Source organism: Danio aesculapii, chromosome 15, assembly GCF_903798145.1.
Source record: "Danio aesculapii chromosome 15, fDanAes4.1, whole genome shotgun sequence".
NCBI classification, from domain to species: Eukaryota; Metazoa; Chordata; class Actinopteri; order Cypriniformes; family Danionidae; genus Danio; species Danio aesculapii.
The window spans coordinates 32,572,858-32,694,514 of NC_079449.1; the positions used below are offsets into that span (position 1 = coordinate 32,572,858).

At 34.7% G+C, this 121,657-nt stretch overlaps 1 protein-coding gene across 2 annotated transcripts; it reads right to left on the reverse strand.

Moving 5' to 3' along the window:
• Window positions 1–16,675: 16,675 nt before the first annotated feature.
• Window positions 16,676–118,162, reverse strand: traf4a (tnf receptor-associated factor 4a). 2 transcript variants are annotated; one of them, XM_056473577.1, is made up of 8 exons: window positions 117,727–118,162; window positions 41,292–41,343; window positions 33,793–33,897; window positions 32,173–32,334; window positions 25,215–25,376; window positions 21,916–22,071; window positions 19,802–20,181; window positions 16,676–18,347 (listed from the first exon to the last, which is right to left on the reverse strand). In XM_056473577.1, exons 1-8 carry the CDS (start codon window positions 117,867–117,869, stop codon window positions 18,095–18,097), a joined length of 1,413 nt encoding a protein of 470 aa, XP_056329552.1. In that variant the 5' UTR covers window positions 117,870–118,162; the 3' UTR covers window positions 16,676–18,094. The 2 variants fall into 2 exon arrangements, with proteins under 2 accessions (XP_056329552.1, XP_056329553.1); XM_056473578.1 differs by lacking the exons at window positions 25,215–25,376; window positions 32,173–32,334; window positions 33,793–33,897; window positions 41,292–41,343 and adding exons at window positions 48,357–48,518; window positions 55,293–55,454; window positions 56,908–57,012; window positions 64,064–64,115.
• Window positions 118,163–121,657: the final 3,495 nt, after the last annotated feature.

Sequence of the window (121,657 nt, forward strand, 5' to 3'; positions counted from 1 at the left end):
TTGTTCACTTCGTCAGGGTTTGTACGTCAAATGTGTCGCGAATAACAGATGCAAATCTATGCATACTGGCTTTGATCTTGAAAAGTGCTGGTTGTTTTCAATATAGAAAGAAAAAAAAAGAGTTGATTCGAGTATTTAAAGAGGAAAACTGTTCATTCTCAGAGAACTGATGATATTCCAGCAGGCACACAGCATCATAAGATGTTAATATTAGGTTAGATTTAGGTGGTGAAGTCAGGTGACCAAATTCAATGCCTAGTCAGCGTCAAAGGGCAACATTATTTTGACATTCAATAACAACATCAAATGACATTGATAATTGGTTGATTTTAGATTTAGGTCAAGCCAACATCTTAAACCAACGTCATATTCACATCAAATACTGACATTTATTCCTCAGACTTTGAATTACCATTGTGCTATATGAAATGTGCTATATACAGTAAATAAACTTGCCTTGCCTAAATTTTGCTGTAAAATTAAATGACAAGAGCCTTTGGATTTAAACAAAGGAATATAAAACTAAACTTAGTTGTAAAAATGAAACTACCAGTCACTTTAAATTTAAACTAAAAATAGTTTAGTTAGTGCACAATAACTTTTTTCATGCATCAGAGATACTTTTATCCAAAGTAACTTGCATTGCACTCAGGGTATGTGTGTTTCAGTTCTTGTTTTCAATGAAAATCAAACCCATGATCTTCGACGTTACTGCTTTGACCTACAGAAAGCCATAAAAAGAATCGTTATATGCCAAAATTCACAATATAGCCAACATGAAGTAAATCCTGCAAACTTTTCTCCTGAAGATGATACAATAAAACATTGAACTCTTAATGTCTACACAACAAATGAACAATGACAACGATGAATGAATAAATCAAAATGGCAACTCATACAGCATCATTTTGTAAACCTGAAAAGTGTGCTGGGTCTCACAAAGCCTTTTGAAACCGTTTCGGATATGAAATAGTTTAATTTGAAAGCTCTTTAAGGCCATTTTGGACAACATTTGGTTTAAAATATGCCAACTTCACTTTTTACTTGATCTAACTGAGTATTTTTTATTTTAGGAAACCTTTACTTCATTAAATAAAAAATAAAAAAAGCTAAATATTGTACTTTTTAACTTAATTTTGTGTTTATTTATTTTTGCTATACATCAACATGACTTCATGATATACATTTATTATATTTTATTTGTTGTTTGTTATTAGTTTGTTATCACACAATTGTTTGCACAGTTGAAATTGCATTAAGTACATTGAAAATGATGTACATTTGTGCTCTGACAAAAAAAAAAAACTTAACCATTGAAACGGATCATTTAATACTGCTACTGGAATAATATTTTATGATGGTATCTGTAATTTCACTCAAGTAATTCATTCATTCATTTAAGTTTAAGGTAATGCTGAATAAAACGTAACAGCTTGACACCAAAAGACACTGGGGGTTGAGTTGTTCTGTTTTGACGCTGTTGTTTTTTTTGCTCACATGCATCAGATCATATTTATATGTGAAATAATGGAAGATCTTACATGCCTGATAAATACTGGCACTTCTGGTGAAAGAGAAAATTTAAAAAATGGAGCGATGAGAGAACGAAATGGAGAAACGGGAATAAAAAAGAGCTCTTGACCCCCTGCTTCTGTCACACGTCAGGACGCCAACTTTGATTTGAACATCCTTTGAACTTCTATTTCAAAGCGCTTTAGCATCTAAAGACTAACCCAGAGCCTTTCCATTTGGAGGCAGATGAAACTCAAATCATATGCTTCATTTACATATGACACAGTCTATCCAATGAAAACATGTGTTTTCTGAGATGAATGGAGCACCTTACACTGGACGTCATTCTGTCAGGTCAACCTCCCGTGAACCACCCAGAACACCCTGCAGTGCAGTTGCTTAGTAACCCCTTAGCAACTGCAGAGCAATATGCAAGAATAAACTGCAACAGTAGTACGTTTACATGGACACCAAAAATCCAATTTAATACGATTAAGACAATACTCTGAGAGTCCTCTATGTAAACAGCTTTTGTTGATCTTAATCCGACTAAAGTCATAATCAAACTAAACAGGATTAAGACATGTGGAGTGTTCCCATTTTAGTCGCATTATTGAAGTGCAGTACAGACATGTAAACACCTTAATAAGTGAAGTTTATTTATAAACAAATTTCGAGAGGATCACGTGCTTATGATTGTTCCCAGCTGTTCCAGCATTAGCTTATGACTAATTATCCTATCAGACGATTCTTAACTCACTGTAAATAGTTTTCTTATCTCAATGTCTTCATCTCAAAGAAATCTATTACCGTCATGTAGCTTGTTGTTTTGCGACAGGATAGTCCATACACACACGACTGTTTGACACTATTCTCTGCACCTACTGAGTCAGTAAAGGACCACAGATGCACACATCAAAGAATGCGGAAGTTTTTTCCACATTTGGCGTACGGTATCAAATTCTATTAAAACAACACTCTTCCAGCTGTCCTTACTTCATACTCACTTCCAATACCTCCATTTGTCATGATGAGGCATGAATGAAATGTTCCTGAATGAAAGTGAAAGTGTCGAACTGCAGTTAAAGTTGCAAACTTCAAAATGAAACACCCGAAATTACATGAACATTAATCCATCTATGTGCTATATCATGTAAAATGGGATCATGAGAGAAACATTCAGATTAAGACAAATAATTAGATTACTGATGTCCATGTAAACATAGTCAATGTCCACCACATACTGTATAACATCCTGGCAGCCATGCAGAGCAAACATCATTGCAAAAAGCAAAAATGAAGTTGCATCTGTTGCTCTTCCTGTGATTGCAGTGAAGGGGGAAAGCCTGTAATTTGTCCTTCTGATAAGGAGCAAAACATATTGGTTCAACCATAAATATTCTGAAACAAAAAGCAAAACTAGTTTCTTCACCAGTAGCCAATGAGGATTAACCGACTGAAAATATGCGCAAATATTTGCAAAAAGGTAGCTACACATTAAATGAGCTATTAGATATGCCCGTGACATTTACATGCATGCACACATTCTCTTTCGCACACACACAATCCTTCTCTCTCTCTCCACCTGCCAGTTACTGCTAATTCAAAATTCATAATTCATAAGTCTAAGAGTAACAGTGTAAAGCTCAATCCTCAGGCAAGCTTGCTCCTGTTGGTGTCCTCAATCTGGCAACTTTCGTTTGTTTTGACTCATTGTTGAAGTTGCCAGGTAAAAAAACCCTAAAAAAAATTCATGATTCATAAGTCCTAATTAAAGAAAATGTGGTCAAATATTGCACTGCAGAGAGCAAAACTAATTTTAACTTCTCTTTAACTTCGCAAATGACCAAGAAGTAAGCAGGATAATCAATGGCTTGTTGCGAGTTGAGCACAAACTCAGACATGAGTTGACGAGATTGAGAATGCACATTTGTGGCTGTTGTTGGTGTTGATTGTCCAAGATCCGGCAACTACTATAATTTACAATAATGCAAGGACACTTCAGAGAGAAGAAAAACTCTCCATATAAGTGTTGTTCCAGTCCGAAGTGCTCAAAACTGGCCGTTTCGAATGGCTTTTTGTAATGAAGGATTTTGAAAAATACAACCGATGGACATTTCAGGTCACGATCCTTTGAGCAGTAAAGTTGTTCGGTATTACACACTGCACTCAATTTGGTTTTCAATGCACTCCGAAGAGATAAGGGCATAGTGATGAGCCCAGTGTCAGATAATTGAACTTGCGTCTGAGTGAACGATAAATCATCAAGCTAATTTTTCCTTTTGGATGAACTATCCCTTTAAAGTCCCGTGAAGTACTATGAAATGTGCACTTTGTTATTTGAAATTTGATGTAATCTCAACTGAATCAAAAACAGCCAATAATGTTTTGTGTTTATCATAAATCTGCAAGTGAGAGTGATTGAGATTAAGCAAATCAAATGAAATGCAAATGAACAGCATCTTAAAGGGGGCCTGGACATATCAGATACTAGAGAGCATTTGATTGGCCAGAAGGTTTGAAGAGAAACTGAAGTATGAGGCGATGTCAACAAAAAAAGATGATTCATTTCGGTGGAAGCTTTGGATGTTTATACCTCCTTCGAGTGAATTTTGGTTTTTAGACCACACTACCGATATTCTTAAGAGTAACATACTAATACATCTAAAAAATTTATTTTAGTTTCACAGGGCTCCTAAGTAAACAGACATCTCATCTTATCTGTGGGATTCATTCAAAGCAACACACATCGTTCAATGACATTTAGCAATGGAGTTTGCCGAGGGCCCCACCAGTGCTAGAAAAACGTAAACAAAGTTCAGTCCTTGAATCTGAGAGAGTGGCTCTACTGTTGTCTCATTTCATCAACCGAGAGCATTTTATCTGTGGCTCTGCGGCGCACGTGACTTTTCCAGTCCAAATGGGAACATGTATGAGCTAATGTGTAATTAGACGTTACTGTTTTGACTGAGCTCTGCCCTCGAGGAGCTGCTGTTTGAACTGCCTCTGCCAGGAAAACTTACAGGCCATCAGTACGACTGTGGGTTTGTGCAGTTTACTCTTTAAATAACTCTGCCTTCAGCCCGGCGCTGGAAAAATGACACGGCTGGGGAAACACACTCAAAGAAACTCTTTCAGTTAGCAAAATGTCATGAAATAGTATTTTATGAAATCATATTTACCTAAGTTTGCACAGCATCCACATTTTCAGTTGGTCTTTGTGCTTTATATCCACTTTTTTTTTTTTTTTTTGAAGAGTTACAGTGTAAAGCTCGATCCTCAGGCAAGCTTGCTCCTGTTGGTGTCCTCAATCTGGCAACTTTCGTTTGTTTTGACTCGTTGAAGTTGCTAGGTAAAAAAAAACCCTCTCCAATATTTTGAATTTGAACTGCAATATCTAGTTCAGCCACTAGGTGTGCAATATTCCATACTGCACCCTCAATTTAGCTGACACTTTTATCCAAAGTGACTTCAAATCAAGCACTTCAAATCACCATACAATAGTTACTTACACAAATGTTTAAGACATACCCTATTATGTTGACTTCACAGTCAGTTATGCTGTGATTTACATAATTTCAATACACTCCCTGACAAAAGTCTTGTCATCGGTCCCAGTTGTAAGAGCAACAAATGATAACTTGACCTCTAGTTGATCATTTGGAAAAGTGTCAGAAGGTCAATTTTTCGCATGAATCTTCTGTCGAACTGCATCCCAATCATCACAAGTACTGAAGAAGACCTATTGGAACCTGCATGGACCCAAGATTCTCACAGATATCAGTCAAGTTTGGTGAAGGAAAAAATCATGGTTTGGGGTTGCAATCAGTATGGGGGCGTACGAGAGATCTGCAGAGTGGATGACAAAATCAACAGCCTGAGGTATCAAGACATTTGTGCTCTACCTTATATTATTCTCTAAATATTAATTAATATTATAAAAATAAAAAACGTAAATCCAAAAAGAGTATTTTTGGTCTTGCTTTATATGATAAAACATTTAAAAAGCATATTAAAATGACTGTATTCTTGTGATGAATAATGCAATTTATATACAGAAATGTATTTAAAATACATACTAATAAGAACTGCATACATAATGAGAAAAATTTGTTTATAATGTATAATGTTTTATAAAGACTAAATAAAGGCTTCATTATTTGATCAAAAATACAATAAATATTGTTACATATTATTTCAATTTAAAAGCAACTATTTTCAATATAACACACAGTCACTGGCCACTTTATTAGGTACACCTTACTAGTACCAGGTTTGACCCACTTTTGCCTTCAGAGCTGCATTAATCCTTCATGGCATAGATTCAACAAGGTACTGGAAATATTCCTCAGATATTTTGCTCCAAATTGACATGATAGCATCACACAAATGCAGTAGATTTGTCGCTGCACATCCATAATACAAATCTTCTGTTCCACCACATCCCAAAAGTGCTCTATTGGATTGAGATCTGGTGACTGTGGAGGCCATTTGAGTACAGTGAACTCATTGTCATGTTCAAGAAACCAGTCTGAGATGATTCACGCTTTATGACACAGAGTGTTATCCTGCTGGAAGTAGCCATCAGTAGATGAGTACACTGTGTCATAAAGGGATGGACATGGTCAGCAACAATAATCAGGTAGGCTGTGGCGTTAACACGATGCACAATTGGTACTAATGGGCCCAAAATGTGCCAAGAAAATATCCCCCACACCATTACACCACCACCACCAGCCTGAACCTTTAAGACAAGGCAGGATGGATCCATGCTTTCATGTTGTTGATGCCAAATTCTGACCCCACCATCCGATGTCGCAGCAGAAATTGAGACTCATCAGACCAGGCAATGTTTTTCCAATCTTTCATTGTCCAATTTTGGTGAGCCTGTGTAAATTGTAACCTCAGTTTCCTGTTCTTAGCTGACAGGAGCGGCACCCGGTGTGGTCTTCTGCTGCTGTAGCCCATCCGCCTCAAGGTTGGACGTGTTGTGCATTCAGAGATGCTCTTCTGCATACCTCGGTTGTAACAAGTGGTTATTTGAGTTACTGTTGCCTTTTTATCAGCTCAAACCAGTCTGGCCATTCTTCTCTGACCTCTGGCATCAACAAAGCATTTGCACCCACGGACTGCCGCTCACTGGAAATTTTTTTTTTGGACAATTCTCTGAAAACCCTAGAGAAAATTGTGCCTAAATATACCAGTAGATCAGCAGTTTCAGAAATACTCAGATTAGCCCATCTGGCACCAACAACCATGCCAGTATTTTAAAATGCAATATATTACTATTAGTGTTACGGTACATGAACACATCTTTTAGAAATCATTTAAATTTTTAGTAATATTATTATTTTAAAATACAGTATTTGGAATTTTTCATCAATAAAATCTATCCTTTCTTATTAAAAGTTAAAATTACAAATAATAAAGGTTTGACTCAGCACATATTTTTGAACAGTATAGTAAACATACATGTTCAGTATGTTCAACTCGTAGGTCTCACAAAGTTTAAAGTGCCGTTTCAGAGCTGTCCTGCTTTACCAAGAAATTGAACATCTTTTTTTCTCTGAGGGATTTTAGAGAAGCCTTTATATGCCTTCTTTTCTCCAAAAAGTCCCATAAGCTCATACCGAGTCCAGAGAAAACCTCTGGCAGGAGATCAAAGTTGAGCACGTGTCTGTTTGACTTCCTCTCTTCATCTCTGGAGGAGATCGGCACATGCAGAGTAATGAGACACAGCCTGCTTTCACTCATTGCCGTAAAACAAAGCAATAAAAAAGTGCAGACTTGGCGTTCCTCGTGAAGGAATGAAATAAAAGTGGCGATATTGAGAGACATTTCAGCCAAGCTGTAGCTGTAAAGACCTATAAAAGGGTCATGACATTTATTTATTATTTTTTTAATATGTGTCTTGAGATTCACTTAAAATGTTAATAAAGCTTTATTTACACAAAAATATAGAAAAAGTGAAATGGTCAGAATAGATTTTAAGGGGCAGAGCCTTTAAAGCCTATCAGTAAATTGTAAATGTTATGGTGGGCCTACTGTAAGTCACTGCAAAGAAAACTGCATAAATTCCCCCTCCCTATTGCTGTTGTATTATAATGTTTCCACAACATTATCCACATAAAGCCATAATTCAAAGACAATGCTTTATGAAATCAATAACTTGCTGAAAAACAAACCAAAGAAAACTCGATTTACTGTACAAAAGAAGTTGTTTTTAGCAAACATGCAAATATCCGCACAAGTTGACTGAGTTAAGACAAAATAAATAAACACCCCCAAAACAAGCCAATCTTTTTTGTTTTTTATGGACTTAGAGCCAAGGTAGCCAAGGCACACACAGATAGTCAAACATGCGATCAGTTTGACTATATGTATGTGTGCATTGGCTACCTTGTCTATGGCCTAACACTAATATTTTGGTATGTGTGCCTGGCAGTGCTTAATCAGATATTCGTGCTCACACATACACACATGACAGCAGTCACCACATGTAAGTTAAAGCAAAAGTCACGCTTAACTATTGGCCCTCAACAATATTTTCAGCCAGTTGGCTTTCTTATGTTTACAATCACTCTGATTGATTGGTGATTGTTTTGCATGCAGTGAGCAGTGAATATAAATAATAGTACAGTGGCCAACCTAAATAATATATGTATTTTCAAAATGGCAAAGAGGCAATTAAGTATATTTTCATTTTTTAAAACCAAAATCTGATAATGAGCCTGATCAAAAGAGATCTCGAGAAGATGAAACTATGCGAATAGATCAGGATAGCAAGAGACAGAAGCAAATTGATCTCAAGAAACATGACAGAAGATGTAACTGTGGGCTCATTTGATAATTTTCTTTTTCACATAATAGTGAGGTGAACTGAATAGTGATTGTTCATACGATTTATGTTTGAAGCAACATGTTTTTATTACCCATGACTGACCTATAGCGTTATATAGCACAAAATAATTAAAGACCATTCAGAAATGTAACACTCTTTTTTTAAATGCGTTATCACAATTTAATGACATCATGTTGCGGGAAAACTGAAATTGTGTGGTGGACGTCGGTCATCAATTTACTGTATAAAAGAAGTTTAAGCAAACATGCATATATCTTCACAAGTTGACGATCAATACAAAACAAACACCCCCAAACAAGCAGATCTATCACAAAGACAGATTTTTTTGTGGACTATGAGCCAAGGTAGCCAAGGCACACATAGATAGTCAAACATGCAATCAGTTTGACTATGTATGTGTGCCTTTCCTACCTTGCTGATGGCCTAAGACTAATATTTTGGTATGTGTGCCTGGGCTACCTTGCGAAATAAGAACTAGTGTGCTATGAACACTAATGTGCTATGATCTCCAAAGCGGACAAATCTGAAAACCTAATTTTCACATTTCAGTGAGGACTGTGAAAATGGAGGCTTTGGAAAACTATGCGTTTTTGTCACGTGATAAATTCAGTTAATATTATATGAGACAGCGCTTGCATTCAGTGTAGGCAAACGTGTCCACAACTAAGCAACTGAATAATGATAATCTAGAGATGGGGTCTATGCAATACCCCTTGTGACATCACATGACAATTTGGCAAATGAGTAACATAAGCTCATTTTGAAAACGTAGCCCTATATACGTTTCTGGAGGTTGCGAAATATGTAGCCAGAGCTGCGTTTGGCTGCATTTCATCTTTAAAACAAACAATACAGGGCGGTATGACGCTGTTCCTTTTCTCGCTTATCAGCTGACCGCTTACCTCCGTAAGGTTGGCTTTTCCGCTGTTACCAATTTGTCTTGCCATGTACGTTGGCCGACTTAAGACGCAGAGCAGAGTTGACCGTGACAACGGGGTTCGAGTCCGGTGAAGAAAGGTTAATGAAAGCAGGTAAGAAATATCTGCACGAGTTGACTGAGTCAAGACAAAAGAAATAAACACCCCCAAACAAGCAGTTCTATCACAAAGACAGGTTTTTTTTTTTTTTTGTGGACTATGAGCCAAGGTAGGCAAGGCACACATAGATAGTCAAACATGCGATCAGTTTGACTATGTATGTGTGCCGTGGCTACCTTGCCTATGGCTTCACACTAAAATTATGGGATGTGTGCCTGGGCTACCTTGCTAATTGGCTTGATACTAGTGTGCTATGATTTCCAAAGTGTATAAATCTGAAAACCTAGCTTTCACGTTGCAGTGAGGACTGTGAAAATGGAGGCTTTCGAAAACAATGATGCAGTTTTGTCATGTGATAAATTCAGCTAAAATGATATGAGACAATGCTTGCATTCAGTGTAGGCAAAAGTGTCCACAACTATGAATAATGATGATCTGGAGATGGGGTCTATGCAATACCCCTAGTGACATCACATGACAATTTGGCAAATGAGCAGCATAGGCTCATTCTGAAAACATACCCCTATATACATTTTTGGAGATCTTGAATTATGTGGCCAGAGCTATATGACTGCATTTCATCTTTAAAATGAACACTATGGGTTGGTATGACGCTGTTCTTTTTCTTGCTTACTAGCAGAATGCTAACCTCTGTATAAACGGCTTTTCCGCTTTTACCAGTTTGTCTGGTATCCCAACATGTAAGGGTCAATCTGTGCTTTTTAAAACACTATAGGTTGGGTTTAGGGAAGGGGGAGGGCGGGTCAGTCGATTGGTCAGTGAGTCAGTCAGTTGACAGCGGCCTCTGGTGGATTTATGTGAGAACAGCAGGTGCGAATGGCACTCGCGAGAGAAATCTGAGATCTAAAAAAACGTACACAGCGGCCTCTGGTGGATTCGCGAAAACAAAAACGACAAAAAAACGTAGGACCTGGGACGTATCTTGCTCTCTCCAGAAATGTGTGTAGTGATCCGTAATCAGAGTGAGTTTGGGTCAAATTTTGAAGAAAAAATTCTTTGTTTATAACAGGACATTTTAAGCATTGAAACTTGCAGGGTGTTATAATGGAACAAAGAGCTCTTATATGCCAGATTTGATTTCACATGTCATCATGACCCCTTTTAAAGTTTTCCACCCCTTTTCACCAGTGCATTTCCGTAACCTGTCCAGCTCTTTTTGTGTTCATTGCATTCATTTTTAAAAATCATTTCAAACATATTGCACACCAAAAGAGCGGCTGATGCAATCCATTTGTGCTGCGTGAAACTGTATTTTTCCACAATAGAATTCTCCATTTTATTACTTTTCCAGACTCCGCTCTCTCATATTCCCAGAGATTTTTCACCAAGCGTGGGAACTCTGGATGTACATCATTTCATTTTATCTTACACCACGGACACTGCTGAGCGTTTCTCAGGGAGTTATTTGAGACTGAATCGGAGGATGTGCTGTTCTTAAGTGTGGTTGCTTTCTTCAACAAAGGCTTTGTGGAGCTGGTCTGGTGGGCGGCTCCCGCGGGACGCCTAAATATTTGAGACTTTGGGCCATTGCAAACTTTGAGAGCGCAAACAGAAGCTCGTGTTAGAGAAACTGCAACTGGTGTCAGGAAATAACATCAAGAAGCCAAATTAACAGCAGAGACTTTTTACACAAGGGCAATGTTTATGATTCGCTTATTAGTTACCTCTGTTGTATTTTCTGTCAAATAGATTTTAATAAAAAAAAAATACTTGAAAACTTGATTCCTGGAGGGTCGCAGCTCTGCACAGTTTTGCTCCAACCCTAATCAGACACAGCTGATCAAACTAACCAAGTTGTTCAAGACTCCTATGGACTATTAAGCAGGTGTGAGTTGGAGGTGGTTGAAGCTAAACTATGGAGAACTCCAATCCTCCAGGAATTGAGTTTGGGACCACTGACTTAAATCAATCAGAATACCAACGTTATTACAAACTTCATGCCTTTTGGACAATTTTGTTTTGAAAAAATCCTTGTGGCTATTACTGGAATCAGCATACATTTTAAAATGTCAATTTAAATGTAAATACTTGACTCTCATGTACTTTAATAAGTCAGATTTACACTAAGTACAATTTACTTTTACACAAAATTGACAATTTGAGAATGTAAAACATGAGATTTATGCAGCTTGAGGCGAAGATGCCACCCAAAATGAACAAAAATGCACAAATGAAAAGTAATAAGGCAAACAAATGCCCCTGCTCAGAGAAACTGAACAACTGTGATTGAAGCAAATTGTGAAAATGAATGAAAATGTCAATTTGCAGCATTACATTTACATCGGTGCATGAAGCTTAAAATCCAGCATCGTTTTGTGCACAGAGATTCACATTAAATATGTAAGAGCACAAAATTCAGCCGGAGGGTGAGCACACAATCACAGGGTTTCTGCAGGTTCTGCAGTTTTAAGACCATTATGAAGGAAATTTTAGACCATGGCTGCACAAGAAATCATTAATTATTTCTGTTTTATTTGTTACCTGAGTAAGAACAATCTTTTATTTTGAAAAATGACCGCATTCTCTCAGTTACATCTCGGTCACTTGAGCGCCCAAATTTAATCCACTAGCAGCAAAATGAGTAAGAAACAGATGTCTTTACGAAAGTTTTTTTGCGAAAGGGAAAAGACCAAGTGAAGGACCCACAAACTGCCAAAGAATGGATCCGCAACCCATTTGTCAACAAATCAGGTGAATCCAGCATGTCTGTCAAGAAGATCAACTGTTGGAGATCACAAGGGGGTTCGCAAATGTTACTGTAAGGAAAATAATTACACTATTATGGTAAATAGAGTTAAAAATGACCTTTTTAAATAACATTTTTAAGTTTTATTGAGATTTAAATTTACATTTACATTTAGTCATTTAGCAGATGCTTTTATCCAAAGCGACTTACAAATGAGGACAAGGAAGCAATTTACACAACTATAAGAGCAGCAGTGAACAAGAGCTATAGACAAGTTTCAGGTGTGTAAAGTCTAAGAAGCAAAGCATTAATTATTATTTTTTTTTTGAGAGAGAGAGAGTACAGTTAGTGGTATAGCCAGAGAGGCAGTTACAGATTAGGAAGGAAAGTGGAGACTAAATAGTTGAGTTTTTAGTCGTTTCTTGAAGACAGCAAGTGACTCTGCTGTTCTGATGTAGTTAGGGAGTTCATTCCACCAACTGGGCAGATTGAATGCTGGAGATGGATTGTTGGTGGTTGTAAGGGTGTTGGCCAGATTGGGTAGCAATACATAAACAAAGGAAAATAAAGACCTATATATATATATATATATATATATATATATATATATATATATATATATATATATATATAATGTTTTTATAATATATTTTATTTATTATATGATGATTATTATATATATTATTTATTATATAGATTATATATTTTAATTTATTTTTATACAAAAGCTTTTCTGCAATAACTAAATTGGAATTTTATAACAAAATCCTGATAAAAAAGTGAATAATACAAAATTAATAAGATTCTTTAATGTAAACACACTAAAACTTTGATTGTGCAGCTACATTACAAATTTAAAACAAATTCCAAATCAAAAATGAACAATACAAATTAAAGAAGCTCTTTAATACAAACAAACTACAACTGTGCTGGGATTTTACATTTTTTAAAAGAAATATCAGAATATTTATGTTTTCAATATTTATTTGAGATCTTTGCACATTTACAATGTCCCCTGCTGATGAAAAAAGTCTTTCACTGTGGACTGAGATGGCTGGTGTGGAGAGGAAAGCCTTTCCTAAACCAGAGAGCAGTGTGTACAGAGGTAGTCAATATGCCCTCTGCTCCACGGGATTGGCCACTGGCATAAAATACTGATTATAATATATGATGTAATAAGCAAATTATTAAAAGATGAATAAACTGCATTTAAAAAGAGAGGATAATAACGGAACAATCTAATATCTGGTTCTGAAACAGCACAACTTTGTCTTTAAGTTTGAAAAACATCTTCACACTTTCGCTATAAAACAGATTCACCGTGTGATCTCCGTAACGTTAGCACTCGTCGGAGGAGCAAGCGGAGCTGCCAATCCTTTGGTCAGCGTGGTTTGGCCTATTAATGGCTTTTTGCGTATAGACGTATCTGTGACAGTAGTTTTTCCACTGTGCTACATCATATTCGTTGTTCTTTTAGTGTAAGTAAACATCTTTTTGCAGCATTTGCACACAGTTTGTGGATGTTTGGCGCACCTCACCGCTGGTATTTTTGTCTGCTGCTTCACCGCTTGCTCGCCGCTGATCAGTGTTGCCAACTATTTCCAATGAAACGACGCTAAACTCTGCCCGTATCTGTATTGCTAGATTACGTCATATGTCAGTTTGCATATTACTGACGTCCAGTGCTTAATTCGTAAATTGCGAGGTTCCAGAACAGATCGGGGAAGCGGATCCGGCATGTTACTAGAAGAGGGAGAGATTTCACGGAAGAAAATGAAGAGCGCAGGCATAAAGGGGGGATTGGTGTCGCGGACGGAATTGAAGAGCTGGTGGGGGTGGTTTGTCTTGTCAAAGAGCGGGGTGATAGGGCTAGGGGGTGGCGGGCAGTGGTGGGATCAGTAAAATTAGGTGCGGCATCAGATTCCAGAGGTGCTGGATCCGGATCCGGCTTGTTCCGGCACAAATTAAGCTCTGATTGAATTGAATTGAATTGAATTTTATTTGACAGATTTTAGACAAGCTGTACAAGTATCCCATACATTTTGAAATAAAAACTGTCGAGGATAAAAACACAATAAAGCCCTGGGCTTGTTTCCATTGTGGTCCTCGCTGTTAAATAAAACAAAGTATGGCTCCAAAATATGCATAAAACAGACAGTACCTCATACATTTTAAAACGGGAACAAAATAATTCACAAATACATTCCTTCATTCATGAATTTTTCTTTTTGGCTTAGTCCCTCTATCAATCAGGGATCGCCACAGCGGAACGCACCATCAACCTATCCAACATACGTCCCACGCAGCAAGTGGCCTTCCAGCTACAACCCTATACACAATCCGGTAACATATAAAATAAAAACATCCTCGTCCACCATGCAAACTAATTATCCTCATCAAACAACCATCTTTTGATTACTTTTTTGAACCTCCTTAAATCTTTTATTTCCTTGATGGATTTTGGTAATTTGTTCCACATGATTGCACTTGTGTATAAAAACATATTTTTCCCCACTAGACTTCTAAATTTAAATAAACAAATATTAAAATCCCAACTCCTAGTACTATATGAATGCTGTTGCCTCACCATTTGAAAATAGTTCACCAAATAACTAGGAACCACATTATTAAACATTTTACATACCATTCCCAGTTTTAAAAAACATACTCTCTTACTAACAGTTAACATGCCTAATTTTTTAAAAGACTCTTTGTGCAAATGTGCTCTAGGATGAATTTTTAAAATTATTCGTACTAATTTATTTTGTGCCTTTTGCAATTTTTCCTTCATAATCTGTGAGCAGCTACTATACCAAAAAAAGGTAGCATAATCAAAATGGGGTTGAATTAAAGCTCCTGACATCAATTTTAAAGAATGAACATCCAACAGATCAGCTTGCCTTGCTAAAAACTTAATTTTTCCACATATCTTCGTAAAAACCTTTCTTGCCATAGCATCACCTGATAATTTATTATCTATTAAACATCCCAAATAATTTACAAAATTTTTCGACTCTATTTTCAATTCATTAATCCTAACTACAAAACTATCATCTTTCTTTAATTTCACTTTTGAAGCAAATAAAATAGCTTCTGTCTTACCTATGACATCACACATCCAACCATTTCTGTCTGTTTAACAGCCTATGGTAAATAAAGGGGTATTTATATTTGCTCTACACTTTATATATGCAAGTCAATTTAACTACATTTATTGCTGTTTGAATACAGTACATCAGTATAGATGTGTAGAGAGTTTGCAGTAATCTCTCAGACGTAATAAACTCTGACAAGTTCCGAAACTGTCACTAAAATATCTGTGATTGTGAATAACAACAGAATAAATGGTCAAATTAACTTGTTAAAACAAAGGAGAAGCAGATCGGTTTGACTGTACAAGGGAAATGCCTCACACTTGCGGTGCTAAACCATTTGCCAGGTGGGCAAGACTGGTGTACAAGGACTGGGCCACCTGTGATGCCTCATTCAGACTAGCAGCGCTCTGCGTGGCGACTTGCTTCAATCGCAGGGGTGTACAGGTATATACAGCACCAATACAACCGGTCTCTGAGAGAGGATCACGTGAGCTCTACTGATGTTCCTATTGGCTGTTGCTTAAGAAAGTCGCTCTTCATTTGCATAAAGTTGAAGGATTTTCAACTTTGTTGCATCACATTGACATGCCCACTTGGTCGCCAATGGTCACTGTCGCTCGTGTAGATGGAGGTTGCCGGAAGTCGCTCACTCCCTGTTGAAATGAACGATCGCTTGTCACTTTGCCCCTGCAAGCCGCTTGTAGTGTAAATGAGGCTTGAGTGCTCTGAGGCAGGGGAGTGGCTGACAGCATCAGCCGCAGTTTGCTGAGAATAGTAAGAACGCTACTGTACAGATATATGAGAGTCTATACAAAATCTCTAGTAACAACAACAAAAAAAAAATTGTCGCTAGTCGCACTTTTGAAAATTTGTCGCTAAGGGGGAACTGAAATGTCACTAAACATAGTGACAAAATCATTAAGTTGGCAACACTGCCGCTGATGTGCAGGTAAAGCAAGTTTGTGCCTATAAACAGCGCCCCCTCTGTTCAAAACATGGATCGCGATTCATTTAACATTTGTTCCGGTTTAAATCGTCACGTTTGAATTGATTTTCAACCGTCTAAAGCTGTGGTCACACCAGAGATTGAGGTTGCAAAATTCTGTAGTTTGGCATTGCAAAAAGGGGCGGGATTAAACAAGAGGATTAGACATTAAAAGAAGCAAGCGATTGGTCCATATTTTGCATTTCTGTCCAGAGAGGTCATGTTCTGATCCACGATTTGTCTCACACAGTCAAGTGATGCGATTTCGCAGGTCAGAGTTCACCGAGCTTAAACTTAACAACACAGTGAACTGCGAAACTTGGGGAGACAAGTCTATGGGGAGAAAAGTGCAGTGTGACCGCAGCTTTGCAGTGAATCGTTACATCCCCAGTAGACTCCCAAATAGATTGTTTAACTCCATTTTGTCCCTGTTTTCCAGCAAAATGTTAGCAACGACACACCAGATCAGAGCCCAACTTGTAGACATTGTTTTATTTCAAGTGATATTTGACAAGCAATCATCAAATCAACATATAAAAAACATCTGCACCATTTTCCTGTCAAGCTCACGTCATGGCGCCTTAAAATAAATACATCTCAAGAGGAAATAATACAGACATAATATGCATAAATCCAAACCAGACGAAAAAAAATTATAATAAATGACCGAGCAAATGCCACAGAAGGTGAAAATGTAAAAAGGGTCCAACGAACAGCCCCCGAAACTCATCGCCAAAAAAGTGTTGTAGAAAACATCCGAAGTACTTTGTAAAATACAGAATTTTAGCAAAAAAGGTCTCTTTTTTTCTTTTGTTTTTCTTCCACGGTTTTCTCAAAATCGTTGCAAAATATTAGCTGGTATCGTAGCGGGATTAAATGCGAAGAAGAATGTGCTTTTTGCATTTTTTTTTCGTTATTAGTATTCACATATAATATATAATAATAATAAGGATCAACAAAAAGTCCTCCACTGGTCTGTATGGAGCAATGGCAGCCATATTGCACAAGGCTCATCTTCCTCAGGCACATGGAAGAACTCTCCACTTGCTCACATGCTGCTTTACCAGGCACGGGTAAACCAAACTACCAGCGCCGCTCATTTCTCCGTTCATCATCCGCCACAGCAAGACAAAGAACCGAGCATGTCGAGTCCAGAGTTCACATTCGAAATCCTCCTCGCTTTATGACACAATGCTGCTCACATTTATATTTTTCACATATCAAAAACATTTGGTTCCTTTCGCTCATCCGGCCGTCAAGCCCTCACACGCTGGTTAAGAATACAGGATACAGTACAAAACAACAGAACGGGTCCATGAATGAATCTCCACCCTCGAACTGAATGTAAACAATCTCTCGCAATGGCTTTCGATCCGAATCCGACTGCATGAGTTTGATTTCCATCATACGATAACGATTAAAAAAAAAGCTGGAAAGAAATGCCATGCTCGGAATCATCTCAAACGTCGACTAGTGTTGAAAAAGAAACGCAAGTACTACAATGCACCGTTGAGTCGAACGAGTTAAGCTACATTTAGTTCACAGCCGTTGTTAGTTTCCTTAAACTAGTTGAATCTACGTTCGGTTGAGAGTTCACAGCCGTTTTCCAACGGTGTAGAAAGAGGGTTAGTGTACGTCTTGTCAATCTCTAAAGGTTACGAATAGCCTTTCACAGTCCAGAAATAACAGTTGAGTTAAAACAAATGTTCTAGGCACTACTGAATGTCCAAAGGCGTTGCTGTAGACTGAGGAAGAATAGTGTTAGAAAGCAAATCCAAGAGATGACCTTGCGAAACACTTCCATATTTTGGTACGGCTCCTCAAATCTGGCCGATTCACCAAACAGATGAGCTCTGTGAGGGGATAAAACAAAACGTCGACACAAACGTTCACCCCTCAGGCCATGATTTTTTGCGGGATCTCTATGGAAGCTTTGAGGAAGATGGAGTTGTCGCGGATGTAGTTCCTCTTCTTGATCTCTTCGTGCGAGATGAATTTGGGGTAGCCGAAGCCCAGCGTGCTCTCGTCCAGCGAGTTGCGGCTGCTGCAGGGCTTTTGGAAGTTCTTCCAGTTGGGGTCTGGGTTGAAGGTCTCGGTGATGTGCTGGGGTTTGGATAGTGACGGGTCGCTCTGGTCCAGGATGGAGAAGGTCACCTTGGAGGACATAAAGATAGATAAACAAACAAATAAATAAATACTCATTATTTTGAATATGCTAAATAATAGATGTTGTTGTTGTTTATAACAACTGTGTGATTTTGTAAACAAACTGTCATTTAAAGGTTCAAGATACTCTGGAGTACTTTTTTAAAAAATTCAGCAGATTTATGTATGTTGAGCATCAATTAAGACAAAGTTAGCACCGGTCAGCTTTAATTTTGGAGAAAACTGGATCATTTTGAGCTTTTGTCAGCTAATTTCATCTTCCGGGTTTAAAATAATTATTGGGGCGTGGTCAAAATCGGTGACGTAGCGCACATCTGCTAGTGGAGTGATGACGCGTCGCTTTCTCATTATTATTCATACAGTAGCTGAGTTTTCTTATACAATGAGAAGACCCTGCTTCTTAATTATTCATGAGAGCACGTGCTTTCTGAAGGCAAGGCAGACCCGCCAAGCCGGGAGACCCAATGACTGGGTGAGATCGCGTCTGCGCATGGCACTCAGTATTTAGCTGTTCATTAAGGAACATATGTGTTTGTTTACATGATTCACAGGGTTTGTGGCATATTTTTCCATGTGATTCTGTCAGGGCCGATACAGCAAAGCTGTTGGTTTGCAGCAAGCGTTTTTGTCGGGAGAGCTCTACGAGAATTGTTGAATGGTGGACTTTGTCTTTTATCAGTTAAGTTCCTTACCATTCAGACACATCGCCTATCCGTGCTGCTGTGTTCGCTTATTTTTTAAATTCTCCGGATTATCGGCAGGGCTAATGGTTGAAATAGACAGGGAAAGAGACCTGCTGCACTGCTCTCCAGTGTGTCTGCATTTAGACCCGGGGATTCAGAAGGAGAGAAGTCCTCCTCATTTATTGTGTTTAATAAATTATCTTTATGATGATATAACAAATTGTGATTATGTGTATGTGAAATTATGTATAACATATTCATTTTAATTTGTAAACTTTAAAATCATGCGTCTCCTCATGGTTTGTGTCTTATTTTGTGAGCCAACCTAAAACAGTTGTTCGCTCTCCTCTTTTTCCCCTGCTCTGTCGGCCACGGCCACGGCCACTCCTCTCTCTGCTCGCAGAACTCCATGCCCATTTCGGAGCAGTTTTTGAAAAAACTCTGAGGTAGACTTGAATTGAAAATAGTTTAAATACTGAGAATTTCCATGCGCATGTGTTGTCAAACTGATGAAGATGTTTTCTCAGTTGGTAAATGTTTTTCTGTTTTCAAGTGTTTTCTTAACTTGCAGCATTTGAGCTCTCTCAGCCACTGTAGCCCCATATGTAACTGTCTTACATTGATGCTGTTAATTCTGAGGTAGAATTATTGGAATTTACGCAACAACTGCATGATGTAAATAGCCTGCAAAATTGACATCACAGCCCTAGTTCAGTTGGTGCTATCTTTGTTAGACATAGTTTAGATCAAGAAGGTCACCTTGTATGAGAAGGGCCACTCGAGCAGGTTGTCATATTCTCCAGGCAGCACACGGATATAAATGGACAGATGCGAGCCCTCACCGCTGCCGTTGCCATTCAGGAAAGCAGAAACCTGGAGCTTATACCCGTAGCGGTGCGTGTAGAAAGGTGGACTGAAGAACTCGTGGTTGTTGCGCAGTTTGGCCTCCTGCAGTTTGCGCGAGTAGTCGGTCAGTTTCCAGATGAGGACACCGTCGTGACTGACCGAAAGCTCCTCCATTTCGCGTCTGAGCTCCAAGATCTCCTGCCGCTGGCGTCCCACGAGACTGCACATCATGGTCAGGTGGGATTTGGTGCTTTCTTCCAGGTGCCGACCAATCGCCATCTTTGGGCACTGAAAAACCAAGAACAGATTTGAATAAGGATAATGTAAATGTGAGTTTTGGTTTTGACTCTTGGTTGATTCTATCAGAATCATCATTGTAGAATCAATGTTTTACTGACAACAGTCTACTCTACACTACCTGACAAAAGTCTTGTCGCCTATTCAAGTTTTAGAAAAAACAAATAATAACTTGACTTCTACATAGTTGATCATTTGGTATCAGAAGTGGCTTATATGAAAGTCAAAAGCCTCTAGATAATGCTTATTTTACCAAAATAATATATTATCAAGCTTTGATCTTTTATTATTTATTTAAGACAGTAAGGTCTGACTTTGCTTAGACAAAAGTCTTGTCACTTAACAGGAATAATGTACGGTATAGAATATAAAGTCTGTTGGTGCAGTGGAAAAAGAATTAATATTGTGAATGACTCCCATGAGCTTGGAGGACTGCATCCATACATCTCTGCAATGACTCAAATAACTTCTTAATAAAGTCATCTGAAATGACAAAGAAAGTGTTCTTGCAGGACTCCCAGAGTTCATCAAGATTCTTTGAATTCATCCTCAATGCCTCCGTCTTCATCTTAACCCAGACATGCTCAATAATGTTCATGTCTGGTGACTGGGATGGCCAATCCTGGAGCGCCTTGACCTTCTTTGTTTTCAGGAACTTTGATGTGATTCTGCTGAAGAATTTTCCCTCTCCTGTGGTTTGTGATGTAATGGGCAGCACAAATGTCATGATACCTCAGGCTGTTGATGTTGCCATCCACTATGCAGATCTCTCGCACGCCCCCAAACTGAATGTAACCCCAAATCATGATTTTTCCTTCACCAAACTTGACTGATTTCTGTGAGAATCTTGGCTCCATGAGGGTTCCAACAGGTCTTCTGCAGTATTTGTGATTATTGGGATGCAGTTCAACAGGTGATTCATCGGAAAAATCGATCTTCTGCTTCACTTTTCCAAATGATCAACTAGAGGTCGAGTAATTATCTGATGCTCTTACAACTGGGATTGACAACAAGACTTTTGTCAGGTAGTGTGTATCCAATTGTAAATAGCAACAATTAAATAGTCCTTTTAAACTGAACATGGTTTTTTAAAGTATCAATAAATAACTACTTGATGATTCATTTGTAAAATGCAACATTTAAAAAAAATGTAAAAACAAAACTAATGATCTATTCTAATGAATTAAATATATAATTTGTTGTCGCAGACGAAAGTGAAGATGGTTGGGGAGTCGCAGAAGAAAGTGAAAGTGAACAGCGGACAGGGCAGGAGGGCAGTTGAGGAGGGGGATCGATAAAATGAGGTGCCGGATCAGATTTTAGAGGTGCCTTATCCATGTTCCGGCACAAATTAAGCTCTGGTTACGTATTTTTTAAATATTAAAAAAAGAATACTTAATATACTTATTACAGTTTGAGAGAATTTCTATACTACAGCATAACAGGAATATACGACAAATAAATAAAACAAATTATTAATTTAAAAAGCAATTTATTAAGTATTTAACTGTTACTCTAATATTTAATGTACTAATTCATACTGCATTTAATCAATTAAATGTCTGTGTTTACTCGAAAAGTACTTTAATTCAATTCCTTTACATTTAATTAAAATTTCGACAAACTAATAATTTTATTTTTAACCACCAGGTTTCCACAACTAGCTTCAAAGTTGTTGTTTTTTCTGATCCAGTCACAATTCGTGTAAATGTGTTCAGCACTCACTCTGTGTTTGCAGCCGGCCTCTTTGAATGGGCAGAGGACCAGCGCACTGCCGCAGCTCTCCTTCACGTGGTTGGCCAGGTCCTCGCGGGCGATGTTCGGGGTGCCACACTGATTGGGGCACTGCACTGGAAAGCGAGGGCAGTGATACTGGTGGTTCTGCGGAGAGCAAAGGCAACAGTCGGCATTAGCACTGACGTTAATCTGGAGGTTGTGCTGTGATTTCTTCAGCAATGACAGCTTGAGCACTGAGGCGTGAGCTCGAATATATGCACGCATTCATGAAAATCATCATGAGATCATCTCAAACACCAGATCTGACAAAGTTGGGACGTTTTATAAAATGTTTTTTTTTAATAAGTAATACTTTAGTTTAAATACCAATTCTCATTATTAGCTAATGGCTTATTACCAGTCTATTATTAAGATATTGGCTGTTTATTAATACATATAAAGCACATGGTCTGCATGATTTTACTGTACAGGTACATCTCTAATCCTAAATAATAGCTAAACCCAACTACTACCTTAATAGCTATTAATAAGCAGTAAATTGGGAGTTTATCGAGGTAAAAGTCAGAGATAATGGTTTATTAGTAGCAAGAATTGTTCCGTAAAATTAAGTGTAAACTAATTTTTATAATATTTTCTCATCTGCTTTAGAATTGAAGTTGTTTGTGGTTATTTGGTGTCTTACGCCATTTTATACAACAAATATTTTGGCTGTATGTGTACATGATAACTTTTTCAAAACAATCTTTCACCATTTTTGGGCAAAAATGGCCAAAAATGCTGTATTACGCATACCAGGCCAAAATTTCTGGTCGGTTGCTTGGCGCTTTTGACTATATAATTGTTTGTGTCTAAATGTGTGTAAGATACTGTATGTCTTCACTTTGGTTGTATTGTAAAGTAAAATCCACTCTTTGCTGATGAAACATTAGCAAACACGAGCAAAAACAACACAACCACATATTCCACCATTGTTGGTTATGTTTGTTTGTGCCTGCCTTTATCATACACTCCACTAAACACATATTATTCATGTGCATGATGTCATCGTTTTCAAAGACTTTCATTTTGGGTGGTTACGTGACCACAATGTGAAGACGATGTGTCTTTTTTCAAAAACGGTCACTTTGAAATGAGTTTTCAAACATATGCATTATCAGTCCCAAAAAATAACAGGTAAAACGTTAGCTGTTTTTGCTGAAAATGTCATATAAATGGCCAAGAGTGTCTGCACTCATGTTCCTGCGCCTCAGCTGATACAGCGTGACACTAGAAAGGCTGAAGTCACAGGTTCAGATGCCAGGAAACACGCACTGACAGATGCTCAGCATTTGTATTGAGGAGTAGGCCAAATATTAGTCATAAAGTAGGAAATGGCGCACCAAATACATGTGAAATATGAATCCTCCTCTGTGTGAGAAAATGAGAACAACTTTTCTTTTGGTTTGGAAATCTACAAGTGCTTACAGAAGCTGTATTCTAAGATATCATGCGCTCTTAGCATGAAGGATGTTCCAAAATGTAGGTGACTTAATTAGGTCACACTTTATTTTGATGGTCCGTTTGTTGAATTTAAGTTACATTGCATCTACATCTCAGCTAATTCTCTACCTAACCTCTCTAAAACCCTAACTGTTAGGTTGGAGTTAGGGTTAGTGTAAGTTGACATGTACTTGCAAAGTTTTTATAGTCAGTTAAATGTCAGTATCAACAGTTATTAAGCAGACAGTCTACTAATACTCAAATGGACCATCAAAATAAAGTGTATGTTACCCTTAATTATCCCACCTGCCTATATTAGACCAAATGACATTACGTTAAGTGACATCCAAGAGAGAGGACAAGGTTTGAAAAATGTAGATTCTAAAGCTGTTCAGCAACAAAAAGTATCTTTAAATCTGGTCCTCCAACTGATTTCACAACTTAAAATGGCAATTTTGGTAATTTAGTCTTATTTTGCACTGGAAATTTTGTTAATAGCCAAAAACACATTAAATGGGTCAAAATAATAGATAATTTTATATCAAAAGTCTTAGAATATTACATAAATATCATATTTTATGAAGATATTCTGTCAATTTCCTGGCAAAAGAATCTGTTTACACCAAAAAGCAGTGTATTTTCACAATGGCTAGAATGTCTGTAGTCATATCTGCCTTGCAAGCAGTTCCATGATGCAGAAACAGACAGCAAACATTAAAAAAATCCAAATAAAATCCAAAAAAAAGGGTCTTTAATCATCAACTGTAACAATTTAGTGCCATTTCAAAGCCTACCCACAAAATGAATACAAAATATATATAAAACTGTATATAATAAATATAAAAAATATATAAATATAAAAATATTAGAAATCTTCATTGCTAAGCTCTTCATTTATGTAACTTTAAAGGTGATTTTCCCAGTATTTTAATTTTAAAGTTCTCGATTAAACATTGTCCTGTCCTAACAAACAAAACATCAATGGAAAGTGTTTTTTTTTTAAATATTATTCAGCTTTAAGGTGATATATACATCTTAATTTCCAATAATGTACACTTTTGACATTTTCACCTTTATTCATTAATTCTTTGATTACAGTTACCTAATAAATATTACTTTCGAAATTGCCAAACGGTTAACATACTTCAATCAGTTTAATCCATGTTTAAAATGCAGATAAATATAGCATTAAATAAACTGATAAATCATTGCAACATACTTGTGTGTAATCAATTGCACAGCCTGTGTATCTGTGTTCATACAGTAGCTGGCTTTCAGCATTCTGTTAGCTTAGCGACATGCTAACATTCAAATCCATTCAAAATCAACAACAAATTGCAAAAAATGAGTCACAACACACCACCCGTTGGATCTAATTCACAGAACTGGTCCCATCTGAATCCTCATGACAGATGTATGAAGACAGCGCACCATGTTTTGGAAAACGGCTAGCATGTCTATTAGCCAGGCAGCTGAATCTCCCAGTGTTTCCAGCATGTATACCTCTATGTGTGAACGCAGGTGTTATGAAAAAAAGCGAGGCCAGCCCAAGCTGTGGTTGGCACCAAACCCACAATCAAGTTTGAAAGCCAGCGTTTATGTAGTCAGAGGCTCATTGCCATCCGCCCTGCGCAGCCTCAAAACCCCTTTTAATTCGAAACTGAGCGGCTACTGTTCCCTCAGCACCCGACAGGAATAAAAGTCAACAAGCAAACACTATTAGCGTTCGGTTTTGTGTGGTACTGATGCCAGGCCACAGCTGAGGAGTGTAGAATGAGGTACAGTGGTTTGCTTGACTTGTCACTCACCTGGATTGTGTCGTACACAAACTCTTTGCCGCAGTATTTGCAGGGCTGTGTGCGTTTGGGACACTCCGTCATGGTGTGTTGGGACAGGAGTCTACGCATCATTCTTGCGCCACACTTGTTTTCGCAGTAAACACTCTCCTGCGGACAGATGCCCTGGTGGTTCTGAGGGATAGAAAAGAGATGGTGATGTCAGAGGAGTCAAGTCAAGTCACAATATTCTCAATAGAGCTTTATACAATGGAAACTGTATTAAAAAACTGCTTTACACAGAAAGAAGTTGAAAAGTTGACAATCATGTTTAACAATCAATTTATTAGGTGATATAATAATCTGATATATAGCAATATATGTTCATATATAAATTCATGTTTGGATTTTCAGCCAGATCACATGAGGAAACATAACTATTTTATTTATTTATTCATATTGTATTGTCAGAAAAGTGGCTAACCTAATCTGCTTTGGGGGATGAGCAAATTGTACTAAAATGTACAAATGAGTTTGTACAAATTAATACAAATTAGCCACTAAGTTATGAATTACTGTGGGAGTAAGTTGAGATTTCACATATGCAGTATAATATATACATCGAGGAAAATAAGTATTTAGCACGTCACCACTGTTCTCAGAAAACATATTTCTAAAGGTGCCGTTGACATGAAATTTTCACTGGTTGTTGTTAGCAACTCAAGAAATTCATATATGCAAAGAAAACAAATGTGAATAGTTTACAAATTAAGCTAAGAGTAATTAAGTGAAATGACACAGGGAAAAATTATTGAACACATGAAGAAATGGAGGTGTAGAAAGGCAGTAAAAGCCCAGACAGCAGCTGAAATCTCTCAGTAGTTCTTCAGCAAAACTCTGCCCTTCGTCATTGTAAACTAATATTAGCTGCTTCAGTCCAACATCTACAATAAAAGCACGATGAAGATGAAACCAGGGTGGACATTTCAGCAAGACAATTATCCAAAACACAGCCAAGGAAACTCTCAAATGCTTTCAGAGAAAGAAAATCAAGCTGTAGAATGGCCCAGCCAATCACCTGAATTGAATCCAATAGAGAATACAAAATAAAGATCAGATTTGATAGACGAGACCCACAGAACCATAACGATTTTATGCTCTGTTGAAACTCACACCTGAGTAATTCATGTGACTTCATTTGCCATATGAGAGGCGTCTTTAAGCTGCCATTACCAAAAAAGCCTTTTATCTAAAGTTTTAAATACATTTCAGTAGTTCAGTACTTTCTTCTTGTGTCATTTCAGTTATTACACAACTCAATTTCCAGATTTTTTGGGTTGTTTTATCTTTATGTTTGTATTGTTTGAGTTTTTACCAAAATCTGGTTCAATTCCATGCCAACAGCTCCTTTAGAAAAATTATTCCCAGGAAAAACCTTGTGTGTTCAATTCTTATTTTCCCAACTCTATGTGAAACATATATTTCAAAATGTTGCAAAAATGTCCTTTTACATTTATTTTTTCAACCATTGGGATTGCAAATATGTTCAAATATATGTTCAAATATGTTAGATATCATTTTATACATATGTTCATATATGACACACATCAAATTTCCAAATGAGCATTCAGTTTTTCAGAAGTGTCAGTGTTGTTTTTATGCAGGGTAATAAGATATATCAGAGTGGAATACAAATTATTAGATATTAATACAATAAACATTAATCATTTAACTGTGTTTTTACTCCAGTTCACCAAAATATAAACAAACTAATAGTTTTTATAATGCTTCCTTAGTTGTTTGATTACATTAGGAAATTACAGACGTTTAGTATTACAAGTTTTTTATGTTATTTTGAAATATGCAAATATGTATTTCTAGCACGAAACCCTGATTCACTGTATGAATTTACAAATCTGTGCTTCTTTGTTTGATATATTAGAATCAGGGGTTTTGAATCAGGCATATTATGCAATATCTTTCTGTAAATACCTTCAAAACAGATAAAATAGAAAAGATATAGAATAAAAAACATGAAGTCTGGTAGAAGTGGAGATTTATAAAAAAAAAGCTTTTATAAACATGTATTAAAACTAAAATGTACAGACACCAATTGATAAAGTCATGCATTGCTTTCTATGATTTGGACTTTATGGACAGCCAAAATCTCCAAATTGATAGGTGCTAGAACAGCAAAGAGTCTGGTCACACTTTACAGTTGTCGCTATTATTAAATCATTAACTATGACTTTTGCCTCTATAATCTTCAAATTTGTTGCTTATTAATTGTTATTAAGGAGGTAGTTAGGTTTATGCATTAGGGTTGGGCATGTAAAATAAAATCATACAGAACGTGTTTTATAAGTACAAATAAACAGCCAATATCTTAATAATAGACAGGTAACAAGCTACTAGTTAATCAGAAGAATTGGTACCTGGTAAAGTCATAACAAGGAAAAGTCCTTTACCAAGGAATTGGTAAAGTCATACCAAAAAGCCACACCAAGATTTTTTAAAGAGCTGAAATACAGGACAAAACATGTTTTTTTCCATAATCAGTCAGGACACCAAAAATAAAACTGAAAAACAAGATATCTGGTCACCCAAGACTTTTTGTAACTACTGTAACTCCAACTCACATTGACTAGAATCTGTTAACACAGTCAAGCAGTGTACTCTCGCCATGACTAGAATGTCTGTGCAGTCACATCAAGCAGTTCCATGACGCAGAAACAGACAGCAAACATCAAAAAATCCAAATAAAATCACAAACTGTAACAATTTAGCACAATTTCAAAGCCTACCCACAAAACACAAAAGAAAGATGCCTATAAAATGCTTAAAAGGCTATTTTGTATATTGTGAGGTTGGTGTCGCGTGTATAAAAATAGGAGTGGCACTATATTAGCGAACGACCACAGTTCTTGTGCTACTATGAGTTCAAGCTGCTAGTTTGCCAATTACAAATTCTTAGACTTCACACATTGCAGAATTACACCACAGTGAGAAGCACACAAGCCTTTTTCTTCATGTTGCAGTGCTCAACACAGAGCAAATACTGACTGGTACACATAAAAGAGCTAATATGATAATGAATTAAAGATAAAGTACAGAAAAGTAAAGAAAACACAAAGAAAAAGTAATATTTTTTCTGTTAACTAGGAAGAATATAATCTCTGTAGCCATTGATGGTGATTCTGTGTTTTGTTGTTCATGATAATCTTCACAAATACAACCGATTTGAAGCCTAAAAATGACTGCTCCATGATAAACTTGACTACAGCATCACCACCATTAAGTTTTACTATTTCAAAATCTCTAAATTGGAAATATTGAATAGCATGGACTCAATCACATGAGAACGTGTGGTGCTGCATATTGAGGCTGAGAAAAGATCATAATGCTGCAGACAAAGGCAATTAGTAAATGGCTTTTTTGGCTTTTGGCCAATAGAGAAAACTAGTCTAAATTATGAACTGAAAAAAGGCTATGCTGCTTTCAAAATCAAGTCAGCCGTTCTCTCACTTCAACTTTCACACAGGACACAGAAAGCACTGTGCTATAGAAGCCATTCATTTAAATGACTTGTGACAAAGACAAGGAAGGTTTGTTGCAAAACAGAAAGAGCAGCGGATCGTATCGTTGACTAGCTTGCACACATGCTGTAGTCAAAGTTTAAGAGAGCTCAATAGTCCACTCAGTGAAGCATGTAGTTAGGGCTGGGCTATTAATCGAAAAGTAATCGAAATCAACATTCAGAACTTATAATCTATCAAAATTTTCCAGGATCATTTTTTCAACTACTTTCCGTGTCACGTGACCCCCACTCTGTTAAAGGCTGTGGTTGATTTTTTCTTTCTACTGTGGCCACTTTGCAGCCACATCTGATCTTTGGTCAAGTATGATGATGGACTCATTCTTGAGCCTTACTTTGCACTACATTGACAACGATTGCAAGCTGCACCAGAGATGCCTTTAGATGGAATATAAAACTTGTCAGTGAACTATGAGGGCAAAAAAATGTATAAATAAAATAATTGTTCATTAATCATAATCGAGTTAAAGTGTTCAACTAATCGAGATTTTGATTTAACGCCAAATCGCGAGCCCTATGTACTGCACATGCTAACAAGAAAAGCAAAGTCCGCTCAAATAATGCACCGACATGAGGATATTTCTTTGTAGTACAAAGCTTATTATTAAGAGACCGCAACTGGACCCCAGCAACTTAGCTAATTATAGGCCTATTTCAAACCTTCCATTTATGTCTAAAATACTAGAAAAAGTTGTTTCTGCTCAATTATACTCATTTCTGCAGACGAACAATGTTTTTGAAGTGTTTCAGTCAGGTTTTAGGGCTCATCACAGCACAGGAACCGCATTAGTGAAAATAACCAATGATCTACACTTAGCTGCTGACCAAGGGTGCATCTCGCTATTAGTTTTACTCGATCTTAGTGCAGAATTCGACACCATTGACCACAGTACCCTCATAAATCGCTTAAAGTCTACAGGTGTCCAGGGACAGGCTCTACAATGGTTTAAGTCATACTTAACTGACCAATACCAGTTTGTGAATAATAATGGACAGCCTTCACAAGTCAGCCCAGTAAAGTATGGGGTGCCTCAAGGATCAGTTTTAGGCCCTTTGCTGTTTACAATACACATGCTACCCCTGGGAGACATTATTAGAAGACATGGGATCAGCTTTCACTGCTATGCAGATGATACTCAAGTATATATTTCAACTAAACCTGATGAGATGTCTGAACTATCTAAGCTAACGGAGTGTATTAAAGATGTTAAAGACTGGATGACCAACAAATTTCTTCTCTTAAACTCAGACAAAACAGAATTATTACTTGTTGGGCCTAATTCCTGTACACAGCAGATCTCACAACCTGACCTACAATTAGAGGGATACAAAGTTAGCGTTAGCTCTACTATAAAAGATCTGGGTGTCATTTTGGACAGCAATTTAACTTTTGAAAATCATATCTCCCACGTCACAAAAACTGCTTTCTTTCATCTAAGAAATATCACTAAGTTACGAAGTATGCTATCCATCCCAGATGCAGAAAAGCTAGTCCATGCTCTTATGACTTCTAGGCTGGACTACTGTAATGCACTGTTTGCTGGCTGCCCAGCATCCTCTATTAACAAACTTCAATTAGTACAAAATGCAGCTGCCAGAGTTCTTACCAGGTCTAGAAAATATGATCATATCACCCCAATTTTATCCTCCTTACACTGGCTGCCTGTTGAGTTCCGTATTGATTATAAAATGTTGCTTCTTACCTATAAAGCTTTAAATAATCTAGCTCCTGTTTATCTAACCAACCTTCTGTCTCGCTACAATCCAACCCGCTCTTTAAGATCTCAAAACTAAGGGCTTCTGATAGTACCTAGAATAGCTAAGTCGAGTAAAGGAGGTAGAGCCTTCTTATTTATGGCTCCTAAACTCTGGAATAGCCTTCTTGATAACGTCCGAGGCTCAGGCACACTCTCCCAATTCAAAACTAGATTAAAGACCTATCTTTTTAGTAAAGCATACACTCAGTGCATCACTTAGCAGGTTTCCACACAGGTTTCTGTATCTTGTTTATATTCACTATGAACAGCAGCTACGCTAATTATTCTCTATTTCCACTTGGGGATACTCTCTCTGAGGCCCTCAGACTATGCAGAGTCACTGATTCGATCCAAGACCAACGACGAGATGATCCCAAGGTTTCTATATCCTGGACCAGGCCGTAGCAGCTACTGTGGTGGTCATGGAGGAGTGGAAAACATGAGATTGATTCCTGTGATGCTCAAGGGACAGACAAGTCTTCACCGAGGCCAGCTTCCAGCCTCCGCCGCTGAGACTGCAGCTCAGCACAAGACGTTTGGACAGCGGAGAAATTAAAATGGTCGTACCCAATTGAGTCTGGTTTCTCTCAAGGTTTTTTTTCTTCACTTCGCCAATTAGTGAAGTTTTTTTCCCTCTCCGCTGTCGCCACTGGCTTGCATGGTTTGGAATCGGTAGAGCTCCGCAGCGTTGGATTTGCTCTTCAGTGTTTGGACTCTCAGTAGTGATTATTAAACCACACTGAACTGAGCTAAACTGAACTGAACTTAAACACTACAAACTGAACTACACTGTTCCAATTTACTTTGAGCTTTTATGTGAAGCTGCTTTGACACAATCTACACTGTCAAAGCGCTATACAAATAAAGGTGAATTGAACTGAATACACGTGTAACTGCTGCTTGCAATAGCACTACTGTGTCGTCAGGTAAACGCTGGTAAAAAAAGACACCTCTCTCGAATGTGTTTTTTATTGGCTTGTGTTTTTTTAAATCTGTGTGACTTAAGTTACTGAGTTAAATTTAAAAATTCTTACAAAATAACTTAAGATTTCTTTACTTTGCAATAAATCATTATTTGAGTTATTATTGAGGTTCTATTAACTATAGCACACTATACGCCTGTGGCTTCTCCCACGCTGGAAGGGGATTGTCTGTTGATATAATTATAGCTAGCGTCACGTCATTCATAAGGATGGGTGTTGGTACTTGCGTGCTTAGAAATCATAGCAGGGATTGAACTTGAAGGGATAGTTCACCAAAAAATGAAAGTGGTTCTAAACTTTGATGAATTTATTTCTTCTATTGAACAGAAAACAAGATATTCTGAAAAATGTTGGAAACAAAGCAGCCACTGATCCTCATAGTAGGAACAAAAAATACTATGGAAGTTACTGGCAGTTTTTTCCAGCATTCCTCAGAATATCTTCCTTTGCGTTCAACCAAAAGAAACTCAAACAGTAATAAATAATTACTACAAAGTGGTTTCGGGTGGATTGGCCAAGTGCATACAGGTTTTTTGGTTAAGGCATCAGCCCAAAATTTTAATTTCAGTGCATCCCTAGAGCTCTAGAAACTATAAAAAAGTTCCTCTAGTCCAAAAACCCCTAATTCTATAGCACTCTATTACTATGGTATTCACCTCATAGGCCTCTCCTGTGAACTCGCTCCCGCAGAACTCGCACTTGACCTTGCGTTTGGGACAGTCGTGCTGCAGGTGTTCGGGCAAGTCTCTGCGCGTCAGCTTGACGGAGCAGCGGTTTGGGCAGGGGATCACATTGAATGCGCAGGTCGAGAAGTGGCTCTAGGGGTGGGAAAAAAAACATAGCACATTCAAACAAATCACCTCGACACAAAAATATTCTAGCAGTAGCTACATTAGAAGACCAAAGTATGTATTGATGATTTTAAATGTTTAAGATATACACTACCTGACAAAAGTCTTGTCACCTATCCAAGTTTTAGGAACAACAAATAATAACTTGACTTCTAGTTGATCATTTGGCATCAAAAGTTGCTTATATGAAAGACAAAGCCCTCTAGATTATGCTTATTTTACCTAAATAAAATATGATCATGCCTTGATTTCTAATTGTTTAATTAAGACAGTAAGGTCTGACTTTGCTTAGACAAAAGTCTTGTCACGTAACAGAAATAATGTACAGTATAGAATATAAAGTCATGGTGCAGTGCATAAGAATTTATATTGTGTATGACTCCCATGAGCTTGGAGGACAGCATCCATACATCTCTGCAATGACTCAAATAACTTATTAATAAAGTCATCTGGAATGGCAAAGAAAGATTCATGCAGGACTCCCAGAGTTCATCAACATTCTTTGGATTCATCTTAAATGCCTTCTCCATCTTACCTCAGACATGCTCAATAATGTTTACCTCTGGCGACTGGGCTGGCCAATCTTGGAGCATCCTTGACCTTCTTTGCTTTCAGGAACTTTGATGTGGAGGCTGAAGTTTGAGAAGGAGCACTATCCTGCTGAAGAATCTGCTGTTCCCTGCGGTTTGTAATGTAATGGGCAGCCCAAATGTCTTGCTACCTCAGGCTGTTGATGTTGCCATCCACTCTGCAGATGTGTCGCACAGCTCTACACTGAATGCAACCCCAAACCATGATTTTTCCTTCACCAAACTTGACTGATTTCTGTGAGAATCTTGGCTCCATTCGGGTTCCAGTTGGTCTGCAGTATTTGTGATAATTGACATGCAGTTCAACAGATGATTCACTGGAAAAATCGACCTTCTGCTTCACTTTTCCAAATGATCAACTAGAAGTTAAGTTATTATTTGTTGCTCTTACAAGTGGGATTGACGACAAGACTTGACAGGTAGTGTATGAAAAAAAATCTCTCACAATAAGAATTACTTCCACGACAATAATGATTATAAAACTGGAACTGGTATAGTTCAGAGTTGTACAAAGCAACAAAGAAATGTCTGTGCAGTGACTATATGTACTACAGTGCAGTACATTATTACTGACATATTTTTACTCCAAAATAATGTTACAGATAGCAGTAAAAGCATATGTGGCGTTTATTTGTAACTAGCTTCCTCTGTAAATGGAATAGCTATGACATCATGTTCATTGAAATCATTAACGCAATAAATACCAGAAAATAATGTGATATTGTTTTACGCCCATATCACCCATCCCTAGCCAACACAACCCTCGAAAAGCAAACATCAAAAAAAAACACCCAAGCCAAGCATATGTGGCCTCAGAGATGAAAAGCATGATTACCTGTAGCTGTTTCATCTGACCGGTCCAGCGGCAGCCCTCTTCACTGTGAATACAGCGGATGGGCAGCGCCAGTATCTGCTGCTCCAGCTCAGGGTCAGGATAGATCTATAACACAGCGTTACACCAAGGACACATTAATCAGAGCTGTCTCCTCTCTTAAAACACACTCATGGATTAGGCACTCAAGGACAGGACAGAGGTCTGGGTTTAAACGTTCACTTATTAACTATGGCACACTATACGCCTGTGGCTTCTCCCACGCTGGAAGGGGATTGTCTGTTGATATAATTATAGCTAGCGTCACGCCATTCATAAAGATGGGTGTTAGTACTTGAGTGCTTAGAAATTACAGCAGGGATTGATCTTAAAGGGATAGTTGACCAAAAAATGAAGTGGTTCTAAATGTTAATGAATTGATATCTTATAACACTAAAGATAGATTAGTGTAGAAGATATTCTGAAGAATGTTGGGGGGAAAAGCAGCCACTGATCTTATTAGTTGGAACTAAAAAAATACTGTGGAAGTCACTGGCAGTTTTTCCAGCATTCTTCAGAATATCTTATTTTGTGTTCAACTGAAACACAAGGGTTAAGAACAAGGCTTTTTGGTGATGGCAGCTTAAAGACGCCTCACATATGGAGAATGAAGTCGCATGAATTGCTCAGGAGTGATTGACTTTAACCAAGGGTAAAAATCTTGACGTTTCTGTAGGTCTCGTCTATCAAATCTGATCTTTATTTTGTATTCTCTATTGGATTCAAGTCAGGTGATTGGCTGGGCCAATCTACAGCTTGAATTTCTTTCTCTGAAAGCATAGTTTCAGTTAAAAACACAGGTTAAAAACATGTTGAGGAGGTGTAAATGATGGGGATTTAGTTTTTCCATTATTGGCTGAACTATTCCTTTAAAACACAATTATTGTGTAACATGGACGTTTCAGCGAGACAATGATCCAAAACACAGCCAAAGAAACTCTCAAATGGTTTCAAAGGAAGAAAATGGTAGCTGTAGAATGGCCCAGTCAATCACCTGACTTAATCATGTTACACAATAATTGTGTTTTAAAGGAATAGTTCAGCCAATAATGGAAAAACTAAATCCCCATCATTTACACCTCCTCAACTTGTTCTTAATCTGTGTTTTTAACTGGAACTATGCTTTCAGAGAAAGAAATTCAAGCTGTAGAATGGCCCAGCCAATCACCTGACTTGAATCCAATAGAGAATACAAAATAAAGATCAGATTTGATAGACAAGACCCACAGAAACGTCAAGATTTTTACAATCTGTTGAAGTCTGAAAAAAAAAAATTCCACCTGAGCAGTTAATGGGACTTCATTCTCCATATGAGAGGCGTCTCATATGGTATTAAATACATTTCAGTAGTTCAGTACTTTATCATTGTGTCATTTTATTGTTATTACACAGAACTCATTTTTCAGATTTTGTTTTGTTTTATTTTTATGTTTGTATTGTTCGGGTTTTTTTTACCAACATCTGGCTCAATTCCATGTCAACAGCTCCTTTAGAAATAATATTCCCAGGAAAAAAACATGACATGTTCAATACTTATTTCCCCCACCGCATACAAAATGCTTACTCATGTAAATGGACCAAAGACATAATATATAATAGCAATTTTTGCATTAAATCTGTTAAATATTGTGTCTTATTAAATAGCAATGATGCAACACTGTGAAACTGAATTTAGAGAGATGAGCAAAAGAATAATGCTTTGTCAAAAACACAGATACATTATGTAAGCTGCATGACCTCAGCTGGTGTTCTGTAAAACGAGTGCGTACACGTGCATATGTGTGTTACATCTAGCGGCTACTGCATCTTCCCTTCATCCATAAAGTCGATGAAGGATGAGCAGTTCCCCATCCAATCAGCCCAAATCCCCAGCCTGTGGGATTTACATACACACACAGATCTGCCGGAATATGACTGAGCACATCAGACCCTGCAGACGTGGATGTTCGCTATCCATGTCACCCAGTATAGAGCCACATACACACAAACACATACTTATTTTCATTGACAGATTTTTTGTGAAGGTCAATGGGTACAGTTTCCAACATTTTTCTTTCGAGTTTAATAGAAGAGATAAACAGATTTGATTTGTTAGTTATAATATGTTAGTCTTAAGGTTCTTTAAAAAGTGTGCTCTAAAGCAGTGACAAAATTCACATTTAGATATAAGTATTCAAAACGTTTCTCACTTTCCTGCTATAAGAGTCAAGACCTCACAATGCACTTCAGCTTTTCTTCAGATCTTCTGACCAATCAGATGTTCTTTGGTGTTTAAATTGTTCCACCTACAAGCTAAAGCTTATAATCAGTCACTTAAGATGCCATACTGCCATAGACATGATGATTTGTAAATGTAAAAAGTAATATAAATAACTACATCATGAGTAGATGGATAGTTTGTAGTTGGCATCTCTACTTTACAGATTGATCAAAAAGTTTCACACATCACAATCTCACAGCAAATCGTAACTTTTTGTTTTAGTGGCTAATTCATATGAATTCGTATGATCTTATTCGTACAATTTGGGATTATATTCTCATCCCCCTATGATTGTTGGGTTTAGGGGGAGGGTTAAGTGCAACATCTCCTTTATAAAATCATGCATTTTCGTACGAATTCATATGAATTAGCCACTAAACTTACAAAACGTGAAATAGTTACGTTTCCTCATGAGATCAGGCTGGTTTCACAGGTTGCAGATCAGTGTCTGTGCTCTTATTGGCTGTTGCTGCTCATTTAGATAAGTTTGCTATGTTTCGTTTTGCTGCCATTAATCCTCAGCCCCTTTCATGCAAAAGTGGGTGAATTACCAATAAACTGTCAGAGGTTTCTGATGTCCATCACTGAAAATTTCCTTTAAATACTGTAGTTTAGCTTCAAAATGGTAATTAATTGATAAATTTTTTCCCCGTTAACATCTATTATATTTCATGTGCTTAAAATGATTTAAGTTTTAATGTAGTTTTACTTAACTATAAGAAATCTACATGAAAGTACCCGAATACAAATAAAATACTGTGTAATAACAAAAAAAACATGATATTTCGATTGTATTGCTTAAATGTAATTTGGAACTTATATGTGGACTCCAGGATTTTATGAGCTCAGGCTGCAACCCAGTACTGGGAAACACCTATACACTCTCACATTCACACACACACTCAAACACTACGGCCAATTTAGTTGATTCAATTCACCTATAGCACATGTCTTTGGACTGTGGGGGAAACTGGAGCACACAGAGGAAACCCACGCCAACACAGGGAGAACATGCAAACTCAACACAGAAATGCCAACTGGCCCAGCCGGGACTCAAACCAGTGACATTCTTGCTGTGAGGCGACGGTGCTAACCACTGAGCCACCGTGTCACCCCAATGTAGTTATTAAACTATTTTAATAAGAAAAAAATAAGCACAATGTGCACAAAACAAACATATATTTTTTGAGCAGTTTCATTGAGTTACTTTTATAGTACAAAAGAAAACCATAAGTAATGGGTAAATTAACAAGTAAATAAATAAAATGTAACAGTTATAATAATGCGGCTGTTCACTATATAACTTTGTGAGAGTAGGAGGATGGAATGGGATGAGAAATGTAAGGTGAACCCAGCCTCAAACAGGCAGAGACAGGCAGTGATCTGCGGCCCTGCGGGGGTGATGGGTAATCTGTGGGCGACTCGCAGGTCTTTAAAAATGACTGCCTGTGCAATAATTGTGTGTGTGTGTGTGTGTGTGTTCAGGATCGTGAGCATCAGACGTAGTAGAGTAAAGTAGAGTAGAGTTTTCCCCCCTGACTTCATGCAAATCACAGTTTCAGTGGATTAGTGCACTAAAGCTCTTTCCAACACAGAACAGGTTTAAGTTGGTGCATGTGCCTTCTCGAAGCGTGTCAAACACACTGCAGCAGAGCATGACTCAGATATTACAACGGTTTGCTTACAAATATGGTAAAAGGTCTGAAATTTGCACACTTTCGACAAAATAAAAAGTCGGTTTTATTGAAAGATCCCTTTGAAATGCGCAGCTTTGTTCAATGTGTGATGTCATTTCAACTGAATACAGGGCATGATATTTCAAGTAGCTCCACCCTCTTTTTGAAAATAGCCAATGGCGTTTTGTTTATGTTACAGCTCTGCCAGTCAGAGTGGTGGAGCTAATGCGCATCTGTTACTCATGACAGCAGTCTACAACAGCCTGTCTGCTACTTCTCTGCTTTAAATGACAGCATTCATGGTTATTTTTGAAGATCTGCTACATTTTGTGATCTGTGCTGAATCTCTGAACCCAGGGCTTCTGCAGGTTTCACCAAGCTAAGTTTAAGACATTTTTAAGCCCATTATGAATGAAATTTTAGACTCATATAGGGCTAAACGCTAAGGAGTTTTTCTAATGGCCCAGATGGAAAATAATTTTATTTGCCCCATCAAAAAATGATTATAATTTAATACATTTAATAATACAATAATAATAAAAAAATAAATTAGCTGTAACCCAGTACTGGGAAAGTTCTTAACATTTTACTTACATTATTTTACATTAAAAATGTCAGAGTAATGGTAACGTTTTGAATGTGTAATTTTCATCAATTTAGACCATTTTCATCACATTCAAAAGGCTTTAATAAAATTCATTTGATTGAATACTGGTAAAATTCAAATGCAGTTTCTGAAATATTGATACGTGTTTTTAAGATTCTGGGACGCTTTTGAAACTTGCCAGTGTAAACACGAGTGTGAAAAAACGTGCGAACCGAACCGTGCCATGCCATGCAGTGGAAAAACATCTTAAGTGACTGATTATCAGCTTCAGCTTGTAGGTGGAACAATTTAAACACTAAAGAGCTCTTAATTGAAGTGCATGGTGAGGTCTTGACTCTAATAGCAGGAAAGAGAAACGTTTTGAATGCTTATATTTTCTAAATGTGAATCTTGTCACTGCTTCAAAACACACTTTTTAAAAGAACCTTAAGACAAACATATTGTAACTAACAAATCAAATCTGTTTATCTCTTCTTTTAAACTCGAAAGAAAAATGTTGGAAACTACCAATGGACATTACAGTGTAGGTTAAAAAAAAATGGATGCCAATGGCTTTTTTGGTTTTCAACATTCTTCAAAATATTTTTTTTGCTTTTTTGTGTTTAACTAGAAGAAAGAAAGAAAGAAAGAAAGAAAGAAAGAAAGAAAGAAAGAAAGAAAGAAAGAAAGAAAGAAAGAAAGAAAGAAAGAAAGAAAGAAAATAAACAGGTTTGGAAAAAGTTAGAGGGAGAGCAAATGATGGCAGGTTTGTAATTTGTGTTGGAATCAATGTCCTTCAAACCAGTTTTTTAGATTATTACAAATAATTTGGGATGCATTATCATCACGATTATATAATACGATATAAGTTCTCATCCTACGAGTTACTAATCAGAGCGGGTTTAAAATGACTTGTTAAACTCAAGGTACAGTATATATAGTCCTCATCTGCGAAGCGCTCAGAGGTTTCGTAATCTCAGTCCTCTAGGGCACACATGAGAAAAATGACTCTTTAATGAACGCCGACACTTGTGGCATTTTTCCCAGCTCAACCTGATTAAGTTAGCTAAAGAGCAAAATGAAAAATTAACCAACACTTTATTAAAGATTTGGTGAAATTCCTTCTTTAATGTGGTCGGGTGCAGATTAGACAAGCCGGAGGGTATAACCGCCCAAATCATATATAGCATAGGTAATACTTACAGTGTGGACCACTTTATTAATAATTAATACCTTCATGAAGAGATGAATCACTTTGAAACACCCTTAATTAACTAAACACAGCTTAGCCATATCTCACATCACTAATTCTCAACCAAATCTAGGTAATGTTGTACAATTTTATTATTTTATATTATATTAGTATTACTAGTTATAGTATTTTACTAATTATTATAAAAATTTAAATAAATAAAAATCACAAGTAAAATAAAAGTTTATATTTACAAATATAAATTTATATTACATTTGTGCGTAATCTGTATATTTATGTCTATATAAACAGATGCTTGATTATATTGTGTAAATATTTCTATATATTTATATATATAAATATATTATATATTTAAATATATATGCAAGTATGTGTATTTACATTATATGTGTATGTATTTAAATATACAAGTATATGTATTTACATTATATGTGTATGTATTAAATATACAAGTATATGTATTTACATTATATGTGTATGTATTTAAATTTATGAAAGTATTTGTATTTACATTATATGTGTATGTATTAAATATACATGTAAGTATATGTAATTACATTATATGTGTATCTATTAAAATATATATGCAAATATGTGTATTTACATTATATGTGTATGTATTTAAATATACATGTAAGTATATGTAATTACATTATATGTGTATCTATTAAATATATATGCAAATATGTGTATTTACATTATATGTGTATGTATTTAAATATATATGTAAGTATATGTATTTACATTATGTGTATGTATTTAAATATATATGTAAGTATATGTATTTACATTATATGTGTATGTATTTAAATATATATGCAAGTATATGTATTTACATTTTATGTTTATATATTTAAATATATATGTAAGTATTTGTACTTACATATGTATTTAAATATATATGCAAGTATATGTATTTATATTTTATGTTTATATATTTAAATATATATGTAAGTATTTGTACTTACATATGTATTTAAATATATATGCAAGTATATGTATTTACATTATATGTGTATGTATTTAAATATATATGTAAGTATATGTATTTACATTATATGTGTATGTATTTAAATATATGTAAGTATATGTATTTACAGTATATGTGTATGTATTTAAATATATATGCAAGTATATGTATTTACATTATATGTGTATGTATTTAAATATATGTAAGTATTTGTACTTACATTATAAGTATGTATTTAAATATATACACATGCAAGAATAGGTATTTATTTTATATGTTTATATATTACATACACACACACACTATATGCAGTCTATATATATATCACTGAAAAACAAACAACAAACAAACAAAAACAAACAAACAAACAAACAAAGTAAATAAAGGATAAATAAATATATTTTTTAACAGGTGTGATCCGCGGTGCAGAAAGGCCACACAGCAATAAAACAGCATAAAACCTATTCTGATCTAATCCCGGTGTCATATCTATTCATTTCCCCATGCCTAGTGAAATGTGTGGCCTGTGGTAGTTCATTAGTGTGATTATTCCTGTGTTTTGAGATGCGTGGACGAGGACTCAATGCCTCTGGCTCTTCACTGACTCACAGCACACTCCGGCAGAGCCACTCGAGGAAAGCGAAGCTCCGAATAAAAGCACAGAACGAGGGCTCTTAGACTCCACTGGAAGTCAATCACTGTGGGAGAGATTGAACAGTAATCTGTCCTACAACAGAGATTACAGCTGAGTGAATTACCTTGGCGTAATCCAGTGGGAGCTGGTCCTCCGGGCACTTGAAGACCCCTTCACTGTCAACAAAAAGAGGAAACATACAATATTATTACAAAAAACCATCTCAGACCAATCATTCATTCATTAATCTGAAATTAAAGGGATGGCTCACCCAAAAAAATTTATTTACTCAGCATTTAATCATACTTGAGTGGTTATAAGGCTTTCCAGAATCCAAATTATTTATTTTGTGTGTTGAACACAAAAGAAGATATTTTGAAAAATTTCTAAATAGGGTATATGCCGAGCTAGTGTGTTTCCCATACTGATAAACTTCCGGTGACCTGTTATTGTGAGTTTTTTTCATTTTATACGATTCCTTTTACAGCATCGATGTTGTAATGTAAATCAAATACAATCAGTTAAACAGACTTTGGCTTCATTTAGTTGCTCAAGCGTAAACGAGACAAAAAGCAGTTTACTTGCACGTGCCCGTCAGAATCGCCAGGCTAGCGCAGAAGCTCCATTGAATATACTGGAGTAAAATAAATGCTCATATTATAAAGACATGGCAGGGGGAAATGTTATTTAATGCAGTGCTTCTTGTACAATCTGAGACCCTCTTTATATCAGATATCACTCAGCCAGTGGAGATCGCTGATTTTTAAAGAAAACAAACCTTAAACGTGCCGATTTTGCATTGGCATACAATTCACATTTCACAAATAGAATTTTTACTCTGAAAGTCAATGGTTACAGGTTTACAACATTCTTCAAAATATCAACCTCAGTCCTGACCAAAACTACTAAATTGTTTAGAAAATTACAGGATTTTAACTCTTTAATTGCCAAGTTCACAAATGATGTCACTGATTTGGTGAAAAACACACACAAAATGACGTATTTTCAATATAAATCTAATTGTGGACTATTTTTTATCACAGTCTACATTTATCTGATGCATTTTACAGCAGTTTAACTTATTTGATTGTTTTCATCCCTAACAGAGTGTATATATTGTTGAGTAAAAAAAAAAAACGCAAAGCATTTTCTCAAAATATGAGTCAAAATAAGTTGTCACCAAAAAATCATTCTGCTAGCTGACACACAGAAAAGGCTTTGTCCAACTTAAGACACAAACCCATCCCTGAGTGGATGAAAACATCCCCAACAGTACACAAGGGTTAGGTAGATGTAACAAAAACACATTATATTCACATTTCTAGCACAGACTTTAGGACTACCTTTTTGTAAATGGCTAACATTGAATATGCAAACTGAAACACTAAGCACATACGGCACTCCTGCCTTAGCAAGTACTTCCAAACATAAACTCTCTGCCCTTTATTCAGGATGAAGGTTAATTACGTAGCCTTTTAGTGACCCGCTTACAACATTGCCGAAAGGAGCTGAGCAAAAGATACAGTGAGGGGACGTGAAGAAGCACAAGAAGACATGAGATTTAACCCGGCTGTGAGGCGACCAGCTGAGAGGGCCGTCGTGCCTCATTAGCGAGGCCCCTCTGGCGGAGCGGGACGTCCAGAACAAGTGTCACCATGAAATATTCACTGGATAAATAATGGAAGTGAGTGCAGATAGTGCTGATGGGTGGTGTGTATGTGTGTGGTCCTACTGTACAGCACTGTTATTTACATAAAAATACAGCCAAAAAGACCATCTGTGGAAGCGTCCCGAGAGATGTGTTAATACTGCCTGTTACTGCCTACAGACGCCATTAAACTGTACTGATGAACATGATACTACAGTGTGGGCTGTACACATACTGTAAAGATGATTATTTAAGGTTTAAAAGAAATATTTTTGGAGTGTTTACTAGAAAATGTGATTAATGCATTACATTTTTTACTTGCCATTTTTTTGTAAATGTTGTGTGATTTTATACTGTCATGTTTTTTTACAATTTATTAAAACTATATATATTTAATGATTTTTACAAATATTTTATTCATAGTTTTAATTTGAGTTTAATAATTCAATTTGAGTTGAATTAATAATTTTTTATAAATTTTTAAGTATATTTAAATATTTGGTAAAAGAGCTGAAAATAATACAAAGTGATCATAACTCTTTATCTTCTTTAAGAATATATATATATATATATATATCTATTATATATATATAATATCTTCAAATCTTCCAAAAAAAAAAAAAAACAGAAAGCTGTCAAGTAAAAACAAAACAAAAAGAAACGAAATGAAATGAAACAGAACAAAACAATGTAAAAAAATCAATAAAAATAAAATGAAACAGAACAAAACAAAACCATTTAAAACAAAACAAAACAATTTAAAACACAACAAAACAATATAAAATAAAATGAAACGGAACAAAACAAAACAAAAAACAAAACAATATAAAATAAAACTAAATAAATTAAACAGAACATATATTATATATATATATATATATATATATATATATATATATATATATATATATATATATTATATATATATATATATATATATGACATAAAATAATCTGAAATGAACCAAAACTAAACAATTTAAAACAAAACAATATGAAAAACTGAAATGAAACAAAACAATTTAAAACAAAACAATTTAAACAAAACAAAACAAAACAAAAAAATTAAAACAAAACAATTTAAAACAAAACAATTTAAAACAAAACAAAACAAAACAAAACAAAACAATTTAAAACAAAACAAAACAATTAAAACAAAACAATTTAAAACAAAACAAAACAAAAATTTTAAAACAAAACAATTTAAAACAAAACAAAACAATTTAAAACAAAACAAACAAAACAATTTAAAACAAAACAATTTAAAACAAAACAAAACAATTTAAAACAAAACAAAACAAAACAATTAAAACAAAACAAAACAATTTAAAACAAAACAATTTAAAACAAAACAAAACAAAAAAATTTAAACAAAAAATTTAAAACAAAACAAAAATTTAAAACAAAACAAAACAATTTAAAAACAAAAAAAAAATTTAAAACAAACAAAACATTTAAAACAAAACAACAATTTAAAACAAAAACAAAACAATTTAAAACAAAACAAAAAATTTAAAACAAACAAAACAATTTAAAACAAAACAAAAAATTAAAAACAAAACAAAACAAAACAATTTAAACAAAACACTTTAAAACAAAACAAACAATTTAAAACAAAACAAAACAAAAATTTAAACAAAACAATTTAAAACAAAACAATTAAAACAAAACAATTTAAAACAAAACAAAACAAAATTTTAAAACAAACAATTTAAAACAAAACAAAACAAAACTATTTAAAACAAAACAAAACAAAACTATTTAAACAAAACAATTTAAAACAACAAAACAATTTAAAACAAAACAAAAAAAACAAAACAATTTAAAACAAAACAAAACAATTTAAAACAAAAACAATTTTAAACAAAACAAAACAAAAAAATTTAAAACAAAAAATTTAAAACAAAACAAAAAATTTAAAACAAACAAAACAATTTAAAACAAAACAAAAAATTTAAAACAAACAAAACAATTTAAAACAAACCAAAAAATTTAAAACAAAACAAAACAATTTAAAACAAAACAAAAAATTTTAAACAAAACAAACAATTTAAAACAAAACAAAAAATTTAAAACAAAACAAAACAAAACAATTTAAAACTAAACAATTTAAAACAAAACAAAACAATTTAAAACAAAACAAAACAAAAAAATTTAAACAAAACAATTTAAAACAAAACAATTAAAACAAACAATTTAAAACAAAACAAAACAAAAATTTTAAAACAAAACAATTAAAACAAAACAAAACAAAACAATTTAAAACAAAACAAAACAAAACTATTTAAAACAAAACAATTTAAAACAAAACAAAACAATTTAAAAAAAAACAAAAACAAAACAATTTAAAACAAAACAAAACAATTTAAAAAAACAAAACAAAACAATTTAAAACAAAACAAAACAAAACAATTTAAAACAAACAATTTTAAACAAAACAAAACAAAAAAATTTAAAACAAAAAATTTAAAACAAAACAAAAAATATAAAACAAAACAAAAAATTTAAAACAAAACAAAACAATTTAAAACAAAACAAAAAATTTAAAACAAAACAAAACAATTTAAAACAAAACAAAAAATTTAAAACAAAACAAAACAATTTAAAACAAAACAAAAAATTTAAAACAAACAAAACAAAACAATTTAAAACAAAACAATTTAAAACAAAACAAACAATTTAAAACAAAACAAAACAACAACACAAAACAACACAACACAACCCCAAAAAACAAGACAACACAAAACACAAAACACAAAACACACAAGACACACAAACAAACAAGACGGAGTTTATCGAGGTAAAAGTCAGAGATAATGGTTTATTAGTAGCAAGAATTGTTCCGTAAAATTAAGTGTAAACTAATTTTTATAATATTTTCTCATCTGCTTTAGAATCGAGGTTGTTTGTGGTTATTTGGTGTCTTACGCCATTTTATACAACAAATATTTTGGCTGTATGTTTACATGATAACTTTTTCTAAACAATCTTTCGCCATTTTTGGGCAAAAAAGGCCAAAAATGCTGTATTACGCATACCAGGCCAAAATTTCTGGTCGGTTGCTTGGCGCTTTTGACTATATAATTGTTTGTGTCTAAATGTGTGTAAGATACTGTATGTCTTCACTTTGGTTGTATTGTAAAGTAAAATCCACTCTTTGCTGATGAAACATTAGCAAACACGAGCAAAAACAACACAACCACATATTCCACCATTGTTGGTTATGTTTGTTTGTGCCTGCCTTTATCATACACTCCACTAAACACATATTATTCATGTGCATGATGTCATCGTTTTCAAAGACTTTCATTTTGGGTGGTTACGTGACCACAATGTGAAGACGATGTGTCTTTTTTCAAAAATGGTCACTTTGAAATGAGTTTTCAAACATATGCATTATCAGTCCCAAAAAATAACAGGTAAAACTTACAAAACGTTAGCTGTTTTTGCTGAAAATGTCATATAAATGGCCAAGAGTGTCTGCACTCATGTTCCTGCGCCTCAGCTGATACAGCGTGACACTAGAAAGGCTGAAGTCACAGGTTCAGATGCCAGGAAACACGCACTGACAGATGCTCAGCATTTGTATTGAGGAGTAGGCCAAATATTAGTCATAAAGTAGGAAATGGCGCACCAAATACATGTGAAATATGAATCCTACTCTGTGTGAGAAAATGAGAACAACTTTTCTTTTGGTTTGGAAATCTACAAGTGCTTACAGAAGCTGTATTCTAAGATATCATGCGCTCTTAGCATGAAGGATGTTCCAAAATGTAGGTGACTTAATTAGGTCACACTTTATTTTGATGGTCCGTTTGTTGGATTTAAGTTACATTGCATCTACATGTCAACTAATTCTCTACCTAACCTCTCGAAAACCCTAAGTGTTAGGTTGGAGTTAGGGTTAGTGTAAGTTGACATGTACGTGCAAAGTTTTTATAGTCAGTTAAATGTCAGTATCAACAGTTATTAAGCAGACAGTCTACTAATACTCAAATGGACCATCAAAATAAAGTGTTAATGTTAAAGTCTTAATTATCCCACCTGCCTATATTAGACCAAATGACATTACGTTAAGTGACATCCAAGAGAGAGGACAAGGTTTGAAAAATGTAGATTCTAAAGCTGTTCAGCAACAAAAAGTATCTTTAAATCTGGTCCTCCAACTGATTTCACAACTTAAAATGGCAATTTTGGTAATTTAGTCTTATTTTGCACTGGAAATTTTGTTAATAGCCAAAAACACATTAAATGGGTCAAAATATAGATATTTTATATCAAAAGTCTTAGAATATTACATAAATATCATATTTTATGAAATATTCTGTTAATTTCCTGGCAAAAGAATCTGTTAACACCAAAAAGCAGTGTATTTTCACAATGGCTAGAATGTCTGTAGTCATATCTGCCTTGCAAGCAGTTCCATGATGCAGAAACAGACAGCAAACATTAAAAAAATCCAAATAAAATCCAAAAAAAAGGGTCTTTAATCATCAACTGTAACAATTTAGTGCCATTTCAAAGCCTACCCACAAAATGAATACAAAATATAAATAAAACTGTATATAATAAATATAAAAAATATATAAATATAAAAATATTAGAAATCTTCATTGCTAAGCTCTTCATTTATGTAACTTTAAAGGTGATTTTCCCAGCATTTTAATTTTAAAGTTCTCGATTAAACATTGTCCTGTCCTAACAAACAAAACATCAATGGAAAGTGTTTTTTTTTTTTTATATTATTCAGCTTTAAGGTGATATATACATCTTAATTTCCAAAAATGTACACTTTTGACATTTTACCTTTATTCATTAATTCTTTGATTACAGTTACCTAATAAATATTACTTTCGAAATTGCCAAACGGTTAACATACTTCAATCAGTTTAATCCATGTTTTAAAATGCAGATAAATATAGCATTAAATAAACTGATAAATCATTGCAACATACTTGTGTGTAATCAAATGCACAGCCTGTGTATCTGTGTTCATACAGTAGCTGGCTTTCAGCATTCTGTTAGCTTAGCGACATGCTAACATTCAATCCATTCAAAATCAACAACAAACTACAAAAAATGAGTCACAACACACCACCCGTGGATCTAATTCACAGAACTGGTCCCATCTGAATCCCTATGACAGATGTATGAAGACAGCGCACCATGTTTTGGAAAACGGCTAGCATGTCTATTAGCCAGGCAGCTGAATCTCCCAGTGTTTCCAGCATGTATACCTCTATGTGTGAATGCAGGTGTTATGAAAAGAAGCGAGGCCAGCCCAAGCTGTGGTTGGCACCAAACCCACAATCAAGTTTGAAAGCCAGCGTTTATGTAGTCAGAGGCTCATTGCCATCCGCCCTGCGCAGCCTCAAAACCCCTTTTAATTCGAAACTGAGCGGCTACTGTTCCCTCAGCACCCGACAGGAATAAAAGTCAACAAGCAAACACTATTAGCGTCCGGTTTTGTGTGGTACTAATGCCAGGCCACAGCTGAGGAGTGTAGAAATGAGGTACAGTGGTTTGCTTGATTGTCACTCACCTGGATTGTGTCGTACACAAACTCTTTGCCGCAGTATTTGCAGGGCTGTGTGCGTTTGGGACACTCCGTCATGGTGTGTTGGGACAGGAGTCTCCGCATCATTCTTGCGCCACACTTGTTTTCGCAGTAAACACTCTCCTGCGGACAGATGCCCTGGTGGTTCTGAGGGATAGAAAAGAGATGGAGATGTCAGAGAGTCAGTCAAGTCACAATATTCTCAATAGAGCTTTATACAATGCAAACTGTATTAAAAAACTGCTTTACACAGAAAAGTTGAAAAGTTGACAATCATGTTTAACAATCAGTTTATTAGGTGATATAATAATGTGATATATAGCAATATATGTTCATATATAAATTCATGTTTGGATTTTCAGCCAGATCACATGAGGAAACATAACTATTTTATTTATTTATTCATATTGTATTGTCAGAAAAGTGGCTAACCTAATCTGCTTTGGGGGATGAGTAAATTGTACTAAAATGTACAAATGAGTTTGTACAAATTAATACAAATTAGCCACTAAGTTATGAATTACTGTGGGAGTAAGTTGAGATTTCACATATACAGTATAATATATACATCGAGGAAAATAAGTATTTAGCACGTCACCACTGTTCTCAGAAAACATATTTCTAAAGGTGCCGTTGACATGAAATTTTCACTGGTTGTTGTTAGCAACTCAAGAAATTCATATATGCAAAGAAAACAAATGTGAATAGTTTACAAATTAAGCTAAGAGTAATTAAGTGAAATGACACAGGGAAAAAGTATTGAACACATGAAGGTGGTGTAGAAAGGCAGTGAAAGCCCAGACAGCAGCTGAAATATCTCAGTAGTTCTTCAGCAACCCTCTGCCCTTCGTCATTGTAAATTAACATTAGCTGGTTCAGTCCAACATCTACATTATCAAAGCACGATGAAGATGAAACCAGGGTGGACATTTCAGCAAGACAATTATCCAAACACAGCCAAGGAAACTCTCAAATGCTTTCAGAGAAAGAAAATCAAGCTGTAGAATGGCCCAGCCAATCACCTGACTTGAATCCAATAGAGAATACAAAATAAAGATCAGATTTTATAGACGAGACTCACAGAACCATAACGATTTTATGCTCTGTTGAAACTCACACCTGAGTAATTCATGTGACTTCATTTGCCATATGAGAGGCGTCTTTAAGCTGCCATTACCAAAAAAGCCTTTTATCTAAAGTTTTAAATACATTTCAGTAGTTCAGTACTTTCTTCTCGTGTCATTTCAGTTATTACACAACTCAATTTCCAGATTTTTTGGGTTGTTTTATCTTTATGTTTGTATTGTTTGAGTTTTTACCAAAATCTGGTTCAATTCCATGCCAACAGCTCCTTTAGAAAAATTATTCCCAGGAAAAACCTTGTGTGTTCAATTCTTATTTTCCCAACTCTATGTGAAACATATATTTCAAAATGTTGCAAAAATGTCCTTTTACATTTATTTTTTCAACCATTGGGATTACAAATATGTACATATATGTTCAAATATGTTAGATATAATTTTATACATATGTTCATATATGACACACATCAATTTCCAAATGAGCATTCAGTTTTTCAGAGTGTCAGTGTTGTTTTTATGCAGGGTAATAAGATATATCAGAGTGGAATACAAATTATTAGATATTAATACAATAAACATTAATCATTTAACTGTGTTTTTACTCCAGTTCACCAAAATATAAACAAACTAATAGTTTTTATAATGCTTCCTTAGTTGTTTGATTACATTAGGAAATTACAGACGTTTAGTATTACAAGTTTTTTATGTTATTTTGAAATATGCAAATATGTATTTCTAGCACGAAACCCTGATTCACTGTATGAATTTACAAATCTGTGCTTCTTTGTTTGATATATTAGAATCAGGGGTTTTGAATCAGGCATATTATGCAATATCTTTCTGTAAATACCTTCAAAACAGATAAAATAGAAAATATAGAATAAAAAACATGAAGTCTGGTAGAAGTGGAGATTTATAAAAAAAAAAGCTTTTATAAACATGTATTAAAACTAAAATGTACAGACACCAATTGATAAAGTCATGCATTGCTTTCTATGATTTGGACTTTATGGACAGCCAAAATCTCCAAATTGATAGGTGCTAGAACAGCAAAGAGTCTGGTCACACTTTACAGTTGTCGCTATTATTAAATCATTAACTATGACTTTTGCCTCTATAATCTTCAAATTTGTTGCTTATTAATTGTTATTAAGGAGGTAGTTAGGTTTATGCATTAGGGTTGGGCATGTAAAATAAAATCATACAGAACGTGTTTTATAAGTACAAATAAACAGCCAATATCTTAATAATAGACAGGTAACAAGCTACTAGTTAATCAGAAGAATTGGTACCTGGTAAAGTCATAACAAGGAAAAGTCCTTTACCAAGGAATTGGTAAAGTCATACCAAAAAGCCACACCAAGATTTTTTAAAGAGCTGAAATACAGGACAAAACATGTTTTTTTCCATAATCAGTCAGGACACCAAAAATAAAACTGAAAAACAAGATATCTGGTCACCCAAGACTTTTTGTAACTACTGTAACTCCAACTCACATTGACTAGAATCTGTTAACACAGTCAAGCAGTGTACTCTCGCCATGACTAGAATGTCTGTGCAGTCACATCAAGCAGTTCCATGACGCAGAAACAGACAGCAAACATCAAAAAATCCAAATAAAATCACAAACTGTAACAATTTAGCACAATTTCAAAGCCTACCCACAAAACACAAAAGAAAGATGCCTATAAAATGCTTAAAAGGCTATTTTGTATATTGTGAGGTTGGTGTCGCGTGTATAAAAATAGGAGTGGCACTATATTAGCGAACGACCACAGTTCTTGTGCTACTATGAGTTCAAGCTGCTAGTTTGCCAATTACAAATTCTTAGACTTCACACATTGCAGAATTACACCACAGTGAGAAGCACACAAGCCTTTTTCTTCATGTTGCAGTGCTCAACACAGAGCAAATACTGACTGGTACACATAAAAGAGCTAATATGATAATGAATTAAAGATAAAGTACAGAAAAGTAAAGAAAACACAAAGAAAAAGTAATATTTTTTCTGTTAACTAGGAAGAATATAATCTCTGTAGCCATTGATGGTGATTCTGTGTTTTGTTGTTCATGATAATCTTCACAAATACAACCGATTTGAAGCCTAAAAATGACTGCTCCATGATAAACTTGACTACAGCATCACCACCATTAAGTTTTACTATTTCAAAATCTCTAAATTGGAAATATTGAATAGCATGGACTCAATCACATGAGAACGTGTGGTGCTACATATTGAGGCTGAGAAAAGATCATAATGCTGCAGACAAAGGCAATTAGTAAATGGCTTTTTTGGCTTTTGGCCAATAGAGAAAACTAGTCTAAATTATGAACTGAAAAAAGGCTATGCTGCTTTCAAAATCAAGTCAGCCGTTCTCTCACTTCAACTTTCACACAGGACACAGAAAGCACTGTGCTATAGAAGCCATTCATTTAAATGACTTGTGACAAAGACAAGGAAGGTTTGTTGCAAAACAGAAAGAGCAGCGGATCGTATCGTTGACTAGCTTGCACACATGCTGTAGTCAAAGTTTAAGAGAGCTCAATAGTCCACTCAGTGAAGCATGTAGTTAGGGCTGGGCTATTAATCGAAAAGTAATCGAAATCAACATTCAGAACTTATAATCTATCAAATTTTCCAGGATCATTTTTTCAACTACTTTCCGTGTCACGTGACCCCCACTCTGTTAAAGGCTGTGGTTGATTTTTTCTTTCTACTGTGGCCACTTTGCAGCCACATCTGATCTTTGGTCAAGTATGATGATGGACTCATTCTTGAGCCTTACTTTGCACTACATTGACAACGATTGCAAGCTGCACCAGAGATGCCTTTAGATGGAATATAAAACTTGTCAGTGAACTATGAGGGCAAAAAAAGTATAAATAAAATAATTGTTCATTAATCATAATCGAGTTAAAGTGTTCAACTAATCGAGATTTTGATTTAACGCCAAATCGCGAGCCCTATGTACTGCACATGCTAACAAGAAAAGCAAAGTCCGCTCAAATAATGCACCGACATGAGGATATTTCTTTGTAGTACAAAGCTTATTATTAAGAGACCGCAACTGGACCCCAGCAACTTAGCTAATTATAGGCCTATTTCAAACCTTCCATTTATGTCTAAAATACTAGAAAAAGTTGTTTCTGCTCAATTATACTCATTTCTGCAGACGAACAATGTTTTTGAAGTGTTTCAGTCAGGTTTTAGGGCTCATCACAGCACAGGAACCGCATTAGTGAAAATAACCAATGATCTACACTTAGCTGCTGACCAAGGGTGCATCTCGCTATTAGTTTTACTCGATCTTAGTGCAGAATTCGACACCATTGACCACAGTACCCTCATAAATCGCTTAAAGTCTACAGGTGTCCAGGGACAGGCTCTACAATGGTTTAAGTCATACTTAACTGACCAATACCAGTTTGTGAATAATAATGGACAGCCTTCACAAGTCAGCCCAGTAAAGTATGGGGTGCCTCAAGGATCAGTTTTAGGCCCTTTGCTGTTTACAATACACATGCTACCCCTGGAAGACATTATTAGAAGACATGGGATCAGCTTTCACTGCTATGCAGATGATACTCAAGTATATATTTCAACTAAACCTGATGAGATGTCTGAACTATCTAAGCTAACGGAGTGTATTAAAGATGTTAAAGACTGGATGACCAACAAATTTCTTCTCTTAAACTCAGACAAAACAGAATTATTACTTGTTGGGCCTAATTCCTGTACACAGCAGATCTCACAACCTGACCTACAATTAGAGGGATACAAAGTTAGCGTTAGCTCTACTATAAAAGATCTGGGTGTCATTTTGGACAGCAATTTAACTTTTGAAAATCATATCTCCCACGTCACAAAAACTGCTTTCTTTCATCTAAGAAATATCACTAAGTTACGAAGTATGCTATCCATCCCAGATGCAGAAAAGCTAGTCCATGCTCTTATGACTTCTAGGCTGGACTACTGTAATGCACTGTTTGCTGGCTGCCCAGCATCCTCTATTAACAACTTCAATTAGTACAAAATGCAGCTGCCAGAGTTCTTACCAGGTCTAGAAAATATGATCATATCACCCCAATTTTATCCTCCTTACACTGGCTGCCTGTTGAGTTCCGTATTGATTATAAAATGTTGCTTCTTACCTATAAAGCTTTAAATAATCTAGCTCCTGTTTATCTAACCAACCTTCTGTCTCGCTACAATCCAACCCGCTCTTTAAGATCTCAAAACTAAGGCTTCTGATAGTACCTAGAATAGCTAAGTCGAGTAAAGGAGGTAGAGCCTTCTTATTTATGGCTCCTAAACTCTGGAATAGCCTTCTTGATAACGTCCGAGGCTCAGGCACACTCTCCCAATTCAAAACTAGATTAAAGACCTATCTTTTTAGTAAAGCATACACTCAGTGCATCACTTAGCAGGTTTCCACACAGGTTTCTGTATCTTGTTTATATTCACTATGAACAGCAGCTACGCTAATTATTCTCTATTTCCACTTGGGGATACTCTCTCTGAGGCCCTCAGACTATGCAGAGTCACTGATTCGATCCAAGACCAACGACGAGATGATCCCAAGGTTTCTATATCCTGGACCAGGCCGTAGCAGCTACTGTGGTGGTCATGGAGGAGTGGAAAACAGAGATTGATTCCTGTGATGCTCAAGGGACAGACAAGTCTTCACCGAGGCCAGCTTCCAGCCTCCGCCGCTGAGACTGCAGCTCAGCACAAGACGTTTGGACAGCGGAGAAATTAAAATGGTCGTACCCAATTGAGTCTGGTTTCTCTCAAGGTTTTTTTTCTTCACTTCGCCAATTAGTGAAGTTTTTTTCCCTCTCCGCTGTCGCCACTGGCTTGCATGGTTTGGAATCGGTAGAGCTCCGCAGCGTTGGATTTGCTCTTCAGTGTTTGGACTCTCAGTAGTGATTATTAAACCACACTGAACTGAGCTAAACTGAACTGAACTTAAACACTACAAACTGAACTACACTGTTCCAATTTACTTTGAGCTTTTATGTGAAGCTGCTTTGACACAATCTACACTGTCAAAGCGCTATACAAATAAAGGTGAATTGAACTGAATACACGTGTAACTGCTGCTTGCAATAGCACTACTGTGTCGTCAGGTAAACGCTGGTAAAAAAACACCTCTCTCGAATGTGTTTTTTATTGGCTTGTGTTTTTTTAAATCTGTGTGACTTAAGTTACTGAGTTAAATTTAAAAATTCTTACAAAATAACTTAAGATTTCTTTACTTTGCAATAAATCATTATTTGAGTTATTATTGAGGTTCTATTAACTATAGCACACTATACGCCTGTGGCTTCTCCACGCTGGAAGGGGATTGTCTGTTGATATAATTATAGCTAGCGTCACGTCATTCATAAGGATGGGTGTTGGTACTTGCGTGCTTAGAAATCATAGCAGGGATTGAACTTGAAGGGATAGTTCACCAAAAAATGAAAGTGGTTCTAAACTTTGATGAATTTATTTCTTCTATTGAACAGAAAACAAGATATTCTGAAAAATGTTGGAAACAAAGCAGCCACTGATCCTCATAGTAGGAACAAAAAATACTATGGAAGTTACTGGCAGTTTTTTCCAGCATTCCTCAGAATATCTTCCTTTGCGTTCAACCAAAAGAAACTCAAACAGTAATAAATAATTACTACAAAGTGGTTTCGGGTGGATTGGCCAAGTGCATACAGGTTTTTTGGTTAAGGCATCAGCCCAAAATTTTAATTTCAGTGCATCCCTAGAGCTCTAGAAACTATAAAAAGTTCCTCTAGTCCAAAAACCCCTAATTCTATAGCACTCTATTACTATGGTATTCACCTCATAGGCCTCTCCTGTGAACTCGCTCCCGCAGAACTCGCACTTGACCTTGCGTTTGGGACAGTCGTGCTGCAGGTGTTCGGGCAAGTCTCTGCGCGTCAGCTTGACGGAGCAGCGGTTTGGGCAGGGGATCACATTGAATGCGCAGGTCGAGAAGTGGCTCTAGGGGTGGGAAAAAAACATAGCACATTCAAACAAATCACCTCGACACAAAATATTCTAGCAGTAGCTACATTAGAAGACCAAAGTATGTATTGATGATTTTAAATGTTTAAGATATACACTACCTGACAAAAGTCTTGTCACCTATCCAAGTTTTAGGAACAACAAATAATAACTTGACTTCTAGTTGATCATTTGGCATCAAAAGTTGCTTATATGAAAGACAAAGCCCTCTAGATTATGCTTATTTTACCTAAATAAAATATGATCATGCCTTGATTTCTAATTGTTTAATTAAGACAGTAAGGTCTGACTTTGCTTAGACAAAAGTCTTGTCACGTAACAGAAATAATGTACAGTATAGAATATAAAGTCATGGTGCAGTGCATAAGAATTTATATTGTGTATGACTCCCATGAGCTTGGAGGACAGCATCCATACATCTCTGCAATGACTCAAATAACTTATTAATAAAGTCATCTGGAATGGCAAAGAAAGATTCATGCAGGACTCCCGAGTTCATCAACATTCTTTGGATTCATCTTAATGCCTTCTCCATCTTACCTCAGACATGCTCAATAATGTTTACCTCTGGCGACTGGGCTGGCCAATCTTGGAGCATCCTTGACCTTCTTTGCTTTCAGGAACTTTGATGTGGAGGCTGAAGTTTGAGAAGGAGCACTATCCTGCTGAAGAATCTGCTGTTCCCTGCGGTTTGTAATGTAATGGGCAGCCCAAATGTCTTGCTACCTCAGGCTGTTGATGTTGCCATCCACTCTGCAGATGTGTCGCACAGCTCTACACTGAATGCAACCCCAAACCATGATTTTTCCTTCACCAAACTTGACTGATTTCTGTGAGAATCTTGGCTCCATTCGGGTTCCAGTTGGTCTGCAGTATTTGTGATAATTGACATGCAGTTCAACAGATGATTCACTGGAAAAATCGACCTTCTGCTTCACTTTTCCAAATGATCAACTAGAAGTTAAGTTATATTTGTTGCTCTTACAAGTGGGATTGACGACAAGACTTGACAGGTAGTGTATGAAAAAAAATCTCTCACAATAAGAATTACTTCCACGACAATAATGATTATAAAACTGGAACTGGTATAGTTCAGAGTTGTACAAAGCAACAAAGAAATGTCTGTGCAGTGACTATATGTACTACAGTGCAGTACATTATTACTGACATATTTTTACTCCAAAATAATGTTACAGATAGCAGTAAAAGCATATGTGGCGTTTATTTGTAACTAGCTTCCTCTGTAAATGGAATAGCTATGACATCATGTTCATTGAAATCATTAACGCAATAAATACCAGAAAATAATGTGATATTGTTTTACGCCCATATCACCCATCCCTAGCCAACACAACCCTCGAAAAGCAAACATCAAAAAAAAACACCCAAGCCAAGCATATGTGGCCTCAGAGATGAAAAGCATGATTACCTGTAGCTGTTTCATCTGACCGGTCCAGCGGCAGCCCTCTTCACTGTGAATACAGCGGATGGGCAGCGCCAGTATCTGCTGCTCCAGCTCAGGGTCAGGATAGATCTATAACACAGCGTTACACCAAGGACACATTAATCAGAGCTGTCTCCTCTCTTAAAACACTCATGGATTAGGCACTCAAGGACAGGACAGAGGTCTGGGTTTAAACGTTCACTTATTAACTATGGCACACTATACGCCTGTGGCTTCTCCCACGCTGGAAGGGGATTGTCTGTTGATATAATTATAGCTAGCGTCACGCCATTCATAAAGATGGGTGTTAGTACTTGAGTGCTTAGAAATTACAGCAGGGATTGATCTTAAAGGGATAGTTGACCAAAAAATGAAGTGGTTCTAAATGTTAATGAATTGATATCTTATAACACTAAAGATAGATTAGTGTAGAAGATATTCTGAAGAATGTTGGGGGGAAAAGCAGCCACTGATCTTATTAGTTGGAACTAAAAAAATACTGTGGAAGTCACTGGCAGTTTTTCCAGCATTCTTCAGAATATCTTATTTTGTGTTCAACTGAAACACAAGGGTTAAGAACAAGGCTTTTTGGTGATGGCAGCTTAAAGACGCCTCACATATGGAGAATGAAGTCGCATGAATTGCTCAGGAGTGATTGACTTTAACCAAGGGTAAAAATCTTGACGTTTCTGTAGGTCTCGTCTATCAAATCTGATCTTTATTTTGTATTCTCTATTGGATTCAAGTCAGGTGATTGGCTGGGCCAATCTACAGCTTGAATTTCTTTCTCTGAAAGCATAGTTTCAGTTAAAAACACAGGTTAAAAACATGTTGAGGAGGTGTAAATGATGGGGATTTAGTTTTTCCATTATTGGCTGAACTATTCCTTTAAAACACAATTATTGTGTAACATGGACGTTTCAGCGAGACAATGATCCAAAACCAGCCAAAGAAACTCTCAAATGGTTTCAAAGGAAGAAAATGGTAGCTGTAGAATGGCCCAGTCAATCACCTGACTTTATCATGTTACACAATAATTGTGTTTTAAAGGAATAGTTCAGCCAATAATGGAAAAACTAAATCCCCATCATTTACACCTCCTCAACTTGTTCTTAATCTGTGTTTTTAACTGGAACTATGCTTTCAGAGAAAGAAATTCAAGCTGTAGAATGGCCCAGCCAATCACCTGACTTGAATCCAATAGAGAATACAAAATAAAGATCAGATTTGATAGACAAGACCCACAGAAACGTCAAGATTTTTACAATCTGTTGAAGTCTGAAAAAAAAAATTCCACCTGAGCAGTTAATGGGACTTCATTCTCCATATGAGAGGCGTCTCATATGGTATTAAATACATTTCAGTAGTTCAGTACTTTATCATTGTGTCATTTTATTGTTTATTACACAGAACTCATTTTTCAGATTTTGTTTTGTTTTATTTTTATGTTTGTATTGTTCGGGTTTTTTTTACCAACATCTGGCTCAATTCCATGTCAACAGCTCCTTTAGAAATAATATTCCCAGGAAAAAAATGACATGTTCAATACTTATTTCCCCCACCGCATACAAAATGCTTACTCATGTAAATGGACCAAAGACATAATATATAGCAATTTTTGCATTAAATCTGTTAAATATTGTGTCTTATTAAATAGCAATGATGCAACACTGTGAAACTGAATTTAGAGAGATGAGCAAAAGAATAATGCTTTGTCAAAAACACAGATACATTATGTAAGCTGCATGACCTCAGCTGGTGTTCTGTAAAACGAGTGCGTACACGTGCATATGTGTGTACATCTAGCGGCTACTGCATCTTCCCTTCATCCATAAAGTCGATGAAGGATGAGCAGTTCCCCATCCAATCAGCCCAAATCCCCAGCCTGTGGGATTTACATACACACACAGATCTGCCGGAATATGACTGAGCACATCAGACCCTGCAGACGTGGATGTTCGCTATCCATGTCACCCAGTATAGAGCCACATACACACAAACACATACTTATTTTCATTGACAGATTTTTGTGAAGGTCAATGGGTACAGTTTCCAACATTTTTCTTTCGAGTTTAATAGAAGAGATAAACAGATTTGATTTGTTAGTTATAATATGTTAGTCTTAAGGTTCTTTAAAAAGTGTGCTCTAAAGCAGTGACAAAATTCACATTTAGATATAAGTATTCAAAACGTTTCACTTTCCTGCTATAAAGTCAAGACCTCACAATGCACTTCAGCTTTTCTTCAGATCTTCTGACCAATCAGATGTTCTTTGGTGTTTAAATTGTTCCACCTACAAGCTAAAGCTTATAATCAGTCACTTAAGATGCCATACTGCCATAGACATGATGATTTGTAAATGTAAAAAGTAATATAAATAACTACATCATGAGTAGATGGATAGTTTGTAGTTGGCATCTCTACTTTACAGATTGATCAAAAAGTTTCACACATCACAATCTCACAGCAAATCGTAACTTTTTGTTTTAGTGGCTAATTCATATGAATTCGTATGATCTTATTCGTACAATTTGGGATTATATTCTCATCCCCCTATGATTGTTGGGTTTAGGGGGAGGGTTAAGTGCAACATCTCCTTTATAAAATCATGCATTTTCGTACGAATTCATATGAATTAGCCACTAAACTTACAAAACGTGAAATAGTTACGTTTCCTCATGAGATCAGGCTGGTTTCACAGGTTGCAGATCAGTGTCTGTGCTCTTATTGGCTGTTGCTGCTCATTTAGATAAGTTTGCTATGTTTCGTTTTGCTGCCATTAATCCTCAGCCCCTTTCATGCAAAAGTGGGTGAATTACCAATAAACTGTCAGAGGTTTCTGATGTCCATCACTGAAAATTTCCTTTAAATACTGTAGTTTAGCTTCAAAATGGTAATTAATTGATAAATTTTTTCCCCGTTAACATCTATTATATTTCATGTGCTTAAAATGATTTAAGTTTTAATGTAGTTTTACTTAACTATAAGAAATCTACATGAAAGTACCCGAATACAAATAAATACTGTGTAATAACAAAAAACATGATATTTCGATTGTATTGCTTAAATGTAATTTGGAACTTATATGTGGACTCCAGGATTTTATGAGCTCAGGCTGCAACCCAGTACTGGGAAACACCTATACACTCTCACATTCACACACACACTCAAACACTACGGCCAATTTAGTTGATTCAATTCACCTATAGCACATGTCTTTGGACTGTGGGGGAAACTGGAGCACACAGAGGAAACCCACGCCAACACAGGGAGAACATGCAAACTCAACACAGAAATGCCAACTGGCCCAGCCGGGACTCAAACCAGTGACATTCTTGCTGTGAGGCGACGGTGCTAACCACTGAGCCACCGTGTCACCCCAATGTAGTTATTAAACTATTTTAATAAGAAAAAAATAAGCACAATGTGCACAAAACAAACATATATTTTTTGAGCAGTTTCATTGAGTTACTTTTATAGTACAAAAGAAAACCATAAGTAATGGGTAAATTAACAAGTAAATAAATAAAATGTAACAGTTATAATAATGCGGCTGTTCACTATATAACTTTGTGAGAGTAGGAGGATGGAATGGGATGAGAAATGTAAGGTGAACCCAGCCTCAAACAGGCAGAGACAGGCAGTGATCTGCGGCCCTGCGGGGGTGATGGGTAATCTGTGGGCGACTCGCAGGTCTTTAAAATGACTGCCTGTGCAATAATTGTGTGTGTTGTGTGTGTGTTCAGGATCGTGAGCATCAGACGTAGTAGAGTAAAGTAGAGTAGAGTTTTCCCCCCTGACTTCATGCAAATCACAGTTTCAGTGGATTAGTGCACTAAAGCTCTTTCCAACACAGAACAGGTTTAAGTTGGTGCATGTGCCTTCCTGAAGCGTGTCAACACACTGCAGCAGAGCATGACTCACATATTACCACGGTTTGCTTACAAATAGGTAAAAGGTCTGAAATTTGCACACTTTCGACAAAATAAAAAGTCGGTTTCATTTAAAGATCCCTTTGAAATGTGCAGCTTTGTTCAATGTGTGATGTCATTTCAACTGAATACAGGGCATGATGTTTCAAGTAGCTCCGCCCTCTTTTTGAAAATAGCCAATGGCGTTTTGTTTATGTTACAGCTCTGCCAGTCAGAGTGGTGGAGCTAATGCGCATCTGTTACTCATGACAGCAGTGTACAACAGCCTGTCTGCTGCTTCTCTGCTTTAAATGACAGCATTCATGGTTATTTTTGAAGATCTGCTACATTTTGTGATCTGTGCTGAATCTCTGAACCCAGGGCTTCTGCAGGTTTCACCAAGCTGACATTAAGACATTTTTAAGCCCATTATGAATGGAATTTTAGACTCATATAGGGCTAAACGCTAAGGAGTTTTTCTAATGGCCCAGATGGAAAATAATTTTATTTGCCCCATCAAAAAATGATTATAATTTAATACATTTAATAATACAATAATAAAAAAATAAATTAGCTGTAACCCAGTACTGGGAAAGTTCTTAACATTTTACTTACATTATTTTACATTAAAATGTCAGAGTAATGATAACGTTTTGAATGTGTAATTTTCATCAATTTAGACCATTTTCATCACATTCAAAAGGCTTTAATAAAATTCATTTGATTGAATACTGGTAAAATTCAAATGCAGTTTCTGAAATATTGATACGTGTTTTTAAGATTCTGGGACGCTTTTGAAACTTGCCAGTGTAAACACGAGTGTGAAAAAACGTGCGAACCGAACCGTGCCATGCCATGCAGTGGAAAAACATCTTAAGTGACTGATTATCAGCTTCAGCTTGTAGGTGGAACAATTTAAACTAAAGAGCTCTTAATCGAAGTGCATGGTGAGGTCTTGACTCTAATAGCAGGAAAGAGAAACGTTTTGAATGCTTATATTTTCTAAATGTGAATCTTGTCACTGCTTCAAACACACTTTTTAAAAGAACCTTAAGACAAACATATGTAACTAACAAATCAAATCTGTTTATCTCTTCTTTTAAACTCGAAAGAAAAATGTTGGAAACTACCAATGGACATTACAGTGTAGGTTAAAAAAAATGGATGCCAATGGCTTTTTTGGTTTTCAACATTCTTCAAAATGTTTTGTTTTGCTTTTTTTGTGTTTAACTAGAAGAAAGAAAGAAAAGAAAGAAAGAAAGAAAGAAAGAAAGAAAGAAAGAAAGAAAGAAAGAAAGAAAGAAAGAAAGAAAGAAAGAAAGAAAATAAACAGGTTTGGAAAAAGTTAGAGGGAGAGCAAATGATGGCAGGTTTGTAATTTGTGTTGGAATCAATGTCCTTTAAAACTGTTTTTCAGATTATTAACAAATAATTTGGGATACATTTATCATCACGATTATATAATACGATATAAGTTCTCATCCTACGAGTTACTAATCAGAGCGGGTTTAAAATGACTTGTTAAACTCAAGGTACAGTATATATAGTCTTCATCTGCGAAGCGCTCAGAGGTTTCGTAATCTCAGTCTCTAGGGCACACATGAGAAAAATGACTCTTTAATGAACGCCGACACTTGTGGCATTTTTCCCAGCTCAACCTGATTAATTAGCTAAAGAGCAAAATGAAAAATTAACCAACACTTTAATTAAACATTTGGTGAAATTCCTTCTTTAATGTGGTCGGGTGCAGATTAGACAAGCCGGAGGGTATAACCGCCCAAATCATATATAGCATAGGTAATACTTACAATGTGGACCACTGTATTAATAATTAATACCTTCATGAAGAGATGAATCACTTTGAAACACCCTTTAATTAACTAAACACAGCTTAGCCATATCTAACATCACAAATTCTCAACCAAATATAGGTAATGTTGTACAATTTTATTATTTTATATTATATTAGTATTACTAGTTATAGTATTTTACTAATTATTAAAAAAATTAAAATAAATAAATAAAAATCACAATTAAAATAAAAGTTTATATTTACAAATATAAATTTATATTACATTTGTGCGTAATCTGTATATTTATGTCTATATAAACAGATGCTTGATTATATTGTGTAAATATTTCTATATATTTATAGATATAAATATATTATATATTTAAATATATATGCAAGTATGTGTATTTACATTATATGTGTATGTATTTAAATATACATGTAAGTATATGTATTTACATTATATGTGTATGTATTTAAATATATATGCAAATATGTGTATTTACATTATATGTGTATGTATTTAAATATATATGAAAGTATTTGTATTTACATTATATGTGTATGTATTTAAATATACATGTAAGTATATGTAATTACATTATATGTGTATCTATTAAAATATATATGCAAATATGTGTATTTCCATTATATGTGTATGTATTTAAATATATATGTAAGTATATGTATTTACATTATATTTGTTTAAATATATATGCAAGTATGTGTATTTACATTATATGTGTTTAAATATATATGTAAGTATATGTATTTACATTATATGTGTATGTATTTAAATATATGCAAGTATATGTATTTACATTATATGTGTATGTATTTAAATATATATGCAAGTATATGTATTTATATTTTATGTTTATATATTTAAATATATATGTAAGTATTTGTACTTACATTATAAGTATGTATTTAAATATATACACATGCAAGAATAGGTATTTATTTTATATGTTTATATATTTACATACACACACACACACACACTATATGCAGTCTATATATATCACTGAAAAACAAACAAACAAACAAACAAAGTAAATAAAGGATAAATAAATAATATTTTTTAACAGGTGTGATCAGCGGTGCAGAAAGGCCACACAGCAATAAAACAGCATAAAACCTATTCTGATCTAATCCCAGTGTCATCTCTATTCATTTCCCCATGCCCAGTGAAATGTGTGGCCTGTGGTAGTTCATTAGTGTGATTATTCCTGTGTTTTGAGAAGCGTGGACGAGGACTCAATGCCTCTGGCTCTTCACTGACTCACAGCACACTCCGGCAGAGCCACTCGAGGAAAGCGAAGCTCCGAATAAAAGCACAGAACGAGGCCTTTGAGACTCCACTGAAAGTCAATCACTGTGGGAGAGATTGAACAGTAATCTGTCCTACAACAGAGATTACAGCTGAGTGAATTACCTTGGCGTAATCCAGTGGGAGCTGGTCCTCCGGGCACTTGAAGACCCCCTCACTGTCAACACAAAAGAGGAAACATACAATATCATTACAAAAAAACAATCTCGGACCAATCATTCATTTATTAATGTGAAATTAAAGAGATGGCTCACCCCAAAAAAATGTATTTACTCAGCATTTAATCATACTTGAGTGGTTATTAGGCTTTCCAGAATCCAAATCATTTGTTTGTGTTTCACGAGTTCACACTTGCAATAGTTTCAGAATAAAGCGTATTTGGCATGCTGTCCGGGGAGAGGGCTCTGAGCTCGGGGAAGACACCCAAACTCGAGTTATTCCTCTTATCAGGAAACAGAGAGGAATAGGGATTCGAGCGAAGTATCTAGCCCGGCCCCAGAACGCTCCCCCCGGGATTGTAATGCTTAAGAGGTGAGGTGACGGGGTGGTGGAGGGATGCTAAAGTCGTAAGATGCTGCAGGTAAGACAGCTTTGGTATATATAGGGGTTTGGTCAAGAACTGATTGGATAATAGAATAATTGTCAATGACGTATTTGATACAGAAACATTTGCGCATGCTCCTCCCGAAATTTGTTTATAAAACATCACGTGTTGAACACAAAAGAAGATATTTTGAAGAATTTCTAAATAGGGTATAAGCCGAGCTAGTGTGTTTCCCATACTGATAAACTTCCGGTGACCTGTTACTGTGAGTTTTTTTCATTTTATACAATTCCTTTTACAGCATCGATGTTGTAATGTAATTCTAATACAATCAGTTAAACAGACTTTGGGATTCATTTAGTTGCTCAAGCGTAAAACGAGACAAAAAGCAGTTTACTTGCACGCGCCCGTCAGAATCGCCAGGCTAGCGCAGAAGCTCCATTGAATATACTGGAGTAAAATAAATGCTCATATTATAAAGACATGGCGGGGGGAAATGTTATTTAATGCAGTGCTTCTTGTACAATCTGAGACCCACTTTATATCGGATATCACTCAGCCAGTGGAGATCGATGATTTTTAAAGAAAACAGACCTTAAACGCGCTGATTTTGCATTGGCATACAATTCACCGGAAACGATTAACCCAGGTTACTGGCAAATTAAAAGTCCCATTAGCATGCTTCAGCATTGGTGTCCACTTACTTTAATAGAATTTTTACTCTGAAAGTCAATGGTTACAGATTTACAACATTCTTCAAAATGTCAACCTCAGTCCTGACCAAAACTACTAAATTGTTTAGAAAATTACAGGATTTTAACTCTTTAATTGCCAAGTTCACAAATGATGTCACTGATTTGGTGAAAAACACACACAAAATGACGTATTTTCAATATAAATCTAATTGTGGACTATTTTTTTTTCACAGTCTACATTGCTTTCATCCCTAACAGAGTGTATATATTGTTGAGTTAAAAAAAAAATTCAAAGCATTTTCTCAAAATATGAGTCAAAATAAGTTGTCACCAAAAAATCATTCTGCTAGCTGACACACAGAAAAGGCTTTGTCCAACTTAAGACACAAACCCATCCCTGAGTGGATGAAAACATCCCCAACAGTACACAAGGGTTAGGTAGATGTAACAAAAACACATTATATTCACATTTCTAGCACAAACTTTAGGACTACCTTTTTGTAAATGGCTAACATTGAATATGCAAACCGAAACACTAAGCACATACGGCACTCCTGCCTTAGCAAGTACTTCCAAACATAAACTCTCTGCCCTTTATTCAGGATGAAGGTTAATTACGTAGCCTTTTAGTGACCCGCTTACAACATTGCCGAAAGGAGCTGAGCAAAAGATACAGTGAGGGGACGTGAAGAAGCACAAGAAGACATGAGATTTAACCCGGCTGTGAGGCGACCAGCTGAGAGGGCCATCGTGCCTCATTAGCGAGGCCCCTCTGGCGGAGCGGGACGTCCAGAACAAGGATGTCACCATGAAATATTCACTGGATAAATAATGGAAGTGAGTGCAGATAGTGCTGATGGGTGGTGTGTATGTGTGTGTGTCCTACTGTACAGCACTGTTATTTACATGAAAATACAGCCAAAAAGACCATCTGTGGAAGCGTCCCGAGAGATGTGTTAATACTGCCTGTTACTGCCTACAGACGCCATTAAACTGTACTGATGAACATGATACTACAGTGTGGGCTGTACACATACTGTAAAGATGATTATTTAAGGTTTAAAAGAAATCATTTTTTGGAGTGTTTACTAGAAAATGTGATTAATGCATTACATTTTTTACTTGCCATTTTTTTGTAAATGTTGTGTGATTTTATACTGTTATGTTTTTTTTACAACTTATTTAAAAGTATATATATTTAATGATTTTTACAAATACAGTATTTTATTCATAGTTTTAATTTGAGTTTAATAATTCAATTTGAGTTGAATTAATTATTTTTTAAGTATTTTTAAGTATATTTAAATATTTGGTAAAAGAGCTGAAAATAATACAAAGTGATCATAACTCTTTACTTGAATGAAACCATAGGATTCATACGGATTATCTTCTTTTTTTTATATATATAATCTTCAAATCTTAAAAAAAAACAGAAAGCTGTCAAGTAAAAACAAAACAAAAAGAAACGAAATGAAATGAAACAGAACAAAACAATGTAAAAAAATCAATAAAAATAAAATGAAACAGAACAAACAAAACCATTTAAAACAAAACAAAACAATTTAAAACACAACAAAACAATATAAAATAAAATGAAACGGAACAAAACAAAACAAAAAACAAAACAATATAAAATAAAACTAAATAAAATGAAACAGAAAAAAAAAAAAAAAATATATATATATATATATATATATATATAATATATATATATATATATTATATATATATATATAATATATATATATATATATGTATATATATATATATATATATATATATATATATAATGACATAAAATATCTGAAATGAACCAAAACTAAACAATTTAAAACTAAAACAATATTGTGAAAACAAATGACAATTGAAAACAAAACAATTTAAACACCAAACAATTTAAACAAAAAACAAAAAAACAATTAAACAAAACAATTAAAACAAAACAATTTAAAACAAAACATTTAAAACAAAACAATTTAAACAAAACAATTTAAACACAAACAAAACAAAACAATTTAAAACAAAACAATTTAAAACAAAACAAAACAATTTAAAACAAAACAATTTAAAACAAAACAATTTAAAACAAAACAAAACAATTTAAAACAAAACAATTTAAAACAAAACAAAACAAAAAAATTTAAAACAAAAAATTTAAAACAAAAAAAAAATTTAAAACCAAACAAAACAATTTAAAACAAAACAAAAATTTAAAACAAAACAAAAAATTTAAAAAACAAAACAAAAAATTTAAAACAAAACAAAACAATATAAAACAAAACAAAAAATTTAAACAAACAAAACAATTTAAAACAAAACAAAAAATTTAAAACAAAACAAAACAAAACAATTTAAAACAAAACAATTTAAAACAAAACAAAACAATTTAAAAAACAAAACAAACAAAAAATTTAAACAAAACAATTTAAAACAAAACAATTAAAACAAAACAATTTAAAAACAAAACAAAACAAAATTTTAAAACAAAACAATTTAAAACAAAACAAAACAAAACAATTTAAAACAAAACAAAACAAAACTATTTAAAACAAAACAATTTAAAACAAAACAAAACAATTTAAAACAAAACAAAACAAAACAAAACAATTTAAAACAAAACAAAACAATTTAAAACAAAACAATTTTAAACAAAACAAAACAAAAAAATTTAAAACAAAAAATTTAAAACAAAACAAAACAATTTAAAACAAAACAACAATTTAAAACAAAACAAAAAATTTAAAACAAACAAAACAATTTAAAACAAAACAAAAAATTTAAAACAAAACAAAACAATTTAAAACAAACAAAAAATTTTAAACAAAACAAAACAATTTAAAACAAAACAAAAAATTTAAAACAAAACAAAACAAAACAATTTAAAACAAAACAATTTAAAACAAAACAAAACAATTTAAAACAAAACAAAACAAAAAAAATTAAAACAAAACAATTTAAAACAAAACAATTAAAACAAACAATTTAAAACAAAAACCAAACAATTTAAAACAAAACAATTAAAACAAAACAAAACAATTTAAAACAAAACAAAACAATTTAAAACAAAACAAAACAAAAAATTTAAAACAAAACAAAACAAAACAATTTAAAACAAAACAATTTAAAACAAAACAAAACAATTTAAAACAAAACAAAACAATTTAAAACAAAACAAAACAATTTAAAACAAAACAAAACAAGACAACACAAAACAACACAACACAACCCAACAAAAAACAAGACAACACAAAACACAAAACAAGACAAGACAACACAAGACAACACAAAACAAGACAAGACAAGACAAGACAAGACAAGACAAGACAAGACAAAACAAAACAAAAAACAAAACAAAACAGGATGCTACCCTTTGTATGTTTTTCCAGTGAGTGCAGTTTATTAAGGGGCATGTTTTATTTTCAGATTTCACTTTAGTTATTCAGAGGTGGGAAGGTATTAGTTAGTGTGTGTTCAATTTGTTATTTTCTTTGATTTTGCACCGCTTGATTTCCTTCCCTCTATCAGGTTTGTTCCAATAGATTTGTTTGCTTATTTTGTATTCATTGTACACATTTGTAAATATAGTTTGGGTGATTAAATATATATATTTTTTCCTTTATCTTTATTGTATATAAAGCGAACCACTTTTTGCAACGTCCATTGTCCGTGTAGACACCGAGCCACACAGGGCATAACAACAATAACAGTATTTACAGTTTTGGTGAGCACTGCTTTTTAAAAATACCATTTATTCGCAGGGATTATTGAAACTGTAAAACAAGATCATCATTGTTATCTATAGAATGGGACGCTGAGCATCACAAGACCTTCTGATGGCCAAACAAGTTAATAATAAATCCATCCCTGACATATAAGACAAATAAGGCCACAGTATGTCCGTTGATGGATCTCTAATGTAAAGAGAAACTAGCATCACATGACGTGAACTGTCCTGGGCAGACTGATGGCCAGATGGAAAGAGCTTGAGGCCTGAGGCGACGGCAGCCACATCCATTAAGGTCAGTGTGTCAGCAAGGCCACAATTAAAACATCAGGCTTCAACACAAAAAGTCAATCAATGAGTCACCAGAGGCCCGCCGACTAACGCAATGCATGCTGGACTACATTACAACACCATCAATGTACTTCCACCGGGACACTTGGGCTTTTCAGATGCACTGATTTACAACTCAGTCCCGCCCACTGATGAACAAACACCAGACTGAAAATATGCTGGACACTTTGATTTCTTAGCATGTAAATAAAGGGCTCGGGGTCAGAATACCAGCTGAGCGTCTCATTTTTTTATGAACTCATTTGTTTTGAGTTCAGTAGCTGGGGTTCCATCCTAACTATGAATGATATGGATTTAAAACAACACACTGAAAAAAAGATTTGTGGGATTTACTACTTTTTTTAAGGTAACTGGTTGCAAACAATTTATATGGGCTGAATTTAACTAATTAATTTTTAGTAATGTTCAATTTTGTTTGTTTGTTTGTTTAAATTCAGCCTAAATAAATTATTTGCAACTACTTACCTTAAAAACATTTAGTAAATCCAATAAATATTTTTTCCCCATGTATAAATAAAACAATATTTAAAATGAGCAAAATGTATACTCTTGACTTTACATTCAGGCTGATCACAATATTTTCTGGTATTTATATAGATAACGATATTAGTGATGATATTTTACACACTGTAAAAATGATTTGTTGTATTTACTTTAAAAAGTGAGTAAAGTAATCCCTTAAAATGATCAGTAAACAATTAACGTGCATAATTATGAAAATTAAGTTACTTTAGTTACAATGCGGTTACTTGCTTTTTAAGTAAAGTCAACTTGTTGACTTTAAAGCATCTTTTTTATTGTGTAAAAAAAAATTAAGTGAATATACAAACTGTACAAAAATAAAGTCCTGTATGTTTAGACGGTTTCTTATAAACAAAAAAAAAGTTTTGAGCACACATAGAGAACTTGAATAACAATAAAATTGATTTTTAGCCCAATGCTAAAGCAAAATATCTTCTGCGTCCGAAAACACATACTTCCATACTATGTAAAAAAAAAAACTGTATGTGAGTCAAGTAATATGTCTCAATTCATAGTATTCAAAACAGTAGGCGTGAATTACCCGGATGACCTACTACTTCTAAATAAACACTTTACTATCCCATAATGCCACTGACACATTTGTCTTATGCCCAAACTGATGCAGGTAGGTCATGTGACAATAACAACATAGCATATATAGTACCTCCAAATACAATTACAACTCACATTCATACTATATAGATGTACTTTCATAACGGTCGTGAAGTAAATTCAAATGTAGTATATCTACACGAGAGGTATTTATTTCGGACAATCAATAAATCATTCATTCAATCAATCATTCAATCAACCAATCAATCAACCAATCAATCAACCAACCAATCAATCAACCAACCAATCAATCAATCAATCAATCAATCAATCAATCAATCAATCAATCAATCAATCAAATCAATCCATTTATCCATTCATCCATCTATCTATTGCACTATACGAACTGAAAAAAAGCACTTCCACATTGTTTAAAATATCAGGCATTCGTAATCCTAGAGCGAAGTGAATATTTTCAAAATATGCAAAAAAATAAAAGTGAATTAGATGTGTTTTCATCCCACTGTTCAAATTGCTGATGTTGTTATGCTGTTATGATGTTGTTATTCTAGCAGCAGTAAATAAAACAAGGTAAGAATAATTAAGACAGAACTACAATTAGTAGCTGGGTATAATGTTTGTAACCATAATTTATTCTGCAAATGCATTTCCATCTACAGCAGAATCATTAACCTAATGCAAGTGTAGATTGTGTGTGTGTGTGTATGTGTGTGAATTAAGGGATTGTTTTTTTTTTTCATTTGTTTCTGATGCAGTACTTCAAAAAAAACAAAAAACAGCATGATTGAAGCATGGCTGTTGTTATGTTTCAGCAGTGTACTAGAATTAGCGTAAGAAGGACAACATCAGCAAATGCATTTCATCTGTGCTGGAGCGGGAATGAAGGAAACACTTGATAACTCTTGATGTTTAGCCTCTTCTCTGTGCGTCGAGAGGAAAGCTCTTTTATGGGTTTCTCTGAACTTCTCAAGAGAGTTGCTCTGACGTTCGCTCTAACATGGCAATTCTGCTTTCATTTAGTCATCCTAATATAGCTCTAATATAAAACTAATTCACCAAGACATATTCAAACTTGCCACATCAAGACACAAAAACTATCATTAAAGAAACTTTATTAAATAAAACAATGACAAACAACACTGAAAAAAATAATTATTCAAACTACTTATTTAAAATAAGCTGAAATAACTCAATTCTTGAGGACAACTTAATTGTTTGTTCAATTGATTTAATCAATCCACTTAAATTTGTCAAAACCAATTAACCTAACTTAAATGATTTGTGTTGGAACAACATGAATGAATTGTGTGGAACCCTGCATTTATTGCAGTGAAGTTTGAGGCTTAATTTATGCCAATCAAAGCAAATATGTTCATGTGAGATACTAAATATGTTTCAAATAATTATTTTATGTAATACAAACAAACAAACAAACAAACAAACAAACAAATGAACTATTTAACTAATTAAGTAATTAACTAAAAAAATAACTAACTAACTAAAGGCCAGCTCACACTGTGCGATTTTTTTAATTTATTTTTTTGTAACTGTACGAACATGGCTCTCATGTCACACTGTAAGATCTCAGCTGTCATAAAGTTGGACTGAACGACAATGAAGACGCGCCAAACACGAAAGAAAACGCCTCTGGAGTTTGACGTCTTCTACCCGTGACACTTTCACTATCCCATGTTCTGAAATGATTCCTCACAGCAAACGTAAACAATCTGTAGCGGCAACTTTGCACACAGCGTGTCTCAACAATAAAACCAGAAAGAAAAAAACATTTCTCCGCGGTCATTTGAATTGTCACATGGATTGCGTCATCAAATTCAGAGCTCCTATTGGTTCTTGGATTGACGCTCATCGCAGCTGTTGTCACACTGCAGGAAAGTGTCTGAAATCTTCTCACATTGCCAGAACTTTACCAGAGGAAAAATCTGATTTGTCTCCGATGACAAAATCGTGGCTGAAATCTCACAGTGTGAGCAGGGCTTAACAGACTAACTTCCCAAAGTGGGGGTCGGGCCCCCCCTAGGGGTCGTGAGATAATGAAAGAGGGGGGGGGGGGGTTACTTGGTGATTTCTAAAAATCTAATTAATTTTATTAAACCATTAGAATTACCATATTTTATCTATAACCTACCAAAGATAAAAATAGTAGATTAGTGTTAATATATACTAGATAGCAGCTTATAGTTACTAGTTATATTGGATTGCGACCCCTGGGGTGATTATATTATATTAAAGACACAGCAATAGCCTCAGATGCAGCAGATTCATTTCATGGCACCAACTTACTGTAAACATTTACAACAATCAAATACATAAAAATTAAACGAAGAATATACTTGGGCCTATTGGTGTGTGTGCGCCATTGCATGCAAGGTTTCTGTATTAATAACTACCTCAGAAGATATTGTGGGTCGAGAGTCACTAGCACTGTTATTTTGGGGATTGCGGGCTGAAAAGTTTGGAAACCCCTGAACTAACTAACTAACTAACTAACTAACTAACTAACTAACTAACTAACTAACTAACTAACTAACTAACTAACTAACTAACTAACTAACTAAATAACTAAATAAATAAATAAATAAATAAATATATAAATGAGAAATACATCAATTAATAAGCTGAAGGGTTAAAATTACAAATGCTAAAATAAAAAACGTGAAAAAACATTTAGCATTTTTGATGAAATACTACATTGTATTAACACAACACACCACAAAACAAAACAACACAACATAACAGTCACTATACACTAAGAAACAGACTACTGTTTTGCAAAGATTGGCTTTACATTGTGTTAAGGGAAATCTCTGTAAAATTAATGGATGTAGAAAATTGTTTTTGTTTACACTAGTTTGTTTTTTTAATCCCTCTAGTTCATATTCTTAAGTTACTTAACTGCCTCACTCCCAACGGCATCTGAGCAATAGGGCAAATAAGTGAAAGCTCAGTCAGAGCTCCTCCAACACACAGGCCGGCCTGACAGATGCTTTGCTGGAGAGATGGGCGATCGAGACGGAGGCCCATGTGTTCTAACAGCAGGACAGACGAGAACGCCTGCAGGCCAATTACATATTCATGTCTGTCCCCTTCACCCAACACACACATGCAGCCCTCTGCTCTCTCCATAAACCTCATCTTCTGCATCTCGCAGCCACAACAGCATCAGGCATGCAGAATAAACAGGCCTGTTCACTTGTCATCAGTGAGTCCTCTTTAAAAGGGGACATACAGTATTATGCCATTTTTCTTAAGATGTAAAATTTACCGCTGGAGTTGCCACAGATCATATATTACAGCTAATAAAGTTCCCCTATACTTGGGTGTGAGTAAAAACACTTTGTGTGTGTGTGTGTGTGTGTGTGTGTGTGTGTGTGTGTGTGTGTGTGTGTGTGTGTGTGTGTGCGTGTGTGTGTGGTGTGTGTGTGGTGTCTTTAAATGAGCTACTGCTTCCAAGGGGCGAAGTTTTAAATGCTATTCTGACACTCCAGAAACAACAAAACAAGTGAATCTCAGTGTAAATATCAGAAATGACCAGTAGTGGATTAAACCTTTACATGTTCAAATCAGAGTCAGAAAAATGATCCCCGTCCACACTAGTGGTGTGACGAAACACCTTAGTCATGATTCGATCTCGATACTCACAATAAACTCACAAAAAAAATGTTTTTCAACATTGTACTTTTATTATTTTTTTAATTATTATTATTGTTTCTCACATATATAGTAAAAACAAATATAATATTATTTGCTAGTGTGTCCTGTCTCTATACCTTGTAAATAGAGTTAGCTGACTTTGGATAAACAAGCTCAATATCACAAATCATATCGTTGACTTTGGCTATATGCATCTTTCCGATATATATATATATATATATATATATATATATATATATATATATATATATATATATATATATATATATATATATATATATATATAGCGATTTCTCAATGTTTCGTTACATGACTAGTCCACACTATACAGCCTAAAATGCATGACATATGATCACTCATGCTCATATTTTGCCAGCATTCATACTTGCAGTATGCATTAATGATCATATGAGAAGGGCTTGACCAATCAGGGAACCACACAGAATAGTTCAGAAGAGGGATTGTGAATAGCTAAATTTTCAATTACAAAAGTTTGCATTTCAGTCTGTTTATACTGAAACAGAATGCCAGAATATTCAACTAAAATGATATTTTTAGCATTTTCATACTGCCCCCTTTTCTTGTGTCCAAAATGCCGGATTAGCGTGGATGCCAGGCGTGACTGTAACATTTTACTTTTATGTCTCTGGTTAAAGTCCCTACCAAACCAATTGACATTTCTGTGTGGAGTTTGCTTGTTCTCCCTGTGCTCACGTGGGTTTTCCCCGGGTTCTCTGGTTTCCTCCCACAGTCCAAAAACACGCAACCTAAGTAAATTGAACATAAAAAATGTATACCATAGCCAAACTCTTAGCAAGTGTACATCTCTCCTTAGCCATCCAATATCTGTCATTGGCCAGAACTAAGTCAGGGGAGATCTACCTGAGCTCAAACACCCCTCTCGCCCTGCAAATGGGAGGGAGCCAAGGGCTTGAGGATCTTATAAGGCCCAGGACAGCATGCCAAACAAGCTTTATTATCAATCATCAACTAAGTGTGAACTTTTGAAAAACAGAACATTTCAAATGTTTTCTGGTGCAGGCACTAGCTAAGTTTCCATCCAAAAATGTTAAATAAATTTATGCGCAAAACTTGAATGTTGCATAAAAAAACTTGCAAATAATGCAGTGATTACATTCAACAAGTCAAAGAGAACAAACTGGTCACTTCTAGACAAACTGGTAGCAAATATCAAAATGAAAAACTCTTTGCTCTTTGAGTCTTTTTCTTATATAATGAATTAATTGCACCTCAGAAGACAATGCTGACACTGTATCTTTTCAAATGTATGCGCATCTTGGCATTTCCATCAAGCATTTAATATATGATAATGCAAAATGCGCATAAAAATACATGGATATAAACATAGCAACTGTAAATCTCCTATGCCATCTTCTACAGAGAGTACACTGAAATGGCTGCTGCAGTGGTGCTGTGGGTGGAATCGTGCAGATTAATATCTCGTAATATATTTTAAGATCCCCTTCCTGCATCACTAGAGAAGCAAAATCTGAGCAGCTAAGGAAGTCTTAGCAAAACAAAGTTACCGGTTGCCCTTTTTCACATTTTCTGGATTGGTAGATGCACTGTGGATCCAATTATAGTGCTTGAACATGGTAAAAAAAGTCAGATTTTTATGATATGTCCCCTTTAAAAATCTCTACCATTGCCCGAGGTCGGATTAGCGAGGCTTCCACTAGCAAAGTAGTATATATGAAGACAGGCGTCACAACACTGCACTCATGCCTTCAATACAGCCTTTGACAGGCAGGACAGCGGGGAAGTGGCCAGTCGCTGTTGATAAAGAGCAATAAAGGAACCTTGGAAGAGCCGAGAGCGATTGTGAATGCCTTCTTTATGAAGCGATTTCTGTCTCTTTCTGTCGCTGAATTGTATGGAGGTGTACAGTCATTGATTCAGCACACATGAATAGTAAATGCACTTGAGAATGGATGAAGACAGCTAAATGAAGCTCTGTCCTTGAGAGCGCACTGCATGTTCACTTGGATAGCGAAAAGCAGAAATATGATATTGCAGATCTTACAAAATAAGTTTTTGTTGTTCATTTCACTGCTAACCTCCTTCTGGATCTAATTTATCCATTGAAGAATGATTGAAAAAGTCATTTAAATATTATCTTTCACAATGTAACTTTGTAACTCACTGACCGTTGCAAGTATTGCAACTATTTCTCATCACCATTTATGTTTTACTGGTTTCTTTTTTGTGCAATTTGTTTATTTCTCATAATTGTTACAACAGTCTACATAATTTTTCTGACCTTATTTTTTGGAATTGGAGTTTCATGTCTCACTATTTGACCTTATATCTCAAAAGTGTAGCTTAAAAACATGTGCTGTTTCTTGTAAGTCAGCTTTTTTCCTGTAACTGTAACTTTATACCCCAAAGTTGCAACTTAATTTTGAGCAATTGTGACTCTTTCTTACAATAGTCAAGTTAATTTCCTGTAACTTCCTCCATGGTTGTTCCTTTTCTTGTAATTCCTGTATTTCTTATAATCATTTTATTTCTTGTCATTTCTACTAATCATAATTTCTACATTTTTTTTTCCAGTAAGTGTGACTTTATACCTTACATTTATGTCTACTTCTTGAGACCATACCTGCCAACATTCGGATCATTCGGGTGCGCGCGAAGTGAAGAGTGGAGGGGGGTGATGGGTGGGCGAAATTCCAGAAGTTTTCCGGGAGACAGAACAATACGGGAGATGGGTCTGAAATACGGGAGACTCCCGTTGTGACTTTTTTTTTATAGCTATCAACTTTTTCCTTTGGCTGCACTGTGGTGCAGTGGGTAGCACGATCGCCTCACAGCAAGAAGGTCACTGGTTCGAGCCTAGGTTGGGTCAGATGGTGTTTCTGTGTGGAGTAAATTGTCTGTAGTGTATGTATGTGAATGAGTGTGTATGGATGTTTCCCAGAGATAGGTTGCAGCTGGAAGGACATCCGCTGCGTAAAACATATGCTGGATAAGTTGGTGGTTGATTCCGCTGTGGCGACCCCGGATTAATAAAGGGACTAAGCCGAAAAGAAATGAATGAATAAATGAATAAATGTCTAATAGCTGTAGCAAATTGTCTCTTTGCCATAAAATTCTGGTGACTGGGTGAATTTAAGTCCTGCTTAAAATTATTTAAGACCTACAACACAATATTTGTGTGAATTTAAGACTTTTTAAGGCTTAAAATTTTGTGTATGAAATTTTAGGCATTTTAAGACTTCTTAAGACTCCGCGGATTTTTTCCTGCAATTGTCAATGTATATATAAGTAATTGACATATTTACTTCTCATTTCTATTCAATTGTCACTTTATATCCTGTAATTATCACTTTTTTTGCCCTGAAAGTGTGACTACGCCCCGCACAGTTGTGATTTTGTTTCTTGCAGCAATTTATATCCCATGATAGCAACTATACTGTATTCATAGTGGCTTTTTATCTTACAATGTGACACAACAATCTATTATTTTAGTGACTAACAGTTTTATTGATTCTCAGGCAAATTTTAGAATGGAATACAGAATACAACTCTGTAAAGATTCAATATTTCACCCTAATAAAAAACCCAACCCAAACTAATCCCTAAGCATTATTCTCTTTATTCTCCATTTCCACCTGTGGATACTCTTCCCGAGGCCCTCAGACTATGCAGAGTCACTGATTCGATCCAAGACCAACGACGAGATGATCCCAAGGTTTCCATATCCTGGACCAGGCCGTATCCTGAGCAGCTACTGTGGTGGTCATGGAGGAGTGGAGAACATGAGACTGATTCCTGTGAAGTTTTTTTCCCCTCTCCGCTGTCGCCACTGGCTTGCATGGTTTGGGATCTGTAGAGCTGCGCATCGATGGATTTGCTCTTCAGTGTTTGGACTCTCAGTAGTGATTTTAAACCCCACTGAACTGAGCTAAACTGAACTGAACTTAAACACTACAAACTGAACTACACTGTTCCAATTTACTATGATCTTCTACGTGAAGCTGCCTTGACACAATCTACATTGTAAAAGTGCTATACAAATAAAGGTGAATTGATTTGAATTGAACTATGACTTTAAGGTCCCGTCTTGGCTATCATTAAATACAGTTAAAGCCTCCATCTTTATATAATGAAGAGAAAATTAAAATAAAATTCAATTAAAAAGATGAATAGGTAAAATAACATATCACACTCACACTTTCACAATCATTATATTTCTCACACATTTATTACTGTTCCATTTCCAAACAGGTTGGACCTTTTTCATAGTACAATCTATTATTTTAAATAAGAGTAGAAGATATTTAAAGCTCAATAATCATTTATGCTCCAGATACATTGTAATAATTCTCAAGCAGGATATGCAGCTTCAGTGGCCTCAGCATCCTATTCACTCATCGCTTTCTCCATTAGCCATTATCCATTAATATAAAAGACACAACTTTGACTTTTTTGTACTACAAGGGCAGAAACGTTTCTTACTTGGCATTTAGGAAGCACAATAGTGTATGGGATCAGTGTGTGTAGATCACAGGCCTCAGCAGGTGGAGTCGGGTCAGCTTAACACCGTGACTGCTGTTATATTGTGAGGGCTTGACCATCATAAATCTCTCCTGTCCGCTGGTTTTAAACACTGCAGGAACTGAACACTTCACACCGGCACTTAACGGTTACTCACTCACTGCTGCCCACCCTTTCTATTGAACACCTTATAGGTATTATTCAAGTCAAATAATCTTGACCTTCAAACAAAACATTGCAGATTAATGCTTTAATAGTCATTTATAATGCAAATGGAGAAGCTGAATCAAGGGTAGATTTTTGATGACGTGCTCAGAGGTGGTGTGTGGTGTTCTCTTGCATGACTCTAAGATCACAACGGTGGGCCTGGGTTCACGCTTACGCAAAACTCACAGATTGTTCTTCGCATTTCTCTCATCACTCGCTCTGATATTGTTGAGACAAGCCATCTGGGATTCACACATTCTCTCCATATTCAGAGGATAGCAAACTATCAGTCTTTTTAGGAATGGAGTATATTACAGTACTACATTATTTTAATGATATTAATAGTAACTAGGGCTGGGCCAATAAATTATATTATATTGAATCACGATAAAATTTGTGTCAATAACAATTATAAGCTTTGGACTTTTTTACTCTATATTGATCTAAGAGTCAATCGCACCACAGAAATGTGCAACAATGGGAATCTAAAAGTGTGTTGATATTAGAGATCCACCGAATTTTCGGCCACCGAAAACTTAGCGGCTGAAAAAAATTATGCTGTTTAAAGGACCCTCTAATTTTTGTGGCTTCAGTCATCGTTGGGGTACTAAATCTGGAAGCATGAACAACGTCTATCGAAATATAAATCGTTATCGTTCAGTATGGAAAATAATTATCAAGATTGCATTTTTGCCATATCGCCCAGCCCTAATAGTAACCAATTTAGTGACACAAACCAACTTAATTATAACATTTTATAACAAGTTTTTAAAGCCATGTCTGATATTTGTGACACTAATTATTTTCAACTCTACAAAATTATAATTTTTTTTGATGGTTTGGTTTTTCGTAAAATGTTTATACAGTGCTTCCCCTAGGTATTTGTGTCATTTCTTATGTTGTAATGTAGTTAAAATATACACAAATAAACACAACTTGTGGAGCCTACACACTTCTCAACACTGTAAAAACCAACAGTCAACTTTATCGAATGAAATGAGTGTGGTTAACTCTAAATTTTCTGAAAGTTAATTCTACTCATTTGAAAAGAGTTTTGAACTCAGTTTTGAAGGTAATGAGTTAATTAAATACTTCATTACTTCAACTTATATGGAGTAAGTTCACAGTACTCATTTGGATTAGCTTTTGAACTTAAATGGTTTGTTGCAATCGATTTTCCTCAAATGCTTTTTTCAGTTGCCTTAACTTATTGGGTTTTACAATGTATAATTTTTTTTATTTAACCTATATTTTTTCTTGAAGATAATGTTGTCTGACATTCTGTGTATTGTCTTTGTACTCTTTCTGTTCTATTTAATGTTATTTTCTTATGCTAAATACAAAAATATAAAGATAAATTACTTTATAATGTTTAGTAAAATAATAAATGATTATTACAAAGCATTTTTTTTAAATAAATAAAATAAACACAACGTTGTTCAGATGAATCATGCAAAAGTTTATTTATTAAATGCAATGTATGTATTTGTTCATTATATTGTCATATTATATTTGTACACACCATTTATAATGTATATGTATATAAACGGGTATTTTACTTAAGGCGGCACAATATATCGTTTCAGCATCGATATCGCAATGAGTGAATCTGCAATAGCCACATCGCAGGACCTGCAATGTTGAGTTGGGATTGTAATAACAAGGAACCACATTTCAGAGTAATTGCAAAAGCTTAACCCTAATAGAGTGAAAGATTTTAAGACCTGTGACTAAGATATCAAATGGATTTAAACCAAGAAATATTTCAGTTTATAGATTTAACAAAGATTGATTGTATTTAATTGTTTATAGAACGGAGACTATAGTTATTTTATATGAACATAATATTGAATTTCTAATCTTCAATGCTGTTAGATGACAATATTTTTTTTATTAATCTGTGCTTGAAAATGGTTTCTTATGTTTTATATAGCTAAAAGTAAAATGATGTAAAATTACAAATTCTTTCCCAGCAGCGTTATTTAGGTTATCATTTATGAACTTGTATTGATATCGCAATATATATAGCAGTTTTCCAATATCATGCAGCTCTAATTTTAATTAATAGTTTGAGTTGTATATAATGTATGTTACTATTGAGCTATTTTAGACTGGCTATTGGGCTAGTTTTGTTGCAAAAACCTGGCCACCCTACGCAAACTGTCTTACTGACTGGGAACTACTATAAATTGTGATACAGTTTATATTCACCATTACTGCAATGACTTAAACAGTATTCAGACAGCAGAAGATCAGCTTGTACTGAACGTGAATGAATATTCATTCAAATGAATACTGAATGCATCTGCTCTAGAGGCATCCTAACCTTCGTTTCAGCATCTGAGCATAGCTTTAAGAGGTTTCGAGAGCAAAGGCTCACTCGGGGAGTCTTTTATGTAATTGGTTAGAGTACAAATGCATGAGGGAGGCAAAGGAAAATCAATTCCATCTCATTAAATGATCTGCACCGGGCCGAGCGGCTGCTATTAGTCCTGATAGAGATACTGTACACGAGTTTACCTCCAGTTTCATCTTCCAGATTAGTTCAGCAGATAACCAACATGTCCACTCCTGAATGATTCTGTACTATTCAAAGATCGCTAATCAAATGTACGCAAGTTTGAAGCATCATCAGGTCAAAATATGTGGTGTTGATGATGATGCTGTCATTTAAGCAGAAGTGTGTTTTCAAAATACTAAGATGTCATTTCATTTAATTATTATTTAACTTAAAACATTTTCTTAAGTATTAAATTAAACTCAATGTATAACTTAATACATTATTCACCTACAGTGTAAAAAAATACTGGCTGCCTTTTATTTTTAAGCTGAATTAGATTAACCTTACGAGTCATTTAAACATACATTATGTTAAATTTGCTTGCTTAACTTATAAATTAAGTTAGAACATGATTAACTAAAAACATATGTTGTCATGGCTAAATGGTTATAGAATTTTTTACACTGTAGAGTACATTGTAATTCTAAAAAATTTAAATACATTTTTTATAAATAAATATAAAAACATTTTAATATATATATATATATATATATATATATATATATATATATATATATATATATATATATATATATATATAAATAATAATAATATATATAATATATACACACACACAAACACACATATATATTTTTTAATCAATAACATAAAATACAAAAATGTAATATATAAATATTTTATAGAAAATGCTGTAATATTTTATAATATTATGTGATTTTTACAAATTGTAATGCTGAACGTTTACAATATTTTCAATAAAAAAACTAGTTATTCCTTAATAAAGGAACTTTTTACTAAAACTGTAATGCTCAAAATGAAAACAAAAAAAGGGTATTATATATACTGAAAATATACAATTAAAATTTTTTTAACTTATTTATTGTAATAAAAACATTAAATCAATTCAAATACATTTTACTAATACAATTTTCTTAAATGTAGCTTTTATTACAATTAGATTATCGAAAAGCACAGAATTTAATCAAATATTTATTAATGTACTTTTATTCTAAATCTAAAATGTAATATTTTTAAGATGATATGAACTGGAATGAAAAAATAGAAATAAAATCAAATAAGAAATGACATTTTAATAATATACAATAATACAATATTTAATTAATCTTTATAGGATTTCTGTATTTCAGTTTAATCATAAATATTTTAGATAATATAATACAATATTAAGATATAATTTATAACAAACGATAATATAAATCAATATTAGAGCTGCACAATATATCGCTTCAGCATCGCTATCGCAATGTGCGGAACTGCAATAGTCACACCGAAGGATCTGCAATGTCAAATTGAGATTAGAATTAACGCAGTTCAGAAGACATGACCTATGGAGTCATGTTTAACTATAATCTAATAGTGTGAAAGATTTTTATTCAGATGTGTTTTCAAGGGCCCTGACTGTTCAATTTCAAGCAAATTTAAAAGTTTAACAAAAATTAATCGTGTTTATTAATACAAAGAAGACTATGCAGTGTTATTTGCATTTGATTATTGGATTTCCAGACTACAATACTGTTAAGACTCCATTGAAAACCATTTATTTAAATTATTTCATGTTTTCATCTTTATTTAATATAATTTTGTATATTTTTGTGTAATTTTTTTTTTTTTTTTTGCAAATGCACTCCCCTACAAAATCATCCCATGATGTTAAATCATGAATTAATAGTTATCTTGTGAAAGTCTGCTCATATCGCATTATATATTGTAGAAAAACTAAATATCGCAATGACAGTTTTTTCAATATTGTGCAGACCTAATAAATATGTAACAAAATTCTGAACGGTCCTAAACTCCACCCTGAGACACATCTGTCCAAGTCTTGTCCTGATCAGATCCTTAAAAGAAGATAAATGATATAAACAGATTAGACCTGGAGCCTGTGAATGGTGTCAGTCGTGTATTATACTTCCCAGTGAGCTTTAATGATGACTTAAAAGAGCAAAAGAGAGAGCCGGATCTCACATGTGAACATTCAAAGCGGTTAAAGACCGTTTCTCCATCAGACTTCACACACACGTGAGAAGCAGACCCTTCCAGAGGTGCTAAAAGCCGCCACCGTTTTTGATGTTGACTCAAACTGTCATCTGCTTTTCTTCAGCGTTCTCCCACTCCTAACTGTCACTTCCTTTGTTTGCGTCTCTCGATCTCCCTCCCACATAACCACGCATGCATATGCACACAAGCATGAAAACTGGCATGAATGGCAAACAAACTTCCTCCGACGGGCTGCTTTTGCTGTTTAATTATAGGTGGCAAATCTAATTTTAGCCTGCTCAGTAAAGGGCAGATGTTTGCGAGAACATTCATCCATGAGAAGGCAAACGCTTGGAGGCGAAGCGACGACGCAACAGATATCAGAAGAACGTAAGCATATGACGCTGCAGATAATGTGTTTTTCACTCAAAACAGTGACATCCTCTGTAAATGAGCAAAGATGGCTGAAACTATTTATTTATTGTTTAACCTTTTTTCTTTAGTTCAAATTACAAAAACAACAACTGAAGATTAGAGCCCAACCGATATGGGTTTTTGGGACTGGTGCAAACACCAATACTGGGGAGTATTAAAAAAACAATGTTAGGGAGTAAAAAAAAAATAGCGATATCGGGAAATAAAAAAATACCGATATCGGGGAAAAAAAATACAGATATCGGGTAGTAAAAAAAAAAAACAATATCGGGGAGTAAAAAAAAAAATACCGATATCAGGGAAGTAAAAGAAATACCCATATAAGGGAGAAAAAAAATACAGATATTGGGGAGAAAAAAATAGCGATATCAGGGAGTAAAAAAAAAAAAATACCGATATCAGGGAAGTAAAAGAAATACCCATATAAGGGAGAAAAAAAATACAGATATTGGGGAGTAAAAAAATAGCGATATCAGGGAGTAAAAAAAAAATATATCGATATCGGGGGGGAAAAAATACTGATATATCGCCAATATTCCTTATATGCATAATATAGTATTATAGCAGTCAAAAAATGGACACTTACCCCCTCATGTGTCCAAACTTTTGACTAGTACTATATTCAATTCAATTCAATTCACCTTTAATTGTATAGCGCCTTTACAATGTAGATTGTGTCATCATAATCACTACTGAGAGTCCAAACACTGAAGAGCAAATTCAACGATGCGCAGCTCTACAGATCCCGAACCATGCAAGCCAGTGGCGACAGCGGAGAGGGAAAAAAACTTCACTAATTCACTAATAACAATAGTACAGTATAGTACAGTATACATAAACATAACACATTATTAAACACATGTTTGCGATGATTTATCCAGGAAGCACAGTTTTTTTCAAATGTAAACAAGTGTTCTATTCTATTATATTCTAAATACCAATGAAAATGCTCAAGTTATTATTTTCTTGAAACTTCCGAACTACAACATCAGATTGTAGTTTTGGAGTTTTTTTCATCCCAAGTACAGTGGTCTAGAGAGCTCAAACACGCTGATTGTTAAAAAAAAAAACATATGCAAATAGAAAAACGCTAACAAACCTGAGAAAACATCATCAGTTTTAAAACACATTTGCGCGCAAGTTCTCACAGCACATGCAAATACAAAAATATGCTGCAAATACCGCAGAACACATCGAAAATGTTTCTGGGACCCCAAAAAGTGACAAACCCGTCTGCTTCCTGTTTAGAGTTAAGACTAACAAAATGTTAAATATGCAATCCAACAGATTATTAGGGCTAAAAATATACAAACAACAAGGAACCGTATGCTCACATCATTAAAATAAGCAAAAACACAGACAAACCACTGACTTTAAACAGGAAGTAGTCAGATTTGTCACTTTTTAGGGCCACCTCATGTTCATTGCGTTTGTCTTCTGAGGCACAAGTAGTTTATTATAGACCATTTCGATGTGGTAATGTCACTGGCCAATGAACATTTCCTGCTTATTTTCAAACTATTTCATAACTCTAACAATAGGAAATTCAATCCAGTGTTGTCACGATACTAAAATTCGATACCAATCTGTACAAAATTTTTAAAAATGTCTATTTTCCGCTAACATTTGAGCGCTGTTGAGAAATGACTGTGATTGGCCGTGAAGGTCATCAGTTCACCGAACTCACCGCTGTTTTGCTCGTATGTCAGCTTATAAACAGACCAGATGATCTTCGTGGCTTTAAAACACTCCACTGTCCCTATATCTGTAGTTATACTCAGTATACAGTGGTGTTCGGTGAACTGATGAACTTCACGGCCAATCAGTCATTTTTGTTGAGCATGTGAACACAATGGCAAATCAGCGCTGTTTAGGAACGTGCCCAACAGCGCTCAAATGTTAGCAAGAAAATACCAATTTGTATCGAATTCCAGTATCGTGACAACACTACTTCAATCCTAACCTAACATTAAAACAGCAATCATAACATTATTTATCAACATTGGGACGTTTTTAAATTCTCTGAAGCTATAGAAGTTACAAATGTAAAAAAAGGAATTTGTTAGGACCATTGTTATTGTTTACTTCCCTCAAAATGGTCTATACTGTATAAAGAAAAAGCCCCACAGTGCTATATTGTACCACAGCAAATTCCACTTTTCTTTTTCATATTTGGCATTGGTTATTTAGGAAGTTACGAGTTTGTTCTCTTTGACTCATTGGATGCTTTATTCACAAATGTTTTATATTTTAATTCACATCTTTGGATGGAGACAGCTATTTAGAGCAGATTTTTGGATTTTTTAACGAACTATTAAAAGGTTAAAGGAAAAAACATTGTTCCATTTGTGAGGGCACTGTTATATGCGTGTGTGTGTATGTGTGTCAGTGTATGCTCTCCATATACACCAGAGCTCTTTCATGTGCCTCGCGATCCTTATTTTTTTAAAGTCTCAAAGGGCAGGGTGGCTCTAGCTATCAGGATCGGGTAAGATGGGCCACAATGAAGGCTTTGACGGGGTCAGAGGAATCCGGTTCTAAAAATAACTGAAGATATTAAAGAAGTGTCACACTAATCCCAGATACCGAGAGGACGGATAACCAGCACATCTGATGGATGACTCAGTTTTCTGTTAATCCCAAGATTTAAGACACTAGAAAACAGCGGTTCTCCTGAGGATAAATGAGAGAGTCTTGAAGCTCACATGCACACAGATGAAGACTCTATTCCATGCTATTCCAAACTAAGATGATATACTTTAATATGATGTCTTGGAGCAAACTTTTGGTTGCAATGATCAACATAAATGAGAATCGCAGCTTAAAAAGTGTCATAAAAGTGCTCTGTAAGAATCATGCACCGTAATTTAAGGGATAGTTTGTCTAAATCTTTTTTATTTTACTTATTTGCATGGACAAAAGGAGATTTTTCTTGATTGCTTTACACTGTAAATAAAGTCCCACATATGTATCTCTTTGAATTAATTCAAACCTTTCAAATTCTTGTATAAGAACAAACCAAAATAAAACTACATTTTGTTTGCAGTCCAATTGCTGTCTTAAACTGGCTGTTTAAATCCTTTCAGCTTACTTTAAGTTAAAACTGCCGTTAAACAGTGTAAAAAACGAAGCTGAAATTGGTTAAGTTTGTTTAATGGTAAAAAGGAAGCCTCTCATTTCTACATTTAAAACAGTATATCTACATATTCCAGGTCGTTTTTCTAATATGTATGCACAAGTTAAGGTAACTCAAACCATTTGAGGAAATCGTTTGCAACAAACCATTTAAGTTAAAAAAAACTAATCTATATGAGTACTGTGAACTTACTCAGTTGAAGTAATGAGATCTTTAATTAACTCATTACCTTCAACACTGAGTTCAAGTGAGTAGAATTAACATTTAGTAAATTTTGAGTTTACAGTGTCTTTAACATTTTTATAAAAGTTTTTTACCAGTGAATGCATGACCATTTCTTACAGTGTGTTTCTAAAGTGCAAATTCAATAATTGCTTTAACCATAAATGGAGACTAAAAAAACAACTTTGCTGTGCTACATCAGGGCCTTAGAGTCCAGGATTGAGGTAAAGTGGGTGGACATGCATTTTAAAGCTGTCAAGCGTTCATTGTATTAGAATCTAAGCCTAATGAGTGTGATAAACTCTGAAATACAAAGCATTTAACTCATGAACATGACATTCAGGGCACATTCTCCCATCACATCAGTCGCTTTTGTGGGGTTGATTAAAGTTTGAATCTGACATAATGCAGACGACAAAGACAAAGCTTCTTAACAGTTTAAAAAGAACTGCCAGTTTAATGATGTGCAAATTAGCAGGGAAAGTATAAGCATACAGGACTGCAGGATTAGCCCGTTTTGTAGCTTATGTTCCAACTCTTGCCCTCAGTCTATAGGCGAGCTGTTAAAAACATCTTTTTTGAGATGGCTGTGGGGCTCGATGGAAAAAATAAGCTCATTCTGAGATGAATATATAATTCATTAAAATGAGAAGATCTAAGAACACGCTGATAATCTTGATAAATTCAATCTTCTGAGGGTTTATTTCGGAAGTACATTTGAGAGCCTTTGAGGAAGTTGGAGGAGAGATATGAAGCTTATGGGCAGTTCTCCACTTTGTTGTTGGCGGCAAAAGATAAAGCGGCTAATGAAACTAGCGATATGATCTGCACGATTAGCATGTTTGCTCGTGATCAATTCTTTTTTTAGTCCCGCACTTAAAAATTTGCATGTGTACTGTACAGTGAACGTAATGAAACTTGACACTGTTTCTGTTATCGTACAAATCGCCTCACACACAATTTTGGGCCACTAAACCTTGGGCTTCGCTAGAGGCAAATTAGCAGCATGCTAATCCGTTAGCGCTGCCCTACTGAGGATGGTGGTGGATTACCTTGCTGAATGTCATGCGCTGTTTCGACCATGACAGCAGGTGGAACAGGCAGATAATCCTGGCCAACAAATACTTATCTGGCAGTGATGTCTGTCATTAGGCTGTGACAGGGAGACTTTTTTCTCCTCAGAGCACAATCGTGACTCACAGCTTTCCCATATACTGGATTCTGAGTGGTCAGATTGTCAAAATGTTGTTGCATAATGATCATTAAACTGGGTTTTTGACTGAGGTACCTACAGCTCAGCTTCTTGTCCTGTGTATCCCCCCACAGTCTCTATTGTCTTGCATAATATATAAACTATTATATAAATATAAACTATATAAACTAATATTTACTATTTATTAAATTGCTATTTTATTATACTATTATACACTATACATTATTCAACTGAAATATTTATTCAATCTATCAAATTATTAATTCAATCAATTAGTCAATCAATCAATCCTTCAAATGGACCATTGATTTTTTTGCTTATTTATTTATTTAAATAGCCAACTTATTTATTTCACTAAACTGTTCAGGTAATAATTTTACGTATTTACTTAGGTAATACAGTTTTGTAATTTATCTTTGTTCATTCATAATTAAATGGTCCACTTATTTCAGTAAATTCTTTAATTATTAGTTAAATGTAATTATTTATTCAATCAATCAATCAATCAATCAATCAATCAATCAATCAATCAATCAATCAATCAATCAATCAATCAATGTTTTAAATGATCCATTTATTTATTTAATTAGCCCATTTATTTATTTTAATAAGCAGTTCAGTTATTTATTCATGTAACACTTTTTTTTGTTAATTTAATTAATGTTATATGCATTTGTTTAATTTATATTTAAAAAATCTATTAATATTTTTTTTTCCAACAGTCTATGTATTTATTTAAAATGGTCCACATATTTCAAAAAACTGTTTATTAGTGAATTGTAATCATATATTTTTTTAATCAATCAATGTTTCAAAGGATCTATTAATTAATTTATTTATTTGTTTATCTATTTATTTATTTACTTATTTATTTAAGTAGCTCACCTATTTTAATAAGCTGTTCAGTTATTTATTCATGTAACACATTTATTTTTGTTAATTTATTTAATGATTTATGCATTTATTGTACATATATTTTAAAAATCTATACTTTTTTTCAATAGTCTATGTATTTGTTTAAAATGGTCCACACATTTCAATAAACTCTTTATTCATTAGTGAATTGTATTTATTTTTTATTCAATCAATCAATGTTTTAAATTATCTATTTATTTATTTATTAATTAATTATATTATTTTTTATTTATTTAAATAGATAAAATAGAATAAAATGTTCAGTTATTTATTTATGTAATAGATTTATTTTTGTTTATTTAATTAATGATTTATGCATTTATTTCACATATTTTTTTAAATCAATTATTTTTTTAAAGTCTATGTATTTATTTAAAAATGGTCTACACATTTCAATAAACTCTTTATTTATTAGTGAATTGTATTTATTTATTTATTATTCAATCAATCAATCAATCAATCAATCAATCAATCAATCAATCAATGTTTCAAATGGTCCATTAATTAAGTTATTAATTAATTTATTCGTTTAAATAGCCCAGTTATTTATTTCAATAAACTGCAGTTATTTATTAATGTAATACATTTATTTTTGTTCATTTAATTAATGATTTATGTATTTACTTAATATATTATTTATAAATATAAATTTATTTCAATATGATTCTTTTTATTTCAGTAGTATTTATCTCCTCGACCCACTTGTCGTTTTATGAACCTGTTTATACATGAATTTAGTGTGCTTACTTTTTTAAATGACACATTTATTTAAATCCCTCATTTAAATAGATCATCCATTGTTTTAAAAGCAATAAACGTCTCCCCACGATGCCAGTGAGTGAACTGAAGAAACTGCACAGCTGTCTTGTCGCATCAACACAAAGGCTTTTCAGTGTGCCCATAACATTGAGTAGTCTTAAATAACCTCTAAATGAACTGGCTGAAGTGTGAAATACCACCCCAAAGGAGCTTGTCTCTGCATGAGACGCTCTAAAAAACTACTGAGTTGTTTTAACCCAAATTTGTGACAAATATGGACAAACTCAATTGTTGGGTTAAAACGGTAGCAGTACAGTAGGTGCTGCAAGAATAAACTGATGTGTAGGAGGCTTGCAGGGAAAACTCCACCACACCCCATCCACCACCTAATTATACATCCACTTCCTCATGTGATGGTCAGAATGAAGAAAATCCACTGGCATACGGACAGACAGTGATGTGCTGCAATAAACCTCATACTGCGGTTGAGTCAGCGCTGTAAAAGTAACTGGAAAGTGGGTGAAGCACTATGTGAAAAAGTAAAAGAGAAAAGTTCACCTTGTTATCGGCTGTCTGAGTCACCGCGTGTGCCGCTGGAAACAAACTACGCACCTAATTCAGGATGAGTCACCGGCAGCGTCCTGAGACGACACCTTTCGATACGCCTGTCTCCCGACTTCATAAACTTTTCAAAACTCAACCCGGTGACTCCCTGTGCAGGAGGATTATGTAATTATAATGTGATTTCTCTGCGAGGACGCTGATCAGAGACAACTCGGCGGCTCCTCATCAGGATTCTGCGCGCGTGTACGCATCACTCCGCACTGGTGCCACTGATTGGCTGGGCCGGAACTCCAGTGGCCATGGTAACGGGGTGAAGGTGAGGCTCTGTGTATGTGTGTGTGTGTGAGAGATGTGCACTCATGTGGCTGATAAGAACATGCTAGAACTCCTGTGCTCTCCATCATCCCACAGTACAAGCAACACTCACACCAAAACCGACACTACCTACCTTCTGCTTTCTCTACATGCAGGAAACTCTACTGCTGGGAAAGACACTTGGTGTTCATAGTGAACAATGTGGTGGTCTTTTTGCACATGTCAAGACGTATAAGGGTCAAATATGACACATTTATGTTGTTGTGCTTGGACAAACGTATTCAAAATAAAACATAACACCACTCACTCTATAATTATTATTATTAATATTATTATTATTATTATTAATGTGTTACAATGAAACCATTAAACAAAATTACACCATAGAAAAAAATGTCTCACATGTCATAACTTGATATGATTAATAAATGCAAATATTTTATGGTTTTATTTAGTGTTTAATCGATTTATTAAGTACATTTTTCCTTTAAATTAATCAATTAGTTTATTATTTAATTAATTATAAACCTTAAACATTTAGACATTAATATATCTTAAGATTCATTCATTTTCTTTCAGTTTAGTCCCTTTATTCATCAGCTGCCACCAAAGCGGAATGAGCCGTCAACTTATCCTGCAAATGTTTTAAACAGTGGATGCCCTTCCAGCTGGAACCCAGCACTGGGAAACACCCATACACACTCACATGCACACACATACACTTTGGCTAATTTATTTTATTCAATTCACCTATAGCGCATGCCTTTGGACTGTGGGGGAAACCGGAGCACCCTGAGGAAAACCACTCAAACAAACATGCAAACTCCAAACAGAAGTGCCAATAGGCCCAGTCAGCACTCGAACCAGTGACCTTACCCGGTGTGAGGTGACAGCTAACCCACAAGCCACCGTGCTGCCCTATATCTTAAGATATTAAGATTAAAACATAAATATATTTCGTAATAAGGTCATGGTAACGTCATATGAGATTGCCATCCTCATATCTCAAACAAGTTTTAAAATATAAAAGTGTGCAAACAAATAAATACACAAAGCAATACTGAAATGTTAGAAATATAAATATAATCGCTGATTTATTAATTCATTTGATTTGAGATATACTATTCAAGAAAAAGTTAACAGCACAGTGATATACGACAAATAACACTACAATAACTATAGGCAGTTTAAACAACAATAATTTACTGTGGAGTTATGTGATGTGACAAGTCAATCATGTTGACTTATGAGTATTCACAGTAAATATATCATTTATTTTCTTATACTACTGACTAGGGGTGTGACGAAATGCTTGCTCCATGAGACGACACTAGTGAAGTGTCTATAGTGAAAATGTGCAACTTGGTGCAAGCGATGAGAGGGTGGTTTCTACTTTCTACAGGTGGTTTGTTAAGCCCACTCACCCAAAAGTGTTCATCCAAAAATGAACTTAAGAAATTCCAAAGCTTTGAGTTTCTTTCTTCAACTAAACACAAAAGAAGATGTTTTGAAGAAATTCAGAAACTGCATCGACTTTCACAGAGAAAACAAATATAATGGAAGTCAAAGGTTACAGGTTTCCAACGTTCTTCAAAATACCTTCTTTAGCGTTCAACAGAAAAAAAGTAACTCAAACAGGTTTGAACGAAGAGAAGGGCCAGTAAATGATGTTGAATTTTCAGAACCGTTCCTTTAAGCAACAAAATTGGTGCTTTAAAAATCCAAACAACGAACAGATAAAATGACAGAAAATGAGTTCAAGGAAGCTCTTTAAAGGAAAAAAAACTGGCCTTGAAGACAAGGAAGCGGCTTTCTCCATCCTCTTTAAAGGCCGAGTTGGGTCGTGTGAGTGTTAGTGTTGCGCCGACACATTTGAGAGTAAGCCAGAGGAACGAGATGAGGGTAAACGCGTCCTGCTGGATCTGAAAGGGCGTCTTTGAGCTGCTATATAGAGCGGATCTGCTGAAGGAAGGAAGTGATCAGAGGGCCTCTTTCACCAGGAGGAACCAATGGCTGTGACCTTCAATCCATCCGGCCTCCGGAATCGACAGTCAATAACAAGTAAAAAAGTGCCTGCTTTAACCGAATCACTTAAGACCACTCCACAAACACCTGTTGCCATCTATAAAAGAGCCTTTCACTGAGACAGGTGTCCCCTCCGAGCAAAAAAAAAAAAAAACACATCTCCTTCCTGAAGATCTGGCAACCCCAGCTGCTCCCCTCAACAGCGGATTCTTCGAATGCCTGCCTGTCAGCTACACAACGGGTCGCATTCTCACACCAGCGTCTCTCAGCTGTCCCTGAGCTCTCTCACACACGCATTTATTTCTGATTAAACCGTGTTGCGTGTTGGATAATGCGTGATGGGGTTACGGCAAAATGGAAAAACCACACAAGCTGCGTGTGCTGAACGGGATTTAGAGGTTTGCATTAGCACAGAATTATTCAGCCGAGAGAAACTAATTGCATGGGGATGCTATAAATGACCTTCAAACGGTCTGTTGAAGGGACGATTGAATTTGTTCATGGGTAAAAGACCTAAAAGAACTAAAAAAAGAGCAGTTGATGTGAAAATGGGGATGTAGATGTGACCCTGGACCACAAATTTAGTCTTAAGATTTTTCTTTTATGGCAAAAATCATCAGAATATTAAGTAAAGATCATATTTCATGAAGATATTTAGTAAATTTCCTACTGTAAAAATTATTATATATTTAATATATTAAAATATATATTAAAACACAATTTGTGATTAGTAATATGCATTGTAAAGTACCTAATGTGGACATTAAAGGACATTATATCTCACACTGTAATTTTATGTTTTTTTTTCCGGCAGCTGGGGTTAAATTAGACATTTACCATAAAGTAACAGACTTTAAATTACAGAAATTTACCAGAAATTTAAATTTAAAGAAATTTCTGTAATTTAACGTCCGTTATTCTATGGTAAATTTCTGTAATTTAACGGCCATTATTTTACGTTTTTTTCGGCACCCCAGCTGGCGAAAAAAAAACGTAAAAATGCCAGATTTTATTTTACAGTGCAGCCAAATATTGTCTTATCCAACAATGGAAAGCTTATTTATTCAACTTTCGGATGATGTATAAATTAGGGCTGCACAGTATATCTTTTCAGCATCGAAATTGTAATGTGATCATTCGCAATAGTTACATCGCAGGACCTCCAATTTCAAGTTCAGCTACAGTTTATTCATCCCTCAGGAAATTTAAGTGGAATTATAGCTGACCAAGAACCATATTGCTAAATGATTGTGAAGTTTAGCCTTAATAGAGTAAAATAGTGCTTGTTTGCTTTGTTTTTAAGGCCTATGACAAGGGCCAGACAAAAATCGGTGGACATTTTTTGTTATTTCTGCACAGAATATTGTAAAAGATCTGTGGATTTATGCAGAATGATTTGGGGAGTATCGTAACTAAAGCTTAATATGTAAATAAAACAAATACACATTTTTTACGTTTATTTAATGTTTACAATGCAAATCCTATTAGATCCACTTATTTGGTAAACAAAGCAAATCTCTTATATAATCTATCTACCTTAGGCTATTTACGAAAAGACAGAAATTATAACTTTACAAACTCTATTGTAAGTAAATCATATGAACATTTTCATATTAGTCAATAATTTACACACATGTACACACAACTAAATAAATAGACTCAATGGTGGGCTCAAAATCTGCAGAAATCTGCGGATTTCTGCGTGCACCGATTTCATGTGGGCCTACCAATGACTAAGATTACAAGTGCATTTAAATAATTTGTGTACAAGAAATTATAACAATGACAATTTATTGCATTTAACCCTTTGATTATTCAACCTATATAGTTAAACTCACCAAAAAATAATAAATCTGGCCAACAAAATCATCCCAATAAATATAAAATTATGAGTTCTTTCCAAATTGAGCTATTCAAGTCATTTGCTGAAATAGTTATATTCATATCTCTATAAATATTGCAGAAAAAATAAATATCGCAATGTCAAATGTTCTCAATATTGTGCAGCCCTAGTTTAAATATACATCTTCAAAAATTGACCTGTATGGCGTGTTTGTGGTCTAGTGTCACAAATGCTGATTTGTTCATTTTTGAGAGTCATGCTGATAAACCAAAAAAAGAAAGCGTAAACCAGCCAAAGGTAGTTCTAGATTAACAGGTTCAGGTTGGTTGAAATGAATAGAGACTCAATAAATTATATTTTGTGACAGAGCTTTTGCAAAACAATGATGTGTTGGGTTAAACACAGCAGTTGTGTATATTATGTGATGGTATTTTTATTAGTTGAGATCTTGTGATGAGCTTATACAATGTGTAAAGGAGCCAAAACCACCCAGAAATTCCTCAACAGCACACACACACATGCTGAGATCTGCCGCAAGGCATTATGTTTTAGGCTGTGTTTACACTGTCTAGTGCATTTGTGTTTCAAAACCGCATTTTAGAATCAAAATGTCCATATTGATGATGAAACAATGAAAAAAAAAACTATCTCTATACACACTATTCTGAATAGAGAGAGAATTTTGAGTTTATTGCCATTTCAGCTTCTCAAAAAAAACCAGATTTTTTGAGATCAAGTTTACCACATTTTATAAATATAACTTTTCTACAATTATAAAAATAATCTAACAATTAAAAGTCATAAACAGCAATAAATAATCCATAAGATAAAATAATAATAATAAAAATAATATAAGATAAAAAAAGATTTGTAGTCTGTCCAGATAAAATTTGTTGTCTGATAACATTAAAAATAGGGCATTCCACAAGAAAATGTTTACACTATACTGAATAAAATGCATGATACTTGTCCATTCACGCTCACTAGACATGTGCATGTTTTTTCCTGTATTTATATTTGCTGTCTACCGGATTTGTAATTGTCCTATGAGAATAGGCAATAGTACAGAAAGTCTGTCAGAGAGTGATTGTGGATAGTCACACCTCCATTTTCAAAAGTTTGTGTTTTAATCTAACATATAAACAGAACACCAGACTTTCCAAACAAAAACAGGGTCTTCAGCAGTTTCAAAATGTTGCGTTTTCGTGAGTTGAAGATGCCGGAGTAGTGTGGACGCCAGGCGTAACTATAACAAATACATTTTAAAATAAAAATGCACTAGAGTAAACAGTGAATCCAATGCTTAGGCCTGTCACCATAAGGATTTTTTGTTGTCACAGAAATTGTTGCAATAAGCAATTTTAATGTCATTTTGAGATCATTTTATGCCACCGATTATATCATGATTACATAACAGCATAATAATGCAAATTAAAATACGGATCATTCTTAAGGTTATTTCGATTCTATAATTTAATATTAAAACGTCCTTATGTAAATATCCAAATATAAACTTTGACACCAGATAGGTAGAATGTAAATGTCACTGTAAAATGGCTTTAATGTTATTTGTGAATTTGTAAATATATAATGCAATGGCAAAAATCATTGAGGTCATCTCAAAGTATTGCACGATAAGTCGATATATTGATTATTGTGACAGGCCTACCAATGCTTGTATTGATCTATAACAAGAAAAAAAAGCTAAAACATCAAAAAAAAAAAAAAATCTATGCATTAATGCTCATATTTTATGTCATCATGTCCTGTTTTTGGATTGTTTAGATGTCTGTGCGGTTTAAGCGAAATGTAAATGCTTCACAAACTAAAGGATATTTGCAAGTGAAGCGAGACTCATCATTTCAGTAGTGGAGAGACTAGGTGATCTTTTATGGCTGTTTGAATGCATTCAGCCTCTTGAGCATTCACACAACAAAGCAATCTGATTGAATACTTAAAAACATTTTCTGTATATAAACTAAGAAGACTTAAGAAAATGAAAAAAGGTTTAGCTTGAAATGTACTGTAAATAAATCAATCACCATCTGCTTATCAAGACTATTTGTTAATGAAGGTTCATTTGCGGCCAGTGTGTGAATTATACACTGACGATCAAGTTGGTCAACTTTTTCAGCAATGTTAGTTTGTGTGATACATGCTTCAGTCATTTATCTATTTTATGTATTAAATTACATGTAATTTATAATTTAAACATATTGAAGTTTTCAGTGTTTTGATGGATATTTAGTGTATTCTGACGTAAAACATCCTCTATTTCAGATGTCAAACTATACATCTAATTTGACTAGGCATGGGCCGGTATAAGATTCTGACTGTATGACAGCCTGGGAAAAAATATCATGATTTCACGGTATCACAGTGTTGTGATTACTGCTCCGAAATAAGTTCTTTTTAAAAGTCTGGGTAGAAAACAACAACTTTTTCCCCAATGAACACAATATATTTTACATTAAGAAACATTTCAAATATTTTAGACCAGTAGCTTTTGATGTGGTGGTTCTTTTTCTGCTGAAGGTACTATTGCCCTAAATAAATAAATAAAAAATAAATAAATCTTACACATACTTTACCACATACCTTACATAGGATTGTTATAACAGAAAATTTTGGCAGTTTTAAAACCTTGACTTTTCCAAACCGCAGTAAAACTAGAAACTGATTATCATCCCATGCCTAAATTTGACATTACTTTCAGGCTATTTGTAAATACAAATGTCTATTTTTGGTCTTGTGATTTATGGTGCTCTAGATCTGCCAGTTTCAGATTGTTAAATTAATTTTTCCTGGCTCAGACTAATTATCACAGTTATCATTCACAATGGTATGAACCGTTTATAGGGGAGGTCAATTGTATATTTATATTATTATTTTAATTACTAACATTATTATTGAAAATGCAGTGAATTATTTCTCAGTATTAAAAGGCTAACCCCCCATACATCTTGCTTTGACGTCTTTCAGGAGAGATCAACCATTATTTAGGTAGGTCAATCTCTCCGAAACTCCCCTGGAATTCGCACCCTGTTTGGGATAGTAAATGTCTTGATCATTTTCATCCAGGATTCTATCATCCACTTCCAATGAAATTTAGTATATGAATCCTCAACCAACTCTGGAAGTGGTTGAAAGGTATTAATTAGGCCCATAGCACATTACCTCGGACAACATTTTAGTATCTCAAATTAGAGAATTATTCATTACCCCAGCATGAGCAAGAGCAAAAGTGATGTGTGCCTTAGCGAGTACCACAAAATAGCTACATTCATTGATACCTCTCAGCCGATTGAGTGTTTTTGATAGGTCTGGGTTATAACAACCTGGCCTCAGCATGCACAGCGCTGGTGCTCTTTGCTGCATAACTGAAATAGTTCCCATCCCATCTAAACCCAAGAGGGAGTGAAGTTATGATTATATGATTTCTCTTCCAACAGAAGCTTGCCCGGGCAAGTCCCGGATCCCCACGAACCCTTCCATCTTCTCACCCCTCGCTAATATCAATGAGCGTCCAAGGCCGTCAAGCACCATGGTTTTTCACAAAGGAATGTTGTCTATGCGCTTGCAGACGATGGACATCTGAATAGGGTAGAAAATCCAGTCAGGAATGTTAAGAGCTCGCCCACTTTTTGTGTCGCCCTCGTTGGACAAGTCTCTTAGCTTCTAATAACAGCCTCTATGACGATAATTAACACAGAACCCTCACGGCACTTCAAACCAAAGAAGCGCTGATGCAAAACATTTCAATGAAACGCAACACAAAGCATCTCCATAACAGCCTCGGTCTGCGCCGACTTGCAGCTGTGAGAAGCGGATGGAGAACTTTCACTCCGTAACCGCATTCACAGCTGGAGCTCAAGTCCAAAACACTCACAACAAACTCCTTCAATGACCTCTCCCGATGACATCACTGATTTCAGTTCATCCGTAACAAAACAGCTGAGAAAACACGATGGGGTCTCAATTATCAAGCGAACGTGCGACAGAAAAGTTGGGCGTATGATCATTTCAGCGAAAAATTTACGATTGATCACAGAGTATGTTTACATGGACACCACTAATCTGATTTAAAATGATTAAGACAATACTTTGATTAAAAGTCTACCATGTAAACAGCGATTTTTGATTAATTTAATCTGATTAATTTAATCATAATCGAACCAAACAGAGATCGAATTAAGACATGTGGAGTATGTCGATGTTGCATTATCGAAGTGCAGTATAGACATGTAAACACCGTAATTATACTATTACCATTGATTTTCGCCGCATTTTGTGACAGGATAGTCTATACACACGGCTGTTTGACACTATTCTCTGCACCTTCTGAGTCAGAGAAGGACCATAGACACCTGCATCATGAAATACGGAGGTTTTTTCATACGGCGTGCGGTATCATATTCCATTAAAACAACACTCTAAATCAACACTCCAGCAGTTCATACTCAGATCCAATATCTCATTTGTTACTAGGGGCATGCATGAAAGGTTCTTGAATGAAAATGAAAGTGGTAAATGAAGGTGGTGGATATTTTTTGACAGTCTACAGAACAAACCATCGTTATACAATAACTTGCCTAATTACCCTAACCTGCCTAGTTAACCTAATTAACCTAGTTAAGCCTTTAAATGTCACTTTAAGCTGTATGGAAGTGTCTTGAAAAATATTTAGTCAAATATTATTCACTGTCATCATGGCAAAGATAAAATAAATCAGTTATTAGAGATGAGTTATTAAAACTGTTAAGATTAGAAATGCGTTAATAAAAAATCTTCTCTCCGTTAAACAGAAATTGGGTTAAAAAATAAACAAGGGGCTAATAATTCTGACTTCAACTGTAATATATGCTGAAGTGTTTATATACATGAACATATACATTTACAATTACATATATATGTATGTATTCTTTCTAATGCATTTAAGCATAATGAAGGTCATTTCAGACAATTGTGGAAGAAATTGCATTAGGACACATGTTCTCAACCTGGATGTTAACAGTTTGCGTTTAATTTTTCTTTGATGTCTTTTTATATTTTAGCAAAATTTAGCATAATGTAAATTTGATACACCTGATGATTGTCTATATATATATATATATATATATATATATATATATATATATATATATATATATATATATATATATATATATATATATATATATATATATATATATATATATATATGAATGAAAAATTAAAAACATTAAAAACATAAATGTCCAAAACAAAAATTCTTGAAGCCGCCACTTTTAGTTAATCTGAACTAAGATCAGTGCTGTCTCTCTTTTGATCAGAAAAGTTTCTCTTTTTGACCAGGTTATTTTAATTTGTGTCGTAAATTTTAGGGTTGAGGCTTCTAAAACTTTGTCTACATATTGAATATTTATCAACATACAATCCTTTTTATGAAGATATTGTCTGCATACACAAACAAATAAAAGATTGTTACTGCTTGTTCAAACTACTTGTTTAAAATGAGCTGAAACAAGACAATTGTTGTAAATTCTTTAGATAGTTTATTTGGTTTAAGTTAAGTGCACTTATATTTGTAAAACATTAATTTAACTTAATAATTTTGTGTTGGGACAACATGAAAGAATGGTGGGAATTTTGAGTAATGACTGAGTAACCGTGCATATATACAATTCAAGTTGTTCAAATAAAGAGATTGAAATTAACTGAAAACTAGGTTGTGTTTAATTATAGCTTAAGTAATTCAAATGAAGTTATTAGACATAATTATTAGACGTAATTCAATTAAGTTGAAATAACACAATTCAATTGAGCTGAAATGACACAATTTAAATAAGTTGAAATAATGCAAATCAAATGTGTGGAAATGTGTGTCATAAATAAATAAGTTACATCAACAATGTCTTTTTTTGAGAGTACGAATGATGAATCAGACATAAACCTTGTTGAAAGTTGATTTGTGCCTTCGCATCTGCCTGGATTTATAATTGACAGCCAATATGAAAGTTTTAGCAGAATTTTTTCCAAGAAATATTCAATCTTCACAGGTCAAGTGACGTTTTTCAAAGCCGCATTGACGTAATTCCGGTTCTCTTCATTTACATGTATTGATCTGAATGTTCTTGACAGGGCTAATGAGCGTTCCCAGTTGTTGTTTCTTTTTCCCTCTCAGCTGAAGTTGTGGAAACATATTTATGGATTAGAACAGTGTAGCACCCGAGGCGCTTTTATTTGTTGGGCCGCTGTCTAAAAGCTTGAGCGCTCATTGGGATTTCTGAGGCGGCAACTCGCCGACAGAGTTTATTTCAGGAAGACAAATCAATAGTACGCTGTTGCTTACTTTCTCTCCACTATGTATTGGCAAGCATACAACTGTGTGATACAGCTCAGCTCTCCTTCAGGGCTGGGTCAATGACATTTCATGCCTTTTTTTGTCTTATTTATCAGTTTATGGAAAAAATATGATTGATTTTATACCAACAACAAAAGTGTAGCAACTCAGTTTTTTTTTTTTTTTTTTTTTTTTTTGCTACTATTTGTATAACCACAATTTTACTCCAGGTAGCATGATTAAAGTGTGGGTAGTGTAGCACAACCATGGTTAAATTGGTAACCATAATTCTTTTAATTACTTAAAATGAATATAGATATTCTTAGAGGTGATATAAAGTCAGACTATTGAAGTAATGCAATTGTCTTGATATTACAATATTACAACAAATAAAACAAACAAACAAAAAGATTTGAATCCTTTAAAAGCCATGTAGTATGGTCAGGTGGAAAAAGACTATTAAAAAAATAATTTTAACAATGTCATTGGAATATAATTCACATACTTCAATATAAGATATGTGGATCATAATGAATGTAATTTATTAAACATGCTTTGGGAACATAAAGTAAAAATCAAGGTGGTACAATTTTTATGTCTAATATCTGATTATCTGTAGCTGAAAAAACTCTTTTTGCATAATCAATCATTTGAACTTTTAATAAAAATTCACATTTGGTTTCGGATTTAAAATGTTATGTGAATATGTGGCATGAAATTACTTTTTGAGGCCATAAAGTCAAAACACTCAGATATTCTCATGAAGAAAAAAGAAACAAAATGTACAAATTCTAAATAATAAGTAGTTTGGCATAATCTTGTCTAATAATAAAAAATAAAAGTCAGCAAAGCGCTATGGATGTGACATTTGCTATAAAAAAAATTCACAGACAATCCATCCACATTAAAAAACATCTGTTTATATTTTCCCCAAACACTAACCATAGAGTGAGAAATCAGAAATAAAATCAATCCATAAACATGTTTTATACTTTCATTCGGCTTAGTCTTTGATTTATCAGGGGTCACCACAGTGGAATGAACCACCAACAATTCACACACACTTATACACTACAGTCAATTTAGTTCATCCAAATGTCTTTGTTTGGACTGTGTGGGAAACCAGAGCACCAAACACAGGGAGAACATGCAAACTCCACGCAGAAATGGCAACTGACCCAATCGGGACTCGAACCAGCAATCTTCTTGCTGTGAGGTGACAGTGAGCCACCATGCCGCCCGTGTTTTATACTTTAATTGAAGGAATAAACACGCAAGCGTTATTGATGAGACCATAACAATATGCATGTTTACAGTTACAACATCACTTTGTAGGAACTGTCATCACGGGACAGTGTGGAGGAGAGAGAGAGAGAGAATTGAGGTAAGATGGCCAGTCGCGCATCAAGTGACCTGGTCTCGAAAAAGAACACAACATCTGCAGTTTGGCAGTATTTCAGGTTTTAACCAAACGAGAAGGGAGACGTGGTAAATACGAACTAGAGGTCTGCATTCCTGCTGCTGTACCACCCGAGCCGCAGGACCTGACCAGATTTCTTGCGGTGCGGGAATAAATTTCCGAATAAAGCGCGTGAGCGATCAGCAACTCTGGTGTAATTTGAACGCTAGCGGGTGGTCTAACAATATTGCTCCCGAGCACCCTCATTCGAGCAAATTCGAGGGTATCAAAATTTGGATATCGCTCAAGCCTAGTATAAGTACATTTCTTTAAATAGCAGATAATTAGTAAACGTCATGTGGAGTAACTCTAAAAATACTTTGAAAAACTATTTTAAAAATAATGTACAGACATATCTATGTTTTAAAAAATAATAGATGTTTATATATATGATTTGAAATCTGATATTTCAGTTGAGCCAGCCATCAGATGAGCTTTGCATGGATAACTGTATGTTCAGTGGCACCTGTGGGAGGAGGATGTGAGGCTCTTTGATGACACTGTGCATCATGAAGTGACAGAGGATGCTAGTCACCATTCATCCTCCTCAATGGCTGAGTCTCCCAGCTGTCAAACCCAACCTGGCCCCTTCTCAGTCAGTACCGGGCACCACTGCTTCCCCTAAATCTTCCAATCCTCAGAGAAAACCCTCGCTATACCCAAGACAGGCCAAAGAGGCTCCTTTCTCTACCTCAATGGACAGAGGGCAATTCATTTGAGCTTTAATGCAAAAAGATGTTGTTCACACAGATGGCCCGGGCTGGAAAGAAGTCAATCTTTCCCCCTCCTGTTCTAAAACCCATCCTTCCGCTATAATGTGCACATGCTGCAGACCGTCAGCTCTCAGGAGGACTCCACTTCAATACAAGACACAGAGGACTCTATTCAGACTCTCGAAAGAAAAAAAAAACATCCTGTTTGGGAAAATTAAGCTGTGAAAAGTGAAGTGTAATAGGTTTTACGCTGCTTATACGATGATGTTCAGCTTTTTTGTTGCTTTTAGAAGTGTCTTTTCATCATGCATTCCTTTTTAACTCTCAAAATATGTCATTTTTGGCATTTTTGAAGCTGATTAATTTGGGTAACTTGGTGGACTAATTAATTTTGTCATGTGTTGATGTGCAGAGCGGGAAGAGAAGCAAATATTAGTAGTAATGCATAAAGAAACACAACTTTTTAATAGGCTGAAAATAGGCTACATTTGGAAGTTCACTAAAGTTCAAACAGTTGAGTTGCAACATTTTTTAATTCATTTAGCTCATCTTCGGGTCTGGCGGACATACTTTAGGTTAGCTTAGCATAAATCATTGAATCAGATTAGACCATTAGCATCTCATCAAAAACAAAAAATGTTAAAAGTATAGAAAGGGCATGATTTTGATCGTGCTGCAAAGAAAAGTTTAAAGTGCATCAGCCACGTTTATCTATCCATAAATTAACCCTTATTTATCAGGTGTCACCACAGCTGAATGAACCCTCAACTTTTCCAGCACGTTTAACACAACGGATGCCCTTCCAGGTGCAACCTGTACTGGGAAACATTCATACACTCTCACTGACACACACTTATTCACACACTTATACACTGTGCCGCACCGGACTTGTTTAATGTATGAACTTGCCATTTCTTTTAAATTATTTGTAAAATGTATAGCAGCAGTTCATTCATTTTCTTTCGGCTTAGTCCCTTTATTAATCTGGGGTTGCCACAGCGGAATGAACCGCCAACTTATCCAGCATATGTTTTACGCAGCTGAAACCCATCACTGGGAAACATCCATACACACTCATTCACACACCTACACTACGGACCTATTGCACATGTCTTTGGACTGTGGGGGAAACCGGAGCACCCAGTGGAAACCCACGCAAAAACGGAGAGAACATGTAAACTCCCCACAAAAACGCCAACTGACCCAACCGAGGCTCGAACCAGCCGCCTTCTTGCTGTAAGGCAACAGAGCTACTCACTGCGCCACCGCATCGCCCCAGTCTTTTCATGTTTCATGCCATATCTTTTTAAATATTTGTAAAATGTAACAGCAGTTTCTAAGCAAAAATTTGCATTTCAAAACTGCTTTGTCCAAGTAATCTTTGTGGAAAAGTGTCTCGTAAAGCAGTCTATGCAAGAAATAAATATCTAAATATACGAGAAATTACTTGACTTGATAGCAGAATTGCAGAGCTCATGCAAACATCTGTATCACTATAATCAGATGCTTTTTTAACTCATGCTTTCTCACTAAAGTAACTTTTCTGTAAGTTTATTCTATTATTGAAAGAAAAACTATGGATTCAATCTAGGGCCATGTATACTGGCAAAATAAAAGAAAGTTTTGCAAACAAAAAATAAAGTATTGAGCAAAAAATTAATTAATTTATGCGAATCTCCAAAAATCGCAAAGCAAAAATTTTTTTTAAGAAAATAAAATTTAATTTGCTAACAATAAGGAACTGCAAAGAGAAAATAAAATTAAGAAAAAAAATGAAATTTGCAATCAAAAAAAGAATTGTAAATAAAAATCAAGCAGTGCAAAAAAAAATAATAAAGTATTTGCAATAAAAACAAACTATATATATATAGTTGAAGTCAGAGTTATTACCCCCCTTAGAATTATGTTTAACAGGGCAAGGACATTTTCACAGTATGTCTGATAATATTTTTTCTTCTAGAGAAAGTCTTATTTGTTTTATTTCGGCTAGAATAAACTTTTTTTAAAACCCTTTTAAGCCCCTTTAAGCTATATTTTTTTCGATAGTCTACAGAACAAACCATCATTATACAATAACTTGCCTCATTACCCTAACCTGCCTAGTTAACCTATTTAACCTAGTTAAGCCTTTAAATGTCACTTTAAGTTGTATAGAAGTGTCTTGAAAAATATCTAGTCAAATATTATTTACGGTCATCATGGCAAAGATAAAATAAATCAATTATTAGAGATGAGTTATTAAAACTGTTATGTTTAGAAATGTGTTGAAAAAAATCTTCTCTCCGTTCTCTCAGAAAGTGAAGAAAAAAGTAAACAGGGGGGCTGATAATTGAGGGAGCTAATAATTCTGACTTCAATTGTATATATTTGCAAAACATTTTTATTGCATTGCCTTTACAAAACCCGTCCAGTCAATTTAAACGCTCATTTTGATTTGCTTTTTAGTCAACCGTGAGTTTGCGATGCTGTTTTCACTTTGCACTTCACGTTTCGTGTTTCACTTTGTGACCCTGATTTGACAAGGGGGCGGGTCAAGGGAGCTTGGGCGTTTATGGCAGGCCTACTGGGCTGTAAGACCGCCTAGGTGATACTGTGTCTCCAGATGATGATGTCACTTAAACTGAGAAAACAGAGAAAACAAGTATACATATTTATCTCAGCTCTTAACACCATAGATCAGTGGTCTCAACCTCAATTCCTGGAGGGCCGCAGCTTTGCAGATTTTAACTCCAATCACCTCCAACTCACACCTGCTTAATAGTCTATCATGTCTTGAACACTTTGATTACTTGGACTATGATTAGGGTTAAAGCAAAACTGTGCAGAGCTGCGGCCCTCCAGGAATCGAGTTTGAGACCAATGCCATAGATGACACTGGGTTGTTTACTAACAGTACACCACTGGTCAGGTACTTCAAACTTCCCTGACCGCTAAATGGAGAGCTGAGAGTATTTCAGGCGCTGATATACTACAGAACTACACAGAATAGGGCTTAAATTAGAATACGGCATGTGCATTGTGACTATTTGCACAAGACACTGAACAAACAATGCTAAATTGTGAACAAAACCAATAACCGCTATCTCACAAAGCTCCAACTGAAAAGCTCCAGGAGTTTATTTGACTAGACTTGTCTAACTAGTTTAAACCAATGCGTCCCGAAATAAAGGGTGCCCTTGTGTGTGCGTTCGGAGATGTTAGCCCACATTATGAGAACTTCTATTGTATGATGGCGGTGAACCAAACGCCCTCAGTTCAAGGTTCGTCTATTCTGCATTAGCGTCTCGGTCATGTGACTTGAGCTGATTGCCGGAGTGATAAACCCTGAGGGTCGGCCTCTCCTGACCCTGCTGGAGCTGATTAGGTCTTCTGAGATAAACCTCTTCCTCCTGCATTCCTCTTTAGCGGAAACACACTCCATTTACTACCCAAATAAACCACCACTGGGGGAAAGTCAAAGCTTGTGCCATGCATGGGACAAATCCAAGTGAATCACGTTTGATTGAGATGATTCAGGGCTTAATGTGAAACTACATTTTTATATAGGCGAGGCGTGCATGTATATAGCGTGAGACTCAACTTGGAAGTAGCTGGAAGCCATTTTTAATAATGGTTAAAATGCAGCAGATCATGATTCATAGCTGGGTTTTGTTGTGCAAGAGCATATAACCCATATAAATCCTGCATTTTGGCAAAATTTCCTAAAGCCACGACAGGTCTGAACTGATCACTGTAATAACGGATGGAATAACTGTGAGTGTGTACTGTACACAACAATAAAAATGAGCATACACGCTTATCACGCAATGTCAACAGAGCACAAATTTATCCAAACACACTGCAACGTGAGCTTGGGATTTGGATCACGCTGCAAATATTTTGTTCTTACTTGAGAATTTGTCTTGTTTCTAGTCCAAATATTTAAAATTCTTAAATTAAGAAGTATTTTCTAGACAGGTGAAAATTAAGTGAGTTTCTTAAAGTAATAAAATCTAATAAATAAGTTGTTTTTGTTGTTATTGTTTGTTTGTTTTTACTTTCCCCACTGGCAGATTATTTAGCTTGTTTTAAGGAAAAACTTGTCTTTTCTTATTTGTCTAGAAAACGCTTCTTAATTTTATGAATGTTAAAATATTTGGACTAAAACAAGCATTTTTTTCACTGCATAATAATAATAATAATAATAATAATAATAATAATAATAATAATAATAATAATAATAATTCAATCCTTAATGATTTAGTGGATAATAGGAACAGACAAAATCTGTGGACTCTTTTGCTATTTCTGTGCAGAATTCTGTAAAAACGATTTTGGAAGTATCGTAACTAAAAACCTAATAAATGAAATAAAAAATAATATGTTTCTAACTTTTTTTATTTTACGTTTACAATGTAACGTTTAATGTAACATTTACAATGCAATTCCAATTAGATTCACTTATTTGGAAAACAAAGCAAGTCTCTCATCTCTCCTATAAAACAGAAAATATTACTTTACAAACTGTATTGTAAATAAATCGTATGAACATTTTCGTACGAATCAATAATATTACTAAAATTCATTTAAAAAACTAAATAAATACAAAATTACACACATTAAAGCAAGTAAATAAATAGACTCGATGATTGGCTAAAAATCTGCGGAATTCTGCAGATTCCGGGTGGGCCTAATAATGGGGCTGCATAATAAGTCGAAAAAAATTGCATTTGTGATTTAGCAAAATCTGTGATTGTCATGCGCAACTTGTCAGTAAAGCACAACTGTGTAATCAGCAGTAAATCTTTTCTGAAAGCCAGAGAGCACTCTTTTCCAAAAATGTCACACAGAAAAAAAGCCTGGAAATCCAAAATCTATTGACCCCATTCATTTAAGTATGAGCAGCCAGAGATTTTCTAAACTACATGGAAACTTTAATTTCTTTTCAGCTTAGTCCCTTTATTAATCCATGGTCGCCACAGTGGAATGAACTGCCAACCTACCCAGCATATGTTTTACGCAGCGGATGCCCTTCTAACTGCAACCCATCACTGGGAAACACCCATGCATTCTCATTTACACACATACACAATGGACAATTTAGCCTACCCAATTCACCTGTACCGCATGTCTTTAGACTTGTGGGGGAAACCGGAGCACCCAGAGAAAACCCGCGCGAATGCAGGGAGAACATGCAAACTCCACACAGAAATGCCAACTGACCCAGCCGAGGCTCAAATCAGTGACCTTCTTGCTGTGAGGTGAGAGCGCTACCCACTGGCCCACCACATTGCCCTGTGTATTACTCACTATTGAAAAAAGCGCAATGCTAAAATATGGATTCCACAAGGCACCTCAGCCAATCATGTAACAGCATTAACGTCACTGGTCAGCGGTCACCTAGCTGACGCAGCATTCCTACCCTGCCTTCTTTTAACAAATAACATTTTAATTAGGGTTAAATAAACATTTGATTCACCATGAACTGGTTGTACTGTATAGTGTAAAGCATGTTGAAGATTATTGAACAGGCTTTCAATTGATTAAATGACAAGTTATTTCCACACAAAAGCTGTGTATTCCATTTATTGACGCCTCTCCTATATTGAAATGTCATCTCTCCTATATCAAATTAAAACAAAACACTCTCTGGTCTCCTTCCTCAGGATAGGGTACTGGCATTAGCATTAGCTGTTACACCTTCACGGCTAATGATTTCCAGCTTGCCATCTATTGGCTTTGGTGCAGCTCATTCACTTCCAATGATTTTAGCCATTGTTTTTGCTGCTATTGTGTTTTTATTTTTGTAGATATATGTAAAAGTGCAAGAGAGTAAGTGGATTGAAGGTTTAGATTTCAATTTATCTTAAAAAAGGACAGATAAGAGTGCTGTCAGTTTATGCAAGAATCAAAACAGAAGGGGAAACTGCCAACAGAAACACAGTGATGCACAATGTTTGTTTTTAGACTGGTTATACTCCGGTAAACAATGAACAGAAGTAATACAAAACACTTTTGTTAATTCTTCCGTCACAGCATAAGTTGAATGTTTATGGAGCTAATAATATGCCAAAACAATCTGAATTTGAATTGTGTTAATTTTAATTATTGACAATTGTCATTTAATAAAGCTGACTTTTTATATGCTGTATTTTATAAAATGTTTTGAATTTGAATTTCTTAATTTGAATTTGAATTTCATAACTTGAAAATTGATACCTGAACTTTAAGACAACTGAATATTTCAAGGCTGAATTTTTTATAGATGCATTTTCAAACTAAACATTTTTTGTGTTCTGAATTCATAGACTGCAAATATTGGGTTTATAAAAATAGTTTAAAATTTTCAAGATGAAGAAATTCAGAACATCAAATTCAATATCCTAAAGTTCAAAACCAGAAATTCAGATCGTGAAATTCAGATTCAGCAGAAAATAGGTCAGGTGTCATCAACAGGGAAGAGTAGACGATCACCAAAAAGTCAAACTAAGCATTTTGGCTGAGCTGCGCGAGTTTATTGGTGAATTCAAATTCAAAACATTTTTTCCAGCATAAAAAATTCAGTTTATTAAAATTACAATTGTCAATAATTCAAATCAACACAATTCAAATTCAGATGGTTTTGGCATATTATTAGCTCCATAAATGTACTATTGGCTATGAGAGCAGAACTAAAAGCTGCTGCTCTTTTCATGGGTTTCTGTCGTCTCCTTTATTATTCATTTGTAAACTGTCTGAATTTCTTTCGCAATATTATATCAGAAGATCAATAAAGCTTATACACACATACACATCCATAAATGATGCAAAAAAATTTGAAAAGTGGTTGAATATTTACAAAAGAGACAGATTAAGTGCAATTCACAGAATCATTCCAGTGCTACATTTACATTGTTTTCCTGTATGTAAACATGCTTGCATTACTCTCACATCTGCCTTTTGCAGTGACTCGCACATAATTCTGTGTTTTTTTAAGATTCCAAGTTAAAAGATTTTGAATTTTTACATGCAGCCTCTCTCAGTTCCAAAGTAGTGGACCAATCAAAAGAACTCAGAGGCGGGGCAAGCGCTGCAAGCTTCTGTTTAAAGCAGCAAGTTGGCATGACAACTGTTTTATTTGACGGCAACATTACAGAGGAGGCACTTTTTTCAGCAGGTGTAAACAGGAATGTATCCCCATTCGCACATGTGATTTGATCGAGCAAAATTCCTATAATTACACATAAATGATGAGTCCATAGTGCTTCTTGGCCTACTGTCTGTAACCCACTGGTTTGAGTAAAAAATTTTAAATATAATATAAATATAAAAATAATATTTGTATGAGAACCACTTAAAAAATTAGCTTTTCAAAGCAATTCATAGGTAGCACTTCATCGTCTAGAGCAGAAGTTTCCAAACTTTTCAGCTCGTGACCCCCAAAATAACAATTCCAGTGACTCGTGACACTGCACGCAACATACAGTACAAACAGAGTGCACGCAACGGTGCACACACACCAATAAGACTATATAAACAAGCTTATTGACAACACAAAAAAGTGCAACAGTTTAACAACCATATAATTTTGTTTAGTCATTATTCATGTTTAATGTAATATTAACTTCACTTAATGACAATAGTGGGCACAATGTTTACAGCACAGGACTATTCTTGGATTAATTTTGGAGATTTGAAGATTGTCCTCTATGTTCAGTCATGGCCTTTATTTTTAATGTACTTGAGTGCAGAAATGGTGTCAAGGTTTAACATTGTGCCGTAGATCATGTCTAAATCAGTAAATCAATCTGCTGCAACTAACACTATTGCTGTGACATTAATCTAGTGTAATAACCCCAGGGGTTGCAATCCAATAAGATCCAAAAAGAATTGAAAGGCTGATAGTTTTTAATTTGTATGTTGTTTTTTTTAATGCAACTATTATTCATTCATTCATTTTCTTTTCGGCTTAGTCCCTTCACTAATCTGGGATCGCCTCAGCCAAATGAACCGCCAAATTATCCAGCACATGTTCCATGCAGCGGATGCCCTTCCAGCTGCAAATGTAACTATTAAATACTATTATAGGTTATGGATAAAATATGGTAACTCTAATAGTTTAATAACATGATATTTTTGGAAATCACCAAGCGATCATTGTCTTGTGACCCCCACTTTGGGAACCACTCCTCTAGAGTTAAAATGCTCAATGAATAAGTTGAATCAGTTCACAAACCTGGTTTGATTCTTAAAAAATATTAAGTAAAATAGTAGTTGAAGAGTTGAACCTCTAAATGCTGTCTGAAATTTTAAATTCTAAAATTTTCTCAAAAGGTAATGAAAAGACCCTATTCTTTGCCATAGGAAAATTATTAAACCTGAAGCCTATGGAAAAATGCCCATGTTAGAAGAATATTTCACACAGCACTTAGAGATTTTTGCATCTAAACTGGGCCCTATCATGCGCCCGGTGCAAGACATGTTTGGCACGACTTGTTGGTATTTTCAGACCAACGCAACCCTAATTTTCATGTTTTGCGCCACGTTGTTTAAATAGCAAATCCATTTGCACCACTTTGTGGACTCATAGGTGTGCCATTCTATAAAGGCCGGTTTATTTTTTGAGAAACTGAAATAGACTGCGCCATTGACCAAGTTAAAGCTGGTCTATAGTCCAGCGCAAAGCGCATTAGTTATGCACCTATGAAGGTTCAAACGCTTAATCCACACATGATGTACAGTAATACACAAAAATCTTTACATATATAAAAATAAAGGATTAAAATGTTACAAAAATTGTATTTACTACATTGATATAAAAATTGATATTGCCTCTATGCCTTCTTCATGTCAGGTTTTTTTTTCGGTTTATTCATGATAATTTGCACTTCTACTATAATGTTACTATTATTAGCAGTAATAATTATTATATGCATATTTATATTTGTTTTATTAAAAACAAGTTTAGATTTGTCCACCTGTCGGGCTTAGGAGTCGTATGCATCACCATAAGAATAGGACGTGTGTTTGGATATAACTCAGGTTTTTGACCACACTTCGTTGTTATTGTTTATTTACTCATTTGCTGAAAATTAGAACTGAATTTAGAAATAGTTTTGAAACATATCTTTGCACTTAACAAACGAAATTAAATATGTAGGCTGATGATATCTTCAGTAGAGTTCTTACAACACCATTTCCTTATATACAAAAGTAAAAGAGTAAATGGTAAAAGTAAACTAAAGAGAAAGTAAAGAGGCCCAACGGAGGAGGCTCATTCTTTATCCTCACACTGCAGAGGCTCTGTTTAACTGTTTTCTCGCTAGTGAAGCATTTTTACATTCAGGTTTTTTTTCACTCAATAGCAAATGTGCCATGGCGCGACACAACTGACTCTTAAAGGGAATGGGAGATGAGACTCTAATTGGTTTAATGCACATTATGCTCAAATCACACCCAGAACTCATTAAGAGAATAAGCTCAACCCTGTTAAACCATGCGCCGGGGCGCAAACCATATTTTTCCATTCTTAAAATAGAAAAAGTACATTCGGACACCCCTTAATGCTTTTGCGCCCTGAGCTTTAGACTTTGCACTTATATCATTCAAATAGAGCACTCTGACTTCTTTAATGCATATTTAGGAAACTCCAAATATGCATCTTTAAAATCATTTCTACAGAAGCTATCAAGAAAAACATTTAACCTCTGAAACCAACCATATAAACATAAATTTGTCAAATTGTGTAGGAGTGCTGGTCTGTGTGCAGAAGGTTAGGCGCAGAAACCACAAAACAGACACGGCTTTATCTGGTGTTCCAAAAGTCACTCATTAGCTGCAGACAAAAGTCGGCAAAGAAAAAGTTACTTATAAAGAAAAGTAGATCGGCTTCTTCACACTGACACGCTAATGACCTGATGACTCATGAGCATTCATCTTCTTTCTGTTAGTCTTACACCATACATCTTGTAATGGTATGATCCCAAGCAATTTAGAGAAAACAAAACTGAGCAAAGCTTCACGTTCAAGACGACTCTTTCTCCTATGTAGGCGTGAGAGGAAAGAGGTTTCCTGAGAATAGAACAAACATAAACACTTGTAGCCTTAGGCAAAATGCATCATGTGCTTCCTTCTTCCTCCCTCCATCCCAAAAAAAACATTGACGATGACTCCGTTTCTGTGAATGCCAATACTGCCGGATCAGAGCAAAACGCATACTCGCTCTTATCTTTTACCAGCGCATCAGCATCTTTTGTTTATATTCCACAACATGCAGACGGGAAAAAAACAAACCTGTTTGGATATGTGGAAAAACTAGATAAGATCTGTCTGACTCACAGCGTGTGTCTTTGTTGCAGCCGTTCGGTGTTGCATTGATCATGTATGTTTAAGAAAATCAATTCATGCTCTAAAGTTTCAAGCTGCGTCCGGGTATCAGTGTTGGCATGATACAATAATCTGTCAGCTTGCTAAATATAAACAGTGACATTTTTTGATGTGCAACATTTAAGAAGGCATAATGCAATATAACGCGTGACAATGTGTAACTAATGTGTATACAGTAATAACGTATTAAACTGCAAACCCTGCAGGCAATATCCTAGTAAAAGGCACACACACAATATGTTTTTCTCAGCAAGGACGCATATGATTATATTTATGATGTTGGCTGAAACATATTAAGCAGCACAAATGTTTATAATAAATAAGTAATCAGCAAAAGTGATTATTTCAGTTTTTTATACAAATTCTAATGTCTGCTTTATAATAAACCTTATTCCATATTTATGTAGATTTTACATTTATAAACGTAAATCTCCTAATTGCAAACCCATTTTTAGCAGTTATGCAAGAGATTAAAGATTACTTGCTTTCAACTCCAAAGCACTCAATTTGCATGACCTTTAATAAATATTATCTATTAAATCACTGTTGTCTTTTTTTTATTTTGCCCTCTTCACTCTCAATTTCATTATATTATGTCTATCCTTAGATCAGATAACCTGTTGATATTTCATTGTTTTCATTTCTGTTGTTTTTTTTGCTTCTATTTTTTAATTATTCATATTATTGTAAATAATCTAAAGATTATTATTGTAAATGGTGTGTACCAAATGTATTAATTTGTTGTTAGTGCTGGGCAATTAATCAAAACATAATCTAAATCAACCCTTCATTGAGAAATCTCTCACTTGTAATATGTGAGCATAGTTACTAAACCTGTCAGTGAACTGTGAGGCCAAATAAATGTAATACATAAAATAAATTTTTTATTTTATAATTTTCAATAATTTTAGTAAATGAGTTAAAATGTTCAATTAATAAAGATTTAGATTTTAAGTCAAATCGCCAGCTCTATATGTTATACAATAAATGTTCAAAAAAACCTGATCATTCATTTTCCTTCACCTTAGTCCCTTTATTCATCAGTGGTTGCCAAGGCAGAATGAACAGCCAACTTATTCTGCTTATATTTTACACAGCGCATGCCCTTCCAGCTGCAACCCAGTATTGGGAAACATACTCTCACATGCACACTATGGCCAATTTAGTTTATTCAATTGACCTATACCACATGTCTTTGAACTGTGAGGGAAACCGGAGCACCCGGAGGAAACCCACACGAACACGGGGAGAACATGCAAACTCCACACAGAAATGCCAACTGACCCAGCACTCGACTCGAACCAGTGACCTTCTTGCTGTGAGGCGACAGTGCTAACCACTGAGCCACCGTTTTTTGGAGTCAAAAAAATAATAAAAATAAATAATAATAATAAATAAATAAATAAATAAATAAATAAATAAATAAATAAATATATATATATATATATATATATATATATATATATATATATATATATATATATATATATATAAACATTTTATTGTATTCTTGATGAAGTTAATGCATCCTTCCTGAGCACATTTAAAAGTATATATCAGATCTCACATTTTAAATGGTAATATTGTTAGTTTCTCTCATGTGTGTATGTCTAATGCACACTGTAAAAACCAAAAATTTAAGTTAACTCATACTATTTGAGGAAACCGATTGCAACAAACCATTTCAGTTCAAAAACGAATCCTAACGAGTACTGTGAACTTAATCCTTTGGAGTAAACAAAGCAATTTAAGCAAAGTAAAACCAAATAAATAAAGAGAACTCAAACCAAACTAGTCCAGTAAAACCAAATAAGTTAAGACAACTCAAATCATTTGAGTTAAAATGATGAATACTCCATTTAAGTTGAAGTAATGAGGTATTAAATTAACCCATTACCTTCAACACTGACTTCAAATGAGTAGAATTAACTTTCAGTAAATTTTGAGTTAACTACACTCATTTCATTTGATAAACTTGACTGTTGGGTTTTACAGTGTGTAAGTACATCATGAATGTGCATCTCAGCCTTTACTCAGTTATAAAACTTTACATTATAATCATGCATTTCTCCAACTAATGACCTGATGATACTTCTAAACATCTTTTTTGTAACATATATGATTTACTCTTCTGGTTATAGACTGAACTGTAAAGCATTTCAGCTTTATTTCATAATCTTTCCTCTTTTTATTTTCCTTCTAGAAGCAATTGAAACCTACATTGTAACCAATGTGTGTGTAATTTGCTATGTACACTTCAGACAGTACACTTGCAGAAAGGTTACCTGGCCTGTAGGTTTTTTTATTGCCTTCTCAAATTTTCCATGTGACTTCTTGTTAAATTAGCATTTTAAATTGTTCCTGGCAAACACTTACAAATACCACAAATTAGTGCTTAGCGAATGATCCGACAGTCTCTCAGCACATCGACTCCAATAAAGGATTCCCTTCCTAATCCCACATGTGAGACAAGCCCCCCCTCAAAGAGCCTTGTAGCGCCTCAGGTCAAAATGACAGACAGGGCCAAAGCTGAGGGTCTCTGCTGCCTGAATACACACACACAGAAGCTCACAAACCACACACATTTATTTTCTCACGCATTTATGAAGGTATACTGGCCACACTAAATGAAATAAATGTTAAGTATTTACTCTGTTCGCCACAAGTATTTTTTTTGTCAGAATGTTAATGACAGGTGTTGCTGACAAGAACTGATGTGCTAACTAAATGATTACAAGTAATCTGGATTATGTAAGCAGATACCAAAAATGTATTAGATAATAGATGATATTACATTTTTAAATATTCATAATCAGATTATAGTTACTTTTATTGGATTACATGATTACAAGTTACTTCTACAATGGCAGTAAAATATTTACAATTAACTAATTCTCCATTCTTTTTTCTAATATAAAAAATGTGCTGTTTGTAATATCATTTAGTTTGAATATTCACATTGTATAATGGCCAATCCCATGTAATTGCCATTAAATTGACTTTGCACTCATGGTTCTTTAATTGGAGATGAAAGCTCTCAATCAGTTATACTGCGTATTGGTTTATTATGCAAGCTGTTAAACACTGCCCATGACTAACTAACAAGTATGTGCAAGTCATTGCTTTTTTAATGTTTAATATTATTAAATATATGTTCTTATGATGCTGCAGGGATACTCTCCAGAAGTCATTTTAAGTGAGTATTTCAATAATTCAACAAAACATTTGCATGTTGACAATAAATTTGATTGTTCCGCTTTATTTTAAAATTGCTTTGTTGTTTATTAATTCATTCATTCATTTTCTTTTCAGCTTAGTCCCTTTATTAATCAAGGGTCGCCACATTGGAATAAACCGCCAACTTATCCAGCATATGTTTTACGTAGCAGATGCCCTTCCAGAAACCGGGGTGCCACCATGTCATCCCTACTTAGTTGTTGAATGTAAACTAATGTTTAATGCAATCCACAACATTGATAAAGAACTTAACAGGTTTTAATTCTTCAATTTCTTCAAACCTGTTATAAATACGTTGTAAAGAAGAAATCTAAATATATTCTGAGGTCAGAAGTAATCTAAAAGTAATCCAAAAGTAGTCCGAATACATTAACGATAATTACGTTACCATTTCATAGTGTAATTTGTATCAGTATCAGATTACTTTTTGTAAAAAATGTCCTCAGAACTGTCCTCTGTTGACAACACACCAAAATCTCATCAAGATAGAAGTGCAATAATCCTGAAGTGTGTATTTATGACATCGATATCACTAACCTTTATTTATTTATTTTTTTAATAAAAATTAGCATTTCTCTCACTCACAAACACACGCATTTGCTCTTTCTGTCAGTGTTTGGTCTCATGACACAACAGTAACTAACTTGATTTGCAAGATATTTGCATATTGAACCTTCTTGATTTCCCATTGGCTGTCAGATCAACTCAAGGCCTACGCGCAGATATAAAAACGTCAACCGTCGCGCATCAGACTGTCAAGTGCTGAAACGATGATTGACGATGCTGTTTATCATATTATGAACACTTCTGCGTTTTCATCCCTCACGTACACACTCATGCTTGTGTCTATCCTTCAGCGTGTTGTTATTGTTGCAGCAGCATCCACGGCTCATTTCCAACGCAAAACATATACGCGTTTGTCCAAACGTTGCTCTTACCTGAGAAATTCCTGCAGGCAGGTATCGCAGAATCGGTGTCCACATGTGGAAACTTGGACCGGTTCCCTCATTGCTTTGCTACACAGAGGACACTGAAAGCGTCTCTTGGGCTTCTCCAGGAACTTGTAGTCAAAGCCAGGCATTGCTGCTGCTTCCAGTGAGGAGCGTCTATAGGAGCTGTCGTTTGTTTTCCTCCGCAATAACAAGAGTCCGCGTATTGAAAACTGATCTTCACTTGCCAACGGCACACAACCGTCGGTATTGTTTCTTCTCTCGGCTTCCTCTTTTCGAGCAACACGGCTCGGTCAGGATGACAGCTTGAACCCGGCGACGAGGCTGTCAAAGCAGGCTAGAGCTCGTTGTTGTACCGAGAGGACGAGAAACATCCACGGCGCCTGTCGAGGATAACACTGACAGCCTGGAGACAAAGCTCGGATCCCATCTGTTTAGGTATATAAAGCCCCACCCACTGGCCATGAGGGGGGAGGAGCCACGCTTAAACCCCAAGCAGAAAGGACGAGCTTATTTACAGTTTGTACAGTATTAATGCTGTCTGTGAGCCGAATAATGTGGCCAAGTAAGGGATTAATTTAATGCAATTTATTTTAGGAAGATGTTCTTCTCGCAATGGTCGACTGTTACAATCATAACACACATAGCTTTTTGGAGGTTTGCTTGTTTATTATGATTTTTGAAATCATAAATAGGTAATAACCGTAATAATCATATATGTTTATTATAATAATAATAATAATATAAGAATGAATGAATGAATCGTATATAATAATCCGATATTATGCTACTGTAACCTTTATTGTTAATAAAATGTTGCACAGAAACGGTTTAATGTGTATGTTCTTTAAAAAGTAATTAAGTAAATAATTAATTAATATTATTTATTACTATTATTTATTACTATATTTTAGCTTTTATTTTGCATACTGATATGTACCCTTACTAGTGATTTTGGGGTCCTAAACAATTCCAGTCAAGGGGCCCAAAAGTTCTAAAATGCACCTTTTGAACTTTAATTATTTAATTATTTATTTTTATTTTATTTTATTTATTTTTATTTATTTATTTATTTATTTTTATTTTTTGCTGTTTGTTTTTATATCATTTGATCTAATTTTCTACATTTTATCCTAATACAAAACAATAATAATATATGTAAAGCTTCTTGTTTTCTTAAGATGACGTTACAACTGAACATAATTCATTCCTTCATTTTCGTTTTGGCTTAGTCTTTTTATTAATCTGGGGTCGCCACAGCAGAATGAACCACCAACTAAACATAATAAATGAGCTGTTTCATTTTTTTTTTTTAAACAAAATCTTTACTGATTTGACTGCTCCATGATTGAGGGTGGGGGACACATTTTTGCAGATGTAATAATTACTTTAAAATTAAAAAAATAAAGTAAGTAATTAAGATCCTTACCATACAAAATATGATAGAAAACAATGTATATATCATTTATAGTATCATTTATACTTCTAGGTATTTATTTGGGGCCCCTCAGATTTCCTGGGGCCCTAAGCGGCTGCTTACCTTGCTTATTGGTTAAAACCGCCTCTGACCCTTACATGCATACATCATCAGCATAGGCCATATAATTATGAAATTATTTTTTAAAAATTGTGTTTTAATTTTAAAAAGAATGGCAATCCATTTATAATATAAAAATATTGATAAAAATATATTTTTAATTGTATTAAATACTATATAGTTGTAATAATAATAATCACACCCTAAATAGAAATCTTACACAGCAGCATTTTATTATATTCATTACATATTTATATCTATTCTGAAATAATCATAAATATTATTATTATTAATAATATTGTTATATGAAAACATTTCAGCTTAAACCCCCCTCCTCATTATTCCCATCCTGAATATACCAATAGAATTCCTGTCTATAATCACATTTATGTGACTGATATTAAATGTATATAAATCAACCTAAAAACAACCTAAAAATTGAATCAGAAGATGTATTGACTCTGTCATTCCTAAAAGTGTGCATACAAAGACAATAACTGAATTTCTGCTAACAAAAGATTGCAGAAAGTTATTAGTAAAGCGAACGACTCCCTCTATCGGCGAGAAGCGCACGTGACCCAAGAAGAGCAGACATTACGTCAACTCTACAGCACAAAGCATGGTATTACAGTAAGACAGTTTTATAGAGTTTCACAATTCAGTAGTTCAGTTTTATTGAAATATAGTAAAGTCTTGTTCACGATATACGTGTGTTTCATAGGACAAGCACGGGCTTCACTAATGACCCGCTGAGCATCACGTATTGCACAAGAATTACATCATAGCCTGATGGACGCAGGAGCTCTTGTGTATGAGGATAGGAAATCATCGGAGAATAAAGCTTGAGCATTGCTTTTAGATATGCTTTATGCATTCATATGTATTCATGTTTTTTTTCGAGCTACTAAATAAAACTACTATTAGTTGTTAATTGTCAATAAGTTAAGTAGCCAAAATCAGTAGGCTATTATTAGTATTATACATTAATCACTAAAGCATGGGTCAAAAATGCCCACTGAGATGAGAACTGTCATGTTGTGCTCAGTGATACTGTTATTGTTTTTTAGTTTTAGTCTTGTAATTCGAGTAAATGCGTCAGTATAAACAACCTTTTATTATAGTATTATATAAAATATGTATACAAATTATTTTTCTACCAAGCAGAGAGGAATAATACTTTACAATCCAGCATATTATTACTATTATTAATAATAATGCTGATATTAACAATTACTATTATTATTATTCATTCATTCATTTTCTTTTTGGCTTAGACTCCATCAATCTGGGGTCACCACAGCGGAATGAACCACCAACTTATCCAGCACATGTTTTACGCAGCGGATGCCCTTCCAGCTGCAACCCATCACTGGGAAACATCCACACACACTCATTCACACACATACACTAAGGACGATTTAGCCTACCCAATTCACCTATGGCGCATGTCTTTGTACTAGGCATGGGACGATAACCGTTTTCAAGGTATACCGGTTTGGAAAAGTCAACGTTTTTAAAACCGTCAAAACTTTCTGCAATACCGTTCCTAAGGTATGTGTAGGATCTTTTTTTAAATTACATTATTTATTTTTGTTTTTAAGACAACAGTCTCTCCAGCAGAAAAGATATTCAAAGATGCTGTTTAAAATTGTAAAAAAAAAAAAAGTTTTTTTTTAACTAATAAAGACAGCAGAAGTCAATAATTCATGTAGCCTGACATGTTTACTGTTCCAAAATATTTTAAATGTTTCTCAAAATAAAAATATATTGTGTTCAAAGGGGAAAATTTTTTTTTGCTTTTTACTCAGACATTTAAAAAGAGTTTATTTTAGAGCAAAAAATCACCATACTGTGAAACCGCGAAATTTTTATCCTAGGTTATCATACCGTCAGAATCTTATACCGGCCCATGGCTACTTTGTACTGTGGAGGAAACTGGAGCACCCAAAGGGAAACCTATGCCAACACAGAGAATGTGCAAACTCCTCACAGAAATGGACACTGACCCAGCCGAGGCTCAAACCAGTGACCTTCTTGCTGTGAGGCGATCGTGCTAGTCACTGCGCCATTATGATGCCAAATTAATAATATTATTAATATGATTATTAATATCATCAGTATGTAATGTTATTCTAAATAGATTTCTTTTTGTACTTAAACATTCAAATAATAATAAAAATGACAAAATTTTGCTATTTGTTTTATTCTTTTTCATAAGCACCACTTTACTTGATTAATAAAATATTTGTACATTTTTTCTGCAGTCTTGCCACAGCAAGGAATAAAGCATTATTTACAATACTACACACTCATTACTAATATTATTTTAAGCCTAATTCAGTACACTTTTCTTTACACAAAAGATGTAATACTGCAAATACA

Bases quoted from the DNA above. Each gene is read 5' to 3' on its own strand.
- traf4a (XM_056473577.1), bottom strand. From the start codon at position 117,869: ATGCCTGGCTTTGACTACAAGTTCCTGGAGAAGCCCAAGAGACGCTTT. The intron at 33,898-41,291 runs GTAATTCACTCA...GCTGTGTTATAG, and splicing joins TCCCACTGGATTACGCCAAG to ATCTATCCTGACCCTGAGCT. The intron at 32,335-33,792 runs GTAATCATGCTT...TCCCACCCCTAG, and splicing joins GTCAGATGAAACAGCTACAG to AGCCACTTCTCGACCTGCGC.